Source organism: Podarcis filfolensis (assembly GCF_964270895.1).
Source record: "Podarcis filfolensis genome assembly, chromosome: 17".
Classification (NCBI taxonomy): domain Eukaryota; kingdom Metazoa; phylum Chordata; class Lepidosauria; order Squamata; family Lacertidae; genus Podarcis; species Podarcis filfolensis.
Window position 1 is genome coordinate 10,512,920 of NC_139621.1, and position 114,689 is coordinate 10,627,608.

Here is a 114,689-nt window from a genome sequence, read left to right on the forward strand (position 1 = left end):
CAGCCTGCATTTTCATTACGGAGCTGCCTTTGTGTACATTAAGGGCAGGGGTTTGTGCGGTGGGTTGCCAGCTCCTAGGCGTGTTTGCGTTGGAGAAAGAGATTTATTGCATACTTGTATCAGAGGAGAGTGAGAGGGTCTGCTTTGTGTTCTATTTTTTATTTGAGTGGTTTTGGAGAAGGGAGAGCATGCCATAGCGCATAATTTGCAGCACTCAGGATGACGACAGCAGGACTTTGCGTGCCTTTTTATCACTGCTGCCTAAAGGGCTAAAAATGAGTGCCTGAGCAACTGACACGCTAAACCCCCATCAGTTCACATCAAATCCAGAGAAACAGGATTTATTGGGACCGGGGAGAGAAATCTTCCCAGGCTGCATCTGTGCTACATTGAAGGCCATCATGTGGGTCTTGGGTCAGGAAACACAGAGTCTCCTACTGTGGATGTAACAGACCATATTTTTGGCTGCCCACTCAGTTGTTGTCCTTTTAGGGGCATCTTAGAAGATCTCTGGCCCCATGTGGAAGAAATTAAATAATGGTGAGAGATGAAATCCCAAATTGCCTCACAGATGCAGTCCCAAAATGCTTCACAGGCAGAAGCAGCAAAAGGTAAAGGGACCCCTGACCATTAGGTCCAGTCGTGACCGACTCTGGGGTTGCGGTGCTCATCTCGCTTTATTGGCCGAGGGAGCTGGCATACTGCTTCCGGGTCATGTGGCCAGCATGACAAAGCCGTTTCTGGCGAACCAGAGCAGCGCACAGAAACGCCGTTTACCTTCCCGCCGGAGCGGTACCTATTTATCTACTTGCACTTTGACGTGCTTTCGAACTGCTAAGTTGGCAGGAGCTGGGACCGAGCAACGGGAGCTCACCCTGTCACGGGGATTCGAACCTCTGACCTTCTGATCGGCAAATCCTAGGCTCTGTGGTTTAACCCACAGCACCACGCAAATAGACGTCGAACCCAGGAGCCCTGTCCCATTTCTCAAAGCACCGCTCCTTTACAGAAAAGGAGAGAAGATGTGCTTCCCATGGTTTCAGTCTGGGATTCCAGATAGAGATAATGGTTAGGGTTGCCGTATTTCAATAAGTAAAAACCAGGACACCCTCAAAGTAGTTGTGCTCCCCCTTTTTTTTAACAAAAATGCCCCCCAAAAGAAGAAGAAGCGATTTTTCGATTGACTTGCCTAAGATCCAGGACAAAGCGCCGCCTTTCAGAAATTCCACCCAGACGTCAATTCTGCCTTTGAAATCCTGATAATGTCCGGGAAAATCTGGACATATGGGAACCCTAAAAATGGGAAGAACACTTCCTCTTATTTTCTGGTGTTCCAGATCTCTCTTGGGACTGCCCAGGTTTGCTTCTTGCCTTGTCACATCTCTACATCAGAGACACTGTGCGCACCTTGAACGATCAGGAAACAGCACAATTCAAACCCTATTATGCCCCCGGTGACATCATCAGTGGTGTTTCAGGGTCTGAATTCCTACCCCAAAGTAAGGCACCAATCCCCTTTGCCTGGCTGCTTTTGTGGCATTGGCTCCTCCTCCTTTGCAAGTACAGTGGTACCTCGAGTTACAACTGCCTCAGGTTACAAACACTTCAGGTTACAAACTCCGCTAACCTGGAAGGGTTACCTCGAGTTGGGAACTTTGCCCCAGGACGAGAACGGAAATCGTGTGCCGGCGGTGCAGTGGCAGCAAGAGGCCCCATTAGCGAAAGCATGCCTCTAGTTAAGAACAGTTTCAGGTTAAGAACGGACCTCCGGAACAAATTAAGTTCGTAACTAGAGGTACCACTGTAATGGGAATGGCAGGCAGGGAGGGAGGGAAGGAAGAAATGGAGGTTCTTTCACTAACCCTTTGCTACTTCCTCTTTTCATCATCTGCCTTCGCCTTTCACCTACTTTCTTGTCACAAAGCACACGCACTCTCTTGCCAACCCCCATTCTTGGAAGATTGCTATTGTGAACTGTGCCAGAGAACTTCCATTGAGGGCGAAGGCCCAGTTCATAACACTGGGGCAGTTTGCAAATGTGTCATATTTGTATTTTGGATTAAGCAATTACAGGGTTCAGCGGGATCACTAGTGTGAACTGGCAAAGCCCTACCCAGGCTTCTCTCTGCTTTTAAGCCCTTTGATGCAGCATTCCATCCTTGCCCTTTCTAAAATCAGCATCTGTTTCTCAGCTGCTTCGTGCTATGGTTTGTTAAGGGTTGTTGGGAATTGCAACTCTGTGAGAGGTAAACTGCAGTGCCCAAAATTCTTTGAGGGAAGGGCTATGCTAGTTTAAAAGTGTACACATCTTAATTCTCAGATTAGTTGCTTCCATTCAGTCTTCGGCCTGAGGATTCCTGGTTTGGCTTGTCATTGCTGGTGGGCTTTTTAATTACAGTGGTACCTCGGGTTAAGAACTTAATTCGTTCCGGAGGTCTGTTCTTAACCTGAAACTGTTCTTAACCTGAAGCACCACTTTAGCTAATGGGGCCTCCTGCTGCCGCCGCACTGCTGGAGCACGATTTCTGTTCTCATCCTGAAGCAAAGTTCTTAACCCGAGGTACTATTTCTGGGGTAGCGGAGTCTGTAACCTGAAGTGAACGTAACCTGAAGCGTATGTAACCCGAGGTACCACTGTATGTACTTTTCTCTTTGTAGCCGGAGCTACATTATCATCATCGCAATTGTATTATCACAATAAAACAAATGAACAAAGACTGAGCAACTAATTAAAGGGCTGAAAGCTAAGTGAACTGAGACTTTTGCTGAACATGACTTCTGAGTAAACGCGTGTGTGGATCTTGCCCTTAGGCTTTGCAGGATTGTTATGGGGAATAAAATGCCCAGTGGAAGAATTGTTTGAGTTCTGCTTCTGTCAAGCAGTAAAATGCCCTGAGATGGAAGCAAACTATTTCAAATTCTGAACGTGACAACTGAATTTTGACTGATGCTGATTGGGAACCTGTGCCTTTTTCAGTCCCTGTGCCTTTTTCAGTAGCTGGGTGGTTCGGTTTTGGATGCCAAGAGATGGCGTGCTAGTCTCCCATTTAAAGATGGATTGCCAATCATTGAATGGCTATATTTGTATCCTCAACTGATGTGATAGTGATGAGAACCAGCAACTCTCATAATTTCCTTTGTTTTTCTGAGGTCTCTTCTTGAGATACCTAATCTTAATTGCTTATAGTAGTCTGTCCTTTTGAGAAACCTGAAGGCAATTATTAAACTATGGATCCAAAATATCTCATTAAAGACACATTTAAAAACTCCCCACAAATAATAACATACTAATCCCTAGCTTTCCTGATTCAGCTTTAAAAGAAGTTGTTGTAACACTTCCAAACAAGGCTCAGAGACATGTTTGGCAAGTAAGAGGTGCCATGAAGAACATCTCTCTGTCTATGAACTGTTGGAAGTGGGGTGCAACTCAGTTTGCTGAGATATAGGTTTGCAAGAGGTTAAAACAGACTGCATAGGACAGGCTTCCTCAACCTTGGCCCTCAAGATGTTTTGAGGCTACAATTCCCATCATCCCTGACCACTGGTCCTGCTAGCTAGGGATCATGGGAGCTGTAGGCCAAAAACATCTGGAGGGTTGAGGTTGAGGAAGCCTGGAGTAGGAGACCTCCAGCTTCCTAGACTGTCTCAGTATATTTGATCTTGTGCTGTGCAGAATGGAAATCTCAGGTTGCATCACCCCCACTTCCACCCTCCCTCCTCTCTTTGGACCTCAACACAAGGTCATCTGGGATCTAGCTCTCCTGAGAACCAAGGGGGAAGTGTGGGTGCCTTTGTTTCTCCAGCTAAGTTAGTTAGCTAGGCTAGGGATCTTCTCTACCCAAAATATCTATGTCCAATAACGAAACCATCTTTCTTATTTTCCCATTAAAAGTCTCGGTGTGATTGCTTGTTCCTCCAAGGTATTCAAATTCAACTCAAATTCAACTTTCTGTTGATGCACATAAACTGAATATGCTGTCATGCACCTCCCTCCACAAATGCATCATATAGCTTGAATAGGTAAGAAGATGCTATTGATAGCAAGGGGAAATAACAGAACAGGTAGGGACAGTCGGAGAACCTCCCATAGCTGATCCAGATGGGGAATAGACCTAACTCAGTGGCAGAACATCTGGTTTGGCTGCAGAAGGTCCTGGTTTGATCCCTGGTATCTCCAGATACCCCTGGAAAAGACTCTCTGTCTGAAACGCTGGACAGTCAGTGTAGAGTCTATTGAGGGAGAGGAACCCAGCGGTCTCCTTTGGCAGAAGACAGCTTCCTTTGTAACTATCTCAGATGACTGCCCTCTCCCTTCCTTAAATTACAGTATTCAATGATGGATTTGGAAGCCAAAATATTTCTCAGGGTTTGGGTTTGTTTTTGTTTTTGCTTAATTTCTTTCCCCAAGTTTTACTTATTTGGCAGAACAGTTAAGAGAGGCCAATGCAACAAGACCTTTCCAAGACTGCATGATGTGCCAAAATAAACAGGGCTGTGAGCCAGCAGGATGAAGCTTATGGAACAGAACCAAAAGCTCTGGACTGGGCAATGGGAACAAAGGCTTTTCCTCGGTGCAAGAGAATCAGCCTCAGCTGACAATCCCGCTTCACTCCACCCGGAAGTCTGAAGGGAATGGGAGGCAGAAATGTTATACAGGCACCTGGTGGCTAGTGACACAACTTGGAAGGCAGAAGCCCAACAGCTGCTGCCACCAGAAAGATGGGGACAGAGAAACCGCTTTCTATTCCAATTAGAAAAGCAAAAAATAGCAAGCAAAAAAAAGGGATTATGGAAGGCAAAGGGGAACTGGAAGGGCCGGCCATTCAATTGCCTTATAGTTTTCTTCCTTTACAGTGGTTGAAAGGATTCCCTCTCTCCTCTTTCTTGTATCTGCCTTCCCCAAAACCTAGAGGTGGATAACACTACTTATGTAGAACTGCTGCAATGGCCTCAAACAACAAGGAACAAGACTCCAAAGACAGAGCTGCCAAATGTGGAAATCTCGACAAAGTTGTTGAGCTTCTCCTCGGACATTTTGCCAATTCAGCAAAAATCCGCCCAGAAGCCATTTCGCACCCTGATTCCCAGACGTATGGCAGCCCTACCAAAGGCACCCCCAAAATGTTTTGCTTCATGAACCCACATTTCAAGACACGCAGATCCTTTCCTAGATCTAGCCCTAGGCACATTAAAAAATAAATTACAGGAAAACGTAAGCTCATAATGTAAAATCCCAGAGGCAATTTGGGCTGCTCTACAGTGCCACCTGTTGCCACATGTTTATAACACAGTTATAAAAATATAATTGCAGGTAGGCAGCCAGTTGTTGATATTTCTTTCGGAATTAAGATTGCCAGAAGAAATATCAACAACCTCAGATATGCAGATGACACAACCTTGATGGCAGAAAGTGAGGAGGAATTGAAGAACCTTTTAATGAGGATGAAAGAGAAGAGCGCAAAATATGGTCTGAAGCTCAACATCAAAAAAACGAATATCATGGCCACTGGTCCCATCACCTCCTGGCAAATAGAAGGGGAAGAAATGGAGACAGTGAGAGATTTTACTTTCTTGTGCTCCATGATCACTGCAGATGGTGACAGCAGCCACGAAATTAAAAGACGCCTGCTTCTTGGGAGAAAAGCAATGACAAACCTAGACAGCATCTTAAAAAGCAGAGACATCACCTTGCCAACAAAGGTCCATATAGTTAAAGCTTTGGTTTGCCCAGTAGTGATATATGGAAGTGAGAGCTGGACCATAAAGAAGGCTGATCGCCGAAGAATTGATGCTTTTGAATTATGGTGCTGGAGGAGACTCTTGAGAGTCCCATGGACTGCAAGAAGATCAAACCTCTCCATTCTTAAGGAAATTAGCCCTGAGTGCTCACTGGAAGGACAGATCGTGAAGCTGAGGCTCCAATACTTTGGCCACCTCATGAGAAGAGAAGACCCCCTGGAAAAGACCCTAATGTTGGGAAAGACTGAGGGCACAAGGAGAAGGGGACGACAGGAGATGAGATGGTTGCACGGTGTTCTCGAAGCTACCAGCATGAGTTTGACCAAACTGCGGGAGGCAGTGGAAGACAGGAGTGCCTGGCGTGCTCTGGTCCAGGGGGTCACGAAGAGTTGGACACGACTAAACGACTAAACAACAACAACAGCCGTGTTGGTCTGCCGTATCTGAAGAAGTGTGCATGCACATGAAAGCTCATACCAATAACTACCATATTTTTCACCCCATAGGGCGCACCGGCCCATAGGGCGCACCTATTTTTTTTGGGGGGGGGAATAAAGGAAAAAAATTATTTCCCCCCCAGGTGCGGGGCTGGGGCGGGGGAAGCCCAAGCTTCCCCCGACCCCAGCCCCCAGAACAAGCTGCTATCCACAAGCCTAGGGAGCCTGGCAGGAAGTCGCGCTGGTCTCTCCAGGCTTGCGGACATCTGCCCAAAGCTGGGGGCGCGCTACTCAGCGCGCCCCAGGCTTCGAGATGCAGGCAGCTCTCCACAAGCCTTGGGAGGCCGGCGCAACTTCCCGCAGGGCTCCCACAGCTTGCGGAGAGCTGCCCGAAGCCTGAAGAGCGAGAGGGGTCGGTGCGCACCCACCCCTCTCGCTCTCCAGGCTTCAGCGAAAGCCTGCATTCGCCCCATAGGACGCACACACATTTCCCCTTCATTTTTGGAGGGGGAAAAGTGCGTCCTATAGGGCGAAAAATACGGTAACTTGGTTGGTCTCTAAGGTGCTACTGGAAGGATTTTTTTTTTATTTTGTTAAAAATATAATTGACAGTCTGGCTGAGTCATGGGGACGCAAAATCGGAGAGTGTACTAACTGTGTAAGGGGATGTCAAGCATCCCAACCTGCTTCCTCTTGAGACCCCTTCATATTCCGTTTAACTAGGAATGGATCTTGACTCTCCTGTACTTTTAAGAGGCAGAAATTGTACACACATGATACACATTCACAAAAGCAGATTCACCCAGACTTCCGTGAAACAAAGCTTCAGAGTCCCTCTCTCGTTCGTTCGCTCTGAAAAACTCTCAGATAGTTTCCTGGGGCCTTTGCTGTTTCTAGAACTCTGGGCTTAATTATAGTCTCCTACTTTCTGGCAGATGTCATCCTGTTTGTTTTGCTGGGCTCAATATCTGGCTGTAGCCATGATAGTATGAAAGCATTTCAGCCCTCTCATTTTTCATCTCTTCTACCCTACCAAACCACATGCTGGGCAGAAAAAGAATTTTATGGCAAAACTTGATCCACACGATTGTGGGAGACAAACATTTCCAGAGCAAGGGATGGGGAAGGAAAAATATCAGAGGACCTCAGCAGATCTTTAGGTAACAGGACTGATTTAGAGCTGCAACATGTTTTACTGCCCTAAGAAATAATACTAACAATATCACTACTCCTCCTACTACTAATAATAGTAATATATTATTGTGCTCTTTTACTAAAAGCACTCAGAGAGGCATGCAGCATAATAATAAAGCCTGCATAATATCTATAAGAGTACAAGGAACAAACAATTTCTAAAAGCAATAGAAAAACAATTTCTGAATCCTGGCTGGAATGAGATGACCCAGTTTGTTTTGGAATGAATCATTTCAGTCCTCCAGAGAGGCTCACTTTCAACTGCATATGACTCAGAACCTGATAGATAACCGCAGACATTTCAGGATTTGGGGGCCCTCAAAGAATGGATACTGGGTGGGAAGTCTCTGGGTCAGGGGCAATGACCTGTCCCCCACACTGAGGGGGCCTGGGGTCACATGACATCACATACAAGTCATGCGCTCCTCTGCATGTTCCACCCCTGCCTGGTGGCGGCAGGCTGTGGGGGATGGCAGCCCCTTCAATAATGGGGGGATCACCCCCTACCCACAAATATTGAAGGAGCTGAAGCCCCTTCTGCCCCCTATAGTTGGCATCCCTGCTGTGGCTCAATTCAGACTTTAGCTGAAGGACAGTCCTTTGCAGTGACTGCTACATGCATGAAGATGAGAGAAAACTGTTATGTGCTGAAGTTGTCAGCCTGGGCCAGCAGGGGAATACTGTAGATGGTTTTCACTCAGGTCCACATATGCAAATAAGGAATTGAAAGTGACGTTCAGTGATTGGATAGTTACAGAAAGTTGTTACTGCTGCTTTGTAGTTGAGCTCTATATAAGCAGGTTGGCCGAGCCCTTCAGCCCAGTTCTGTTCTGGCCTGTGAATAAACATGAGCTGTTTGAAGAATCACTGTGTCGTCTGATATGTTCACCTACAACTTAACAAAAACAAAGAGGGTCACAGGCGGAAAGAACACTGTCAGACCCGCTCAGAAATGAAATAAGCTAAAATTCCTTGACACAGGACCCAAGTGCCTTACCAGGAAGGACTGACTTGGGTTGCTATTGGCTGATGTTGAAGTCAGCAGATGTCTAACTAGAAAGCCCTTAGAGCTTTTTCTGTCTCTAAGACGTGTTAGAATCATAGAATCATAGAGTTGGAAGAGACCACAAGGGCCATCGAGTCCAACCCCCTGCCAAGCAGGAAACACCATCAGAGCACTCCTGACATATGGTTGTCAAGCCTCTGCTTAAAGACCTCCAAAGAAGGAGACTCCACCACACTCCTTGGCAGCAAATTCCGCTGTCGAACAGCTCTTACTGTCAGAAAGTTCTTCCTAATGCTTAGGTGGAATCTTCTTTCTTGTAGTTTGGATCCATTGCTCCGTGTCCGCTTCTCTGGAGCAGCAGAAAACAACCTTTCTCCCTCCTCTATGTGACATCCTTTTATATATTTGAACATGGCTATCATATCACCCCTTAACCTCCTCTTCTTCAGGCTAAACATGCCCAGCTCCCTTAGCCGTTCCTCATAAGGCATCGTTTCCAGGCCTTTGACCATTTTGGTTGCCCTCCTCTGGACACGTTCCAGTTTGTCAGTGTCCTTCTTGAACTGTGGTTCAAGAAGGTGTTGTGTTGATACAAAGAAAATGCAAGTAAGGAAAAACAAGCAGATATTTAGAAAAGGTAATGACAACCGCCTGTTGAGGAGGAAGCAAAGGAAGGGCTTAGCAGAGAACAAGTCTGTGCTGCTCTCAGATGCTATCAGGAAGTTATCCTGATAACAGGGTAGTGTTCAATTCCTCTCTACCAGCGAAGGATGCAGATTACATCTCTATAAAGCTATCTAATTGGGACCAAGCCATATACAGCTATTTAGGCACAAATGACATGTCTCTGATCTTTCCCCCCGCTGATATATATATCTGTTTTAATTGTTTATCCAGCACTAATAGTTAGCTCTTCCAGGCTAACCTGTTCAGGAGACTTCACTGCCCTTCTGTGACGCAGAGCTTTCCCAGGCTTAGCAAGCAAAACCCAAGCAGTGTACCACTAAGAGGGCAAAAAAGGTAATGGCTGCTATAGCAATCCTATGCATATTTACTCGAGGATAAATCCTACCAAACTCAATGGGACTATACTATTAAAATGACTACAGTTTACCCCTGTTTAAGCACTAAGAATTATCTTATATTATACAGCCTATAGTATGTGTTATTGCCCCAGCGCTATTCATTATTTTCATTGCCATGATCCTACACTTTGTTGAAGGGAAATTCCCCACCGGAGTAGAAATCATATATCGAACAGATGGAAAGCTCTTCAATCTGAGCAGGCTGAAAGCAAAGAGTAAGGTTACCGTAACTTCCATCTTAGAGCTTCAATATGCTGATGACAACGTAGTGTGCACATGCTCAGAGGATGACCTCCAAACCATCCTAAATATCTTTGCAGAAGCTTACGAAAAGCTTGGCCTATCACTCAACATCCAAAAAACCAAAGTGCTGCACCAACAAGTACAAAATAACCCCTCTGCAGCGCCACAAATCCAACTCAATGGTGTAGCATTGGAAAATGTTGATCACCTCTCCTACCTAGGAAGTTAACTCTCCACAAGGGCCAACATTGATGCCAAAATCCAGCATCGCCTGAGCTCTGCAAGTGCAGCTTTTTCCTGATTGAAGTGCAGAGTGTTTGAGGACCGGGAAATTTGCAGGGAAACCAAAATGCTTGTTTACAAAGCTATTGTACTACCAACCTTACTGTATGCTTGTGAAACATGGACCACTTATAAACGCCATCTCCAACTCCTCGAAAGATTCCATCAACGGTGTCTCCGGAAAATTTTACACATCACTTGGGAAGACAGGTGAACTAATATCAGTGTACTGGAAGAAGCAAAGATCACCAGTTTTGAAGCAAGGATTCTTCAACATCAACTTTGTTGGACTGGTTATGTTGTGTGGATGCCTGATGATCGTCTTCCAAAGCAACTACTCTATTCCGAACTTAAAAATGGAAATCATAATGCTGGTGGTCAACAAAAGAGGTTTAAAGACTGTCTAAATCTAAAAAAAATGTAGTATAAACACTGACAACTGGGAAACACTGGCCTGCGAGTGCTCCAATTGGAGAACAGCCGTTACCAAAGGTGTCATGGGCTTTGAAGACACTCAAACTCAGGACGCAAGGGAGAAATGTGCTAGGAGGAAGGCACGCTTGGCAAATCCACACTGTGATCAACTCCTGCCCGGAAACCAATGTCTCACTGTGGAAGGGCGTGTGGATCCAGAATTGGCCTCCACAGTCACTTACGGACTCATTGTTAAAACTGTGTTTATGGAAGACTATCTTACTCAGCTATGAGTGATTGCCAAAAAAGAAAGAAACACAAGGAAGAATGAAATAAGCCATGGGGTGGGTTGGCTACCAAAAAGGCATAGTTGGCTTACTAGAACCCTGACAAGGAGCATCCTATACTGCAACATGTTGTTGCAGGTCCCACTTCTAAATCTGAATTGTTAATCAACTCTCAAATTCCCATCTTCTCTCTGAGATAAGAACACAGTATTTCAGCAACGCGATGGCTGTGGTATTCTTACTGGGGACTTGTGCCTCAGTTCCACAATTTTGACTGTACAGTGGTACCTCGGGTTACATACGCTTCAGGTTACGTATGCTTCAGGTTACAGACTCCGCTAACCCAGAAATACTACCTCGGGTTAAGAACTTTGCTTCAGGATGAGAACAGAAATCGTACTCCGGCGGTGCGGCGGCAGCGGGAGGCCCCATTAGCTAAAGTGGTGTTTCAGGTTAAGAACAGTTTCAGGTTAAGAACGGACCTCCGGAACGAATTAAGTTCTTAACCTGAGGTACCACTGTACACTGACTGAACTACAAGAAATCAGCGATCGTATTCCCAGCAGAGGAAAGCCTTCTGACTTTGCATTGCAACCACAGTGTGATAGTCCCTCTTCTGGAAATACCGTAATGCAAGCCTGTCCTCAGCTGTCCTTTTCGGGAAGCGAGAGGGAAGAACCAAAGGCCGTGTTCAGAACTTCCTTATCCAACCCCGACAGTGGAGCCAAGGATTTCATTTCCCTATTACTAAATTGAAGAACTCCGGTCATTGAGAAAGGGTTGAAGAGCTCCACACAGACTTCCCATTTACAGTTCATGGACTTTTCTGTGCACTGGCGAAAGCAATGATGTGTCCGAGGCTGGCTCTATCATTAGGCAGAGCGGGGCAGTTGCCTCAGGCAGCAGACGGAGGAGGGTGAAAGTAGCAGCATCAGGCAGATCCGCCTCCTGGCCATTCCCCTTGAGGCCTTCTTTGGCCATTCACCCCTGTTCCAGACATGAGCTTATGGTGTGCCACAGCCTGGGCCAGCCCCAGCCCCCATGCGAAAATATATACAGGCGTACCTTGGTTCTCAAACAGAATGCATTCTGGGAGTCCGTTCGACTCCTGGAACCGTTTGAAAACCAAGGCACGGCTTCCGATTGGCTGCAGGATTGTCCTGCAGCCAATCGGAAGCCACTGAAGGTGCGCTGGACGTTTGGCTTCCGAAAGCCAAACACTCACTTCCGGGTTTCCGTCGTTCAGGAACTGATTTGTTTGGGAGCCAAGGGGTTTGAGATAAGACTGCAGAGAGAGAGAGAGGTTTCAAATTGAACAGGGTACACTGTGAGTCTGGTTTGTGTGTCTATTTCATCCTTTAGTGCAGCTGTCTCTCTGTCATGGATGCATCAGCTTAGATTTCTGAAATGATATGTAATGAAATGAAAAAGATGTTTAAAAGAACCTTTGCAAAAAAAAAAAAATCCAGAAGCTTTTCTTTTGAGAATTATAGGGACAGAACTACCTAAAATGTATAGAAACTTATTCATGTATGGTACTACAGCAGCAAGAATGTTACTTGCCCCAAAATGGAAAGAAGCAGAAGTCCCAGCAAAAGAAGAATGGATACAAAAACTTATAGATATGCAGAAATGGTGAAACTTATAGGAAGAATAAAAAATCAAGATAATAATTTTTAAATTAAAGAATGGAAATGTTTTATTAAATATTTACAGATAAATGATAAACAGATAAAAACATTGGCAGCATTTTTGCAATAACCAGCAGTTTCATAAGAGTATATATTTAAAGATGAATAAATGAGCAAATTAAGTTAATATGGATATGCAGATGATATTAAAAACAAATTTAAGGAACGGCAGAAAGAGGGGGAAGGAAGTCAAGTTTTGAAATGTTAAAATGATTGCAAAATTAGTGCAATGTATAAAATTAGTGAAACGTATAAACTTGAAAAGTATAAATAAATAAACTATATATATATGATTTCTGAAATTGCAGGAGGATGGTGGATCCCTTCCGATTCTATGATTTTTGCTCAACCTTGAGCCTCCCAAGATATTGTTGGACTACAACTCCCATCATCCTTGACCCCTAGTCCTTCCCGCTAGGGATGATGGGAGTTGTAGTCTTGTGGTGGTGAGGCTCTCCAAGGTTGAGCTTTTCCTCCTCTACATTTCTATCTCTAGGTTCGCCAAGGGGAGAGCAGCCACTTCCGGCAGCCGTCTGAGGGCGAAGGACCATTTCCGCCCGGACGTCGGGTGCTTCTCAGCTGCTTCCGGGGATCTAAGATGGCGGTGGCGCTGCCGCTGCCGCTCGCGGCGGAAGGGTCTCCCCAAGTCATGGCGGACTGAACGGCAGCGGCTCGCCCCGGGGAAACGGGCTACCTCGTCCCATGCCAACCCAGGTTGGGTGTGAGGGGGTCCGGGGGGAAGCGGGGCTCGCCTGGGCCGTGTGTCGCTGCAGGAGGGAGAGGGGAAGGTTTCCGTGGCGGTGGAATTGGCGCTGGTTGCTGGGGGCGAGTTGGGTTGCTAGGGCCGCGCTTGCTGGGTTGGGAGGGGGAGAGGGTCCCTCGGCCGCTCCCGCATCTGCGAGGACTCGGCCGCTTAGTGGGGCATCGCCTGCATTTGGGAGCTCCCTGCCTATGGAGATCAAGCAGGCGCCTTTCCCTTCACTCTTTCTCCGACGCCTGCTGAAATAGTAGTAGTAGTAGTAATAATAGTAATAATAATAATAATAATAATAATAATAATATGATTTATACTTCGCCATCTAGCTGGGTTTCCCCAGCCACTCTGGGCGGCTCCCAACAGAATATTAAAAACACGATAAAATATCAGACATTAAAGACTTCCCAATACCGTGGTACCTCGGGTTACATACACTTCAGGATACAGACTCCGCTAACCCAGAAATAGTGCTTCAGGTTAAGAACTTTGCTTCAGGATGAGAACAGAAATTGTGCTCCAGCGGCAGCAGGAGGCCCCATTAGCTAAAGTGGTGCTTCAGGTTAAGAACAGTTTCAGGTTAAGAATGGACCTCCAGAATGAATTAAGTACTTAACCTGAGGTACAACTGTATATTGCTTGAAATATGGTGCCTTTCACTTTCTCCCCCCACCCTGTTGTTACTGGTTCAGAATATTGTATGCTGCTCTAAAAGGTTCAGCTGGGGAGATGAAGGTGGTCAGTCTCTGGACTGATAAAAACCATGATTTACACCAGGGGTAGGCAACCTAAGGCCCATGAACCGGATGCGGCCCAATCACCTCAATCCAGCCCGCGGACAATCCGGAATCAGTGTGTTTTTACATGAGTAGAATGTGTCCTTTTATTTAAAATGCATCTCTGGGTTATTTCTGGGGCATAGGAATTCGGTCATTCCTACCCCCCCCCAAAAAAAATATAGTCCAGCCCACCACATGGTCTGAGGGACAGTGGACCAGCCCACGGCTGAAAAAGGTTGCTGACCCCGGTCTACACAGCTTTCATTTAAAGGAGGCAGAGGGTGCTGTCGGGGGGGGGGGGAGCTGTAGGATTTTCTCTGATTCCTTTCCACTCTCTTAGTCCAGTCTAAGATGAGCCACCTGCACAGTTCTTCTTGGTCCTGGTGCAAGAACTCCTTTAAACTGGAGATGCCAGGGATTCACAGCCATTGTTTGAAAAAGAGACAAGAGTTTGGGTGAATTCCCCCATTTGCTCTTTACAGCTTAGCGTCCCTTAAAGGTTTTTCCTTGACACATCTCATACAGCTGAGCATGAAGGTTTGAGTCAGACAGACAGACAGAGCAGGAGGTGGGGGTAACATGAGTCTTGTTTGCAAATGCATTGATTTGTTTGGGGCCTTTGGGCTTCCTTAGTCGCCTTGTTAGTGAGATTCTCAACCTTGTTTCTGATGCTTCTGCAGTTCTGCTTCCCTGGCGAGGCACATGGAAGTTTCATCCCAACCCCCCACAGAAGACGCAGCCTGCACTGGTCCCAGTTGTTAAATGAATTCCGTGTCACCCACCTCAGTGCAGTACTTAAGCCAGGATGAGCTGCGCCACTCAGACGGAAGGCAACTCTTTAATCCCAGGTCCAGCAATCAAGGGGGGAACTACCCAGGGCTCTTCCCCGGAGGGGGTGCCGCACGCAGCCAACATAACGAGCCTGACGAAGTGGACAAGATCAAAAGCAAGCTCTTCTCTGTCTGGAACAATGTGAAGTATGGTGAGTCAGACTTATGGTTGTTGCATGGAAATTAAGGGAAATAATCCTTCTTCTGCTTAGTCCTCCACTTGACAAGTTTAAATAATGTTTGTGCTTCCTTTAAGAGGGAAAACCCAACCAAAGGTGGCATACAATTAAATTACAGCATCGTACAATTATAAAAATATTAAAAGCTAGAAAAATGAGCCATAAATTTCTAGCCCCAATATTCCAAAATATAGTATCAGTTTCTTGTTTTAAGTCAGAACAAAAAAGGGGATAGTGGTTGTATTCTCTTTTTCAACAATGCATCCTAATCTTAAAAAATGAACAGTTGAAAATTGTTTATTGAGAAGCTTTGTTAGCCACTAATCATGTCTAAAATCTTAAACCAGAAATTAAACATGTATGCATCTCAATTGTGTTTTAATCAGGTTTTTAACTTAATGTTTATTTTAATTTTTTAAATATTTTAAATAGTTGTTTTGAACTATTTTTGTTTCATTGTTTTTAAACCACTTTGAAGGTGTTTGTTTTTTGCAATCAAGTGGTATATAAATTTTATGGAATTAAATACTAAATTGGCAGTGTGCTAGTTTTAGCCTACAGTGGCATTGAAGGTATGGCTCTGGGAGTACTCAGTAGAATTATTAGCATTTGGCTTTGTATGATTTTGGGAGACCCAGGATATCCCCAGATTTCAGTGTCATAAGGCTTGTGGGTAGATGTTGTCTTTGAGAATCAAGATGGCCCCAAACTTCAAGACAATTTGTAGCCTGCACTCTTGAGAGGCCTGATTGTCATATTGGCCTTTGTCTTGTTGTGCCATGAAGTGACTTCCTTTATTTGGCACGACTTGTCGTGCCATGGAGTGACTTCCTTTGTTTGTGCTGCAAGAGCTCCTCTGAAATTCCTCCATATGTTGAGATCTGGAATTCTGCCATGTCCTCTGGGATATGGCAAATCTCCAGGTCTTGCAACAAAAGCATTCATTCATTGACAAAAGGCACTTTCATGCCAAGCTTACCCAAAATCCCTGTTAGATTTGGAGGCTGAGCACAGGCTTTTGATATGTCAGTATTTGTTTCTGAGAACAGCTGCCAAGTGTGTTTTTACGAAAAGAGCAGAGAGCAAATGTGTGTAGGAGGCTTACACACCTTGAACAAATATGGCTAGCCTTACTGGTCATGGGGTGGGGAAGATAATATGATTTGGAGAGCAGGTTCTACTTCTGTTTTCTTGTCATCTTGTCATTAGCCTCTGCTGGGCTAATAAAGCTGTCACCTCTTGCATGCTTTTCTGGTTGCTTTGAGAACACCTCCTCTGCCAGCTTCTACTTCTGCATTAGCTCCTTGAATCATGGCTGTGGAGAGTGAATGTGAGCACAGATCTATCTGGGTTGGTGAAAATGTCCTATTAAATTCTACTTACAACACTGATTGTGTGTTTTGTGTTTACAGATAAGGATTTCATATCTTACCCCATGGCATTTAAAAACTAATCCAAGAGGCAGGGGTGGGGTTGGAGAGATTTAGTTCTGCTTTCTTTTTGTGTAATGTTTAACTTGATTGCTTTATTCTGGCGATGGGAGCAGAAATCCACCGTATCTTCCCTCCCTGTATTTTCTCCTGCACTAAGAGCACCTGCTTTGTATGATTCCAGGTAGCTTCTCTTGTCAGGAATGAACAGGGGCAATTTGGATGGGGTTGCTTTTAATCTGTAGTTGAGGGGCTGAAAAAAATAAAACATTTATAGTGCTCTTTCTACACCTGAGCACTGAGCTTCAGCACATTGTAGAATTTCCCATTGCAGGCACATGCTGGTGAATACTTTATCTGTTCATTTAAGTATTTATAAACCAGACTTCTGTAGTAGTAGTAGTAGTAGTAGTAGTAAAGGTAAAGGGACCCCTGACCATTAGGTCCAGTCGTGACCGACTCTGGGGTTGCAGTGCTCATCTCGCTTTATTGGCCAAGGGAGCCGGCGTTTGTCCACAGACAGCTTCCGGGTCATGTGGCCAGCATGACCAAGCTGCTTCTGGCGAACCAGAGCAGTGCACGGAAATGCCGTTTACCTTCCTGCCGGAGCGGTACTTTGCCGTGCTACAACAACAACAATAATTACAAGCCAGTGTTCACCATACAAAAGATACAATCATAAAAATGTCAATAAAGCATCAGTAAAAGCTTCCTTAAGTTGTGGTTGGTTAAAAGAAAATTCCCATTTCAAAGGCCTGTCTTAATAACACCAGATGAGATTTAACAAATTTGTTGCATGTGCAGAACAAGATCTGTTCATGCAGGCTATTCTTGGAGAGATGCTCCCAACTACAGCCCTGCATTCACACACGTGAAGACTGAGGTGAATGTGAGAATGCAAACTGCAATAAAGAACATTTGAGGGGTGGCTTCTAGTGCGTTGGTGGATGTTTATTGGTGGGTAAGCTCTATGGAAGGCAACATCTTAAGCAGAAATGTGCAGGGAAAGGTGTTCCCTCTGCAGAGTGTTATGCAGTCAGGCTGGGTGTGGGGAGTTCTGCCACTGGAGGCCACTGGTTTGGAGGTTAGGTCAAGCCTGGATCTCCGTACCAATCTGCAGGAAGGAAGTGGAGGCCCAGTGTTGAATGCCACATGGTTTGTAACAAACCTACCTGTCTCCTTTTCCTCCCGAGGTTGGACGGTCAAGACCAAAACTAATTTCAGCAAGCTTTCCCCAGTCTACCTCTTTGGACACATCTACCGCTTTGAACGTGAAGGTGAGCGGCTTGGGAGGCAGGGTGGAGGGGATTCCCAGAACTTGGGTTCATTTTTGTTTTGCGATGGTATTGTGCAGTTCCTTCATGCAACCTCTGCCTGCCTCTTCCTCTGACCCACAACAAGACACTATTGATTTGGTGTAAAATCCCTCAGTCGAAGACAATGGATGCATTTCTGAAAGAGGCTGCCAATCCTCTTAGCAGTGCAGGAGTACGGATAGGAGATGGTGACTTTGAAGATCAAGGCCAAGAAGTCCTTTCATGCCGGCCCTTTGTTGCTTTTCTCTCTCTGCCTCTTCTTTGTCTTGGATAGCCAAGGAGGGATTACAAGCTCATACCTGCCCTTTATTTCCTTAACGTTTGAGATGTATAGCATTAATTCAGTTTGTTCTGATCCTTATTCATTTATCCTAACTACTTAGATCAGGCTTCCTCAACCTCGGCCCTCCAGATGTTTTTGGCCTACAACTCCCATGATCCCTAGCTAGCAGGACCAGTGGTCAGGGATGATGGGAATTGTAGTCTCAAAACATCTGGAGGGCTGAGTTTGAGGAAGCCTGACTTAGATGAAGAGGATTATCTTGACAGTACAGCTAGAGGAAGGGGGTGGGGGACTAGATCTGCCAACAGATCCTTTGTGGGCCAGATTTGACAAGTGGACATGGTCACCCACCTGATGATCATCTGATGTCGCAATGACATTAGGGCAATGTTTCATTAGTCCAGCTGTTGTTGGACTACAGCTTCCATCATCCCTGACCACAGGTTTGTGAAAAACCGCATTAGGGGACGGGTACTCTGAATTGTCGGGACTTGGTGAGAGCCCTTTTGGGAACTGGCTGACTGCCACTAGCACAGCCAGCCTAGCCAATGCACAATCAGGACTTTGGGACTCACATTTGTGCACTGGCAGCCATAGCTCCACCTGCCCATAAGATGTCAGGTGTGGGGCAGGTGAGCATGGTTTGCGGGAAACAGCCTCACAGGCCAAACTGAGACCTGTGCCGGGCCTGAACTCCCCCATCCGTGAGCTAGAGGGTCTCCCTGTAAATATGGCTGGGGCGTTGTGATGCACAAAGGAAAAGTTCTGCCTCTGGGCTTGTTTGTGTGCTGCTGTTGGCTGGGCCTCTTCCTTACCGGTCTCTGTTCTGCCTTACAGAGGATGTGGAGTGCTTTCAGAAGGACTTTGCCTCACGCATCTGGCTAACCTACCGACGGGAATTTCAGCAGTTAGAAGGCACTATGTGGACCACGGACTGTGGCTGGGGCTGCATGCTGCGCAGTGGTCAGATGCTGCTGGCTCAGGGTCTCGTCGTCCATTTCCTTGGCAGAGGTGAGAGGCACAGCTCTGTGTGCGACATGTCGTGAGGGGATCCCTCTCGCCCGCCCCTTCCCATTCCCCTGTCCCATCTTAAAGCATGCATTCACGCATGCAGGTATCTGCAGTGTGCCCCAGAATCATGTAACGTCCCAAAGAGCCATCTAGTCTGAACAGACCCTCCTCCCATTGCACCTGACACCCCACCCCAAGATCAATAATTGAAGGAGAGTTGAGCAGTGGAAAAGTTTTTTGCAGAACAAATAGCACTACGAGTTGTACATAGCTGATCCACTTGCAAAGCCAAATGGCTCGGGCCACCATATTCAACCGCCATCCCAATCAAAATGTAGGCTATAATTGTTTGCAATCTTGAGCAAGTGAAACAACCTTGCATTTGGGATGCTTCAACATTTGGGTGGTTAATGGGAATGAAGAGTGCCCAAGTCCTTAGCCCGTTTTTTGGTTTTCTATTCCGCTTTTCAGATTGGACCTGGTCAGATGCCCTTTATACCCCCAGTTTGGCGGAGATGGAGCCCATGAAAGCCACCCCTCTGCCCTGCCCCAGCACAGCTAACCTGCGCCAGGTCCCACCTATCCCTACTGACAGGAGCAGGGGACCCTGGGAGCTGCAGGCCCCTAGGCGCACTTGCAGTCCTGATGAACTGGAAAAGGAGCGTTACCACCGGAAGATTATCTCATGGTTTGCTGACCGGCCGCAAGCACCCTTTGGAATTCACCGTTTGGTTGAACTGGGGCACAGTTCAGGGAAGAAAGCAGGGGACTGGTATGGGCCTTCTATTGTAGCCCACATAATCAGGTGAGAGGTGATAAGACACAAGAAATGATTTGACTTCCAGGAAATAAGTGGGGGTAGGGGTGTTCGATTTTGGCAAATTTTCACCAGGAATATTTGTGCAATGGGGTGGGGCAAATTGCCAGCTCTGATCAGGAGACCTATATTTGTTGTAAAAGCTCATTTGCCGTGTGTTTTTGCCAATTATTGCATGGCTATGCTTAGTGCACAAGACAAATCAAGCTGCTCGGCCAAGAATATTTAGTGTTTCGAGATTTGGCAGTGCAAAGGCTTTCCAATCTACAGAACATCCAGAACTGGCCTGCCTCTGCCACCCCATTTTGACTGGGGTGTGGATCATCTCACTGCATATGGCATCAGGCGATTCAAAGTTTAAGCCATGAGAACAGGCAAAGGTTTTATCTCGTGAATGGGGCTATGAGACCACAGCGTTAAAATTAAGAGACAAGTCTTGGCCTGCTGCCAAGGTTTGCAATCAAAGGAGAATGTGTGTCCCTCCAGAATATTAAATTGCATATTTCTGCACTGTGTGTGTATGTGGTCCTGACCCAGAAGTTTCAGCAAAAGGAACAGTCGGTCTTTTCTGCCCCCTTCCTTCCTTCCTTCCTTCCTTCCTTCCTTCCTTCCTTCCTTCCTTCCTTCCTTCCTTCCTTCCTTTTGTGTGTTGATCCAGCAGTGTTTAGTCAGTGGGAGGGGCACAGATTCCAGCCTGCCTTCTGCTTTGAGTCTTTAGCACTTTGGTGTTGTTGTTGTTGTTTGTATTGGCAGGGGGGGGGAGTTTGAGGGAATTTTGCCAAGCATCAAAAGCAAAGGAGCCCTGAAGCTGACAGACGGGCTGTTCTGCCGCTCCACTTCCTTTGCTGACCTCGGAAGCTAGAAATCTATAGCTTCTTCCTTTTGTCCTCAATCCTCTGGTGGTGGTCTTGCAGGGATGAGGCTGGCTGGAGAGTGGGGTCGGGAGGCAACGCTGTGTCCAACTGAAGTGCACCTTCTCCCCCCTGCAGGAAAGCAGTGGATTGCTGTTCGGAAGCAGGCAACCTGGCGGTGTATGTGTCTCAGGACTGCACAGGTAAAAGGAGCTGAAGGGGGGTGGGGGGTAAGCAGCCCTGCCTGTGGTTCATGAAGCACCTGGGAGGTCATAGCCCAGGTAGCTGGGCTGAGATCCCCTTGGCTGCAGGACCTGAATTCCTTACTCTGTTGCTTCCCGTAGTGTACAAAGATGATGTGGCAAACCTGGCCAATAGAAGCAAAGACAGGACTGCGTGGGACCCTGGCGCCGAATGGAAAGCAGTCATCATCCTGGTGCCCATGCGGCTAGGGGGAGAGACGTTTAACCCCGCCTACGTGGACTGTGTTAAGGTGACTTGGGAATAGGTGTGAGATGGACTCTGGGACTCAAATGGGCACATCCTTGTTGGAAGCCAGGCTGATGGCTCTATGGGACACAGGTGGCGCTGTGGTCTAAACCACTGATCCCCTTGGGCTTGCTGATTGGAAAGTGGGCGGTTCGAATCCCCATGACGGGGTGAGTTCCCTTTCCTGTGTCCCAGCTCCTGCCAACCTAGCAGCTCAAAAGCATGCCAGTGCAAGTAGATAAATAGGTACCACTGTGGCGGGAAGCTAAACGGCATTTCTGTGCACTCTGGTTTCTGTCACGATGTTCCATTGTGCCAGAAGCGGTTTAGTCATGCTGGCCACATGACCCAGAAAGCTGTCTGTGGACAAACACTGGCTCCCTCGTCCTGAAAGCGAGATGAGTGCCACAACCCCATAGTCGCCTTTGACGACCTAACTGTACAGGGGTCTTTTACTTCTTTGGCTCTATGGGATAGAATGAAAATGTAACAGTTCTTTAAGGAGGATTGTGCCCATTCTGTGGAAGGAAGAGTGGGGTGGGAGGTTCCTTTGCTGTGTAACGATGGCCAAGTTGTGTAGCCGCAACAGAGAAATTGCCTCTCATGAATGCAACTATTCAAGAAGAGCAGTGAATTAAACATGTTTGACTACTTCCCTGCCCACCCAAGTGCACTTACCAGTTGCATTCCTCTTGCCCTGCGTAATGCTCAAAGTGGGTGGTGGTGTTTGGTGTCTCTCCTGGTCATTCTGCATCAGGGCATACCACAGAGTAGAATCACAGAGTTGGAAGGAACCACCAGGGTCATCTAGTCCAACCCCCTGCAATGCAGGAATCTTTTGCCCAACATGGGGCTCAAACCGGTGACCCTGAGAGTAGGAGTATCATGCTCTACCAACTGAGCTATTTGTTTCCTTACATCACTGGGCGATCCCTTGGAAAGGGAGCTGGTCGAAGGTGGTGTGATTTAAGTTCCTTTCTTGTGCAGGAACTTCTGAGGCTGGATTTCTGTATTGGGATCATTGGAGGAAAACCAAGGCATTCCCTGTACTTCGTTGGATATCAAGGTAATAGACTTCATTGCTGAGGTGCAGAAATGTCTGGTCTCCCTTCTCCTCCTCCAGATGTTGGGTTATTACGTGCTGCTTTGCTTTTCCCCAACAAGGGCAGGCACCCCAAATTCTCCACCAGAATGCTTCACCAAAATTGTTAGCATGACATTCATCCATTTCTGTGCATACATTTTCATCCATACTTGGTCACTCTTATATGCTCGGTATGGACCAAAATGCAATTGCAGAAGTTACTGGATGTAAGTTAACATGCAGAACGTTGCCATTTTTGTTATTGGTTGTTGTTTCAAACATTGGAACTCAAACATCGCAAACCCAGAAGTAGGTGTTCTGGTTTGCGAACTTTGCCTCGGAAGCCGAACGTCTGGTGTGGCTTCCGATTGGCTGCAGGACACTCCTTAAGCCAATCGGAAGCCGTGCCTTGGTTTCCCAACGTTTCAGAAGTCAAACAGACTTCTGGAACGCATTCTGTTTGAAAACCAAGGTACGTAAACATTCATAAACATTTCCTAGTGGTGCACAGTTTAAAGGTGTCCCTTCCTCCCTCATACCCCCACCACACTCATTCATAAGACAAAATGTTGTTGTTATTTAGTCGTTTAGTCGTGTCCAGCTCTTCGTGACCCTATGGACCAGAGCACACCAGGCACTCCTGTCTTCCACTGCCTCCCGCAGTTTGGTCAGACTCATGTTTGTAGCTTTGAGAACACTGTCCAACCATCTCGTCCTCTGTTGTCCCCTTCTCCTTGTGCTCTCCATCTTTCCCAACATCAGGGTCTTTTCCAGGGAGTCTTCACTTCTCATGAGGTGGCCAAAGTATTGGAGCCTCAGCTTCAGGATCTGTCCTCCCATAAGACAAAATAGGATCCATAATTGATCTCCCACTTCTCTTGTCTTCCAGATGACACACTTCTGTTCCTGGACCCGCATTATTGCCAGCTCTTTGTGGACACCACTAAGGAGAATTTCCCCCTGGAGGTAAGGACCTTCCGAGAGCTCCAGGATGGCATGGGAGCCAATTTGTATCATTGCACCTTAGGCACAACTGTGACAAAATAGTTAACCTTGCATCCGGTGTGGAGAGTTTACAGCTTAACTGCCAAAACATAAATGTGTTTTGTTGCTAAAAATTGAGGAAGCATAATAGCCCTTTTAAGAGAAGTATGGTAAAAAGTAAGTAGTCAAAGCAAGAGCTGGTGTTACATTTCTGACGCTTACAGAAAGAACAAAACTGGGCAAGGCATATTTTCATCAGTGGAGTAAAAAACTAAAGGCATTTTAATTTTCCCTCAAGGTCAGTTGTGATACTTATAAATTATCTACGTGGAGGAGAAACAGGAGAATCATTGGGTCTATATGCTACAGATGCATTTTTAAAACATGTTTTGAGATGCAGGGTGATATTGAAGGCTTTACTTGTGCAAGATAAATTCTCCACTAGATTTTCCTTCTTGGCTGAGATCAGACAGGACACACACACCCTGGTTGAACTTCAGGCACTTGGTGAATACTCTCTGAAATTTCAGCAGGCATTTTGAACAAGATTTTCTGACTTCATGGATGATTTTAACTGATCTTTTGCAACCTCATTGTACACCACTTAGAAGCTACGGTGCTCAGTGATGTATAAATTGGCGGTACTAAATACATAGTCTCTGGGTCACCTTGATGTGAGACAGCTCTGTGAACGTCACATTTTGCTGTATCCTCTTTTTCCAGTCCTTCCACTGCAACTCACCCCGGAAAACAGCCTTCAGCAAGGTGGATCCCAGCTGCACCATTGGCTTCTACGTCAGCCACAGAAGAGAGTTTGAGGGCCTGTGTGTGGAATTGACACAGGTGAGGGTTATGTTTGCCTTGAGGCAACTCCAAGCCCTGCCAGTGGGGCCAGCTTTGAATTGATTTGTGGATCTGAAAAAACTCAGCACTCCTAGGGTTTAGTGGGAGCAGGGTTTGCAGAATTCTGAAATGTGGAAATGTTGAGGGTGAGGATCTGGTTGAGGTGATTTGAGGCAATGATGGAAGTACAGTCATACCTTGGAAGCCAAACGCCTTGGCACTCGTACATTTTGGCTCCCGAATGCTGCAAACCCAGAAGTGAGTGTTCTGGTTTGCGAACGTTCTTTGGAACCCGAACGTCCAGCGCGGCTTCCGTGGCTTCTGATTGGCTGCAGGAGCTTCCCTGTTCCCTGTACATGGGAATTGTGAGCTATGTTTTTTTTTTTTCCTAATGATAACTCACAAACGGAGAGGAAGATGTGCAAATTCTTTTGTACAGGGGTTCTACCACAAGGTGTTAGATCCCTGTAATTCTGTACTTGGACTATCACAAAACAGAGAAGAAATAGACTCTAGCTATATTTTGTTCCGGCATAGAGACCTTCTCATGTTGTCTCTGCCTCAAGTATTTGGATTGTGCCAATTGTCCTCCTTTGTGTCTACTGCAGGTCCTCAATTCTGCGGCTGCCAAAGAGAAATACCCCATGTTCTCCATTGTAGATGGCTGCGCTCAGGACTATGGTTTAGAAGAACTCTGTTCCCGATTCTCCCAGCAAACTGTGCAAGGCCAGCGGCCCAGCAAGAGGGGCAGGGCGAAAAAGGCAACCACAGAGGATTTTGTCGTCTTATGATCGCTGGCGAGGCAGCCCCAACACCACTGACATATTTATTTTTATTTATGTAGATGCCTACGGCAGCCCTCTCCCTTTTTGATCCAGGAGAGAGGGAGAGTCCCTGTGTCACTCTTGCAGTGACTTGTCTTCTGCTACTCCAGCCTGTAGCAGTCAGGTAGCACTCCATGTCAGAGGCTGCAATTGAAATGTCTTGTGGGGGTTACCAAACTCCTCAATCGTTAGGATGCTGCTAAAAGGAAGTCAAGACACTGGAATAACCCGCAGAACATGGGCAAGCGATATTGAGCACTGAAATGACTGTACAATGGCGAGAGCCAAGGCAGTTCACAGTGAGGAGAGGGAAACCTTTAGCAAGGTAGTTCTGGGTTGATTTTCTAAAAGTAGGTTTCTGTCTCTTCGACTGAGAGTTCAAGGCAACTTCATTAACTACACAGAGAACTCAGTCCTGAACTCAGGGCCAGGCTATTAACCCGTGCATTATTGAGCTCAAGTTGAGGTTCTTTGCTACTCTGCTTGTGTGGTTGCTTCTCCCCATCAATTTGTTTCAGTGCACTCCATAGGCCCATAAAAGAAGAGGGAGGGGCACAGCTTGTCTTGTCTATTTTTTAATTGAGGTGTACGTATAGAGACAAATCTGTATTCACTTAAATTGAGGGATGAAGACTTTACAAGCTAGAGGTTGTTCACTGATTAACAGGTGGCTGGGGAAGAACAAAAGAGGCACAAGGCCTGTTTGGTTAATGATGTATTGGGTGGGCTTGAATAATTAGTATTATGACATGGTTTCAAAGTGTAGAGGAAGGTCTCCCTTTGGAAGGAGGCTAAGGAAGAGTGGAGGGGACAGTTCAGGTTAGTATCGGGGGAGAATAGGATTCCCTACAGAGATGCATCCCTGGGATAGATAGAGCCTTGCATATTGGTTGAGAGATCCGTGGCAAAAGGGTATTAAACAACCACCTGTATACTTTACCCTGGAGACAGTTGCTTGAATTCTCTTTCCCCTCCCTGCACTTCCTCCTGCCTTATCAGTCTTTCTTCAGCAGCTGCTAAAGCAAAGGTTAGACTGACAACTCTCAGAAGTGGGCTTGGGTGCTCTTCTGCTTTTCTTAACTCAGGTGTGTTTGTGGTCAGCCAGGTTTGCTGTGTGGATGTCTCTGCTGGCAACCCAGACTCCCCCCTTCAGAGGCAACACTCCTCCTTCCAGATCTGTTTGATCAATAAAAGCTCTGCTCCAACAGGTGTAGCTTTTCATTGACCTGGCTACGACTCGGGAACCAGTTTACTGGCAAAAATCCTTGCTTCTCCAAACCAGAGACCTCCTGGTCCAACCCCCTGTTCTTGTAGTGGCCAGTTAGATGCCCACAAACAGGGTACAAGCCAGTGGCGGAGCTAGCTGCTCGGGCACCCAGGGTTGGGGCAAGCCACCCATGGGGGCGAATCGGTGTGGCAGCAATCCGCCCGGGGGGATTTTGTCACCCCCCCACCCCCCCGGGATGACACTTGGGGCAGACCGTCCCCCCTTCCTACGCCCCTGGTACAAGCACAACAGCCACTCCCCCTGCCCCTCCAACTCCCAGCCTGTAGAGTTCAGACCATGACCAAACTCGAGGTACCTTCAAAGCAAATTATCGGCTATATTACCTGTGAAAGAAAAACGCTCTTTGGCTACTTGCCTCCATATTAGGGTGGTTCATAGGCCGCAGCTGAAGCCTGCAATGAAGAAGTGTTTACACCAAGTTGTTTTCAGCCTAGCACTAAGGTGAACATTCTCTCCCACCCATGGTGCCAGTTTGGGAATAGCGTGGGACATGCTAGTGCAGAAGCCTAATTGAATCCTGCCCCTTGTTAGGTTCCTAATGGGATCGACTCCTTGTAATCAGAAATACCATTAAGAGGAGCCTCAAGATCTCCTCCTCCTCATAGACTTCGCCCATCTTCCTGAATGCACTTCTTTGTCCTTGAAAGTTCTCCAAGGCAGGCAAGCCTTGACAGGGCAGGCTTGACAACCATATGTCAGGAGTGCTCTGATGGTGTTTCCTGCTTGGCAGGGGGTTGGACTCGATGGCCCTTGTGGTCTCTTCCAACTCTATGATTCTATGATTCTAAGCCAGTCGCTTGGGAATTGACATGATGGTCCCTTCCTTTCTGAATCTAGGTGAATAGGCTGGGAAGACAATGAGGCGGCAAATGCACTGCATCGCAGACTAGATTGTGGGTGATAGAGTTTGGACTTAAACATTAGAACTTCAGATTTTTCACAGCTTCTGTGCTGGTGAACAAGAGACTAATGTTAAAGGGTTCTTAACCAGAGGTGACAGAACACGGCTTCAGGTCAGTGGTTCTCAAACTTTTTTCCTCTGGTCCACACTTTCAGAATAAAAATTTGCTTGCAGCACTCCAATTTTTTAATTGATAAAAAATACATTGGAAAACAAAAATAGACAACAACTAGCTGTGCTTGATTTATAACATAGAACACAACTACTTTATAATATGATCATGGGACATCCAGGGAGTATAAAACAATGCAGCTACACAATAACATGAATATAATATAATGATAAACAAGCCTCTTACAAATGTCCCTCAAGTAGGTATACAAACTCAAATCGGAGGCGTGAGCTTGCTTTTGTCAGGTAATCATTTGTCAGGAAATCTCAATTTGAGACAAACACTCATCAGCACAAAGAAGCCTTTCTCTTTTCTGATCTTTCATATCTGAAAATCCCTGTTCACAACAGTATGTCGTGGAGAACTGTAGAAGAATAGCCAGTTCTCTTTGGTCATCCAAGAGAGGCTTGGATGCTATCTCTGTATAGCAGGGCAATAGATTGAAATGGATCGAGTGTTTTATCCAGGAGAATCTTTGACATTTGCTTAGTTGCAGAGTCTACACCAAATCCAGAATGTGGCAGCTAGACTGGTGGCTGGAAGTGTCCACCAGGACCATATAACACTGGTCCTGAAAAACCTACAGTACATTGGCTCCCAGTACATTTCCGAGCAAAATTCAAAGTGTTGGTGTTGACTTTTAAATCCCTAAATGGCCTCGGCCCAGTATACCTGAAGGAGCATCTCCACCCCCATCATTCAGCCCGGACACTGAGATCCAGCTCCAAGGGCCTTCTGGCCCTTCCCTACCTGCAATAAGTGAAGCTACAGGGAATCAGGCAGAGGGCCTTCTTGGTAGTGGCACCCACCCTGTGGAATACCCTCTCATCAGATATCAAGTAGCTATATAACCTTTAGAAAGCAGCCCTGTCTAGGGAAGCTTTTTAAAGTGTAATGATTTATTATGTTTTTATATAGGTTGGAAGCTGCCCAAAGTGGCTCAGGCAACCCAGTCAGATGGGTGGGGTATAACTGTTGTTAAGTCAGAAAGGATCCCTAGGATCATTTAGTCCAAACCCCTGCAATGCAGGAATCGCACCCAAGAGAACCAATGGAAAACAAATGAGTAATACAGGTGAGGTCAAGGGATAGAGAGGAGAGCAGGATTGCACCCAATATCCCCCAAATAATAGCCAGGAACCCACTAAGGGCGCATGTCCCTCCCATATTGCCTGTAATAGAGGTAAGTGTGATACTGGAGCTCAGGCAGGATGATACGGAAGCAGCTGTTGTACTGGGCATAGGTGAGGTTCTGTTTGAGGCTGTAGCCCAGAATGGTGACACTGCCCGGCTGCCAAGGCCGCAGCTCATCGGTCATGCGCTCAGGTCCTACAGGCTCCCCCGACAGGCACCTGGCCCCCGTCTCCCTGAGCAGAGCATGGAAGGCGTCCAACTCCCTCTTCATGCGCATGTAGCCATAGCGCTCCACCTTGTGCCAGAAAACGCCCTGGAAAAACCTGTAGATCTGCATGTCCAACCAGTTCCAGGCCTGGATCTTCTGCACCAGCGCCTTGGGCAGAGGCTTGCCCTCTTTGTGGCGCACGTTGAGCCTGACGTACACCAGCTCTTCCATGTCCAGCCCCAGCAGCTCCCTCGCCAGGAGGAGCGACTCGTCAAAGTGCTCCGCGATCATCACCAGTTGAAAAGTCCGATTCAGCCTTTCCAGCTCTCCCAGCCACCGGCCGCTCGGCGCTTCTTCCTGACTGGTGTTCAGGCCTAGGTCAAAGGCCATGGGGTTTTTGGCCAGCCCATTGCTGGCATCCCTGGCATCGTAGTAGCGAGCCGACTCCTCCAGGAAAGCCATCAGCGGTCTGGAGTGGTTGGCCAGCATCTGGAAGGCAGGCACGACGTTGAGGTAGTAGTAGAAGACGGACTCGAACGTTTGAACGGGGTGGCGCAGGATCGTGAGGAAGATGCTGTGTGGCGGCATGACCGCCTGGACTTCGCCAACCGCCAGCCGCATATGGCTGCAGAGCAGGTTGAAATGGGTGGCCCCAGTGGGGAGGTCCTCCACAAATGTCCTGGAGAAGGCCTCTGGGTAGGCAAACTGGTAGGAATAGAGTGGAAAGGCCACGGTCAGGTTCCGCCGCTCCCCAGCCCGGAAGAGGATGTTCTGCACCGTGCTGCCGCCTGTTTTGTGGGTCTTCAGAAAGACAACATTAAGGCCCACCGGCTCTTCCAAGTCCGTCTTCCCCTGCAGCTGCTGAACAGCCAGAGAGTAAGTGGATGCGTTTTTCCGTTGCAGACTCAGCAGTTCTTCTGCAGGGCTGATCCGCAATACTTCTCTGCAAGGTAAGGTTTAAAAAAAGGTTGTTAAACCCCATATGTTAAACCACAGAGCCTAGGACTTGCTGATCAGAAGGTCAGCGGTTTGAATCCCCGTGACGGGGTGAGCTCCCATTGCTCGGTCCTGATCCTGCCAACCTAGCAGTTCAAAAGCACATCAAAGTGCAAGTAGATAAATAGGTACCGATCCGGCAGGAAGGTAAATGGCATTTCTGTGCGCTGCTCTGGTTTCGCCAGAAGCAGCTTAGTCATGCTGGCCACATGACCCGGAAGCTGTCTGTGGACAAACGCCGGCTCCCTCGGCCAATAAAGCGAGATGAGCGCTGCAACCCCAGAGTCGGTCACGACTGGACCTAATGGTCAGGGGTCCCTTTACCTTTACCTTTACCTTTAAAGGACCCCTGGACGGTTAAGTCCAGTCAAGGCCGACTCATTTCGCTTTCAAGCCAAGGGAGCCGGTGTTTGTCCACAGACAGCTCTCCGGGTCATGTGGCCAGCATGACTAAACCGCTTCTGGCGCAACAGGACACCATGATGGAAGCTAGAGTGCACGGAAACATCGTTGGATGGCCACATGTTTCCTACCACTGATCTACTGGGTATCTAGAAGTTGGAAGCCAGGCAAACTGGGTTTCACATGAAGAAATTGCTCCTGACAGCAAGCTGCTATTGCTCTCTTCCACAGACAGAAATTTGAGCCCAGGAACAGAGCTGGGGTGAATTACAATGCTCTCCAGTAGTTTACTAGTACTGTAAAGGTAAAAAAAGGTAAATGGCCCCTGGACAGTTGAGTCCAGTCAAAGGCGACTATGGGGTTGTGGCGCTCATCTCGCTTTCAGGCCGAGGGAGCTGGTGTTTGTCCACAGACAGCTTTCCTGGTCATGTGGCCAGCAGGACTAAACTGCTTCTGGCGCAACAGAGCACTGTGATGGAAACCAGAGCGCACGGAAATGCCTTTTACCTTCCCGCTGCAGCAGTACCTATTTATCTACTTGCACTGCTAGGTTGGCAGGAGCTGGGACAGAGTAACAGGCGCTCACCCCATTGCAGATTCGAACTGCCGACCTTCTGATCAGCAAGCCCAAGAGGCTCAGTGGTTTAGACCGCAGTGCCACCCACAAGAGTGCCACAGCAGCACAGTTACTTTGGCACAGCTTGGGGTAAGGGTCTTTGGGGTATTAGGATATTTTTGTAATCATCTGTCTAGTCACTTTAAGGATAATGTATAAGTAGGACCAGCCTTGGGATTACTTTATACTACTCTGCCCCTCGGTGATGGCTGAATGACCAAACTCCTTGCTGTACATACCAGAAATGATCTGAAGCTTGTCTTGAGTGGATTAGAGAGAAAACTTTAAAATGGAAAGTGTAATGCTGGTGATCAACACAGTGGTGAAGCTTCAAGCTCCGGTACCGGGGGGGGGGGGCGGAGAGCAGGCAGGGGCATGGCATGCTGCCCGCAGGGGCGTGACGCATGTCCTGTGGTGGCGTGGCACCTAGCGTGGGTGGGGGGCAGCCATGATGGCACCCCACTGGGATCGCACTGCCGGAGGGAGTGCGCTCCTCCCGCACTCCTCTTCCTCTGCCAGTGGATCAACAAAAGAGGTTTAAAGACTCTCTCAAGGCAAATCTAAGAAAATGTATAAACACCAAAAACTGGGAAACACTGGCCTGCAAGCGCTCCAATTGGAGAACAGCCTTTACCAAAGGTGTCATGGGCTTTGAAGATGCTCAAACTCAGGACGAAAGGGAAAAACATGCTAAGAGGAAGACACGTTTAGCAAACCCTCACCGTGATCAACTCCCGCCTGGAAACCTATGTCCCCACTGTGGAAAGACATGTGGATCCAGAATTGGCCTCCACAGTCACTTACGGACTCACTGTTAAAACTGTGTTCATGGAAGACAATCTTACTCTGCTACAAATGACCTCCAAAGAAAGACAGAAAATGTTTCTGGCTCCTAGGTCAGGAATGAACAATGCCACGTGTTACAGTTCTGTGATCTACTATTAACTGGGAAATGCCTTCAGGAGGGTGTGTGCTAAATGCTCCTAAACTAGTCCCTTGTGTACATTACAGGCCTTGGACAATCCTACCTGGATACTTTCCATTCCCCGTATCCATGGCAACAGATACCATGTGCAGCTCCATTTCTATTCCTGAAAAGCCTGACAGGCCAAAGACATCTGGAGACCCAAGTTGGGAATGCCTCGTTTAATCAATCTCTTGTTAAGCAAACCCTAAGGCAGAGGATTTTGGAAATCTTATCACACGGAATTATTTTCATCTAGTACAACTCTTTGGCCATGGTGGGGAGGGGGCTGACGGGAGATGGAGCTTACCAACATTTGGATGGCCACACGTTTCCTATCACTGATCTACTGGGTATCTAGAAGTTGGTAGTTGGGTAAACTGGGTTTCACATGAAGAAATTGCTCCTGACAGCAAGCTTCTATTGCTCTCCTCCACAGACAGAAATCTGAGCCCAGGAACAGAGCTGGGGTGAATTACAATGCTCTCCAGTAGTTTACTAGTATTGTAATTTACCCTAAGGGGAAAAGGTAAAAATAACGTCTCTTAAAAAAGAACTATTTTATGCCACTTTAAGCTAAATGGGGAAGTGATCTGCGAAACTTTAGCTTCCGGCGCTGCCCTCTCCCCATATTCAGATGGCCCTATCCAGGCAGGGAGCTGTGTTGCACAGAGAATGGTGGCACACCCAACACAAGGCTTGTTGTGCTCATTACAATAGCTGCCGGGTGCATCTTCCTTTCAATTATCTTGAGACTGCTACTTACGTCGGCAGCACATATAATAAAATTGGAAGGATACAGAGAAGATCAGCGTGGCCCTTGCACAAGGATGACATGCAAATATCACTGATCTTTATATCAGTGGTTTTCAACCAGTGTGCCGTGGCATCCTGGGGTGTCTTGAATGATGGTCAGGGGTGCCGCTGGCAACACTGACCTCTGTCCCTCTTCCCTTCCCTCCCTCCTTTGATGCCCTCTTGCGTCTCTCTCCTCCAAAGGCTTGCAGAGCTGTTGGTTGCAGCAGCCCTGGCTACAAGCTCCCCAGGTGAATGGTGCCTCTGGGGCTGGCCAGGGGGAGCTTCCCAGGCCCCTATGGGGCAGTGTGAGGAGGCACCTCTCTTTGGCGTGGGGGGGCAGCTCAGAGATTGGGGCGGCAGCAGCGGCTGCCCAGAAGACTCCCAAGGAGAGGGGACAGGAGGCTGAGGGAGGGTGTTCAAAAAGGTGTGAGAGGCTGCTGGCTCTGCAGGAAAGGGGTGACATAACTGGGCTCCTGAGCCCCACAGGGGTGCCGCAGAAAGAATGAAGTTGGTCAAGGGAGCTGTGGACCCAAAAAGGTTGAAACCCTTTGAGATATTATCTATCATCTACATCTATCTATCTATCTATCTATCTATCTATCTATCTATCTATCTATCTATCATCTATCATCTATCTATCTATCTATCTATCTATCTATCTATCTATCTATCATCTATCATCTATCTATCTATCTATCATCTATCTATCATCTATGTCTATCAAATGGAAGTTCATATTTTTATTTGACACTTTTAAAAAAAGAAACAATATTGTTCAAGGAAAGATGGAGCAGGTAATGAATAGACCTAGTGATAAATTACAGAGCCTTTTACAGAACTGCTGGGCCAACAACCAGCTCCACACATGGACCAGAAAGAGACCATCTGGACGCTTGGAACCGAAAATTACAGAGTGCCATCTCTAGAGCACATCTCTAGAGCTATCCAAAAGAACCAACAAACCCAAAAGGCAGTTTTGCAGAGGGCAACTGTTAAGGATACCTCAGTACCAAGGACTAATTTATTTCTCGGTCTTCTTACAAAAGGCTTAATTTCTAATCGTGCCCTGAGCTGCTTTGGGAGGAAGAGCAGGATAGGGATGTATTTATTAAACACACACACACACACAAAAGTGAGGATGGAAGACATTTCTTGCAGACTGGCAACCCTTCCCTCTGGGACCAGATTCAAGGAGCTGGCTGTGGTTATTCCGCAACACCTGCTCAAAAACACATCTCTCCTGCGTTGGCTCTGAACCCCTTTTTCAGAAATCAAGCAGAGAGGTGAGCAATGGTCTTTCAAGGTCAGGATCGTACCAGTACCAAGACAGTTCTCTCTACAAAGCTCCCTTGTACCCCACATACCAATACTCACTGCTTGGTCAGTTGCCTGAGGAGCAGCAGCAGAAGCAGGAAAATGGCACCCAGGAGCAAGGAGCGGTGTCTCCAGATGGCAACCGAGAGGCAGAAGCAATTCATCTTCAGAGCAGCGGTTCGGCACCCACTCTGGAATTTCAGGGCCCGGGGTAGAGGCTCCCCACGCTCAGCGCAGCTCAGCTCCGAATAGTCACCAAATCACACTTTTCGCCCAGTGGCCACGTTAAGCCTCTCAGTCAATGGGTGTCTTACCTCGCCTCACCTCCCTAAAGCGGCTCAGAACTTCCACAGACTATTACGAGATACGAAGCAGCCAAACAAGCAGATGGAAGATCTGACGCGTCAAAGTCTCCCGGCCTCGAGAGAGCAGCTGTTGGGCACAGGGGGCTGAGGCTTCTTAAGGAGGGGGGGCCCAAAGGACAGGACAGCAGCCTGACCCCCTTCGTGAGAGGCTAAGGAATGACACATCTCACCCAACAAGGCAAGGCGGTACCCAAAACCTATTAACTAAACCCAGAAGCTTGCCCCAAGTTTTGAATAAAATGCAGACTGAGTTGCAAAGGAGTAACGCAGCCTCCCTGGGTGAGGAGGGTTTCGTGTTATCTGGAAGGCATCAGAAAAGGGAGATGGGCAGTTCAGGGAACAGGCGCCCCAGGTCCTGGAAAAGGTGCCCTGAAAATAATACCTGCAAGGCTGCAAGCGACAGAAAGGACTTCAGTAAAAAAAACAACAGCCCAGAGTGCTGAGATTTGGTGGGAATTAAAAAAGGTTATTTATGTATGCTACTACAGTCATCGGGACGCAGGTGGCGCTGTGGTCTAAAACACAAGAGCCTAGGGCTTGCCAATCAGAAGGTCAGTGGTTCAAATCCCCGCGACGGGGTGAGCTCCTGTTGCTCGGTCCCTGCTCCTGCCAACCTAGCACATAAAAGTGCAAGTAGATAAATAGGTACTGCTCCAGCGGGAAGGTAAACAGCGTTTCTGTGCGCTGCTTTGGTTCGCCAGAAGCAGCTTAGTCATGCTGGACACACAATCCAGAAGCTGTACACAGGCTCCCTTGGCCAATAAAGCGAGATGAGCGCCACAACCCCAGAGTCGGCCACGACTGGACCTAATGGTCAGGGGTCCCTTTACCTTTTTACTACAGTCATACCTGGTTTCTGAACAGCTTAGTGACTGTTCTGGTTTGTGAACTATTTTTGGAAGCCAAACATCTGACGGGGCTTCTGTGGCTTCTGATTGGCTGCAGGAACTTCCTGCAGCCAATCAGAAGCTGCACTTTGGTTTCCAAACGTTTTGGAAGTCGAACGGAGTTCAAGAATGGATTCTGCTCGACTTCCAAGGTACGACTGTACTGCGGCCTGTGTCTGGTTAGCCCAAAAATTGAAAACGAGCGAGGTCCCAACCAGAGAAGAACAACTTAAGTTGAAAGAATATGCACAACTCACAGACTTAACATATAGAATAAGAGAACAAGAAGAACATACGTTTAGAGAAGATTGGAAAACGTTTATTGAAAATATGGGAAATAACTGTGTACAGCTGAAAACGCTGGCAGCAGCATTAAGATAAACGCATCAGCGTAAACAAGTTTTGATGGATGCAATAATGGAATACTGAATGGTATAGTTTTTGTAAAATATGTGGGGATTTATGGTATGTAAAATGAACCGTGGAAAGAGAAGGGAAGCTGTTGATATCTTAAGGATGTAAAATGAGTATTTTAAATTGTAAAACAGAAAATTTAATTAAAAATATATATATAAAAGAGTATTTGGTGGGAATTGTGTGGTCCTCCGGACTCCCAACAGCCCCAGCTAGCATGGTCTGGGAGAATAGGGCCTGGAGCCCAACAGCAGCTGGGGGGGGGGAGGTTCTTGTCACCAGTTCCCCATTCCTGCTGCTGAACCACACCCAGTTTCCACCTTCATGTCAGCACAAACTTCAGGATCCCACAGCTGCATAGCTCCCTGAAAGCAGAACTGATTCCAATGCACATTCTCAAAACACATCAGAAGTCGGTAGGCTAAAGCTGACCAAAAATCCAGAGGTAGCATTATCATCAGTTTACGATGGGGTGGAAGGTTCACAGGCTATGAAGGACTTGCTCACAAATTTATTGACAGCTGCACGGATTATGATAGCTAGGAAGGCGCAAGCAAAATAAATATAACAGGGAAGAATGGTATAAAGAGGTGGGGGATATAGCTATTAATGATAAATTAACATGTGCCATTAAGGTAAGACGGGGGAATATGCAGCAGAAATTATTTCAAGGAGATATGGAGGGCGTTTGTAGAATTTGTACCGTTAAAATGGAAAGGGGTCAAACTGTCGCAAGAGGTGTTTAAATTTTGGGAGGTTGGTTACAATGGAACGGTCTCGGGGGTGGGGTGCACCTTTTTATTCTTATTTATGATTATTACTTTGTCAAAATAAAACTAAAAATTAAAAAGAAAAAAAGAAGCTTGTCGGTTGTTTAGTCCCGACACACATTTACAGCTGCTCTTCTTATTATTTATTAAAATTGTATACCACTCTATACCTCCCAGCAGTGCACAAATCTCAATACAGTGGTACCTCAGGTTAAGTACTTAATTCGTTCCGGAGGTCCGTTCTTAACCTGAAACTGTTCTTAACCTGAAGCACCACTTTAGCTAATGGGGCCTCCTGCTGCCGCTGCACCGCCGGACCACGATTTCTGTTCTCATCCTGAAGCAAAGTTCTTAACCTGAAGCGCTATTTCTGGGTTAGCGGAGTCTGTAACCTGAAGCGTATGTAACCTCAAGCATATGTAACCCGAGGTACCACTGTATAACAAACACAAAATGCACAGCTGTTAGGGATGTTAATAGACTTAGTGGCCTAAACACAGCATAAGAACGCGCTCAGGGAAAAGAGGCGCACAGAACCTCTGATAAAAGATGCTACGTGTTGAATTTCAAGAACCGAACTGACCTGTTCTGGGTCCCATCTACGTGGCATTTTCCTCTCTGCATTCTCCCCTGGCCTCCCCCTGTGGAGCAATACACCCACTTCAGGATTACAGATCCCAAGGACATGTTTAATGCCAGCATCAAGCTGCCTTAGCAAGTTCTCTCGAGGTCACAAACTAGAGAAGCCAGCGGGAGAGGCCTGCCTTCTGGGGTTTGTTAAGAAAAGAAGATGGGGGGGGGGGCCACTCGCTTTCTGTGATTTCATGCAGTCCAGTCAACCGGATGGGCTGAACAGGGTCTAGATTGAATCCCACCTTTGTTTTGCAGATTGTATGTGTGAATGAGTGCTCGAGTGTCCAGGAGGGAAGCGCAGCTCTTGATCTGCTCGCCTCTCATTAACTATATTTTCTTTTTTTTGGTGATCACTCATGGCCGAGTAAGATTGTCTTCATTGATCACGGTCTTAACAGGGAGTCTTTAAGTGACTGTGGAAGCCAATTCTGGACCCTCCTGGCCTTCCCACAAAGAAAATATGTGAACCTTATTTTGAGCACAGCCTCTTGGGTGGTTTTTGATTTTTTAAATAAATTTTATTTTTGCATTTTCTATTTTGCATAAACAAATGAGTTAAACACATAAACATATAAGCTCTTCTGATTCACCCTCCCCCCAAATTGTGGATCTTAACATAACTATTCCCCCCTCTGCACCTCTATCATAACTCTGTTTCTTATAAATCCTTTGTCAATCCATAGTTCAATTCTTTACTACAAGTTTTCTGTCAATCCTACCAATGTATGTAATTGTTTACAACAGCTTTTCAAATGAATTATAAACTTTCCCCATTATTTATTAAAGACCTCCTCTGATTTCTAATTTTTCCTGTAAGCTTTGCCATCTTGGCATAGTTTATCAATTTTGTCTTGCCACTCTTCTTTGGTCAGAGTTGTACCATCCTTCCATTTCTGCGCTAAGAGAGTCCATGCAGCTGTGGTTGCGTACGTAAATAGTTTTGTCTTGAATGGTTTTTGGAACAAGTTTCAAAAGGAGAACAGCTTGCAGGACTTGCTTGCTTGCAACTTGCAGCTAGATATCTAATACTATCTGCTTCACTTCTGCATTGCCCAGGAATTTATTTTCTATAATTAGGTGAAAGCAAAATTAAAATGAAGGCTCCACATGGTACTTATTTTAGCAGATCATGCCCTTCTCTCACAACCATGAGCCTTCTGTAATTTTAACTCTCAAGCAAGCCTCTCTGTTCACAGCCTGGTTTTATTGCTTCCCAACGAGCAAGCTAGGTAGCTAATTGGGGACAGCCTCTCCGTTGCCCCAATGTCAGCATCAGTTTCTGTGGCTTTTAATTCACGATTCCTTCTCCCACTATTAAAAATACTGCTATTCAGCTATCAAAAAATAAAATGGAAAAAGAAACAAGGAATTAAAGGCCCCCACGTCCCTGTAGAAAGAGATAGTGGAATTCAAGAGATATTAAAGGACAAATTAATGAGCTATTCACCAACAACTTCCTACCCATACTGATGAGGAAGAAGAAGAGGAAAAGAGAGAAATGCTTCATTAATGTCACAGGAGCTCTGGAAATTTTCGAGAGCATTTTGCCAATCCACATGGGACCCAGCTGGTTCTGCAACTGCATTTTACAGGAAACCCACCAACCCCAATCAGGAAAGAAATGGTCTGGATGCTGTGTAAGGACTGACAAGAGAACAGCCACTGTGATGGGCCCAGACTTACAAGGCTACAACAAGGTTTCCCAAACTTGGGTCTCTAGCTGCTTTTGGACTACAACTCCCATCATCCCTAGCTAGCAGGGCCAGCGATCAGGGATGATGGGAACTGTAGTCCAAAACAGCTGGAGATCCATTTGGGAAACACTGGGGTAGACGAACAGAAGGGCGCAATTGAGCCGATACAAAATGCCAAGAGGGACAAAGGTATCAACCGGCAATGTATTTGAATCATTCTTCCGCACAAATCCTGCCCTGAAGCCCAGAGGCACCAAGCGCTACCTTCTGGGCGATCGCTTGCAGCCATCAAACAGGTCGCTGGTCCAGGGAAAGGAAACTTTTGCTCCGAAGATGAGCCGCAGCAGGATAGCTCAGGCCTGAGCTGCTTTCTTGGCCTGGTCTCGAGTGCCCTCCTTAGACTTCCTCCGCCTTTTCTCGCGGAGAAGCTGGCGGAAGTGCAGGCGCTTTGCGTTGAGGCCGTAGGCCTGGAGTCGCTGGCGGCTGAACTCCAAGCGGCCCACACGGACCCGCGCCACCCCCTTCCTGCTTCTCTTCTTCGGCCTCTGGACTCTGGGGAGGGCAGGAGAGGGGTCCTGTGGAGTGGCAGTCTCCACCCGGCTACTTGCAGCTGGCGCTGGTTTCGGTCCGGGATCTCCCTTGGGAAGCAGGAGCCTTTCTTCCTCACATTCGGTGCCGGACGGCTGCAGCTCTTTAGCAGGCAGCTCCTGGCGCTTGGCCTTGTCCCTGCCCTTCTTTCCTTTCTTGCCTGGTGTTTTCTTTTCGCTTTCCGGCTCCTCCGGCCTGAAAGGGGAGCAAACGGACGAATGAAATAGGACGAAAACATCGTGCGGATCTCGGAGGGCTACTGCTGCGTTGCAGAGTGAAAGAGATGGCCTCAGGAGGGAATGTACCGTATTTTTTGCTCTATAGGACGCACTTCTTCCCCTCCAAATATGAAGGGGAAATGTGTGTGCGTCCTAAGGAGCGAATGCAGGCTTTCGCTGAAGCCTGGAGAGCGAGAGGGGTCGGTGCGCACCGACCCCTCTCGCTCTCCAGGCTTCAGGCAGCTATCCGCAAGCCTCCTGAGCATGGCGGGAGTTCCCGCCGGGCTCCGAAGGCTTGCGGAGAGCAGCCTGCAGCCTGGGGAGCGCAGCACCAACTCCCGCTGCACTCCCCGGGCTTCAGGCAGCTATCCGCAAGCCTTCGGGCTCTGAAGGCTTGCGGATAGCAGCCTGTTCTGGGGGCTGGGGTTGGGGGAAGCTCGGGCTTCCCCCGCCCCAGCCCCATGGCTGTGGGGAGGGGAATAAATTTTTTTCCCTTTATCCCCCCCCCCCAAAAAAAAACAAGGTGCGCCCTATGGAGCGAAAAATACAGTAATCACAGTGGCAAGAAATCTTTATGCTCGTAAGGGGGAGGAGGAAAGAATACCATCCAAGGAAGAATGGCTGACAAAAATCAAAGAATATGCAGATATGACCAAACTGATGGCACCGATAAGAGACTCAAGCTTAGATCCTTGCAAAGAGGACAGGAAAACCCTTGCCAAGTTTACTTAAAACAGTGGTGTCCCAACTTTTTTCAAAGAGGGCCAGATTTGATGATGCGAAGGGCTGAGAGGGCCGAGCAAAGTTTTTGGCCTTTTTTAGGATTTTACCCCAGGAAATAAACTGCCACAGGGACTGGATTAAACCAACTGGTGGACGGGATTAGGCCCCCAAAACGGACTTCAGACATGCCTGACTTAAAAAGTAATTCTTTATACATGAAGTCCACAGTGGGGTTTGAAGTTTAAGGGAAAAAATAGTAGATTATATTAAGAAACCCGTTAAAGAGGATGAAGCTTGACATGAGGGTACTTTAAAATGCAGTTATGTGAAATTATATTTATGAACTTTGAGGATGGACAAGCAGAAAGTCATTAGCATTGAAAGAGTATAATTATTGAGTGTTAAAATGCAATCTTGAAACCAAATAAAATAGCAATATAGATAGATATAGAATAGAGAACGTACTCTGACTGAAGGGATTTGAGAACCTGCTTCTTCTTCCAAGTATTCTGGCCTTTCTGCTCATAGGCCGTTTTGTCTCGCAGCTCCTCCTTCTCAGACCTGCATGGAGAAATCACCTGTCAGGTGCCACATGAAAGGTGCCCTCCTCCCCTGCCTTCCCACCCTGATGGGGGTGGGAGGGGAAAAGCAGGGAACAAAACCATCTCATCGTAGACAACAGCATGGCAGGTAGCGGATGGTGCCTTGTGCAGGTGCAGAACCCCCCAAAAACCAAGAGGTCTGCAAAGATTCCTCTTAGCTAGACACTGGAGCTGCGGTGGATTGCTCTGTGACTCAGAAGCTGACACCTCCGCCCCATTCCCAAACTTGCAGGCCCCTTTGTACATTGTCGCTTGCCAGAAAATATTGAATTCTTCGAAAAAACTGAAGCACGAGTCGCGGTGACCAGCGCAACCAGAAGTGGGCTAGAACCCAGGAGTCCTGGTCCCCAAGCCACACTGCACACAGCAGGACTCCCCCCTTTAATTCGGTTTCCAGTGTAGACAGACACCGCATCCTTCCTGCGCCTCACCTGTACATACAGGTCTTCCGCAAAGAACACCAGCGGTTCAGCTCCTTGTCATCAGCTGCCAGGATCTAGTGAGAAAGAATCATTCATTTCTTATTTTAATAATAATAATAATAATAATAATAATAATAATAATAATTTATACCCCGCCCATCTGGCTGGGCTTCCCCAGCCACTCTGGGCAGCTTCCAACAAAATATTAATACAGTAATGCAACAAACATTAAAAGCTTCCCTAAATAGGACTGCCTTCAGGGCAGGTGCCACTTCCGAGAAGGCCCTGTGCCTGGTTCCCTGTAACCTCACTTCTCGCAGGGAGGGAACTGCCAGAAGGCCTTCGGAGCTGGACCTCAGTGTCCGGGCAGAACGATGGGGGTAGAGACGCTTCTTCAGGTATACTGGACCGAGGCCGTTTAGGGCTTTAAAGGTCAGCACCAACATACTGGGAGCCAATGTAGGTCTTTCAAGACCAGTGTTATGTGGTCTTGGCGGCCACTCCCAGTCACCAGTCTAGCTGCCACATTCTGGATTAGTTGTAGTTTCCAGGTCACTTTCAAAGGTAGCCCCATGTAGAGCGCATTGCAGTAGTCCAAGTGAGAGATAACCAGAGAATTCACCACTCTGGTGAGGCAGTCCGAATGTTGCACCAATTGGCACCTGATCCTCCAGAAGCATGCACCCCGGCCTTTGTTTATTAAATTTGTGCACCTCCCTTCATCCGGAAATCACAGAGCAGCTCACAACGCAAAAATACAAAATGAGAACACAAAAGACGTAACGGAACAAAACCAAACCAGTAACAACCCCGCCTCCCGCAAACACATTGAAAAGGCCACAGCATGGCAAATCAGCCAAAGGCCTGGTTGAGGGGGAATGTTTTCACCTGGTGCCTAAAAATATGTAATGAGCCTCCCTGGGAACAGCATTCCACAAACAGGGAGCCACTGCAGAAAAGGCCTGTTCACATGTTGCCACCCTCCAGAGGAGGCACGTGAAAAAGGGCCTCAGAAGATGATCTCAGGGTCTGGGTAGGTTCATGTAGAAAGAGGCGGTTCTTGAGGTGTTGCAGTCCTGAGCCGTTTACGGCTTTGTAGGTCAAAAGCAGCACTTTGAAGTGGGCCCGGAAACTAATTGGCAGCCAGTGCAGTCAGGCCAGGTTTTGTGTAGTATGCTCAAACACTCTTGAGCAGGGGTAGGCAACCTAAGGCCCAATCTCCTTCTAAATCGAGCCTGCAGATGGTCTGGGAATCAGCGTGTTTTTACATGAGTAGAATGTGTCCTTTTATTTAAAATGCGTCTCTGGGTTATTTGTGGGGCATAGGAATTTGTTCATCCCCCCCCCCCAAAAAAATATAGTCTGGCCCACCACACGGTCTGAGGGACAGTGGACCGACCCACAGCTGAAAAAGGTTGCTGGCTCCTGGTCTTGAGCAAGCTGGCCACCGCATTCTGTACCAGCTGAAGTTTCTGAATCGCCTTCAGAGGCAGCCCCATGTAGAACGTATTGCAATAATCTAGCCCGGAGGTTACGTGAGCTTAGATGACAGATGTTAGGCTATCCCTGTCCAAACAGGGGCATGTGTGGGCCACCTGCCGAAGCAGACAGAAGGCACCCCGTGCCACTGAAGCCACTTGAGTCCCAAGCAATGGGTCCAGAAGTATCCCCAAAGCTACATACCAGCTCCTTCAAAAGGAATGTAACCCCATCAAGAGCAGGTCATCTTCCATCCATCCAGTCTACCAAACCGCCCACAAACAGTGCCTCAATCTTCTCTGGATTGAGCTTCAGTTTGTTGGATCTCGTCTAATATACAGTGGTACCTCAGGTTAAGTACTTAATTCGTTCTGGAGGTCCGTACTTAACCTGAAACTGTTCTTAACCTGAAGCACCACTTTAGCTAATGGGGCCTCCTGCTGTCGCCGCGGTGCTGGAGCACGATTTCTGTTCTCATCCTGAAGCAAAGTTATTAACCTGAGGTACTATTTCTGGGTTAGCGGAGTCTGTAACCTGAAGCGTATGTAACCTGAAGCGTATGTAACCCGAGGTACCACTGTCTGACCAAAACAGACAACGGTCCTCCCCACCCCAGCGGGAGAAAAGAAATCCGCCTCAGTCTCTGCAAAAGGGTAAAGTTACCTACCTCCTCGGTCGAGAGACCATAGCTGCAGGGGACCACGGTTCGGTACTTGAAACGGCAAGGCAGGTCCCCTATCAGGTCTTCATAGTCCAGGCGGTAGAATTCATCTAGGTACTGCTCAAAGGTCTTTGTCTCTGCAAAGAGAAAGAGAGAGAGTTTTTAATAGCCTTTGTAAAAACAAAAACAAAAACACCAGAAGCTTTTCTTTGGGGAATTATAGGGACAGAAATACCTAAATTGTATAGAAACTTATTGATGCATATTTTTCCCCAATGTAAAAAATCTACAATGTATTTAAGAGAAGACTGTTAACAATTAAAAACTTTGGCAGGATTGCAGTAATGCTTGCAATGTATGAAAAACTATCGTAAAAAATGGATTGTTTCTTTTTAAAAAATAGAGAATATAAGGGAAGCAGTTGAAAAAAAGAGTGATAATTTTAACCATGGAAGGGCGGAGGGGAGTCGAAGGATTCAGAGAAGATTAAATGATGATGTGGATGTTTAATGTTTGAATTTAAATTTGTTAAATAAAATTTAATAAAAATATTTTTAAAAATAAAATAAAAAGGAACTTATTTATGTATGCTACTATAGCAGCAGGAATGTTACCCGCCCCAAAATGGAAAGAAGCAGAAGTCCCAACAAAGGAAGAATGGACACAAAAACTTGTGGAATATGCAGAAATGGCGAAATTTACCGGAATAATAAGAAATCAAGATAGCAAACTTCTTATAAAAGAATGGAAATAATTTATTGAGTATTTACAGATAAATTTTAAATAGATAAGAACATCGACAGGATTATTGTAATAACCTGCAGTTTTGTAAGAGTATTTAAAGTAGATAAATAATCGAGCAAATAATGGTGAATTTGGATATGAGGAAGATATTAAAAATAAATTTAAGGAACCAAAGGAAGTCAAATTTTGAAACGTTAAAATGATTGTGAAATTAATGAAATGTATAAACCTGAGAAGCATATTTTTTTAAAAAAGAGAGAGGGAGAGGGAGGGAAGAAGGAAGAGAAAGACGTTTGGCTGGGCAAGAAGATTTTCACTAAACGGGGAAGCTGAAAAATGCCCAGAAGCATTCAATCTCTCAGGGAAGCCTCCATCACCCAAAGAGAGCAAGTCCCCTTCTCTCTCAGTTCCAACAATTCTCAAATGCAATTGACGCCACCTGGCCTGGGAGAGCTTCTATGGGCAAAAGTCGCCATGCAAGTAAGGCCTGCTCATCTTACCCGCTCTGGGATCCCACAGCTAATTCTCCCTGGCTCCCTCGCTGGCCCAAATAGGACTAATTTAGCCAGCTAGCCCTGGTGATCATCTAATGTTTATTGGATGGATTTCCCCCCTAAACTGATTTTTGAATTCTGAATTTATTGTTATTCACGTTTTATACTGTATTTTATGCTGGTTTTTGTTGCATCAGTTAAGTGTTTTAAATTTGTTGTTAGCCGCCCTGAGCCCGGTTTTCTGAACTGGGAAGAGCGGGGTATAAATAAATTATTATTATTATTATTATTATTATTATTATTATTATTATTATTATTATTACCATCCTTACCGGGGTCAAAGGGTTTTTTCTCCCGACTGACAGCCTCTGCAAAATGTGACTTGCGCTTCTTCTTGCCCAGAAGGGGAACCTCCAGCCTCCGTTGCTTTCTGGATGGGCCTGGCTCCTGGGTGGGGTCATAATCAGCATCCATCTGAAGAGGTGGTTTGTGGAGGGGAGAAGAAGAGAAAAGCAAGCGTCATTTCACGCGGGCATCGCAAACCCTGGGAGGAGAGCAGAGCCAACCTCCCTTCTCCCCCGGTGCCAAAAGTCATGCAGGGAAAACAAGACCAGAACCCAACCAGACATAGAGCAAGAAGCTGCTGCTTAGCGCTCATCAGCCCCCGCCCCCATAAAATAACCTCTCAAAGGACCTGTTGATGGCATTTTACCATTGTACTGTTGAGAGTGTATTAACTTATGGTCTGTGTGTGCGGTTTGGGAGCTGCACGGTCAGGGAAAAAACAATGTTGTCCAGGGTTGTAAAGACTGCGGAAAGAATAATTGGGTGCACTCGTCCCACCTTGGATCAAATCTATGCTTCCAGGTGCCATAAGAAAGCTGCAGAGATAGCGCAGGATAGTGCGCACCCCAGAAACGATCTCTTTCAGCTTCTGCCTTCTAGAAGAAGGTACAGGGTTATAAAGACTAGGACTAGCCGCCTGAGAAACAGTTTCTATTCAAATGCGATTTTGGTTTTAAACGTAGTGTAAGGTAGTCTCTGTGGGTGTATATTGTATTTAATTATGGGGCATCAGAGTTTTTAGGGGGTTAACCAGGCTGGCATAGCAGGCTTGTTGGTTTCTGAATGTCTGATGTAGATTTTCAATTTCGTTGTTCTATATGGGTCAATGACAATAAACATTATCGTATCGTATTTGCAAGGGCATCTCATCTCTTCTGCTGCTCACTTCAGCAGACAGAATGCCAACTGCACCCCTATGGTTGTGCAAGGCTCCTAGGAAATCAAGATTTCACCGTTCTTCATTAAATATGTTCCCAGTCCTCAGGGAGGAAAGCCTGGATGCGACAGCTGCATGCAAAAATGCATCAAATCCTGTCATCATCTCATGAAAGTTGTTGCTCAAAGTCTGCCCCCTTTCCCCACCTCTATCCATTAGGTTATTAGATGCCACCGTTTTTGCTAAGTGTCCTCAAATCTGCAGGGAGCCTTCTGGTCACACTGACCAGAGACTGTGGCTTTCCCTCATCTATTTGCCTATCTCTTCACGGGCACCATCTTCTGCCAATCCATGGCTGGAGTGCATAAAGGGGTGCGAGAACAATTCAAAGTGTTTCCGAGCACAATTCAAAGTGTTGGTGCTGACCTTTAAAGTCCTAAACAGCTCGGCCCAGTAGACCTTAAGTAGAGTCTCCACCCCCATCGTTCAGCCCAGACACTGAGGTCCAGCTCCAAGGGCCTTCTGGCGGTTCCCTCCCTGCGAGAAGTGAGGTTACAGGGAACTGGGCAGAGGGCCTTCTCGGTAGTGGCACCCGCCCTGTGGAACAGCCTCCCACCAGATCTCAAGGAAATAAACAACTATCTGACTTTTAGAAGACATCTGAAGGCAGCCCTGTTTAGGGAAGTTTTTAATGTTTGATGTTTTATTGCTTTATTATTATTATTATTATTATTATTATTATTATTATTATTATTATTATTATTTTATTATCAACTCTGGCTCCGGCCTGGTGGAACGCTCTGCCTCATGAGACCAGGGCCCTGCAGGATCTGATTTCTTTCCGTAGGGCCTATAAGACAGAGTTGTTCCGCCTGGCCTTTGGGTTGGAGCCAATTTGATTCCCTCCCCCTCTTTCTTTTTTCTTTTCCTTTCTCCTCCTGTGATGAGGCTACATTTTAATATTTTAATGTTTCAATATTTTAATGTTGTATTTTAATTTTGTTTTTAAATTGTATTCATTCAACTTATTTTTATTATTGCTTGTTAGCCGCCCTGAGCCCGGCCTTGGCTGGGGAGGGCGGGGTATAAATAAAAAATTATTATTACTATTATTATTAGTAGTAGTAGTAGTAGTATTAGAGACCCGCACCACCTCAGCAACCAGAGCTGGGCCCCCTGGTTAAGAATGCAAGCCAGACATACCACAAAGTCAGGATCCTCACAGTGGGGGTGGTATTCTTCATCCTCCTGCAGCCCCAGGTCAGCTTCTGCTTCAGTTCCATCCCCTCCTGTCCACTTGTCCCAATTCCACTCATCTGCATTCGGGATGAAGACAAAAAAGACATTTTTGCTTTCTAAGCTAATGATTCCTTTCGTCCCATTGCTTTCTGAACCTCACCCAGGAACCGGCCTGCAGTAATGCCCAAGTATCCCTCAACCAAAGTTGGGATGGATAAAGAAACAGAGTCCCCCTGTTAAGGCATCTGAAGGCATGAAACGAGCTTCACGTGCTGGAAATGTAATGAGGTTGAGGGTACGTTTTATCATATGTGGTGGGGGTAAAAGAGTATTGGGAAACGATATTTAATGAATTGAAAAAAAATGTTTAAAAGTACTTTTTCCAAAAAACAAACAAAAAACAGAGTCCTTTTGGTTGGGGATAATTCAGAGGGAAATTCCCAGGTGTCAAAAAAGACTATTTATGTATGCTACGACTGCGGCTCATGTTTTATCAGCCCAAAAATAGAAAAGGAGGAAGGTAACAGCCAAAGAAGAATGGCAATTTAAACTGATGGAATACATGCAGCTTGCAGACTTAACATATAGAATAAGAGAACAAAAAGAATGTAGACTGGAAAAAGACTGGGAAATGTTAAATGAACACAATTTTCACCCATATATTAAGTAAAGAACGCTGGAAGCATTAAGATAAATTCAACAGTGAAAATAAGTTCTGATGGATGTAACAATAGATTACTGAATGGTTTAGTTTATGTAAAATACGAGGGATGGGTGGTATGCAAAATGAACCATGGAAAGAGAAGGGAAGACATTGATTTAAGGTTGTTTAAATGAATATTTTGAAATGTAAATCAGAACATTTAATAAAAATTATATATACCGTATTTTTTGCACCATAACACTCACTTTTTTCCTCCTAGAAAGTAAGGGGAAATGTCTGTGCGTGTTATGGAGGGAATGCCTACGGGTGGCATGCCTATGGATTTTCCTCCTCTAAAAACTACGTGCGTGTTATGGTCGGGTGCGTGCTATAGAGCAAAAAATACGGTAAATAAAAAAAAGAAACAAGCGTCACGCAAGAATGCACCAAATGACTCCTGAGGATCTCTAAAGCACAGTACTCATTTTAACATTCCAGGCAGATTCCAGATTACATGGGCAGCTTCTGCAAAATACTCCCGGCTTGCTTGCCTTCCTCCTTTCATGTCCCCAACTCATGTTCTCTTCAGCAAAAATTCTCCCAGCCAAAAACATCTCCCGGTTCTGCAACAGATCTTCCATGCGCCAAAAGGAAGACTAACAAGAACCTCGCTGGATCAAGCCAAAGTAAATCCAGTTTCATGCAACACTCCACAAACACATCATTAAAAGCCACCTGAGCAGGTGCCCATCTAAAGCAGCCTTTCCCAACCTGGTGTCCTCCAGATGGTTTGGACAAACAGATCCCGCCGTCCTCTCCCTGAACAGCACCAGGTCGAGGGGGGACTGCTCTAGAATTGGGGATCCCAATGCTGACCTCACAAGCAAATTTGTTTTCGGACCGAGGGCAAGCTGCCCATGTGCCAGGGCATCTTCTCGACATACCGTCAATTCCTTCCTCTGCCTCAAACTGCGGTTTCTCTTCCTCACCAACTCCGTAATACTCATCCCCAAATAATTTCTGTAGGAAACAGAGAATGATGATGATGATGATGATGATGATGATGATAATAATAATAATAATTTTTATTTATACCCCGCCCTACCCAGCCAAGACCGGGCTCAGGGTGGCCCGGTATACCAGGTATAAAAACAATTGATTGAAATACAACTTAAAAACAAGATCAAAATACAACATTAAAATGCAGCCTCGTTTCAGTAGAAACTCAAATCAAAAACTTTTTGGGGGATGAAAAGGTCAAGTCTTCACCAAGGCCAACTATCCAGACTGGTCCTACGTGGGCCAGATAAAAAAAAAGCCAGGGAAGTCCCCAAATAAGGAGTTTCATCACCGAAGGAGAAAGGAAAAAGGAAAGAGGGGGAGGGGATCAAGTTGATTCCAAGCTAAAGGCCAGGTGGAACAACTCTGTCTTACAGGCCCTGTGGAAAGAAATCAGATCCTGCAGGGCCCTGGTCTCATGAGACAGAGCGTTCCACCAGGCCGGAGCCAGAGTTGAAAAGGCCCTGGCTCTGGATAAAGCTAATCTAACTTCCTTAGGGCCCGGGACCACTAGGGTGTTGCTATTTATGGACTTTAAGGTCCTCCGTGGGGCATACCGGGAGAAAGGTTAGACTAGACGGTCCTCAGGGTCCCACCAACTCTACAAATCAATTCAAGCATTGGCTACTGCCTAAACCAGTGATGGCCCAACTTGGCCCTCCAGCTGTTTTGGGACTACAATTCCCATCACCCCTGGCTAACAGGACCAGTGGTCAGGGATGATGGGAATTGTAGTCCCCAAACAGCTGGAAGCTCCTGCAGCCAATCAGAAGCTGCGCTTTGGCTTCCGAATGTTTTGGAAGTCGAATGGGCTTCTGGAACGGATTCCGTTCGACTTCCAAGGTACGACTACATAGAATATGGAATAATATGCAGTTGTAAATGTTGACAATAGGGCCCACGAAGGGGATGAGAGGGAAGTCTCGAGATTCAGAGTAATCTCTATATATGGATACGCATTTGGAATGTTATAAATTTATATTTGTAAAATCAAATAAAAATGATTTCTAAAAAAAAAAAAAAAGAAGTTGGCTAATGCCTAGAAGGCAAAAGCACTGCTCAGTTTCAAATCAATTCACTGAGCCGTTTTCAAACGACAAGCCAAATCTACTTCCCTCAATTTCTCGTTGTGGCAAGAGGACGGGGTTCAGCTGACTCACCCGTAACACGGCCCTACCATTTTGGAGAGGGGCTGGGGCAGTGTCTTCTGGCTGCCAGCCAGAACCCTTCGCACTGGTATACAACATGCACCCACCTCCATCAGATGGTCATGTTGGGTGGGATCAAAGTCCCCGTCGAGGTCCACTTCCTGGAAGGTGCTGGTTGCACTGCCGGTGATCTCACGCAGCTTCCCCAGCCGTTCCAGGATCTCCCGGCGCTTCAGGTTCTTCAGCTGCTTCAGCTCCTCCTGTTTTTGAGCCTTCTCCTTTTAGGGTGAAGAAAAGCACAGTATTACGGGAGGAGGCCGTTATTTGGCCCATCCGGCACCCAGATCTACGTCTGAAGAATGCTATTCCCAGGGAAATTCGCTTGGCGCCTTCATGCCTGAACCCGCCTACACTTCCCTGGGAGTCCTGAGAGACCTGCTCTCCGCTTTGCAGGACTTTCCCCACCTGACCTGGGAGGGCGGGGTCTGGACTGACTCCAGCTACAAAAGCTGAGGTTGCTGAAGAGACCAGAGATCATCTTGGCTGTCTGAGTGCAGACCCAGGTCATTGAGCCTGAGCTTCCATTGCTGTCGCCCACCATGAACCACCATTGGCAGAAATGGCAGCAACAGCAGCAGATATACTCTACGTTTATATTTTATTTCCTTGCTAATTATGCTGTTTTAAATGTGCATTTTATACTGGACTTCCTTTAGTAATGTTTTCTTTTGAAATGTTTCAGATACTTTTTGGGGTTAACTTTGCGGCATTAAATGTGTGTTTAACTTCTTTGCAATATTTTATTCTGAAATCTTTAACATTTTAGTTTCCCGTTATTTATGTTGCTTGGAATGTATAATTTATATTTGACTTTCTTCAGTAACATTTTATTCTGGATTACTTTTTTGATGTTTTATTGTAGGTTTGTAAACCGCTTTGAGCTTTTTTCTGAAAAATGTAAAGCGGTATAGAAATGAAATGATTCATTATACACCTTTAGGCACCACGCAAAACCGTTCCGTTTTAACCAGGCCTTTGGTTGATTTGATTTTACACCCTATACCAGGGGTCAGAAACCTTTTTCAGCCATGGGCTGGTCCACCGTCCCTCAGACCATGCGGTGGGCCAGACTATATTTTGAGGGGGGAAATGAACAAATTCCTATGCCCCACAAATAAGCAGAGATGCATTTTAAATAAAAGCACACATTCTACTCATGTAGAAACACCAGGCAGGCCCCACAAATAACCCAGAGATGCATTTTAAATAAAAGGACACATTCTACTCATGTAAAAACACGCTGATTCCCAGACTGTCTGCGGGCTGGATTGAGAAGGCGATTGGGCCGGATCCAGCCCCCGGGCCTTAGGTTGCCTACTCCTACCCTATGCCCTTTTAAAATGTGGGGGTTTTTGGGACGTGTTATTGGGTTGTTGGTTTCATTTTGATTATATATTTTGTGATTTTATATTTTGATTTTGTTCTGTGAACTGCCCTGAGACCTCCAAGTATAGGGCGGTATATAAATTCTAATAATAATATTAATAATAATAGGCAAAAGTTTCAGCCCTCCTAGGCAGCCCAATAGAGCTGAACATTATCCGCTCGTATCTGTGCAGAACTCACTTTCTTCTTGCGCTCCTGCGTCTCCTGCCGTTTCTCTTTACGGCGTTCGTCCTTCCGGCGCACCGAGGTTGCAATGTTGCGGGGATAGGTTTTCATCTAGCAGTACAGGTATCGGAGAAGAGAAAAGAAGAACTCTTCAGCCTCGCGTTCTTCAGATGAGCAGAGATCCCAGCAGCACCCCCTTTCATCACCCCAGTCTCCCCACAGAGAGAGGACGTCCCTCTTGTCACTCATAACATAACGGCGCCAGGACAAGAAAGCCTAACTTCCCAGGCCCGTGCAGGCAGAGAACATTGCCCCTCACCAACTGAGCCTCAGGCTCCTCGAAGCGGAAGTTGTACTTGCGCTCGAAATCCTCTTGCTTCTTTAAGAACAGCTCGCCCTCATCCGACGAATCCGATATAGCCAGCTGCACTCCGGGGAGCCTGTGGAGAAGGCAGAACATGAGCAGGACTATAGCGCAAGGACAGTGTTATAAGAAATAACTGCTTCTTTATCCCTTATGGGGTAACCAAGAGCCCTTATAGAGTCCTTAGGTAGGTTCTCTCGGTAGGAGAAAATAACAGAGGCCAACCAGAGAATACTGAGAAGCAAAGCACCTAGTAAGCATGATCTTTCCTGGTATTGCTGGTGAAAATCAGAAACTTTAAGAGGAAAGAACTCTGTGCAAATAACTTAGCCCATGGACCCATGAACACCTACCTCTGGACCATGTGAGCATGGATGATTTTTTTTTTTAATAAAAAATTATTTCTACCAATAAAGGTGGGAAGAATAAGGTTATCCTGGTGTCACTATACAGTGGTACCTCGGGTTACATACGCTTCAGGTTACATACGCTTCAGGTTACAGACTCCGCTAACCCAGAAATAGTGCTTCAGGTTAAGAACTTTGCTTCAGGATGAGAACAGAAATCGTGCTCCGGTGGCGCAGCGGCAGCAGGAGGCCCCATTAGCTAAAGTGGTGCTTCAGGTTAAGAACAGTTTCAGGTTAAGTACGGACCTCCGGAACAAATTAAGTACTAACCCTAGGTACAACTGTAGAAGGCATGCCCATCTCCTTAAGTGACATTGTGTTAGATCTTGCCCATGAAGGTGCACTATTAGTGAATGGGGGAAGAGGGTAGCTCAACAAATTAAATTTTCTTTCCATCTACCTTCTCCTGGATTGGGGACGGGGGGAGACACACCAGGGAAAGTTATGCCCTATCCTTAAGGAACTCAAAAATCCATCCATCGGCACTCACCCATCCTCCTCCTCCTCCTCTTCCTCCCCTCCATCATCTGCCTCCTTGTAGCGCTTGTTCAAGATATAATCTCGCAGGAAGCGCTCCCCCTCATCGAGTTGTGGGTCATTCCAGTATTCTTTAAGGGGAGCCTGGGGAAACAGAGGAAACCCAAAATGAAGTCACCCGCCTCAAGACCCGAGCAAGGCTCACCATACCATCAAGCCCACACCCAAAGACTCCTCCGGAAGACAGGGACAGTGCAGAAAATCCCCCAAAGGACCATTTCATCCTAACGGTGTGTGATATATATTATAAGTAGGGCTGCCTCTGAAGACTGTTCAAAAACTTCAGCTAGTGCAGAATTCAGTTGCTCACCAGAGTAAGATGGTTTGAGCATACTACACCGATCCTGGTCTGACTGCACTGGCTACCAATTAGTTTCCGGGCCCAATTCAAAGTGCTGGTTTTGACCCATAAAGCCTTGAACGGCTCAGGATTGCAATACTTCAAGGACCGCCTCTTTTGATATGAACCTGCCTGGACCCTGGGATAATCTTATGAGGCCCTCCTTTGTGTGCCTCCTCTTCGAGAGGTGCGGAGGGTGGCAACATGAGAACGGGGCCTTCTCTGTAGTGGCCTCCCTGTCTGTGGAATGCTCTGCCCAGGGAAGTTCGCCTGGAGCCTTCATTATACACCTTTAGGCATCAGGCAAAAACGGTCCTTTTTAACCAGGCCTTTGGTTGACCTGATGGACATCCCGTACCCTTTTAAAATGTGGATCTTTCTTGGGGGGGCTGTTATGGGGTTATTGCTTTTATTTTTATTTTAAATACTGTGACCTTTTCTGTGGACCACCTTGAGACCTCCGGGTATAGGGCAATATATAAATTCAATCAATCAATCAATCAATCAATCAATCAATGGGGCAGACACATGCTTTCCTGGAGCAACGTGGGGAAGTGCCTGCTCATGCAGAAAAATGTTCTGCTAGCCTCAGACTAGCAGAAAACAGCTCGAGGTGTGGATTTAGCAGGACTCAGGAATTAACGGAGCCCAATCCTTTCTGTGTCAAGATGCTTGTTTCTGTTCCGTTACTTTACTGAGGCGGCTGGAAATGTGGGTTAAACCACAGAGCCTAGGGCTTGCCGATCAGAAGGTCAGCGGTTCAAATCCCCGCGACGGGGTGAGCTCCTGTTGCTCGGTCCCAGCTCCTGCCCACCTAGCAGTTTGAAAGCACGTCAAGTGCAACTAGTGAAATAGGTACCGCTCCGGAGGGAAGGTAAACGGCGTTTCCATGCACTGCTCTGGTTTGCCAGAAGCAGCTTAGTCATGCTTGCCACATGACCCGGAAGCTGTACGCCGGCTCCCTCAGCCAGTAAAGCGAGATGAGCGCCGCAACCCCAGAGTCATCCACGACTGGACCTAATGGTCAGGGCTCCCTTTACCTTTTAAGGAAACAGCAAATGGTCGGATCCCTTCTCCTAGCTAACTTGAGACTCTCAAGACCAAGACCAGCACACTGAGCGTCTTGGGAGAGGCACTGCAACCCCAATCATGCGTTTCTGGGAGTCGCAGCTGTTCCTGAAGCCTGTTGCAAAAATCTTGTCTAGGTCTGAGGAAAACAGTGCCTTAATTTATTAGGAAGAAGCCACAAACCAGACAGTGGTCATACAGAGCCAGATGGGGCTGCCCATCATTGTGGCCCATTTTCCAGTGTCGTCCAAAGCGATGGGTCGCCAAGCCCATTGCATACCAGGTGGTATCTGACACCTACAAAAATCTGTAAAATGTATAAACGGAATCCAACTTATGCTGGAGGTGCAACCGATCAGAGGGCACACTTATACACATGTGGTGGCAATGTGAAAAAGTTAAGGGCTTCTGGGACTTAGTCCTTCAAGAAATGAAGAAAATCTTTAGATTTAATTTTTTTGGTGGAAGCAGAAGCCTTATTGCTGGGAATAACTGATACAGATATACCCAGAGAAGATTAGAATCTATTCTTGTATGCTGTGGTGGCAGCTAGAACCCTGATCGCAAAAAAATGGGAAAAAAGAAACAATTCCATCCAAACGAGAATGTCAAGATAAATTATTCAGTTACATGGAACTAGCCAGACTGACAGACATGATCAGGGGCCACAGCAAACAAAAACTTCAGAAAGACTAGGGGAAAGATAGTGATTATCTGAAGAAGCAATGCCCGCATATTACTTCTTGGACATGTTTTAATTAACTTCTGTAAACTGATGTACGGTTAGAATAAGGACAATTAAAATAGAAAGTAAGTTAAGAAGAAGATTAAAGAAAGCAGATTACTATGGTTGATATTAGACCCATGTAGAGGACGAAGGAAGTCAACAAAGAAAACGGAGTCCAATTTAGGTTAATACATATCTTATTTTTGAGACAATGTTCTTTGCTTTTCCCTTTTTGCTCTTTTTCTATTTTTATTTTTACATTTATATATTATTGTATTTTGTTTGTAATATATTGTACATCTTTGTGTTGTTTTATGTTTGTTTGTCAGCATATAAATAAATAAAAATATTAAATAATAATAATAATAATAATAATAATAATAATACATACATACCAGGTCCCGGAGCGCTTCCTCTGCTTGTGGCTTCTCCTGACCTTTTAACCAACTGATATAGTCTGCCTCCTCGTGCTCCTGAGAGAACAGAAGAGACGGTAGAACCGAGGCAACAATGTCATGGATTATACACAGGGCTGCCTCTGAAAACTGTTTGGAAGCTTCACCCAGTACAGAATCTGGAGGCCAGGTTGCTCACTGGCTTGGGCATAGAACACCGATCCTGGCCTGACTGCACTGGCTGCCAACTAGCTTCTGGTCCCAATTCAAAGTGCTGGTTCTGACCTATAAAGCCTTAAACAGCTCAGGAACCCAATACCAATAGGTCCGCCTCTCCCCATATAAATCATCCCAGATTCTCTGTTTATCATCCGAGGCCCTTCTTTGTGTGCCTCCTCCACGTGAAGTCCAGAGGGTGGCAACGTGAGATTAAGTGCTTATTTTTATCCTGCATTTTATTCTGTGAACCACCCTGAGAACGTAAGACAAAGCGCGGTATATACCATATTTTTCGCCCTATAGGACGCACTTTTCCCCCTCCAAAAATGAAGGGGAAATGTGTGTGCGTCCTATGGGGCGAATGCAGGCTTTCGCTGAAGCCTGGAGAGCGAGAGGGGTCGGTGCGCACTGACCCCTCTTGCTCTCCAGGCTTCAGGAAGCTATCCCCCCAGCCCGGCAAGCTCCCAGAGCGATGCCAAAGCTGCACGCAGCTTCGCCATCGCTCTGGGACCCGTTCTGGGGGCTGGGATCGGGGGAAGCTCCGGCTTCCCCCGCCCCCAGCCGCGCAAGCTCCCAGAGCAATGGCGAAGGTGCGCGCACCTTCGCCATCGCTCTCCGACCCGTTCTGGGGGCAGGGGAAGCTCGGGCTTCCCCCGCCCCAGCCCCGCGCTTGGTGGGGGGAAATAATTTTTTCCCCTTTATTCCCCCCCCCCAATCTAGGTGCGTCCTATGGGCCGGTGCGTCCTATAGGGCGAAAAATACGGTAAATCTAAACAACAACAATGCACCACCCTGACCTTGACTAAAGGCAGCTACATTTATCTGAACATTAAAACACATTTCAAAGTTTAAAGGTAAAGGGACCCCTGACCATTAGGTCCAGTCGCGGATGACTCTCGGGTTGCGGCGCTCATCTTGCTCTATTGGCCGAGGGAGCCGGTGTTTGTCCACAGACAGCTTCCGGGTCATGTGGCCAGCATGACTAAGCTGCTTCTGGCGAACCAGAGCAGCGCATGGAAATGCCATTTACCTTCCCGCCGGAGCAGTACCTATTTATCTACTTACACTTTGACGTGCTTTCGAACTGCTAGGTTGGCAGGAGCAGGGACTGAGCAATGGGAGCTCACCTCATCGCGGGGATTCGAACTGCCAACCTTCTGATCGGCAAGTCCTAGGCTCTGTGGTTTAACCCACAGCGCCACCCGCGTCCCCATTTCAAAGTTTAGTGGCTATTAAAATATGTATCGTTCAGCCCCTTACCTCCTGCTCCCGTTAAGAAAGATGTCTTCACCAGGGCCATCAAAAGCCAGGTATCACCAGGGTCACCTTATAGCATGCCTACTGATGCTCAAGCTTGAATTTTGGAGCATCACCAGGAAAGCAACTTCTACTGCTACAGGACGGTGAAGGAATCGCCACCCTTAGCCTTTCAATTTGAGGCATCTCTTTTACACACACACACACACCTTCTCCTCTTTACTTTTGGGCCGTTTCTGCAGCAAGGATGTTGAGCTTCCACCTTCATCATCATCTTCATCACTGTCGGCCACAAACTTTTGGAAGCTGCATAGTGGGGTGGGGAGGGCAAAGTCAGGTTTAGAAAGAGTGTTAAAAACTCAGATATACAGTGGTACCGCTGGTTACAGATTTAATTCATTTTGGGGTGCCATGCACACCCCAAAAAATCTGTAACTAAAGGTGTTGCTTCTGTGCGTGCGCACGGTGCACAGAGCGCTGCTGCACACATACAAGCAGTGAACCCGGCAACATACACTTCCGGGTTTGCCGCAGCTGTAACCTGAAGCTTCTGTAGCCTGGAGGTTACACAACATGAGGTACCACTGTATAAGCTAGGCACCAAAAGGCTCCTTAAACCAAGGTTACAGTTGCCAAAACAGAATGTCTAGTTGCCATTTTTGGGTAAGACAGATCTAGAGTCTTATTTTTCAAATGATGGACTGACTGATTGGTTCTCAGTTAAACATCTGGCTAGTTCAGATGACAACCTTGAGATGGTTAACAGCTTTGAGAAGTTAAAGAAGAAATGTCATTTGATCCAGGGACAGTCAACATAGATCAGGCACAGGCAAACTCGGCCCTCCAGATGTTTTGGGACTACAACTCCCATTATCCCTGACCACTGGTCCTGTTAGCTAGATGATGGGAGTTGGGATGATGGGAAAAGCCCAGCTCAGGAGAAGGGAAGGAGCCCATTCTCAGTCTCAGAATCTGTTTTCAGTGCTTGGCACAGTGAAATTCAAAGTTAAAAACAACAGCAACAACAAGGGGCTGCTGTGCAGGTGCAGTGATTCTCCCCCCCCCCCCCCGCATTATGTAATGGCAGCATACTCCCCCCACATACGGCATTTGGGAATGGGGCCTGATCCCTCATGCACCTCATCACCGGGAAATGATGGCACACTCAAAGAGGAATGTCAAAAGGGGGCGGGGAGATAATGTCCGCAAGCCTGTTATGTTGACGAGTCTGGCTCTCCTCTCCGGCACAGTTCTCAGCTCACCTCTCCTTAAGCTGCTTCTGCTCTTCTACATAACTCTGAAAAATTGGGGGGGGGGGGAGGAGGGAAGAAGGTTAATACACCGTGCCACAACTGTGCACCTTTCCTAGAATGGGCCAGGAATTCCCTCGGCCAGAAACAGCACAATTTTCCAAGAACTGTACAGCAACTGCCGCACCAAGCCCCGGTTCACGATACAATACAATACGATAATGTTTATTGTCATTGTCCCATTCAGAACAACGAAACTGAAAAAAATCTACATCAAACATTCAAAAACCAACAAGCCTGCTATCCCAGCTATCCCAGCCTGGTTAACCCCCTAAAAACACTGATACCCCATAATGAAACACAATATACTCCCACAGAGACTACCTTACACTGCATTTAAAATCAAAATCACATTTGGATAAAAACTGTTCCTCAGGCGGGGATCTACAGGGATCTCCAGATTCCCAGCCTCACCTTTCTGTTTTTAACTGGTTCTCCTTCACCGTTTTCTTCATCTTCATATTTCCTGTAGGAAAAGAGGGGTAGTGAGTTGATCGTTCCATCCTGTACAACGCAGGGAAACGTGTGTGTTTTTTAAATGCATCTTTATTAATTTTTGAGACGACAGCTATAAAAAGTCAGTAAGATGTACAAATCAGAGGAAAAGGGGGTGGGGACGACCCTAACTGTAGTTGTGACTGAGTGAAGCGCAGAGATTGTTTGCATCATCTTCTTCACCTTCAATATTAAGAAATAAACGTGGAGCGATGGAAAGGAACTTGCATCAGAATGAAATGAGATCAAACGCTATCATCACCAATAAAATAAAATCAAGCGAAAGGGACAGTCGGAAACATATCTAGGCCAGGCAAAAGAATAATTTGTCAGGGGGGAGGCAAGCGCCCCCTCCAAAGCAAGTCTCACACAGAGGAGAGGGATGCTGTTCCCTCTATCTTTGAATCTCTGCTGGACATTAATTCATGGACAGAGGGAGGAGGTACTTTTTTTGTTTTTTATAATAATTTTTATTGGTTTTTACATATATTTTCTTACATAACATCATGGTGTACAAAAGTGAATAAAACATTTGGCTTCCGAGCCTGCATGAGCCTTCATGAGCCCCCTCCCCGATTGATGGTTTTCAAACCTATTCTTTATGTACTGCATTTTCTTGTATACCTTATTGTTATTAGATCATAATCTTGTTTACATACTAAATTAACTGTAGTAAGTAATAAAATTAACCTTACAAACGCCTTGTAACCCTACTAGTGATGTTAGTTGTTTGCAGTGGTCTTTCAAATATAACACAAATTTATTCTAGACTTTCAGAAAAGTCGGATCCTGGTGGTTCCAGAATTTTCCAGTCAGTTTTGCCAATTTGGCATAGTCCAGTAATTTCATCTGCCACTCTTGTTTTGTTGGTCTTCTTGTTTCCATCTTTGAGCTAATAACATTCTCGCTGCAGTTGTTGCATATAAAAACAATGTTTTATCCTGTTTATATATTTCTCGGCCTAGTATACTTAATAGTAAAGGCTTCTGGGGTTTTTTCATAAATGTATATTTCAACATTTTTTACATTTCATTACATATCATTTCCCAGAAGGCCTTCACCTCCTTACAGGTCCAGAGGGAGGAGATATTTGTGGTCCTGCTGAAAGGGTGGCAGCGCTAAGGGAGGTAGATGGGTATAAAGAAGCTGTCTACACAGACTCATGTTCAGTTTGGGAACCAGGTTCTGTGTCAGGTAACTTTGCTAAGTCTTTCAAGTTGTCCGCCTCCAAGGCAGAGTTCAGGTCTGCTATGGAGTCTGGTCTTGGTAGAAAAGCAATGACAAACCTAGACAGCATCTTAAAAAGCAGAGACATCACCTTGCTGACAAAGGTCCGTATAGTTAAAGCTATGGTTTTCCCAGTAGTGATGTATGGAAGTGAGAGCTGGACCATAAAGAAGGCTGGTTGCCAAAGAATCGATGCTTTTGAATTAAGGTGCTGGAGGAGACTCTTGAGAGTCCCATGGACTGCTAAAAGATCAAACCGATCCATTCTTAAGGAAATCAGCCCTGAGTGCTCACTGGAAGGACAGATCCTGAAGCTGAGGCTCCAATACTTTGGCCACCTCATGAGAAGAGAAGACTCCCTGGAAAAGACCCTGATGCTGGGAAAGATTGAGGGCACAAGGAGAAGGGGACGACAGAGGATGAGATGGCTGCATAGTGTTCTTGAAGCTAGCAGCATGAGTTTGACCAAACTGCGGGAGTGCCTGGCATGCTCTGGTCCATGGGGTCATGAAGAGTCGGACACGACTAAACAACTAAACAACAACAACATGGAGTCTGGGGAACCAGGACCACTGCCACGACAAGCAAATGGCAAGGGCGATAGTAACAATTTTAGGAAGTATCAGATGCCCCCCCCAAGCTGCACAACAGGGGAAGGTATCTTGGAACACTCCCTCTTTTTATGGAAAATTCAGCTTTCCATAAGCACAGCCTGCCAACAAAACAGATGTTCCGTAATATCAAATATTATCTGCACATCTCAGCCCATGGAAACGTTTTCCGAATTAGGTGGGAAACGATAGAAATTTCACCCTTTATAAAGGAAATTTTGAACTACTAAAAGGACTTTGGCATGGAGCTACCCTTTTCAGAGTGCTGTTGGCCTTCCAGCTGATGAAGCATCTTGGAAGATAACTCCCCAGTTTCCTTAGAATCATAGAGTTGGAAGAGACCACAAGGGCCATCGAGTCCAACCCCCTGCCAAGCAGGAAACACCATCAGAGCACTCCTGACATATGGTTGTCAAGCCTCTGCTTAAAGACCTCCAAAGAAGGAGACTCCACCACACTCCTTGGCAGCAAATTCCACTGTCGAACAGCAGAAAACAACCTTTCTCCCTCCTCTATGTGACATCCTTTTATATATTTCAACATGGCTATCATATTATATTCCTTGACATAGCAACTTTTTGGGAAGAAAGGCTGGAGGTCTAATGCTCACATCTTTGTCCTCTCTCTTTAAATTGTTTCGTACAGTTTCTTAAGAATTTGCAAGCCTGAGTGGTGTCTTTACACAAGTATTGTTTATGGACTGTGGCCAAGTATTATTATATTATTATTATTATTATTATTATTATTATTATTATTATTACTACTACTACTACTACTACTACTACTACTACTGCTGCTGCTGCTGCTCTTATTATTATTCTACTCAGCCCATCTGGCTGGGTTGGAGCAGGGTGGCCAGAAGAGTGTGGTGGCACAAAGGCTGGATTTCACATATTGATCGGAACTACCCATTCCCACTTTTGACTGCAGATACGTAGTGACCCAGTGATTGCATAAGACAGAACGACTTATTCATGTGTTCCACGAGATAAGCATTGCCATCATTAAAGGACAACAACATAGACAGCTTCATCCTAACATTTGTTCCCCACCTCAAGTAACGTGACCAAATACAGTGGTACCTTGGTTCTCAAACTTAATCCGTTCTGGAATTCCATTCCAAAACCAAAGCGTTCCAAAACCAGGGTGCGCTTTGCCATAGAAAGGAATGCAAAGTGGATTAATCTGTTCCAGACTTTTAAAAACAACCCCTAAACTAGCAATTTAACATGATTTTTACTATCTAACGAGACCCTTGAGCCATAAAATGAAAGCAATAAACAATGTACTGCAGAAACACAATCCATCATTCAGTAGCTGAACTGGGTTCCACACAGTCACAGAAACAAAACAAAAAGAGCTGAAAAAACGAAAACGCAAAATAAATAGCAAAAGCAGAAAGACCTCAGAGTAACACTCAAAACGCAGCACGTTCAGCTTCTGAAAAAAGTTCACAAACCAGAATACTTACTTCCGGGTTTGCAGTGTTTGGGTTCCAAGTTGTTTGAGTACCGAGGTGTTTGAGAATCAAGGTACCACTGTAATAACAGTTCAAGACTCAAGACCCCCAGGTTAGGGGTTTAACACGGCAGGCACCCTGATTTTCATGCCTTACCCTGCCTTGTCCAGAATGACCTTCCTCTCATAGTCCTTCAGAAACATGGGCTTTTCTTTCTTCCTGGGGGGCGGCTTCTCGCCTTCGCTATCCGAAGAAGAATCTGCTGACAGAAGCAATCATAGATGATCCAACAGACAATTCCAGAAAACAAGCTGCTCTAGGGACCCAAACTAGATCAGAAAATCCTCTGAAAAGTCTCCCCGGACCAAGCCAGAATGTTCCACAGCTGCCCCCAAGGCAAGAAATCATAACCTGGATCAGCGATTACCTTCCTCGCGGTAGAACGTGACATCCTTCTGATAAATCCGCGGGTCTTTGGTTTTCAGCAACGCCAGCGTGCTGTAAAAAGCGCGATCCAATCTGGGGTCCAGCTCCTGCCGCAGGAGAAGAGCGCAATTAAGATTGGATATATTCTGAAAAAGATATTCAGGAGGACCTGCCGTCCTGGCCTTCTCCAATAAAAACAAAACCCTAATTATTTCCATCAACTTAGTCCAAGAATTACAAAAGCTGAGATTTTGCCAAAAACCCCATCTGACCATAATTCAGAACTAATTGCCTTTAAAGGTAAGGATAAAACATCCTTTAGGTGGAGATTAAATGAAAATTTATTAGATAATGTGGAGGCTTTTGAAAGGGTTCAAAAATATCTTACAGAATATTTTGATATGAATACAAATAAAGGTACTGATATTGGCATAGTTTGGGACGCCAGCAAGGCAGCGATGAGGGGTTTCTTTCTGCGGCAGAATAGCATATTAAAGAGGAAAGAAAGAAAGAAAGAAAGAAAGAAAGAAAGAAAGAAAGAAAGAGGAGATATTAAAAAATATAAAGGTTATTGAGAAAAAGTTGATTAATAAACCAGAAGACCCCAAGTTACAACTTAGTCCATCACTATGCTGAAATGGCTAAAATGACCGAAAGAGTCAGAAATCAGGAAGATCAAAATTTTAATAAGGAACGGGGAAAATTTATACACATTGTAAACAGTTAAAATTGTTAGTGGGATTGGAATATCACTTGTAGGGTGAATTCTGGACACAATGGAGATGTAAATAACCCAATAACCCCCCCCCCAAAAAAAGCCACATTCTAAAAGGGTGTTGTATGTCAATCTGGTCAGCCAAAGGCCTGGTTAAAAAGGAACGTGTTTGCCTGGCGCCTAAAGATATGAAGGCACCAGGTGAACTTCTCTGGGGAGAGCATTCCACAAATGGGGAGCCACTGCAGAGAAGGCCCTGTTCTCGTGTTGCCACCCTCCGGACCTCTCGATTAATAATAGGACCCACAAAGGGGAGGATGTAAGTCCAGGAGATTCCTTGCCTTGGAGTCTTGTTTTTATTATTTATGTTTGAAAAAAATCTCTTTAAATTTTTAATATGAAAAACTATTTTTTAAAAAAACAAAAAACCCAAAAGTTTTCCCAGCAGAGAAAACAGAACTTCTGAAAACAGAAAACAGAAACTTCTCCGCAGCTGAAAAAAGCAGCGGGACTCACCTCATCTTCGGAACTGGTCTCAGACTCAGAACTCGACCCGTCGCCTTCGCCTGCATCCCCATAGCGGTCCTGCACTGCAGGGGTGGAAGGGAGAGAAGGAGGGAAGGAGCCGGGCAGGGATGTTAGAGGAGCAACAAAGGGCAACCCTCCCTCTAGCCCCTGAAGGTTCTGGGTTCAAGCCCAGGCAGAAGCAGGGCTGGATTTAGGTTTGATGAGGTCCTAATCTACTGAAGGTAATGGGGCCCTTTATATGTCCAGCTGTCTTTTGTCAACAACAAATTGTTGCTGTTTTTTAATAATAATCATAATCATAATCATAATTTATTTATACCCCGCCCTCCCCGGCCAGAGCCGGGCTCAGGGCGGCTAACACCAGTAAAATTACAATAAAAAACATAATAGGGAGGGGGGAAACCAATTTAAAATACAGGCTAAAAATACAACTTAAAATGCAGCCTCATTTTATAGTAGCCCATAGATCAAAACCATAAGTGGAAGGAACATAAGGGTCAGACTGAGTCCAAACCAAAGCCCAGATGGAACAGCTCTGTCTTGCAGGCCCTGCGGAAAGATGTTAAGTGTTGAATATATGCTATATGGTAATTTATGGACCTAACAGGTATCTAAAGCCATATGCACATAACAAATAGGAGCCTACACAACACAAAACACTGTTGGAAACGTACATCCAGTTTCCTCCCCCCCCTTTAAATATTTTGGGGGGGCCCCAAGAGAGTGGCGCCCTAAGCTATAGCTTGTTTAGCTTATACGTAAATCCGGCACTGGTTCGAGCCCAGGCAGCGCTGGGAGAGACTCCCACGCCTTGAAATCCCGCGGAGCCGCTGCCAGCCAGTGCAGGCAACACTAGCTGCTCTGGCTCGCTCCACTTCCCTCCCCGTCCGCCCGCCACTCACGCCGCTGCAGCTCCTCTCGCCGCCGGTAGCGCCCGTAGCGCGCCGCGAACGCCGCGTTGATCCTCAGTTCCTGCTGCGCCGACATGCTTCCTCCGCCCCGTGTCTTCCCGCACGTGGGCACGGGGCACTTCCGGGTCAAGGCGGCACGTGAGGACGCGCGGCTGCGAAACGCGCGTTCTGCTCCGCCCACCCCGTTAAAGGGAAAGGAGAAGAAGAACACTCTGCAGATCGGGCGGCGGCTTCTGCTAATTCCGATTTAAAAGTCTCGAATCGTGGACTGGAGTCCGGGAAACAGGATTCGATTGTCGCCGAGGATCTGGGATTCTGGCTGATTCAGAAATATTTTTAACCTTCGTATGTTTTAAAAGTATGGTTTCGGATTTCTTTCTTTGCTTTCTCGTTGTAAGTATAAATGTTGTGGAGTAAATAAATAAAATCATAATGATTTTCTCCCACTATGTATGTGTGTGCGTGTGTGTCACGCTGTCATGTAATTATATAGTTTTGCAGTGACTAACGAAGCAGAGCTATTAAAGTCTTAAAACTTTTCATTCTCTGCCTTCTTCACCTGCAAGTCTGATGCTCTAAAAAAACTCACGGAAACACATTATGAATTTCTACTTTTTTCCAGACTGTAGATCTGATTGAAATCTCTCTCTTTTTTTTCTTTTTTCTTTTTTTGCTAGTTCACTCCTTTGCCGTTCTTGTAGGTCATTTTCAAGTGTGTTTACTAAGAAGTAAATCCAGCTTGGTGGATATTGCTTCCATTTAAGTCTGTATGGAGCTGCAATTTTAATTCTAGTAAAATATATAAACCATCATACTATTAATTCTTCATTTATATCAGGGGTAGGCAACCTAAGGCCCCGGGGGCCGGATGCAGCCCATTCGCCTTCTCAATCCGGCCCACGGACGGTCCAGAAATCAGCATGTTTTTACATGAGTAGAATGTGTCTGCAGCTCCATACAGACTTAAATGGAAGCAATATCCACCAAGCTGGATTTAAAATGCATCTCTTCACCTTCGGAGGTGAAGTCAAACCGTTGGAGAGTTACAGAGACTGATACAGGAGAGACATGTTTTGTTGCAGCTGGGGCAGATGTGCTGATGCAGGTGGACCTTCTCTACCCTGGCATGGTCATGTCCACAAAAGGGAAGCTGGCAGGTTCCTCAAGGACGTGGTCTACGGGGAGTAAGCTTCCGGCACCAGGCCCGTTAGCAAACCAGCTCTGTGTTACAAAGATGTCTGCAAACGTGACACGAAGGCTGGCAATGTGTGGGAATCCATTGCAGATGACTGCAGTGCTTGGAGACGCACAAGTCAGGTCATGCATCCATTGTTGTTGTTGTTTAGTTGTTTAGTCGTGTCTGACTCTTCGTGACCCCCTGGACCAGAGCACGCCAGGCACTCCTGTCTTCCACTGCCTCCTGCAGTTTGGTCAAACTCATGCTGGTAGCTTCGAGAACACTGTCCAACCATCTCGTCCTCTGCCGTCCCCTTCTCCTTGTGCCCTCCATCTTTCCCAACATCAGGGTCTTTTCCAGGGAGTCTTCTCTTCTCATGAGGTGGCCAAAGTCTTGGAGCCTCAGCTTCACGATCTGTCCTTCCAGTGAGCACTCAGGGCTGATTTCCTTAAGAATGGAGAGGTTTGGTCTTCTTGCAGTCCATGGGACTCTCAAGAGTCTCCTCCAGCACCATAATTCAAAAGCATAAATTCTTCGGCGATCAGCCTTCTTTATGGTCCAGCTCTCACTTCCAGACATCACTACTGGATCGATAGCAGTGACCGGAAGAGGAATGACTGCTGGGAGGAGTGCAGAGAGGAGAAACACCATGGTACATATAAAACCCAGGAATTTCAAAGCCCTCCCAAGGGCAGGGCATCACCCAGCTCACAGACAAGGAGCAGTAGTTTTTCATGCATTGCCGGTAATCCCCACTCTCAGCTGTTAGTGGTTTCCTGGCAAATGCTGGGTACTTGGCAGAGAATCGAACCTGGTGAAGTTGCAAAACAGGCTCAGCTGTTTGTGCTTTCATTTTTAAAGCGTCTGCTATCTCCGTCTGGGGTTGCACGTACACGTACACGCACACACACACACCCCGCTTGGCAAGAAGGCAGACAACTGGTGTTACAAAACACTTGGCTTCCTTCCTTCCCTATATCGCTGGGTGCCACACCCAGCAGCTGGGACATTATTCTGGGCGATAAAGTTCAACCCAGCAGGTTGTTTTTGCTGCTGCCTGTCTGCCTTCGCTGGCACAAAAGCCGCCCCTCGCTGTACTATTTCTGGTGTCTCAGCACTGCTGCAGAATTGGGACACATGATCTCCGTAGAATTCCACCGCAGATTGAAAGGGCGAAACCTCTGCCTCCCACCCAAACATCAGAGAGAAGCAGGAAATTGCTTCAAGGGCTTCCACGAACCACAGCAACCAATATACGTATCAGAGAAGTAAGCAGTGTGGTGGGTAGTACTTGAGGCATAGCTCGCCCCTTCCAGGCTTGCTCAAGAGGCTAACCTAGAGAGAATGGAGCTTCTAGGCCAGTTGTACTCTATCTGAAGAGCATAGGAATCAAGGTGCTCTAATGGAACCTCTCGGCCTGATTTACCCAAAGCCTCCCTTGTCGTTTATTTCTTCACTTCGCCACACCGTAAATTCAACACTAACAACTTTGCTCCTGTAGTTTCCTCCTGTAGAAGACGCTGCTGTGCTTAGGGGCTGATTTAAAGTTGTTTCCCAACATAAATGTCTTCAGCCTCAGTCCGGTCTCCATACTCAAAGGGAGAATCAGCCGAAAAGCAAGATCAGAAACTAGTCTCAACTAACCTCTTCAGCACCAGGAAAGCTCAATGTGTGAACAGGAGGGGATCATTCAAAGGCTTGCAATGGTCAGCATGCTTCTCTAGATGATGGAATTTGACACTTATGCAGAGAGGGGCTGTTTATATTATAGCCAAAATTCAGAAGTGATGACGAACCCATAAATTGCTTGTTCACTGAGGTTCTGCTCCAGAGGTAATAAGGAGTCTTAAAGGGTCCGTGAACCAGGTGCAAAAACAAAAGCTTTCCCCAATGCCATAAAGGTGCATGCAAAATATTTTGTATATGTGTTAATGGGTTGTTCACAGCTTTTATCAGATATCCAAAGGGTCTATGAGCCCAAAAAGGTTAAGAACCATTGCTCTAAATTCGGTGCGGCTGCAAATGGCTCTCCATCCCAGCTCACACTTCCATCTCCTTCCTTCTGTTAAGTGTTTCCAGCATTCCTAGAAGGAAAATAAGAAGTTGCAGCTCACCTATATTTCTTACAGCCTTCAGGGCCCAGTCAGCCTGCAGTGGGCAGAAGGCAAGGCCAGGCCCATTCCATTGGCTTGTTTCGACCCAATTTTTTTTGCTAACTACACTGTTGGAAAAAAGGGACGGCAAGATCAATTGCTACATGACAGTTCACACCCTCTAGATCTCTGCTTAGCTGAAAAGCTTCCGTGGTGGGCTCACTTTCAGCCTAATTTCCTAACAGGGCTGTTAAGAGGGAAAAGAGGATATAATGCCATAAATGCTTTCTTGGGGGAATATGAATATGAAGAGGAAAAAACGAAGGGTCCTCTGTTGCCTGCTGCCAGGAGCCATAGTCACTTAGTATTTTTCAGGAGCAAAGCAACTTCCCTATGAACACAGGAATGCAACCCATTACAAGGAATTATAATCCTGGAAGCAGCTTAATAAGTGTTCCCAATCTTACATAGGGTGAGTTCTAATGTTCCAGCAGTGTTACCCTGTGTGCTTTCTGGGGTTCAGGTGCTCAGCAAGAGTCTCGTACTCGCACCCACATTTTCTGGGGGAAACAGAGCAACGGGAAGGCCTTTCTTGACGCCTTCCTCTCCGGAAAAGTTTTCCTAGGATCACAAGTCACGAAGTCGCAAATGGATTTAATATTTTTTAATCATTAAATTAATCATCCCATAAAACAAACTCTTGCAAATCACAATAAATAGAATAAATCTGCCCTCCTTTTAAAATCTACTATATACACAGCTCAGATCCACAAATTCATTACAGGGAACAAGCTGCCAAAAACAAGGCTTAAACATTTTTTTTAAGTCAAAGATAACAGAAGAGAACTACTACAAGGCTGAGATGGAAACAGTTGTTAATGGCTAAGGGACCACAAGGCCCCCCCAGAGAAGACCATACGGAAATTAGGGAGAAATTGCAGGGCGGATAAAGATCTCTTTGGGAACAGAATCCTGTGCAGTTAGATGCTGTGGAGTTCTGGACTCTGCAGGGGAAGAGGAGCCAAACGTCGAGGAAGGAATAGCTCTCAGAAAGCACACCCAGAGCTCTCCCAATAAGCTGGTATTCCTCATGAAGACTGTGGGGTGGGGAAAGGGAGAGAAGCAAAGGTCCCCAGCCTAGCAGTGCCTTCAGGGATGCTCTTTGCATCAGAACCTCCCCATCTCACCTGAATACTGCAAGGAGATGCGTATACCAGCGGCTAGGGCCTCCCCAAGACAAGAAGCGGGAAATGGCAGTTAGAGTTAAGGCACGCTGGCCAAAGCTGAGTGCAGGATGGTACAAGGGCCATCTGGCTCCAGGGGAGAAATTCAGAAGCGGATAAGAGAGCTCATAAAATACACATAAATAGCAACAACAGCAAATAGAATCAAACACACACTCTGAGGTAGGGCAGGTGAAGCTGCCTTTGTTCCAGGGCCCTGGGAAGAAAGGGAGAGTCTTTGGGGAAGGGGACCTAAAGACACAAGAGAGAGGAGTTGGCTCAGCGCTAATCCAGCTCTCTTTGCAAGGTGGCCCTTCCTCGGGTTAAGCTGGGGCAGAGAGGAGCTGCTCAAGGATGCCCTGGATGTGCGAAAGCCCCAGGTGCTGCGCGAGTTCCAGCGGCGTCCGCCCGTCAGAGTCTCGGTGCTGCAACTTGGACTGCGGCGCCAGGAAGAGGACCATGTCCGCATGGCCTTCCCGAACGGCAATGTGGAGGGGCAGCGAGCCGGAAGCATCCGCGACGTTGACATCCGCGCCGTATTCCACCAGGATTTTCAGGGTGTCGAGGAAGCCCGTGCGGGCAGCGTCGTGAGCGGGCGCCGTGCCCGACTCGTCGCGGACGTTAGGGTTGGCCCCTTGCTTCAGCAGCTCCTGTGCCACAAAAACGTTCCCGAACATCATTACCTAGGGGGGAAGGTGAAGGAATCAGAGAGGGGTGGGCCCACTGTCAAGTTCAAAGGTAAAGGGACCCCTGACCATTAGGTCCAGTCGTGACCGACTCTGGGGTTGCGGGGCTCATCTCGCTTTATTGGCCAAGGGAGCCAGCGTACAGCTTCCAGGTCATGTGGCCAGCATGACTAAGCCGCTTCTGGCGAACCAGAGAAGTGCACGGAAACGCCGTTTACCTTCCCGCCGGAGCGGTACCTATTTATCTACTTGCACTTTGATTTGCTTTTGAACTGCTAGGTTGGCAGGAGCAGGGACCGAGCAATGGGAGCTCACCCCGTCACGGTGATTCGAACCGCCAACCTTCTGATCAGTAAGTCCTAGGCTCTGTGGTTTAACCCACAGCGCCACCCGCGTCCCTGTCAAGTTAGCTAGGCTGTTTTCTGATCGGCAGACAAGGCACATTCTGACGGAAATAATCATATTTATGGATTGCGGCCAGAGCAGCACAAACTCCATGCTTCTTTGATTTTGGAATTTTGATTTAATCTATTGTGGAAATTGCTATGGAGACAATTGTCACGCAACCAAGAAGGGACAGGATGGGGCGACTTTAAAGACTTCAGCTCAGACACCACCTGGCATCCATTACTCAGCCAAGGCAGGATCTTTCCCCCCACATGTTGGTTGCAAGCAGTTGCTCTGTGCCCCTCGAGTGACCCTGCTGAGCTGAGCCCCAGCAGGAAAGAGGGCAGCCTGTGGAATCTATGCCTGCCTCTTGTTGACAGAACAACAGTTGTTGGTATCTATGCTTTGGAGGAACTTCCCAAGACTAGCAGAAAGATGAGATGGAGGAGGCGATAAAAGGGAGGAGAGATGGGTGCTGTGGTCCAAAGTCAAAGGGGAAGATGCCACCGGGAGACAAAGGAAGGGTGAGTTCCAGACAAGGATTGGGGCAAATTTCCAAAGAGAAGAGAGAAGGAAAACGGGCTCCCAAATCATCTCCAGGACCAAAACCAGAGTCTACCTCGCCTACCTGTAGCGCGGTCTTGCCAAAGCGGTTGCGCGCGTCCGGCTGCACCAGCTCTTCGAAGAGGAGGCGCCGCACTTCGCCGGTGTCTCCCCGGGCGGCAGCCCCGCTGAGCCGGTCCCCGGCGCTCCCCGGCTGCATGCCCGCGACGACGCCTGGACGGGGGAAGAGAGCCGGGAGGGCCCCGGGCGTCAGAAGGGCCAGCAGGTCGCCCGCCCGGCCGCCCAGCGACTACAAGACCCGCAGCGGATCCAGTTTGCTCAGATGCACCTCCGCGCGAAAGAGGGGGAGAAGCACTCTGCGTAAGCTCAGATGCACCCCCGCGCCCTTCGGCGCTTGTCAACCAGCCGCCCGGCGGCTTTCCCCACGCCACCCCACTCCCCGCCGCAGCCTACCTCTGCTCCCACCGCACGGACCCCGGTCCCGGCGGACAGCAGCCGGCCGGTCGGCCGACCCTGCCGCTCGCAGTCTCCGCCGCGGTCCGCTCCTCCTCCTCCAGGCGCAGGATCGCCCTCTCGCTCGCGCAACTCGAGGCCGGCAGGGCAGCCGTCGAGGGCGAGGCGGCGCTGGAATGCCGAGCCCTGGGCGGCGGCGCCGTCGGGGGACTCGGCTGGCTAGTCGGGGCCGCGGCTGCTGCTGCGGGAAGCCGGGAGGGGGGGCGCTGCCCCGTCGGTGCAAAGGGTGAAGCCGGCACAGGCTGCTAACCCCACCCCGCCCCACCTACCGAGCTGGAGCCTAGCCTGGCCCGGACAGGAGCCGCAATCCGCCGCCGCCCCTCCTCCTCCTCCGGCTCCGCCCCCACGTGCCTTGTTGTTTCTTTCGCCCCGCCCCGATTTCATTCTGCGCTCTCTGCTTCGGATACAATTGTAACCTTTGCCGAGCTTTCCCTTTTCTGCCGCCGGCCAATCGGAAGCCGGCTCCGGGCAGGGGAAGGCGTCTACCGCCTCCTGATTGGCCGCCCTGGGGCGGGACGCTGGGCGGGCCTCCGCGATTCAAACGCGCGGTTCGGGCGGGAAGAGGCTCCGAGGCTCCGATCGCGCCCTCGCCGGGTCCAGGCGAGCGACAGAGGTCGCGACCCCCGGGAAGCGGGGCGGGAGGAGGGAGGCCGGGGAGGCGGCGGCTGCCAGGGCTGCGCGCCAGGCCCTGCACTCTGCACATGCTCGCTTAGATCGTAGAATTGTAGAGTTAGACGGGACCCCAAGGGACCCCTGCAATGCTGGAATCTCAGCTAGATAAATCCCTGGCAAATGGCCACTCGACCTTTGCTTAAACCAAAAGGAAAGGAGAGTCCACCACCTCTCATTGGAGTCCATCGAACAGTTCTTACTGTAAGAAAGTCCTTCCTGACATTTAGTTAGAACAGGCATCCCCCACCTTTGCCCTCCAGATGTTCTGGGACTACAACTCCCATCATCCCTGACCACTGGTCCTGTTAGCTAGGAATGATGGGAACTGTAGTCCCAAAACATCTGGCGGGCCAAAGTTGGGGATGCCTGTTTCAAAGTTCATTAATTTTGCAATATTTCTGTAAATAGTCCTTAAATTTCTTCCAATCTTCTTCTGCCGACTCTTCTCCCTGGTCGCGGATTCTGCCAGTCATTTCTGCCAGTCCCATACAGTCAATCAACTTCATCTGCCATTCTTCCAGAGTGGGTAGATCTTGCGTCTTCCAGTGCTTTGCTATAAGTATTCTTGCTGCCGTTGTAGCATACATAAAAAAAGTTCTATCCTTCTTTGGCACCAAATGGCCGACTATGCCCAAGAGAAAAGCCTCTGGTTTCTTCAAGAAGGTATATTTAAATACCTTTTTCATTTCATTATAAATCATCTCCCAGAAAGCCTTAATCTTTGGGCACGTCCACCAAAGGTGAAAGAATGTACCTTCAACCTCCTTACATTTCCAACATTTATTACCATCTTCTGTGTGACAGCCCTTAGGATATTTGAAGATGGCTATTATGTCTCCTCAATCTCAATTTTCCAGGCTAAACATACCCAACTCTGGCAACAGTACATACCTCATAAGGGTTGGTTTCCAGACCCTGGATCATCTCATCAGTCGTCCTCATCAGCACACATAGGAGCCAACTTCTAAAGGCCAAGGTCCCTTCAGCCCCCCCCATTAAATATTTGAGGGGTCCACTCCCCTCAAATATATGGGCATTGTCATTCAAATGGTTTTTGTGCACCACATATTTTGATTAAGTGGGGTGGGGCTTACCTGGGCACCTCTGTTTGCACATGTTCCAGGTTGTCAACATCCTTAAATTGTGGTGCCCAGAACTAGAGACAGGACTCCAGGTGGAGTCTGACCAGGGCTTGCTGATCGGAAGGTTGGCAGTTCGAATCCCCGCGGCAAGTGAGCTCCCGTCGCTCTGTCCCAGCTCCTGCCAACCTAGTAGCTCGAAAGCACACCAGTGCAAGTAGATAAATAGGTACCACTGTGGCAGGATGGTAAATGGAATTTCTGTGCGCTCTGGTTTCCATCCCAGTGTTCTGTTGCGCCAGAAGCGGTTTAGTCATGCTGGCCACATGATCCGGAAAGCTGTCTGTGGACAAACACCGGCTCCCTCGGCCTGAAAGCGAGATGAGTACCACACTCCAAAGTTTCCTTTGACTGGACTCAACCATCCAGGGGTCATTTACCTTACCTTTAACCTAGAGTGGTACTATTACTTCTCTTGTACTGGACACTAATGTGGATTCAGTCTGGAATAGCATGAGCCTTTTTTGCTGCTGCATCACACTGTTGACTCACGTTAAGCTTGTGGTCCGCTAAGACCCCTACCTCCTTTTCATATGCACTACCATCAAGGTAGGTGTCCTCTATTTTATGTTTGTGCAGCTGGTTCTTCCTGCCTAAGTGTAGAACCTTTCATTTGTCCCTACTGAAATTCATTTTGTTAGTTTGGACCCAGTTCTCTAATTTGCTAAGGTCATCTTGAATCCCAATTCTGTCTTCTGCAGCATTAGCTACCCCTCCCAGTTTGGTGTCGTCTGCAAATGTGATGAGCATCCCTACAATTCCTTCATCCAAGTTATGTTTACTCGGGAGTCATTAGAATCATAGAATTGTAGAACTGGAAGGGATCCGAAGGGTCATCTAGTCCAACCCCCTGCAATGCAAGAATCTTTTGCTCAACGTCGGGCTCAATCCCAGAAATTAAGAGTCTCATGTTCCACCCAGCAGTGGTTCTCAAACTTTTTTCCACACTTTCAGAATAAAAATTTGCTTCTGCCACACAGAATTCTTTTATTGATAAGAAATACATTGGGAAACAAAAACAAACAACTCTTAGCAGTGCTTGATTTATAACACAGAACACAACTATTTTATATTATGATCGTAGGACATCCAGAAATTATAAAACAATGCAGCTACAGAAGAATATGAATCTTTCCCAAAATAGAATATTGATTTTCCTGGACTCTTCCGGCCATGCTTTCCATCCTCCCCTGCCACACCCTTTGGGGAACCACTGCTCTCAGGGAGGAATGCACAGGGCTTGGAGCAGCATGCAATCCTATATACCTGCATGAAGTGGGCACCTGCCAAAATCTGCTGGTGAGGGCTTTGGCTCCCCTGCTTGCTGTGTTTAGCAGGTTTCTACTTGAACATAGATAGGATGCTTATATAGTCGTACCTCGGAAGTTGAACACCTTGCGACTCGAACGTTTTGGCTCCCAAACGCCGCAAACCCAGAAGTGAGTGTTCTGGTTTGGGAACGTTCTTTGGAACCTGAACGTCCGACAGGGCTTCCGATTGGCTGCAGGAGCTTCCTGCAGCCAATCAGAAGCCGTGCCTTGGTTTCTGAATGTTTTGGAAGTCGAACAGACTTCCAGAATGGATTCCATTCAACTTCCAAGGTAAGACTGTACAGACTTGGAACAAATCACCCAGCAGCCCCAGAATTAATTTCTTTGATTTGCACACATTCCTTTCTGCAAGATCTAAGGTGGGGTTTTGCTATTTTGTTGGTTTGAGGGAAGGGGGACACACACAGATATTTTAAAGACTTGAACCCAGGTGCCAGGACATTTTTTGCATTTGCTCTACCACCGACCACTTTGCAGGAATTGGTTTGGGAGGCTTGCAAGTTTGTCTCTGAGCTACAGTTGGTACTGCTGGATCTGCAGGGGAACTTAAACAGGCATGAACTGCATTATATTAGGGAGTGCCAAAATCCTAACAGGTGGAAGATTCTGGGACAGGCTTAAATTGGAGGCCTTTATACTGCAATTACTTTCTGCCATCTTGTCGCTGCAGACCAACAAATCATTTTCTGGGATTTTTCTCACTGTACCGTACTTAAACAGACAGCATTCACTTTGAGGCAGCTTCACTACTAATGAAATAGATCTGTACATGGATCCACTTACATGCTGAGGCAGTGCTTTTTTTCTTTAAAAAAATGTTTAGGGGAACTCTCATTTTCCTACTCATATTGAAATACTGCCCCTCAATGAGGCCAAACTTAGATTCACAAAATATTTAGGGGTATGCGTACCCCCAGAAAAAAGCACTGTGTTGAGGTATTTTTTCACAGTATAACCACATTTATTTTATCAGCTTGCTTTTAGTGGCTTAAAAAGGGAAAGTTGGGAAACTAGAATTCCCTTTTCTCAAAGGGCCCAATTCAGGTTCAGGTTCCTATACAAATCAACAGTAGCTTCAGACTGTTTCCATAGCAACCACATCACTGAGACAGGAGCAAATCAAAGGAAGATAGGTAGACAGGTTATCGGACTCCTGCATCCTAATTCTGTGTGTTCTTACTCAAACATGACATCACTGCATTAAATGGGGCTCACTCCAATATAAATGTGCATAGACTAGTATCAATAAATATCAAGGCGATTAATTGCTAATCAGCTGGACATTCTCTTTTCCTGACCTTAGAGATGAAACCAAATAAAGATTTAATAAGGGGAAATTGTATGTGGAGTATCTGGTTTTTCAAATAAACTGACTGAAAGGCAAAAGGAGCTCTGAAGAGCACAAGCAGGCCTGAGCTTCAGTATTCCTCTCCAAATAATATTTGGTATTTTCGCTGTCAGGTGTCCAGAATGATAAGGCCCACTATTGTAAGAACTGGCCAGCTCCATTTGTTGGCTGTAGTGAGGATGCTCAGAATGAAGGAAGAAAGTGGAACAGAAAACCAAAGGAAATGAGGACTAATGACACACAACAGCGTCACGGTCACCCTGTTGAAATGGCCCAATTTCATTTCAACTTCTATTTACAGCTCATTGTGGTCTAAAGGACAATGGGAAGTAGTTTTGAGTCACAAATCTTAAAAATGAGGTAGCCACTATTCTCATCATACAATTAGGGAACAGACTGAGGGGGGAAAGGGGCTTGCTTGCAGCCACCCAGTGAGTTTGTGCCCAGAAGCTCCTAGTTCTAGCTTCTACACACAATAGCAGGACATGCTTTCCCTGCCTCTCTCCTCACCAGTCTAAGGTGCAGAGCAACAAGGCGCTTGCGGGGAGCTCAGCTTACCTTCCAGGCTGAGCCGAACGCTACACTCAGGTGAAAGCTACCCGCAGGTGAAGCCAAACGCATCTCCCCCTGATGAGAACGCCAAGCTAAACCTTTGGAGCAAAGCGACACCACTGGTTCTGTGGAACCTTCTAAAGCAGGGAGGTTCTGAAAGAAGGCAAGGCACCTGGAAGAGTCTCTCCATCCAGGAGTCCTGGCAAGGCACAGCCAGTCGGCGTTTCGCCACAGGTAAGTCCACTGCCACTCAGGTTAGGGAAGCAATGCAGGTGCCATCTCAGGCAACAACCACAGAGCCATCATTTCCCCCTTAAGGCACTGGGCAAACCAGCCCAAGAACTGTTGCCAAATCGAGCTGTGGTTGGGCAGAGGAGCAGGGTGGCATTTTGAGAGAAGGAGGACACACACACACACACACACACACACACACACACACACACAATTTGCTTCAGAGAGTGCCAACAAAGGATCCTTGGGCCATTCAGGCTTCTTCATTTTTGATGGTGTCCAGCTCTGCAAGATCACGACTAATGTGTCCGGAGCTGGTAATCTGGAACAAAAAAGGTAGAGACTACGTTAGGCCTGGGTCAGGCCAGAAAGGTTCTTAAAAGTTCTGCCTTTTCCCAGAGTAGCTGTTATGCCTGTAGGAGATACTGAGCGATGAGGACAGGCAGGAACAAACCTGCAAGGAGGGAGGAAGCTTTAGCAACGTGCTCTCTCCAGCTCTCAAAAGTTTCTCGTCTGTGAAATGGGAACACCGGCAAACTCCCCCGCAAGGATAATAGGATGGTGGAAAGTGGCCAATACTGCGTCAATTTAAAAAAGGGGGGAGGGGTTCCAGAGATTGAGAAATCCAAATAATTACAAACCTGTATTGCTTCTCTCTTGGGTAGATTCACAGCCAGAATTGCAAAACATATAGGCGCAGAACGAGCCTTGCTGAAAGGGAATCAGCATAGCTTCCGCACAGGGAAACTTGGGACAAGTCTTTTAGGGGGAATTGTTAGACATGGTCATGGTCTGACACTCTAAGCACTACACCACATTGGCTCCAACACAAAAGGATCGTCATACAGCTTTTAGTACAGTGGACGCTCGGGTTGCGAATGTGATCTGATGCAAGTTCACAACCTGCAGTGTTCGCAACCTGCAGCGGCGCGTCTGCGCACGAGTGGGTTCCAATTCGGCACTTCTGCGCATGTGCAAATAGCGATTTGGCGCTTCTGCGCATGTGCGACCCCAGAAACCCAAGTAATCCGTTCCAGTACTTCCGGCTTTTGGCGGTCCGTAACCCGAAAAAACGCAACCTGAAGCATCTGTAACCCAAGGTATGACTGTACACGGAAAGTGCTTAGCCAGGGAAAGCCAATGTCTGTACAACCTGTATGCAGCTCAGCTTCCTTGACAACTTACCCCCACTCTGGGTGATGTAACGGACCCAAGGCAGAGCCTGGTACCCACTCTTCTCAATTATCTTCATGTACCGCACCTGGGTTAGAGGGAGGAGGCAGAGGAGAGGACAATGTCAAAGGAGGGCATCCGTCAACCTCCTCTAAACCACCCATCGCCAGCTGGTCACAATGAAAGGCACTTCGAGTCTACACAACATCTTGGCAAATTGCCCCGCCCCACCTTCTCCCAAAGAAATATTGGCTGCATTATTTATTTATTTATTTACCACCCTCCGTCCAAAGATCACAGGGCAGTTCACAACATAAAAATACAAAACGAAAACACAAAATACATAACCAAAGCAAAACACGCCAATAACCCCCCTCCCACAGACACATTTAAAAGACCACACATAGGATGTTAATCAGACAAACGCCTGGTTGAGGAGAAACATATCCGCCTGGCGCCTAAATATATGTATGTAATGAAGGTGCCAGGGCATTTGTTTGTGCCCATCTAAAGTTCGTGGGAAAGGAATGCTTGGATCGTTATTTTTCAATAAACATTTTTTTTAAATGATATTTTATTCAAATTTCAAAAAAAGAGTTTACAAAAATAATAAGATAATAAAGAAAAAACAAACAATAAAAAATACAGAGTAGAAAAAAAGAAAATAGAAAAAACAGTAAAATAATGAGTCCATCTTTCAATGTCTTATTTTTCCTTCACTTGTTTCCCTGACCTCCTCTCACCTCCCTTTTTTGTATTCCATTTCGAATGGTTAATTCAGCAAATCCTTTCCCTCTTTGTTTTTATCTTAGTTCTTTATCTTGACATATTACAACCTTAGAATTTCATCTATTTAATAAATCAAATTTTCATACTCCTTTTTAACATTATTACTAAAACCGCTTCATTTCATTCCAGCATCATTTTAACATTCATTAATTTTGCAATGTTTCTGTAAATAGTCCTTAAATTTCTTCCAGTCTTCTTCCACCGACTCCTCTCCCTGGTCTCGGATTCTGCCAGTCATTTCCGCCAATTCCATATAGTCCATCACTTTCATCTGCCATTCTTCCAGAGTGGGTAAATCTTGTGTCTTCCAATACCTTGCAATAAGTATTCTTGCTGCTGCTGTGGCGTACATAAAAAAAGTTCTATCCTTCTTTAACACCAATTGGCCGACCATGCCCAGGAGAAAGGCCTCTGGTTTCTTCAAGAAGGTATATTTAAATACCTTTTTCATTTCATTATATATCATCTCCCAGAAAGCCTTAATCCTTGGGCACATCCACCAAAGGTGAAAGAATGTACCTTCATTATCTTTACATTTCCAACATTTATTATCGGGCAAATGGTAGATTTTTGCCAGCTTGACTGGTGTCATGTACCACCTATATATCATTTTCATAATATTCTCTCTTAAGGCATTACATGCCGTAAATTTCATACCTGTGGTCTACAACCGTTCCCAGTCAGCAAACATAATGTTATGTCCAACATCTTGTGCCCATTTAATCATAGCAGATTTAACCGTTTCATCCTGGGTGTTCCATTTCAGCAGCAAGTTATACATTCTTGAAAGTATCTTAGTTTTGGGGTCTAACAGTTCTGTTTCCAATTTTGATTTTTCCACCTGGAAGCCAATTTTTTTGTCCAAATTGTAAGCCTCCCTTATTTGATAATAATGAAGCCAATCTCGCACTTTATCTTTTAATTTCTCAAAACTCTGCAATTTCAATTTATCTCCTTCTTGTTCCAGAATTTCCCAATATTTCGGCCATTTGGCCTCCATATTGAGCTTTTTCTGGGCCTTTGCTTCCATCGGTGACAACCACCTTGGGGTTTTATTTTCAAGTAGGTCCTTATATCTTATCCAGACATTAAACAATGCTTTCCTGACAATATGGTTTTTAAATGCTTTATGTGCTTTTAACCTTGTCATACCACAAATATGCATGCCACCCAAAAACGTTATTAAAACCTTCTAAATGCAAAATGTCTATGTTCTCAAGAAGCAGCCATTCTTTCAACCAGCAGAATGCTGCTGATTCGTAGTAAAGTTTAAGGTCTGGCAGGGCGAATCCACCTCTTTCCTTTACATCAGTTAATATTTTAAATTTTATTCTGGGCTTCTTGCCCTGCCAGACATATCTAGAAATATCTCTTTCTCATAATTATCTTTAAATAAATTTAAGTTCTTAGCGGTCATGTTAACCCCCAGATATTTCACTTTCTTAACCAATGTTAAACCTGTCTCCTTCTGAAACCTCTCTTTCTCAATCGGTGTTAAATTTTTCTCAAGAACCTTAGTTTTTAACTTGTTCAGCTTAAATCCTGCCACCTGACCAAATTCTTGAATCAGTTCCAATACTCTTTTAGTACTAGATTCTGGCTCCTGTAACGTCAATACTAAATCATCTGCAAAAGCTTTCAATTTGTACTGTTTAGCTCCGACCTGTATACCTTTAATCAAACGGTCCCTTCTGATCATATTTAGCAAAACCTCCAGGACCGAAATAAAGAGCAATGGGGAAATTGGGCAGCCTTGTCGTGTCCCTTTCTCTATCTTAAATTCCTCTGTCACCACATTGTTAACAATTAGTTTAGCCTTTTGTTCTGAGTAAATTGCACCTATACCGTTTTCAAAACCTTGACCAACCCCCATCCCCTGAAGATTTTTCTTCATAAAACTCCAAGAAATATTGTCAAAAGCTTTCTCCGCATCTACGAATATTAAGACTGCTTTAGTGTTAATATTCACTTGCAGTTTCTCCAAAATATTAATTATATTTCTCGTGTTGTCAGACAAGTGTCTACCCGGGAGAAAGCCAGCTTGGTCTTTATGTATCTCCTCCACTAATACTTTTTTTAGTCTTTTAGCCAAAATGTCTGCAAAAATTTTGTAATCCACGTTAAGTAGGGATATGGGGCAGCAGTTCTTAAGTTGTGTCTTTTCAGACTCAGTTTTCGGTATAAGTGTAATATAAGCTTCCTTCCACGACTCTGGCGCTCCCCCCCCCAAAAAAAATTTCATTACAAACCTCCTTTAGTGGTTGAATTATCCAATCTTTCAGAGATCTATAGTATTTTGAGGTTAAGCCGTCCGGCCCTGGAGATTTGCCCAACTGCATATTCTGGATGGCACCTTCCACCTCCTGTTCTGTGATTTTATAGTTCAACATTAACTTGTTTTCTTGAGAGATTTTTTGTAGTCCATTTGTTTTTAAGAATTGGTCTATATTGAATTCTTTCTGTGGCCCTTGTGTATATAACTGTTTAAAGTACCTCTGGAAACATTTTCTAATTTCCACTGGATTCTGAATGTTCTTTCCTTCCACTTCCAAGTTGGTAATGGTGTTAAGTTTTTGTCTTTTTTTTCATTTGCCAAGCTAACAGTTTTCCACATTTATTGGCGGATTCAAACGTCCTTTGCCTCATCTGTTTAATTTTCCATTCTATTTCCTGATTCATCATCTTCATATATTGAACTTGATATAACTTTATTTCTCTCAGAATCTCTTGTGACTTTGGTTTCGCTCTCAGTTTCTTCTCACCCTCTTTTATTTTTTTCCAAAATTTTGTCTTTTTTCTCATTTTGAGTTCTCTTCTTTATTGCATTCTGTTGAATTAGAAACCCCCTCATAACTGCTTTGCTTGCGTCCCAGACTACTCTTTTTTCAGTGGTAGTGTTCAAATTTATCTCAAAATAGTCTCTCAAGGTTTTTTGGGCCTTCTTAGTAACCTCTTCATCTCTAAACAGGGTGTCATTCATCCTCCATCTGAAGGAACCAGTTGGTGTTAGTTTCATCTCCATTTTCACAGCATTATGGTCAGAGCAAGTTTTAGGGCAAATTTCCACTTTTCGAGTCTTAGGAGCCAGTCCTCTAGTTATCCAAATTTGGTCAATTCTTGTCCATGTCATTTTGGCTTCAGAGAAGAAAGTTCCCTCTCTACCCAAGGGATTCTTTGTTCTCCAAATGTCAATTAAGTCCATATTGTCAGTCATCTCAAAAAAGGTTTTTGGTAGTCTGCCATCTTTAGTAGCTACCTGTCTCTGTGCCTTGTCCATGTTTGTGGATACCACTCCATTCATGTCTCCCATCATAACGATGTTATAATCCATGTAGTTCAGCAATGTCTCATGCAACTTTTTAAAAAAATCCGATTTCCCCTCATTTGGTGCGTAAACTCCTACTATCAGAAATTTCTCTCCTTGTACTTGAATTTCAATTGCCACAAATCTTCCTTGTTCATCTTTAAACATAAATTTCGGTGATAGGCTCTCTTTTGCATAAATCATGACTCCTCTTTTTTTAACCTTATCCGATGAAATAAACTCTTGACCCAATCTTTTATTGATCAATACTTTCCTGTGCAGCCTTATCACATGTGTTTCCTGTAAACAAATCAAGTCCAATTGTTTCTTTTTCAATAAATGAAAGACTTTTTTCCTCTTCTCCGGGGAGTTAAAACCATTAATATTCCAGCTTAATAGTTGCAGAGCCATGGCGTGGTTACTTTGCTTTTCCTCCAACTGCACCCAGCAATTGTTCTTGATCTGTCGGTGGTATCACTTTCTCTAAGTTTTCCAAACCAAAGGATAGTGATGATATGTCTAATATTCCTGGTTTTAGTGCTCTTAGCTCTTCTTCAAATTCTTTCTGCAAATCTTCTCCGTGATCTTTCAAAAATCTTTCTTTATCTTCCACTGATCTTATTTTTAACTTTCTTCCTTTGAAAGTAAAAGATAGGCCCTGAGGGAATTCCCACCTGAAGACAATACTGTTACTTCTCAACAGGTTCACCAGGTCTCCGTAGTTAGACCTGAGATCCAGAAGGTATTTTGGAATGTCTTTGAATATCTCCACTCTTGACATGTATTTCCAAGGTCTTCTGAAAATGCAGACTCAATATTTTGTCTCTCTCCTCTTTTGTTCGGAGAGTAATCAAACAATCTCTCACCCTGTTCTTTCTCCCCCCTCTTCCGAGCCTGAAGGCACTTACTATCTTAATATCTTTCTTCTCTAAATCTAAGTTCCAGAAGTCTGCAAATTCATGCATAAGAAAGTCACTTAGGTTGTATTTCTCAAGTTCAGGTACCGCCCTGATCCTTAAATTTGTCTGTCTTTCCTTCAGTTCAATCATAGATAACATTGACTTGTGATCCTCAAGTTGCCTACATATCGGTGGTATCTTTTCCTCAACGGCCAGTGCTTTTTCCTTTGCTTCTTCGGCTGTCTTTCGGGTCAAAGTTGATTCCTGTAGCAATTTCTCAATAGATTCTGTGTTAGAATTCACCTTCTGTCCCAAATTATTGATGCTTGTAGTATTCTGATCAATTTTGGTTGATGCTTCAGCTACTTGTTTACTCAGTTTTTCCAAAGATTCACTAATTTTGCCTAATGCCACAGCTAAAACATCTTCAGATGCCATTCCTTTTGGATCAACTTGAACAGGTGCTGCCCCTAATGGTGCAGAAGGGCCAGATGCTGCTGCTCTTCGCTGCTGCCGAATTTCCCCAGATTTTGTTGTTTTTTCCTGCGGCAAGTTTGCCATAACACTTTATCTGAAGCTCAAGGTCAGTCCCACGGCCGGAGTTTATTTTACTGTGGAAAATTCCCCTGGCCAATTTGAAGTGGAAAATTCCCTGGCCTGTTGTAGCAATTACCAAGTTCCTCTAGGGGGACACAGTAACAGTCAATTCTTGTTGCATTAAAGTAACTTTTCCAAATCCCCCATTTAACAAAGTAAACAACCGTTTCAATTTCAATTTCAGTTACTTTACAGTTCCTTAAAGACCTTAAAGTCCGGAGAAGCCAGTCAAAAATCAAAAGTATCTCTCTTGCAGAGTTAACTGTCAAAAAGTTACAATGTCTATAAACAGTGTGATTCATGGTACAGCAATCTTGTTAGCACTTGACAGCCCGTCCCAGGCATTGAGCGGTGGTCTTTGTTTCTTTTTCCTCTTTTTGCAGGCAAAAATACTTCTCACTCTTCCCTCCCCTCTCCTGCAATTCAGGGAGGGAGATCTTTTGTCTTGATGTTAGGATTTAAGTCCTTTTGAAGTAATTTTCCAAGTCTTAGTTTAAATAGTCTTTGCTTTGATCTGTTTACAAGAAACGGAAGGTGGACTTCCCGTTTACACCTTCCCGTTTTCGGTGCCAAATTAATGCTCTTTCTTCCCTTATTTTCAAATCTTTAAATTCAACCTACTCACGGTAGTTGTTTTGATAGCCGAATTGTCACAGGAAAAAAGTCACTGCTCTCCAACAACAGCTGTGTGGCTTCACTCCATGGAAGAAGCAATTGACTCTCAGCACCGCGCCGCTCGCCCCGTTTCGCTCCGGAGCCCGGAGCCGGGTTCCTTTGCGAATTGGGGGGGCGCTGAAGGTGCCCGCCGAGTCCCACAGTCACAGGCTTCACCCGCCTGTGGTTTTTTGAAAGGTCCCCGCTTCGCCGTAGCAGCAAGACCCGATTTCTGCGAAGCTCACTCCCTCCGGGTTAGAGGGAATCCGCCATTGCCGATGGCGCCGACTCCGGAAGTCTCCGTTATTTTTCAATAAACATTTTAAATTGGCCTCAAAGCAATGGAAGGGCTGTAGCTCCGTGGTAGAACAGATCCTTTGCATGCAGAAGGTTCCTGATTCAATCCCAGGTAGGGCTGGGAAAAACTCGTCTGTGAAATCCAGAACTGTCAGCATAGACAATGCCGAGCTGCTCTAAGGACCATTTAATGGTCTGCCTGAGCAAAAGGCACCTCCCTATGTTCCTAAAGGAACAATAACCTGATTAGTGAGCCAAGTGTGGTTTACATGAGGGGAAGGGGAAGAGAGAGAAATGGTTGGCTTTTGTATCTGCATATTTGCTTTGTTCAGGCTTGGGAAGGGTGCTTAATTGGTGACAGGTAGGAGGGCAGAGAAGGAAAACAAGCCATTCCACCTGTACTCAAGACATTCCCATTTCTATAAGCTAAGGAACAGAAGGAAACAACACCTTTCCCCCCTACAATGAGCTTGAAAGGACTGGGTCCCTGTTTACAGCAGCATAAATGGGATGGGAACATCCAGGAAGTCTCTTGACACACACCTCGTATAGTCAGCATTCCCAATAGAGATTTATTGTGTGTCAAACCTGCAGGTGATCCTGCTATCATTGCTAGAGGACAACTTTCAGTGTTGAGGATTGAGTAGAAAGACTGCAGCAGACACACACACCCGTTGTTTTATTTTGTTTTATTTTTTAAAAAGAGGGTTGCAGGTAAGGCTAGGATTCTGGGTTGCATAGTCCCTATCCTACCTAGGAGAGCTAGGCAGAGAGCTAGGATGCCTAATAATAATAATAATAATAATAATAATAATAATAATAGTTTTCAACTTTAAAATTACAGTATTTTCCATTCTTTTACAGTCATTCTTTTAGACGTCCCACCCAACGTTCCATGACAGTTCTTTATAAATCTTACTTAGCTGCATATACATTACCGTATTTTTCGCCCTATAGGACGCACTTTCCCCCCTCCAAAAATGAAGGGGAAATGTGTGTGCGTCCTATGGAGCGAATGCAGGCTTTCGCTGAAGCCTGGAAAGTGAGAGGGGTCGGTGCGCACCAACCCTTCTCGCTCTCCAGGCTTCAGGAAGCTCTCCGCAAGCCTTGGGAGCCTGCGGGAGTTCCCGTCGGGCTCCCTAGGCTTGCGGATAGCAGCCTGCATCTCGAAGCCTGGGGCGCCCTGCACAGCACGCCCCGGGCTTCGGTTCCCTGACCTGGTTTGGAGGCTGGCGGCGGGGAGAAGCGCGCTTCTCCCTGCCGCCAGCCCCACAAGCTCGGGGGACAGCGGGGAGGCGGAACGCCAGCATCCCGCTGTCCCCCGACCTGGTTTGGGCTTCAGGCAGATATCCGCAATGCGTGGGAACCCGGCGGGAAGTCGCGCCGGTCTCCCAAGGCTTGCGGAGAGCTGCCTGTTCTGGGGGGGAAATAATTTTTTTTCTTTATTCCCCCCCCAAAAAAAACTAGGTGCGTCCTATGGGCTGGTGCGCCCTATGGGGCGAAAAATACAGTAATTCCTTCACCTTCTTTTCCACATTCTCATAGCCTTTATATGTTGTCAACTGTTGGTCACAAGGTATCCCCTACCTGGAATTTATATTTGAGGTCAATTTTTTTGTAAATATTCCCCTAATTACTTCCACTCCTCCTCATCTGTTTGCAGTGTATTCTCTCCCATCACCAGCAGGAGCCATTGAAACAAGTTCAAATATTGGACTTCCAGGGAGTTTAAATCCTCAGCTACAGTGTAATCGAGATGCCCCTTTCGTATGCAGCTTTGGGAAGAGAGTTTGAATAATTCCAAGAACCATTTTACAGTGGTACCTCGGTTTACAAACGTAATCCGTTCCAGAAGTCCGTTCTTAAACCAAAACCATTCTTAAACTGAGGCACGCTTTCCCTAATGAGGCCTCCTGCTGCCAGTGCACTTCCACCGTTCAGATTCCGTTCTTAGACCGAGGTAAAGTTCTCAAACAGGGACACTACTGCCGATTTTGCGGAGTTCGTAAACCGAATCGTTCGTAAATAGGACTGTTCTTAAACTGAGGTACCACTGTATATCAGCAGATGGTAGCTACTTGCTCTTAACGTTTTAGCCAACCACATGCCGTTTGCGCTAAATCACAGCTTGGAGCCTGCAGTCAACCCAGCTTGCCTTTCAATCAACCCCACCCTCCAAGCTAGCTCTCACAAGTGTACAGAGCATGGGTAGGCAAACTAAGGCCCGGGGGCCGGATCCGGCCCAATCACCTTCTAAATCCAGCCCACAGACGGTCTGGGAATCAGAGTGTTTTTACATGAGTAGAATGTGTCCTTTTATTTAAAATGCATCTCTGGGTTATTTGTGGGGCATAGGAATTTGTTCATTCCCCCCCCCCAAAAAACAAATATAGTCCGGCCCCCTGCAAGGTCTGAGGGAGAATGGACCGGCCCCCTGCTGAAAAAGTTTGCTGACTCCTGGTACAGAGCCCCACTTCTCCATCTTCCAGTCAACTCCAGCTCACCTGTATCCCAGAGACTGTGAAGTAGGGGATCTCAAAACGGACTGAGATGGGCGGACGTCCCTCCAGCTCCTCATTCTCAACACTGGGCAGCCCAAAGTGGGCTCTCATCAAGTACTCCTTGCCACCCTGAAGAGTCAAATGCAAGAAAAGGTAAGGTCTTCTTCTTTAAGTCAATGGTTATGCAGGCCAGCCAATGCAACAACCTGACCCTAATAACCAAGAAGTGTAAATGGAGTTCATCAATGGCCACAGGAAAGGGGTAAGAAAATCCACCTTGGCATTTCTGGAAGTCCTTACGGATCACATCCGTGTGTGTGTGTGTTTTAAATGTATTTTTAAAAAAGATTTCTTAATTTACAAAAGTATGTGCATTGTCTCTTTTTTTCAAGTTGCGTTTTCTATGGATCAGTTTCATTTGTTGTGAGACATTAGTATCACATGCAGTATGAGGTTGGGAAGAAAAGGGGGGAGGGGAGAATGGTGAGTGGAGTGGGTGGTAATGCTAATAATAATAATATTTGTTGTTGTTGTTGTTGTTGTTGTTGTTGTTGTTGTTGTTAATTCCCTGCCCACCTGGCTGGGTTTCCCCAGCCACTCTGGGCAGCTCCCAACAGAATATTAAAAACATGATAAAACATCAAACATTAAAAACTTCCCTAAACAGGGCTGCCTTCAGATGAGCTTTCGTGTGCATGCACACATGTGTATCTCAAGAAGTGTGCATGCACACGAAAGCTCATACCAATAACTAACTTAGTTGGTCTCTAAGGTGCTACTGGAAAAAAAGTCAGATAGTAGTTTATTTCCTTGACATCTGATGGGAGGGCGTTCCACAGGGTGGGTGCCACTACCGAGAAGGCCCTCTGCCTGGTTCCCTGTAACTTGGCTTCTTGCAGGGAGGGAACCACCAGAAGGCCCTCGGAGCTGGACCTCAGTGTCAGGGCTGAACGATGGGGGTGGAGACACTCCTTTGGGTATACATCCATTCTTTTACTTAGTGCATGTGTGGGGTTTTGCATCAGCGTCACTTGTATGGGTTCTCTTGCTATTCGCTTGTTGTACTTCCCTAGTGGTGAGAGAGGTTGGGGTGGCCAAGGGTGTGGTTGATTGTCTTTGGTTGGCTGTAGTGAGATTTGGTTTTTTATTTGAGTGGAGGGTGGGTGGGTGGATTTTTGGATCAGGTACATTCATGTTTTCTCAAGGTTTGCTGGCACCTAATGGGCAGGGATTCATGAGCAGCTATAGCACACTTAATAGTATAAGCTCTTGACCAATACCAACTGCTCACCTCTTCAATTGCCACCCAACAAACTTGCAGGAGCATTGAACAATGTAACAGAATTGCCCCCTTCCCAAATGCAATGGAAATGTCCTGGAGTTAAACCTGCATCTTTGAAATCATCTGCAAAATTCAAAGGACAGAATGGGGGAGGAGATATGTGGGAAAGGGGGCATCTCTCTCACCGGGAACGACTTGATGCTCCAGACGACAACATTCTTCTCAGGCTGGTATTTTGCACTGCCGATGCTGGTTTTGAACTTGGGCGAGTCGGCGTCACTCGGGACTGGGACACATATCTCTACTCCATTGGCCACCGATTGCTTCTTGAATTGGCCCTTTGCCTTTCAGAGAGGGAGAAAGACAGAGATGCTCACAACAGTCTGTGTTTCACCCCTCCCAACTACGTCTCTGCCAGAAGAGGAGGCGAGCCAAGGTACATTCTACCACATGTGGTGGACATGTAAAATAGTAAAAGAATCCTGGGAAATGATATATAATAAATTGAAAAAAATGTTTAAGGTAACTTTTATCAAAAAACCAGAAGCCTTTTTATTGGGATTAATAGGAGATGAAAGACCTAAGGACTTAAAAAGACTGTTTATGTATACAACAACAGCCACAAGAATGTTTTTTGCCCAAAGCGGAAGGAAGAAAAAGTCCCAACCAAAGAAGAGTAGATAACCAAGATGATAGACTATGCTGAAATGGCGAAGATGACCGTGAAGATCAGACACCAAGACGATAAAAATTTTAGTCAAGATTGGAAAAAATTTATAGAGTATCTTAAAGACCACTGCAGATATCTAAAAACATTAGCAGGATTGTTATAACACTTATAATGTAATATGACTTAAGTTTTAAAACGGGGGATACAAAATGAAATTGAAAAATGTAATTAGATGCAACAGAAGGAATAGAAAAAATTGGAAACCAGGGGAGGGTGGGGGGGAAGTCCGGGGATTTAAGTAATCTCAGGTGTGTACAAATTGAAAATGATTTAAATGTATATGAATATTGTCTAAAAAATGAAAATAAAATATTTTTTCAAAAAAGAGAGACAAGGCGAGCCAAAGCAAGCTTTGAGGCAGGAGGGGCAGAGCTCATCACTGCTTTAGTGCTCCATGGAAGACTGGGAAGGGATCTCATTTCTCCAAAGCCCATACAAATCCCGCTTTTTGGATGATTTGGAGCAGCTGTTAAGAGTGAACAAAATCTATAGCAATAAATACACAAATATATTGTGTCCTCTTTATCATGTGTTTTCCTCCGATCGCCCTTATTATGGAAGCCTTGGGTAACAGGAAGCAGTATCCCCCCAAAAAACTCACCTTCACCATAATCTCCACTCGGCTGTGAGAGAACTTCTCAATGACAGACTCTATCCAGATGAGGGGCTTCACCTTCAAGCAAAGAGAGAGAGAATCTCATTCATGGGCTCGAGAGCCTCTAGCAGGTTAGAGCCAAAGAGCAAAAGGTGTGTCAGGCATGATGAAAGCTCAGAACACATACAAATCCTGTCATCTCGGCTTAATCAGTCCTGTATACTTGAGAAATCTTGTGCCACCTTGGAGCAGCCAGGCGAAAGACTCTAAGAACCAGGTTGTATTTATCTTGCATTCACCAAATAACTGTTATCATCATCATTTGGTGATTGCAAGATAAATACTACAAATAGTTATTTTTCCTATTGCTTGAACAAGTGCCAGGGCGATAGGACACATCTGATAGGAAGAGAGAGTTTCATAGCTGTCAACGTTTCCCTTTTCTTGCGAGGAATCCCATTTGGAATAAGGGAATTTCCCTTAAAAAAGGGAAACGTTGACAGCTATGGAGAGTTTTGGCAGCAACCAAAAGCTAGAATGCAACAGTAACCATTTTCTGTAACTAGCCAATCACTGAACGTCACTTTCGATCCTTCATTTGCATACAAACTATCCAATCACTGAACGTCACTTTCGATCCTTCATTTGCATAACTATCTACAGTATCCCCCTGCTGGCCCAGGGTAAGAAATTCAGTACATAACACCTGCCATCCTTCTGCAAGGAACTCTCTCTTCGCCGGCAGCATCAGCCTATAGATAAGTAGGCAAATGACCTAGCTGGGCATGAATCATTAGGAAAAAGATTATCTGGGAAAATTAGGCAGCTACTGCCTCAGTGCAACCATGCACAAAGGACTTGTCTCTGTACCCAATGAGATCACCATGGCATCACTTTTTCCTAGGGTCTGAATCCCAGACTAACCTGTGTGTTCAGCCGATAGGACATGAGCTCAAAATCTCCATCAGGTGGGATAAAGGAGATGGTCCGGTCATTGTCAAAACGTGACAGCCGCACACATTGATGGAACTTGACATCTTCCAGCTCCACAGACTTATTTTTTCCACCTGAGAAGTCAGAAGTGTGGCTGTCACAATTGCCCAGGGGATAGCAGGAGAGAGACTACGCTCTAGCCAGAGAAAAACAGCTGCCTGTCCTTGTGATTCTTGGCTTCTCAGTGTTGAATGGTCTCTTTAAATTTGAAGGTTCATTATTGTTCCACAAGATGTGTATTTCTTTAAAGGCCAGAGCAAATAACACGACCTAGTTTTACAGCTGTGAAGCAGTATAGCAGGTGCTGTTAAGTTGTGGTAATTAAGCTGTTGGGTATGGTATATAAAGAACAGTATGTAGCTCTCTCAGTACCCTGGTGGATGGGTCATGCTTATTGATTTACTGTAAAAGGAGTTTTTGTTTTTGTTATTAAAACCTAGCAAAAGTTACTTTTGTGTTCCTTGTAATGTGTGGTCTCCCCAGCACGCCTTCTGCAGTGCAATTAATCTGCAAATAGCCAACACTCAGAACTCCAAGCATTCAGTGGGGAAGGTGCTTGCAAATAATAAAAATAAAATAAAACAATAATTTATTATTTATACCCCGCCCATCTGGCTGGGTTTCCCCAGCCACTCTGGGCGGTTTCCAACAAAGTATTAAAATACAGTGGTCTGTTAAACATTAAAAGCTTCCCTAAACAGGGCTGGCTTTAGAGGTCTTCTAAAAGTCTGGTAGTTGTTCTTCTCTTTGACATCTGGTGGGAGGGCATTCCACAGGGCGGGTGCCACTACCGAGAAGGCCCTCTGCCTGGTTCCCTGTAACTTGGCTTCTCGCAGTGAGGCCCTCGGCGCTGGACCTCCGTGTCCGGGCTGAATGATGGGGGTGGAGATGCTACTTCAGGTATACTGGACCGAGGCCGTTTAGGGCTTTAAAGGTCAGCACCAACACTTTGAAAAGGAGGTTGTTTTTTTAAAAAGTCATTATTAAAGCCCTCAACTTTAAAACACAAACACCCAAAGACTGGAAGCAGCAGAAATATCTGAGTATTTGGCAGAAAAGAACACAGACTGCCCATTCCCAAAACACAAGGTCCACATTAAAAGTTACCAGAAAGTTAATGATGAACAAAAGAAACTGCATTTTTCATAGACACACTCAGATGTGTGGGTGCTGCTCTGGTGTTTCAGTGAAAAGAGAGAGATGCCCCCCCAAAAATGCACCTGTATGAATGCTACTTTTAAAAATAAGCTCCTGGGCTGAAATTACACCTTGTCTACATAAAATGAAAAACCGCAACAATAAGCAAAATCCAGCCAAATCTAGTGTCATTCAGCCCAACACTTCCTGCTCCTGGAGGCTCTCTCTGCCCAGCCCACCCAACTGCTGGTGCTCCTGCTTTCAGGGCACTGGGTGACTTACGTCCTGTGATCTCAAAGAGCACCCTGTCGTTGAGGCCCAAACGCAGCTCTGGCATGCCGGAGAGGAAGACCTTCAGCTTGATGGAGCCCACAATCTCACTCAGCAGGACACTCCCATTGGCATTAACCTGGAAGACAGAGCAGGGTCTGAGTCTCAAGGTCACAACTCCTCCCATCTCCTCTCTTTGCCTGGAAGAAGGGGGGCTTCTCCCTCCTGTCCCTGATGGCAGCCAGGCTGAAACTGCAGCACCAGTCTTGGAATGAGCTAGTTCAGTTTAACGCAGTTTGCTGAATTAGTTCAAAAATCTCTGAACTATGCCTCATAGTACACAAGTGTTTTTAGTGTTCTGTGGGAAGACACCCAGAGTGGCTGGGGAAACCCAGCCAGATGGGCGGGGTATAAATAATAATAAAACATTATATTAATTAATATGATTAATTAATACAATCAATTAATTAATACAATTAAAATTGTGGAAACCATTTGGAAATAGTGTATTTCTGAGGTTTGATGGCTCATAGCCCCACTTTTTTTGGCATAATACCATAAAATTACATATCAATAGAAAGATAATTTAATGAAGAATGTAATGCAACAAAGTTTGTTCAATTATCTGTGTTCTATCAAAGGTTATAGCCAAATAACCAGAAAAAGGAAGCACAACTTGCTTAGGTTGATATGCAGCAGCTTCCCATCATCTGAATGCAGCCAATGAGCATGAGTGTTTAGAGAGATAATCACATGTTATGAGTCGTCAAACCTCAGAAATGCACTTTTTCCAAAAGGCTTCCACAACTTTGGCCACTAGTGTAGTTCCCACAACTGCAGAGTGAACTGAATGTAAATTGTTCATTTTGAGGTAGAGCTTTTAAATGTTTTCGTAGCTTCAGGTTCAATCTCCTACATGCATTTTCTACTGATCTTTGGGCTTTGAAGTTTAAGGATCATAATTGTTGGGAATAATAAACCAAACAATTCACATTCCACTGTGTTTTCTTAAGCATATTTTATACTTCAGCCCAGCAGCATGTAACATTCTGAATGCTGAGGGTAAAATAATTTGGATGTATTTGAACTGAACATGAACAGAACTAAAGGGACGAATATAAACTGGAATTAGTTCCTTTTTGGACACCTTGAGTTTGAATTCAAACTAGTCCCTTTTAAAATGGACTTTCAAAGCCCAGGGAAGTTACCCACCAGTACACAAAACATCATGGAAACAACATTACTCAGTACTTAGATGTGCTGTGTGCAAACTAAAATCCTATATGAGTTGGCAGACTCAGGGATATCGGATCTCCTTTGTTTTTGCACTAGAAACCAGAGATCCTCCAACTGGATCTAGGTGCAAAATGGGGGTGGAGAGAGAAACAGCACACAAAATTAAGGAACATGCTCAGCCCAGGAAGTGGATCTCAGTACTAGAACTGAGGGGAAGAACCATAAAAGTCAAATATCCCAGTCAGAGGTGGGATATTTGCATTGCAAGGGGTTGGACTAGATGACACTCGGGTTCCCTTCCAACTCTACAATTCTATGAAATGCACTAAATAAATAAGGTAAAGGCAAAGGGACCCCTGACCATTAGGTCCAGTCGCGGATGACTCTGGGGTTGCGGTGCTCATCTCACTTTATTGGCCGAGGGAGCCGGTGTACAGCTTCTGGGTCATGCGGCCAGCATGACTAGGCCGCTTCTGGTGAACCAGAGCAGCGCACGGAAACACCGTTTACCTTCCTACCTATTTATCTACTTGCACTTTGACGTGCTTTCGAACTGCTAGGTTGGCAGGAGCTGGGAATGAACAACAGGAGCTCACACACTCTAATCACAAAGAGAGAGAAATCTATTCCTGTCCTTCATTTCAGCAGAAAGGGGTGTGGAGCAGCTTCTGTTGCTATTGAGAAACCCAGAAATCGCCCAGGGATCTCCAGTAGATCCCGAGCTACCTTTTGTCCACTTTCCTTTTCTCATCTTATCATCATCTCTTCCGAGCTCGTTTGCTGTCGAAGCTGATGCTCTAAGAGGAGAAAATACTGGTTCAGGGCAGATCACTGCCATCCCTGTGGGAGTACCACCATCACCAATGGTAACCACCAATGGTAACTCTCAAGGGAGACACACACAGCCTCCTCTGAGCAGCTGCCAGGGACACAGCTTTCCTCCTGCACTCCGCTGAGAAAGGTCAAGCACCCGAGCAACTTCATGCCACCAGAGTTGATGCCCATGTAATATTTAATGGAAGGGAATTCCAATGGGGCAGGTGCAGCGAGATGAAAGGCCATGCCAACCTTTTAGGCTCCTCGCAATGTTGCCCGGATCCCTACATACCTAGGTGAGCCAGATGGACCCACATTTCTGCAATAACTCACCAGCAGATTGACAGATTCAATGACATCAATGAAGACTTCGTTCTTCTTATATTTGATGCCCTCCGACCTCCAGGAGACTGCATTGGTGACGGTGGGTGGAACGCGGGATTTGCCCGTGTCGAGCTTGTTGCCCTGCTGAGTGATGTACCTACATCAGGGTGAAGAGGGGGCGAGATCAAGATCCAGAACTGCCCTCATAAGATGCAGTCGTTCCACCTCCCAACAAGCACACCTTTTCAAAGGATTGTGGGGGACTGTAAAGAGCACCTTCTGCTATCTAAAGCAGAAGCAGAATCTCAGCAAAACTTCACATTGCCTGGACTGAAATGCCAATTCAGAATAAAATGAATGTTTGAAGCATTGATAGTTCAGATTTTGACATTGGCTTCTGAGCCCCCCAACACTGAAATTTAAGTATCTCTTCAGACCTCATTTTCCCCAAACTGAGGCCCCCTCAGAAATAAAGTTTGGCCCAAGAAGAATGATTAACATATGAATTTAACATTTGAAATTTTACAAATGGGAAACATTTTGTCCCACTTGAACTCCTATACTGTACAGTGGTACCTTGGTTCTCAAATGCCTTAGTTCCCAAACGCTGAAAGTATTCCGGTTTTCGAACGTTTTTTCGGAAGCCAAACGTCCAATGTGGCTGTTGGCTATTGTTTCCAGGGTGCCTGCACCAATCAGAAGCTGCGCCTTGGTTTTTGAACATTTTGGAAGTCAAACAGATTCTGGAATGGATTAAGTTTGGCTTTTGTTTTTGCTATATATTTTGCATTTATGTTTTTGAGGCTTTTTCAGTTAATTTGTTTTTGGGACTGTGTGGAACCCAGTTCAGCTACTGATTGACTGACTGACTGACTGACTGTGGAAATGGATAAAAGCCCCCCATCCAAACAATGACTATCATCAGTGCAGGTAAGGGGGGGGAATATTTTTTTTACCATCTACAATACTGTCTTATTTATTTTATAGCACAGTACATTGATTATTGCTTTCATTTTATGGATCAATGGTCTTGTTAGATAGTAAAATTCATGTTAAATTGCTGTTTTAGGGGTTGTTTTTCAAAGTCTGGAATGGATTTATCCATTTTGCATTACTTTCTATCGAAAAGCACACCTTGGTTTTGGAACGCTTTGGTTTTGGAACGGACTTCTGGAACGGATTAAGTTTAAGAACAAGGTACCACTGTATACCCATCCTCAGCACCTATAGTTTTCAAATCCTGTTAGGTCATTCATTTGCACAGTGCCAGAAAGAGGTAGCAGGAAAGCAGGGGGGAAAGAGTTAGGAGAGAGGGAGCAGACCAAGTGACTCACTCCTGCAAAATTTTACTATCTGTTGTCTGGGGAAACCCAAAATCCATAAGTTCATCCAGCAGTTCATACACAATGACAAAATTGTCGCGGATGCTCTCTTCTTCCAGCTCTTTGAAATACTCAGAAAAGACCTGACAATGAGAGAATGAAAGGTTTCACCCTACTGGATTTTATACAGAAGAGGTGACCCCCCCCCAGCCTAGGGGTGAAGATCCTAGAATTCTGCAGCCCCAATACCCAAATTCCAGAACTTTGATCCATCTACATTTGGCTCAAGTGCATCTTTCTTGCAGAATTCCCAGTGTGAGATGCATTAGTTATTGGGAAAGGAAGATAGGTGGGCCTTTCTGGTATGCATAGGGGGCAGAGAGTTGGTTTCATATGGGTTGCTATTCCCCCATTCCAGCCTTGCCAGATGGCGACTTCTACTTCAGATTTTCCCAAACATCTGATAAGCAGCACACTTTTATTCTGAATTAAAATGGGAGGTAAATCCAAAGTAAATTGGATTTACATTTAAAATTCTTAAGTGTAAGAGTGTTATTTTAAACTGGTTTCCGTTGGTGCTAAAATGTTGTTGTTTTTTAATTGCGCTGTTATTTTAATTGTTATAAATCAGAGATGGGGAACCTATGACTCTCCAGATGTTGCAAGCTACAACTTCCACCATCCTTGTCTATTTGCCATGCTGGCTCAGGCTGGTGGGAGCTTCTGGAGGGCACAAATTCTTCACCCCTGCTGTAAATTTTATAAAACCGTGCCTTGAAGTTATTATTACCTTTTAACAAAACTTGAGAGTGAATACACTAAAAGACAGCATACAAGTTCAGTTTTCAAAGGCTGGAATCAATGGGGTAGAAGAAGCCAGTTTTTATGCTACAAAGGGCAAACTGGCGTTTCATCCCTGGCCCCAAAAGGATACTATCAGGGTTTGTAGTGCCAAGATGAAACCAAAAGCCTCAAGATCATTTGTGGGGAGGGCAGGGGTGCCAACCTGACAAAAATATTGGGGGACCCCAGGTACGCCCTGACCCCCCACAATCGATCACATGATGCAGTGGACACACAGCATTTGAATGGCAATGCCCATCAGCTTTGGGCCCCCCAGGCCCCATGAAATATTTTATTGGGGGGGGGGGCGAAGGGATCTCAGCCCCTAGGAGTTGGCTCCTATGGGGGAGGGTGTGTGTTGTCTGCATGCTACTCCAAGCCAACAGAATAACACAGTGGGGAACTCAAAGATAGCATCAGCCTTTCCTATCTTGGTGCCTATTTCTTCTTTGTATGTCTAAAAATGGCTCCTTGACTTACCTCTACCACTTTATAGAGAAAAGAATACACTAGTGAGGCATTGGCATTCTTCATGGTTAAGGCCACCACTACACAAAAGGTTAAGGGTAAAGAAAGAGATTTCTGAACTGCTGGACTAGAGACTTGGGAATGGTAGGGAAGGAGTATTGGCTTTGGGGGACTCTAGCCAAAATAGAGGACATAGCCACCAGTGCCAGGCAGTAGATGAACATTGGGATGCACAGAAACCTCATGTGGATTCTTCAATGGTTGTTTCCTTGGACTGGATCTTGCACCAGTTTGCAGTTTTCCCTTTTTGGGACCAGCCTTTCAGCTCTCATCTGACAACTCATCTCCTAACATGAGGCTTCTGTCTAGCCAAAAGGATTCTGCACATGCTTCATTCTTGCCCAGGGGTCAGCAAACTTTTTCAGCTGTGGGCCGGTCCACCATCCCTCAGACCATGTGGTGGGCTGGACTATGTTTTGAAAAAATATATATGAATGAATTCCTATGCCCCACAAATAACCCAGAGGTGCATTTGAAATAAAAGCACACATTCTACTCAGGTAAAAACACCAGGCAGGACCCACAAATAATCCAGAGATGCATTTTAAATAAAAGGACGCATTCTACTCATGTAAAAACACGCTGATTCCCGGACCATTCGTGGGCTGGATTTAGAAGGCGTTTGGGCTGCATCTGGCCCCTGGGCCTTAGGTTGCCTACCCTGTTCTTGCCCTTTCTCCATCATTCCAAAGAAGTTCAGAAACGCAGGGCCTGCAATCTCCACTTCGCTGAAACTTAGGAGCACAGGGCAAGGCTAACTGAAAATAAACTGCCAACATTATATTGCTGTTATACAAATCTATGGTGCAACTGCATTTAGAATATTGTGTGTCGTTCACGCAGCACATAGACTGTGGTGCTCCCTCCCAGAGAAGGCAGTAATGGTCCCCTAACTTGGATGGCTTTAGAAGACAAATTCATGGAGGAAAAAGCTATCGAAGATTACCAGCCTTGCTGGCTATGCGCCACAGTTGGAGGCAGTAGTGTTTCTTTTTTTTTGTGATTTCATGCTCTTTATTCAGCTCATAGTGGTGAGGAGGAATGAATGAGGCAGTAGTGTTTCTGAATCCAGTTGGACTTGGGTTTTGCCCCTCACAGGGGCTGCAGCATCCCACCCCTCTCCCTGGAATTAAAAGGATACAGTAAATGTTGCTGTGCTTGATCCAAAGGAAATGCACTTTCCCGCGGGACAGGAGTGGCGTCAGGGCACTTTCTTCCTCCTTCTGCATCAAGAGCGGCATGAAGTAGTCAATCTCTGACATGCTCACATCTCCTTTGTAGTTGCGGCTGATGAGCGGCTGGAGGATGGGAAAGAAGCTTAAGTCACGCTAGCCTTGCATGGCTGACACTGAGACACCCACAGTGCACTGCTCACGTTACCGCTGATGCTTCCTCTAAGTAGCATCATGTATGTCATTCACCCACACACCATTTTCCAGGGAGGAGGTTTAGACTGGGACCCTTTACCCACTTACCTGGGAGTAAGACCCATAGAACTTAATAGGACAGACATCCGAGTGAATTCTGCTGTTAGATGCAAGTCTTCCAGGTTGCATTCTCACCCTGTATTCCCTGGCCACATACGCGAGTGCTCCAAAAGCACATCCCGGTCAAATAAACAATAGATCTTCTCTACCTAACGGGCCTTTAGTTCTCTCCTTTGTGCTTTTCAGAGCAGGTTCTGTCATTAGGTAGAAGAAGCAATCGCTTCAGGTGACAGCAGTCACAGTCCCACACAGCATTTGCCTCTGTGGGAGAACAGAGATGTGCACCATAAGCCTCTCATGTACCCTCTAAACTTGCCAGCTGCTGTCAGGTGCAATGGAGGAAACCGTCCCCCTGGCACAGCTGAAGTAAGATTCAACTGTCAATCTGGCCAGCTTCTCTACATGGAACAGGGAGGGAGGCAATATCGTCCTTTGCTTCAGGCAGCAAACTGTCTTGTTCAACCCCTGGTCTTTTTCATCCTTCAAAGAAGTTGTTATTTTAGAGATGTGGTGGGAGGAAAAGGAAAATGCAGCTGTACCATAATATTCGCCACCCCCAGAGCTATCTCTGTCATGGACCAAGCTTCCCTTTCATGCCACACTTATTTTAAAAAATGTGATACTTTACCTCCATGATCTTTCCCGCACAAGATCCTATTCAGTGCATAAACTCAGCTTTGTGTAAGATAGGGGGCAGCCATCATCAGAAGGTTCCCCAAGTACTTCACTTACAGCAAACTCCTATAAGCGAACTACTCCAAAAGTATGTCCCATTGAGTTCAGTTGGGCTTACTTCCATGAAGGTAGGTATAGCAATGCAGCCTTAATAGTCGTTGTTATTATTATTAATAATATGCATGTAGATGAATTTTTTGATTGTTTAAAAATGCTTAATCAGAGTATAACAGCCCCTTATGTATATTTATTACCATCCTATTACAGAAGGGGAGGGCGGCAGTGATGCAGACAAACTAGTATCCCTAGCTAACAGGACCAGAGGTCAGGGACGATGGGAGTTGTAGTCCCAAAACATCTGGAGGACCAAGTTTGCCTATGCCTGATGTAGACTGTCGTTTCCCTAACAACATGTAGTAAAGCTATAGCTGCGCTGAGACTTGCATTATTACACAGTACACTGGTACCTCGGGTTACAGATGCTTCAGGTTACAGACTCCGCTAACCCAGAAACAGTACCTCAGGTTAAGAACTTTGCTTCAGGATGAGAACAGAAATCGTGCGGCGGCAACAAGAGGCCCCATTAGCTAAAGTGGTGCCTCAGGTTAAGAACAGTTTCAGGTTAAGAACAGACCTCCAGAACGAATTAAGTTCTCAACCCGAGGTACCACTGTAATTGTAATTGTTAATAAAATTGCTTGGGGGGGGGATTCTATAAGAGCGGGGGGCAGGGAGTAAATGTCTGAACAGTATTAGCATGCTTCTCATTCCAGTATTGAACAAACCGAGCAGTCTAGCAAATAAATCTGTTTGTCACCAATCTCCTCGATCTTGTGTTCAGATGTTGACTTTTCCGCTCAGGTTCTTAACTGTTACCTTGCGCTAGCTCTGATGCTGTTCCTCTCTTCCACAAATTGGCCTACTACTGTTCTGAACCCTGCCATCAACTGTTCTTGCTGTTGTTGTTTTGAACGGGTAGCAGCTGGCAGTTCCAGTGTGCACAGCTTATCACAGAGAAAGCAAATGTTTTTTTCAGTTTCTGTTCCTTAAAGTGATGGGCTCAGGGCTCATTCTGCTTTCCTGCTACAGCTCTGGCCCTGCTCTTTCACCCATCTGAAGCAACCTAGCTGGTCGAACAGGCTCCCTGACGCAACCAGAGCCAGCAGGATGGCAGCAAGCAGGTCCACACGCTCCGGGAACAACATTCCCAGGCTGCCTCCGTTCACTAAGCGGTCACAATTTTCAGACCACTCCTCAGCCTAGAAAAGGAGGGCCAAAAAGAATCTCCTTCACACCCGCTGTACACGAAATAGCCTACGATGGAGCACCAACAAGCCCCAGCTCTGGGATAGGGGATGCCAGCCAGACGCAGCACAGGTGGGCCCCATCTCCCGGTAGGTGGGAGCCACAGGAAGAAACCTTGGCACCAGGGCCAGGAGCACCCATCACTCTCCTTGTGCCCAGAGGCAAAGGTGGCCTAGCAGTTAGAAGGCACAGGCAGGCCACCTGGGTGCTACTCAGCTCCCCACCTGGTCTCAAGAGGCTTTAACTTCTCCAGGCTGAAAAGTGAAGAGGGGGATAAGGGTACACAGTATGAATGGAAGTCTGCACCAGGTAACACCCAGAAACTTGGATCTGGCGAGCGGAAATACTGGAGGGCATAGAGAGAAGGGGGAGTTATTTGGGAAACTTCGCCTGGAGGGTGGAGGCTGCTCTTCAGGTGCTCTGCCCCACCTGAGAGGAAGATCTGGGGGCACACTCACCTTGCCTTTCAGGTCAAGGATAAAAACTGCCGAGGCGGACATGCTGCTCCTACTTCCTCCTCCTCTCCTTCGCTCGCTCTCGGCAGCCACCTGGGCTAGGTGAGGGCGCTGCGCCTACAGGTGAGCTGGGCTGCCTTAAAGGAGAGGAGGCGGAGGCAGCAGCAGGAGGGTGTGGGATAGAAGTCCTCCGACAGAAAAGAAGTGGGAGGACAGACGTCGCAGTTTCTCTCTCGAGCGAGGGGCCGGACAGACGTGTGCACGCGCGCAAGCGATTAGCCCCATAGGATCCCAGCCGAGATCCCGATCCCGTGTGAAGAGAGGCTTGGAATCAGAGAAACGGCCCGTTCTTAATTCTCCTCTCGGTTTCCCCATAGAATCCGGATGATGAGTTGGGTTTAGTTAGAATCCGGATGATGAGTTGGGCAAGATAAGGGGAGTAACAAATTTAATAAATACTAAACAATAACCATAATGATGATGGTGACATGGGCGTAGCCAAAGAGGGGCGCTCCCCTAAATCAAGTAAATCAATAAAAATACTTAATTAACTGAGGTTGTGCCCTCCCAACAGAAATCCTGAATACGCCCATGGATGATGTTGATTAAAGGCTTACTTGGTGCCTTCAATATATATCTTTAGGCATCAGGCAAAAACGTTTCTCTTCAACCAGGCTGATTAACATTCAAAGGCTTTTTATTTTATTTTTTATATAATTTTTATTAACATTTCTGTTTTACAATTTAAAATACTCATTTTTACATCTTTAAGATATCCATGACTTCCCTTATTCTCTTTCCATGGTTCATTTTACATATCATAAATCCCTGCATATTTTACAGAAATTATACCATTCAGTATTCCATTATTACATCCATCAAAACTTATTTATACTGTTGAATTTATCTTAATGCTGCTGCCAGCGTTTTCAGCTGTACACCGTTATTTCCCATATATTCAATAAACGTTTTCCAATCTTCTCTAAACGTATGTTCTTCTTGTTCTCTTATTCTATATGTTAAGTCTGCGAGTTGTGCATATTCTGTCAACTTAAGTTGTTGTTCTTCTTTGGCTGGGACCTTGCTCGTTTTCAATTTTTGTGCTAACGAAACATGGGCTGCAGTACAGTTGTACCTTGGAAGTTGAATGGAATCCATTCTGGAACTCTGTTCGACTTCCAAAATGTTCGGAAACCAAAGTGCAGCTTCTGATTGGCTGCAGGAAGCTCCTGCAGCCAATCGGAAGCCACGGAAGCCCCATTGGACGTTTGGTTTCCAAAAGTAGTTCACAAACCAGAACAGTCACTTCTGGGTTTGCGGCGTTCAGGAGCCAAAACGTTTGAGAACTAAGCTGTTAGAAAACCAAGATATGACTGTAGTAGCATTTTAAAATGTGCTTGTGGGGTTTTTTTTAGTTTTTGTTTTATTATGCACTTAGTATTCTCATTTTGTATTTTTCTGTTGTGAATCACCCTGTGCTATCCAGATGAAGGGTAGTATACAAATTGAATAAAGAAGAAGAAGAAGAAGAGTGATCCACATAAAAACAGTGTTCCCCAACAATACAAATCCATCGGGAAGTATCTCTGACTCCTCTTCCTTTTCACTTCTCAATGTATTTGTACCCAGGAGTGCTTCAGTCGAGGAAAAACATTTTTTAAATAAATAAATAGTTTTATGATTGAACAAATTGCTTGGGATACCTTTAGGTACTTAAAAAGATAATAATATAATAAATGCTAATCATAGTGCTAATGTTCTCCCCACCCCTTAGCTGTAAGCTGGATTCTGTGTGTTGCTGGTGGCAAAGCCCAGAGAAGCTGCTGTGACTGGGGTGGGTGAATGTGGGAGAAGCAGCCGGCCGCCTGGAATTCTACAGCTGACGAGGCAGCGCATGGCAGGCCTTCCATTGTGCTTTGGCGACAGCGATGACTGCATGAGAGTGATATTTCGGTGGAGGCAGCGATGCCCTTCACACAATGCCAGGCTTTATGAGGCCGAGAGAACTCTGTGTGTATGTGTGCGCGCTAGATTTAGGATTAATCCCAGCTGGAATGTGCACAACTCCTCCACTGTAGGCAATGTCAGTAACGCTATGTCTGAGCCACAAGAAGACCCTGTAGAAGGCCAGAAAAGCTGGACAAAGGACCTCTGAAGCCTGGAGGGAGGAATACTGTTTTAAAAAGCTCCTTGCATGCTTTCAGGTTGGATATGAATGAATGAATGAATGAATGAATTAATGTCACACAGCCAAAGATGCTGTGTTCTGTCTGTGGGTCCTGGTACTTTATGTGCCATTGTTGTACTATGATGGTTATGCTCTACCTGCACAGCTGGAAACAGCAATGCTGTCAAACACAAGTTGCTGGAAATCACAGGAGGGGAGAGGGCTCTTATATGTTTCTGAGCACAATTCAAAGTGTTGGTGCTGACCTTTAGAGCCCTAAACGGCCTCGGTCCAGTATACCTGAAGGAGCGTCTCCACCCCCATTGTTCTGCCTGGATACTGAGGTCCAGCAGCGAGGGCCTTCTGGCAGTTCCCTCACTGCGAGAAGCCAAGTTACAGAGAACGAGGCAGAGGGCCTTCTCCGTATTGGCACCCGCCCTGTGGAACGCCCTCCCACCAGATGTCAAAGAGAAGAACAATGACCAGACTTTTAGAAGACATCTGAAGGCAGCTCTGTTTAGGGAAGCTTTTAATGTTTAACAGACCACTGTATTTTAATACTTTGTTGGAAGCTGCCCAGAGTGGCTGGAGAAACCCAGCCAGATGGGCAGGGTATAAATAATAAATTATTATTATTATTATTATTATTATTATTATTATTATTATTATTATTATTATTACTATGTTCATGTTCTCCTCACTGGTTTCCCACAGGCCAGCCACTGGGAGAACAGGATGCAGGCCTGATCTAGCAGGCTCTTCTTATGTTCTTAACCTGCGCTTTCTCCTTCCCCCAGCTCTTTTCAATTCCTCCCACCTTCTGGAGCAGGCAGGATTCTTGTACTTTTCTGGAGACTGGCTGGGGGTTGGGCAAGGGGATCGGGTGAAGAGCAGGTCCAGTGGAAACGCCACTTTATTTATTGTTTAATTCCTTTATTTATTGGATTTATATACTGCCCTATACCTGGGGGTCTCTGGGCGGTTTACAGAATAAAATCAAGATATAAAACCACAAAATACATAATAATAATAATAATAATAATAATAATAATAATAATAATAATAATAAAACAACCCAATAGCCCCACCCCCAAAAAAAACATTTTAAAAGGGCATAGGATGTAAATCAGATCAACCAAAGGCCTGGTTAAAAAGGAACATTTTTGCCTGGGGCTTAAAGGAGTGTAATGAAGGTGCCAGGTGAACTTCCCTGGGGAGAGCATTCCGCAGACAGGGAGCCACTGCAGAGAAGGCCCTTTCTCACGTTGCCACCCTCCACACCTTGCAAGGAGGAGGCACACAAAGGAGGGCCTCAGAAGATGATCTCAGGGTCCGGGTAGGTTCACATGGAAAGAAGCGGTCCTTGAGGTACTGGATTCTTGAGCATAGCTGTCAACCGTCCCTTATTTGACAGGAAACTCCCTTATCCCAGCGCCATGTCCTGCTGCTGTCCCTTATTGATGATGTCCCTTAAATTTCCCAGGTTTCATGCTCGCCCGGCTCAGGAGGGAAGCAGCGGCTCGGGGTCCTCCGCCGTGCGAGAGAGAGCGCGCTGGCGCCGTTGTCCTGGCACGAGGAGTTCCATCGGCCCTTCCCTGCCCGAGAGAGAGGGGGAGGGAGAGCGACTCTTGCCCACGACGCCCACGAGCCCGGAGGCGGCAGCAGTGGTGGCAACTGAGGAGGCAGCCTGAGGGAGGAGGAAGAGGAGGAGATGGGGAGGGACGCAGAAGGGCGGTGCTTCAGTGGCTGCCACAACCACCTCATGCTGGATTGACAGCATCTGTCAATCCTGCCAATGTATGTAACTCTTTACAATAGCAAAATCCCTTATTTTGGCTGCTGATCCCTTATTTTTGAGGCTGCTGGTCCCTTATTTTCAAATCTGTAAGTTGACAGCTATGTTCCTGGTGCCTTCCTTCCTTTGTTCTCTATCACACACTGCTAAAGTGGCAGGGCAGTTTTCCTGTTTGCACCTGATAAGCCTATTATGGAAGATCAGGCTGTGCGTGTTTGTGTTTTTAACCCTTACATGGCAAGTTGCACCTGCCAAATAAGCTTGCCAACCTTTACAACCAGTCCCCACCAGCTGGCTCCTGTGCCTTTTAACAACAGCTTGATTGCCAGATGTTGGCGAATGCTCCTTCTCCATGCTATGAAAAAGCTTCATGTATTAACTTCTGCAGAAAAGCTGCTGTCCAGCACATTTCTCTCCCCTACCCCCATCCCCCTTGGTTGACAAGCACCAACTATATGCCCCAGGTACCCTCTTCTGTACAGATTCAGAAAGAGCCCTGTCCTTACACAGCACCTAGTCACCTTAGATTACACAGTACAGTGGTACCTCAGGTTAAGTACTTAATTCGTTCCGGAGGTCCATTCTTAACCTGAAACTGTTCTTAACCTGAAGCACCACTTTAGCTAATGGGGCCTCCCGCTGCTGCCGCGCCGCCGGAGCACGATTTCTGTTCTCATCCTGAAGCAAAGTTCTTAACCCGAGGTACTATTTCTGGGTTAGCGGAGTCTGTAACCTGAAGCGTATGTAACCTGAAGCGTATGTAACCCGAGGTACCACTGTCTGAGTAAGATCCAGTGGCTGGCTACCAGTTTGCAGGCACAGTCGCAGAAGAGAAGAAATCTGTTTTTGTTGCTACAGCCCAGACTCTGGGTATAACCAAAATCAAAATTTGGACTGACTGGTAAAACCATGAAAACCACACATACTGGGAGCAAGTCCATGGTAGCTAGTTAACTCAGGCCAAAGCTGCTACAAATGGCCCTGCCAGGTTTAGGGTAAAATATCAACAGGAAGACTTTGAGCCTCTCGTGTAGGATTGCCAGCTTGACATTCAGAAATCTATAGATCAAACTTTGCACAGCAGGGGCTTGTTAAAACGTTGACAGTTAAAGTCTTCATAATAATAATAATAATAATAATAATAATAATAATAATAATTTATACCCACCCACCTGGCTGGGTTTCCCTAGCTACTCTGGGTGGCTTCCAACAAGATATTAAAATACAATGGTCTGTTAAATAGCTGTTGTTTGGTTGATTTAGGAGTTTGGGCTTGGGGTTATTGTCTGCTGCTTTCAGAATCACAGACTTGTAGAGCTGAAAGGGACCATGAGGTTCTTGCAGTCCAACCCCTTACAATGCAGGCATCTTTCGCCCAGTGTGGGGATCAAACCCACAACCCTGAGATTAAGAGTCTGCAGCTCTACCTACTGAGCTGTCTCTCAGCTTTGTTTTATAATTTTGCCTTGTTGCGCTGAAAAAACGAATGCTGCTTTGGATGTTTGAAAAGCCACTTAATAAATATTTTACTTTTCCAAAAAGAGAGAGCTCAATGGAATCTCCCAGTCCAAAGGTAATGGGCCTTTGAATACCAGCTGCTGGCATGCAGACAGTGAAGGAGGGTTTGGGGGTTTTTTTGCCTTCATGCCCTGCTTAGGGGCTGCTTCTTCGAAGCATCTGGTAGGCTGCAGTTGGAAGCAGACCTTGGTATGCTCCAGCAGGGCTCTCTTTTCTATGTAGCCCTAACAGCCAGAGTCTCAATTAAGTATATAAGAACATAAGAAGAGCCTGCTGGGTCATGCCAGTGGCCCATCTGTGGGAAATGAAATAAAAAAATTAAGGTCTTATATATATAATAAATGTTCATAATGTGCCAAGCAAACACGTACATAAATATATAACCCACATGTCTGAAGCAGCACAGAAAAATAGCCCTGAAAACCATTTTGACTCCCAAACTGACCAAATGATTTCTCTGCAAGGTCAAGGAAAATGGAAAAGCCTCCCCATCGTCTTTTCCTTCACAAATCCTGTCTTAAGGGTATGTCTGTGTATGAATAGGGTGAGCCTGTGACCTGGCTCAGGAACTAAGTCTTTATCATTACAAAAGACTGGCCAGGCTCCCCAGGTAATCCAATCAGGTAAGCATTAACAGATAACCTGCCAGACAGGAGGTAAACAACGCACTCAGATTTCTGTTGTAGACAGCCCTTTCTGTGATTTAGGTATGATGTGTCTTGGGGGTGGTCTTGAGCTACACCCCTTCTGTGATGTATGTATGATATGTCTGGGGGTGGTCTTGGACTCCAGGGCAGGCAATTTAAAATGTCTATATAAGGGCAGGCACACCATGGTTCTGGGTTCCTCCTCCTCCTTCTGCGTGTGAGCGGAGCACCCTGTTGAAACAGTTCAATAAAGATCAGCCTTACTAGCTGCTTTGCTTCTCAATATTCTCTGGTTGGCCTCTGTTATTTTCTCCGAGCGACGGAGAACCTGCAAAGGAGTCTATAAGGGCTCTTGTGTTCCCCATAAGGGAATAAGGGCAGGTTTTCATTTATTACAGAAACCAGGGAGCAGGATTTGAGCAAAAGAACAATGCACGCCCCACCTGTGATTTCCAGCAACTGGTATTCAGAAGCTTTGCTGCCTTCAGCTGTGGAAGCGGAGCAGAGCCACCAATAGCCCTCTCATCCATGAAGCTGTCTAGTCCTTTTTTTAAAAGCCACCCTAGCTGGTGGCCATGACTGCCTCTTGTGGGAGAGAGTTCCATAGTTTAACTATGGCTGCATGAAGAACGAAGCACAAGTCTCCACTGTGACTCAGTATCAAGCTATGATTTGCTCTAATGTTTTCTCCATATTTGGGAGCCAAGCTAGCAAGTGGGGGGAGGGCAGAAGAAGCTGTTCTCAATTCCTTCCCCTTGATAAGCAGAACACAAAATGTATTCTCTTTTTAAATACTATTATCCTAATTCAGTTTCATAAGCTTACAGGAGCAGGGAACTAATCATATTTCAAAGATAGCGCGCAGTTTTCTAGCAATACGTTGCAGAGCAGAGACGGGTCAATATAAGAAGGGAACATCTAGTTCTCCTTAACAGTGTTGCCAAATGGAATGACAGAACTGCCTGCTTTTGGCCTTCTAATGGTTTCTCCAAAAGCACTTGCCATCATCTTGTTACAGCTTGTGGGTTAAACCATGTTCCAGTCTCCCAGAATGAAAATCAATCTAGATATTGTTCTGGAGTGTGCGTGCAGGTGTTTTGGCTGTTATTGTGTGTATCTGGGCACCATTGGTCTGTCTTCTGTGAAATGGGTATTTTATGGTATCCAGAACTGTTTCTTAGATTTCCTAATGTACCCCTAGGCCCTGAAGAATGATTAGGGATTCCTCCTATTCCTATTCAGTGGTACCTTGGGTTAAGTACTTAATTCGTTCTGGAGGTCTGTTCTTAAACTGAAACTGTTCTTAACCTGAAGTACCACTTTAGCTAATGGGGCCTCCCACTGCCGCCGCGCAATTTCTGTTCTCATCCTGAAGCAAAGTTCTTAACCTGAGGTACTATTTCTGGGTTAGCGGAGTCTGTAACCTGAAGCATCTGTAACCTGAAGCGTCTGCAACCCGAGGTACCACTGTACATTATGTATACATGTCAAAAGCACAGATTCTTTTTTTAAAAATGCTTATTTTCCTGTGCCTACCATACTACCTTAGTGATATTTAAGAATATCATATGTGATCACTCAGATGCAGAGTCTGCTGTAGCCACTGGCTCTTGGTTACCTGGTTGAACTTTCTGGTCTTCAGAAATCATCAAAGGAGCATAAGACTGCAAGCTTAAGTATATACAGTGGTACCTCAGATTACATACACTTCAGGTTACATACGCTTCAGGTTACAGACTCGGCTAACCCAGAAATAGTGCTTCAGGTTAAGAACTTTGCTTCAGGATGAGAACAGAAATTGTGCTCTGGCGGCATGGCGGCAGCAGGCGGTCCCATTAGCTAAAGTAGTGCTTCAGGTTAAGAACAGTTTCAGGTTAAGTACGGACCTCTGGAACGAATTAAGTACTTAACCTGAGGTACCACTGTATATATTTTGCTCTGAACATACGAGCATGTGAGATTTAAAAGCTTGCTTTTCTCATTTTAATTGCATTATTATATGGATTAAAAGAAGATCAAATTGCACTTACTGTTTGTTCCATGTGTCCCAAGACACAAACATTATTAACATTTCAGGCACATGTCATATGCTGCATTAACCAGCAGAGGGTTGCACAATGCTTTGAACATCTGTTCAGCTGACTGGACATTTCTCCATATTACATTAACATGATGTTTTGGATTTCCTGCATCTTTAATGGATTTGCAATGGCTAGAAAGTACATTCAAATTAGAAATGGTTTGCTTCTCATTAACACTGATGCATATTGTATATTGTTTATTTATTATAGCATAGGTTTAGAAGCTATTGCATAGGTTTCTTTTTAACAAAAGGATCGGCGGACATTGTTTTGGTAGGAAGAGCTGTCTTCACATTGGGATAACAGATTACAGAAGGAATAACAGTGGGGTGCAACATTCTATATATTACTATCAGCAAAAAAATGAAATAAAAATCAGTTTGATCCAGGACCAGAATCTTCTTTCAATGGCAGTGCTCTGCCAGGGGTCTTGGGAAGTAGTAACCAGTGCCTCTGAGAAAGTGCAGAGGGATGGATAAATTTGCTCTCAACAACTTTAAATAACCCAGCATCTGGATAATGAATCATGGAATGCTGAGATCCTTCCTTCATTCAGCCCAGCCACTGAGGTCCAGCTCCAGTTCCCTCACTGCGAGAAGTGAGGTTACAGGGAACCAGGCAGAGGGCCTTCTCGGTAGTGGCGCCCACCCTATGGAATGCCCTCCCATCAGATGTCAAGGAAACAAACAACTATCTGACTTTTAGAAGACACCTGAAAGCAGCCCCATATCAGGAAGTTTTTTTATGTTTGATGTTTTGTCGTGTTTTTAATATTCTATTCTATTCTGTTGGGAGCCACCCAGAGTGGCTGGGGAAACCCAGCCAGATGGGCGGGGTATAAAGAATAAATAATAATAATAATAATAATAATAATAATAATAATAATAATTATCATCATCATCATTCCTGGATTGTAAATAATATTAAATAGTTCAGGAAGAAGATCAATGTGGGTGGAAGCAGACATGGCTGAACAACAATCCAGTTAAGAGCCATCCAGTTTCTTAAGCCAGGGACATCACAGCCTCCCGTTACTGAAAGTTAGTTTCGGTTGCTACATGTGTGCAGGCAGACGTATTCATTTCCTCTCATCAGTACATTTTCTTTCCATTTCCCCCAGCAAAATAGTGCTATTTTTCTAAAGAAAACAAAAAAGGCTCCCCTTGGATCAGAAACTTGACTGGGATAATTAAGAGATGCAGTTAATAAAACTATTGATCACTCATTCCCCCACCTCCATGCTTATTAAAGGTAAAGTTAAAGGGACCCCTGACCTCTAGGTCCAGTCGTGGACGACTCTGGGGTTGCGGCCTGCGCTCATCTTGCTTTATTGGTGATGGAAACGCCATTTATCTTCCCACCGGAGCGGTGCCTATTTATCTACTTGCACTTTAACGTGCTTTTGAATTGCTAGGTTGGCAGGAGCAGGGACCGAGCAATGGAAGCTCACCCCACCACCGACCTTCTGATCGGCATGCCCTAGGCTGTGTGGTTTAGACCATAGTGCCACCCGCGTCCCATGCTTATTGGAAAGCAATAAAACAGGCTGTGTGAACCTACAAGGGGGAAACTTTTAATTAGCATTGGAAATGGCCTTTCCTGGATGGGATTGATTTGTGAATTCACATTGTAAGAGAATCTTAGCTGTGGAGAAGGATGTTGCTAGTGTGTCACCTCAGTGATAATTCTGCTTCTGGTTTCTTGCAGAAAATCAGTTCTACCCCAGTGTTAAAGGGCTCTAATGTGGAAGCAACATGAGGATAGTACTACATGTTCGTTGTGCTCTTTGTTTTTTAAACAAAGGTGCAGTCTGCAGAGAAGAAGCTGAGGGGGAAGGAGCAGGGCTGTTGCAATGTTTTCTGTTAAGCAAAAGTATAAAGGATTCATGCTGGGGAAAATCTGGAGGGGCTGGAGGAGAAATGCACATAGCAGGGGCAGGGTCAAAGCTCCTCCTTTCCACCACACTGACTAAATCTCCTGCTGCTGTGGGTTTCCCAGACACACAACCGCCACTGTCTATGACACTTTCGTCTAAGCAAGAGTACAAAGCAAAGGGTGTAGAAAATATGATTGCTGTAAAGTACATTGGTATTGCCCTCCTCCTTTTCAGTGCAGGGGCCCAAGTAAGTATTCTATCCTCCTGCCTTCCTTTGCCTGGTAATGTTGTACAGTCTGCTGTTCACCACAAAGAAGCTCTGCACTCAGAGGTTTCCCAGCCAGAAACTCTAATTTGATTGCAAAGTTGTTATTCAGTTGTGTTATGTACTGAGTTGAATAGGATCCAAACTGCAGCAGTCTGATTGGTCCTAGAACAATAGGATTCAGAATGCAGCAGTCTGATTGGTCCTAGAACAAGGCAGCAGTATGATTGGTTGGCAGGAACCACCCAATCATGCTCCAGATAGAAGTGAATCCACAACCTGATTGGCTTACAGTAGAATTCCGGAATTAGCCAATCATGTGCAGCCCATTGTGTAAATAATGTATATAAAGCAGATACTTTGAGGGGACTTTCATTCATTCCTCCTCACCACTATGAGCTGAATAAAGAGCATGAAATCACTTTGCGACTCTGAGTATATTTCAAGTTGGTGGGCAGGAGTAGGGTCACCAATTCTTGAAATACAGCTGGGTGGGTTCTGGGGCAATGCCCCCTAGGTCTTTTGTCAGAGCTGACTTTGAGTTGGAAGGTGGAACCCAATTGGCTTTTTGGGGGAGGCAGGTCCTCATTCTTACAGTTTCTGGAGGCAGAGCCAAGTAGCAAAAGATGTATACTCTTTTAAAATTTGCTGGGGAATGGGCGTGGAGGAGCCTTGCTTTTCTGGTAGCTAGCCTGAAAGCAAAGAACAAACCAAAAACAAACAACTAACTCACAGACTTTCTTTTCTTTTGCCTCAGTCTGTATAGGCAACTCAAAAGGGATGGCCAAGTTGCTGAACCGAAATTTCTTTCCTTCAGGACTCGAGTGGCCTTGGGCTGTATTTCCCTGAGCAATTACAAGTCCATTGCTGCTGGGCATGATTTCCTTTGGATGACAGAGCACATGAGTTTCTGCAATAATCCCGAGAGGGTATAGGCCAGAATGATCTCAGCTTTTGCTTTAATTGTTTCGGCAACTGAGGTTTAAACTGTAAAATACATCCCTGTTTGCTTGCATTACCATGGAAAAAGAACTTGTGTGTATTCACCACTACATGTCTGTCCTTGGATTACTTAATGGTCTCAGCATACATGAGTACCTGTCTTCCTGTATCATAAAGGTAAAGGTAAAGGTAAAGGGACCCCTGACTATTAGGTCCAGTTGCAGACGACTCTGGGGTTGCAGCGCTCATCTCGCTTATTGGCCGTCTTCTGATCGGCGAGCCCTAGGCTCCACACGCGTCCTGTATCATAGATCAAACATAAATTAGAGGGGTAGGTGAGCAGCATGAACAAGCTGCTTTTGTGGGCTGTGGGGGCTGGCATGTTCAAGTTAAACATTTATGGCAGCCTTAACTTCAAAGTGTATATTTCCCTACCTGTTCTAGAAAGTACGAACTTTTTCAGAAACCTGTGTTCTGCAAATGAGTTGAGGGCTGTGAATACTTCGCTCTCATATACAGCTGTTTTCAGAATGTTAAGCTCAGAAGAAACAAAGGAAAGAGGGGGAATTCTGTCTGTTAAACAAATATGTTCTAGCAATGGATATATATGTTGATCCTTGGGAGAGCATATTCCTAAACGGTCTCAGCACATTCTATGAAAGGCAAAAGCTCACACCACAGCAGAGTCAACGCCCATTTAAATTGTCAGGGAGGAAAGGGCCTGTTGCCAGCCTCTGAGAGTCATTCCTGGAGCTGGAGGATGAAATTATAGGTTGTTTGTCTGCAGTAATATGGTGCTGTGGTTGAGTTTCCTTGTCCTTGACAGCTTTGGAGTGCAAGACAAACATCCAAGAGATTTTAAATCAGCTCTCAGTTTCTATGCTGTAGAGCTGTTACATCTTGTGTTCTGAAAATGAGATACCTTTAAAAATGTCCATCTCTTTCCTCAAATTTCCAGAGAAGGCCAATGGGCTGCATGATCCCCAGTCATTGATATCAACAAGAGCTTTTGTTCGGGGCAAGGGAACATGCCATACAGATATTGTGAGGAAGAAGTACATTTGCCAATCTTGCCACAATTGCGCTGGCTGCCAGCAGAGCTAGCCCAAAATATGTTGCTGCCTGAGACAGAGCTTTAAATTCTCTCTCTCTCTCTCTCTCTCTCTCTCTCTCTCTCTCTCCCCCTCTCCCTCTCCCCACCTGCCCCAGGTCAAATTATGTCGTACCCAAGGCTGGTTAAGGTATTTTGGCACTTGAAGCAGAAGATGCCCAAGTGCCTCTGTTCCTTTCTGGTAATAAAATTGCCTCCCTCTTCTTGGAAGTGTGGGCTCCCCTTGGCATTTGTGGCTCGAGGACATAGCCTCACTGTAACTAATGGTATGGCCAACGCTGGTTGTAGACCCGGCAGCTAGTGGACCCTCACATATTCTAAATAGTTACTTAAATAATATTTGTACTGGAGCAAAAAGGGCCATATTAGTCACCTAGACCAAACAGGCAATGGCATCAACTGAGGAGAGGTGCCCCTGGGCAAGCAGACTTTGAGGGAGGATGCCTGCTAAGTAACCAACTCTTAAAGTCAGGAGTGCCAACTTGAATAAAAAAAATGGGGGGGGCAGGTAAGTACTGCCCCACATAATCAATCACATAATGTACACACCATTTGAATGGCAATGGCCATCAAAACTTTGGAGGGCAGCCCCCTCAAATATTTTATTGGGGGGGGGGCTGAAGACCCCTCGTCCCCTAGGAGTTGTCTTCTATGCTGACAGTGTGATTGAAAGAAGGGGGTTGCTTTCTGAAAGGCTGTTTGGAAAATAAGAAGAAAAAGCTCCGTTCGGCTAGGTGCAAGAGTTCCCTGACATTTCCTTTTTTATATATATAAATTTTTATTCAGTTTTTCCTTTACAAATTAATCAACACAACCATGTTCTCAGATTTCCAGTTTTTGTACTTCCCCCAGCTCCTCCACCAATCATCCATATTTGCTGTCTTTACGCATTTTCTCTATATAATATTGCCAATTAAATATCCTTTCGTCTCTATTTTTTTTTTTACAATACACCTTCGGCTATCACAAAACCTCTTTTAAAACCCACTAGCGTTGTCTGTTCATCACAGATGTTTTCCAGATAATCCGTAAACTTTGCCCAGTCCTCGATGAACTTGTGATCCCTCTGGTATCTAATTTTCCCAGTCATTTTGTCCAATTCTGCATAGTCCATAAGTTTCATTCTCCACTCTTTTGACATTTCCAAAAGCTTTAGTATAACTCTCATTTGGGATTTTGGTCGTGGGAATAGGTGTGTATGTGTCCCCGCCCCCCTCGCAAAGCCTACAAAGTCGAGATCCTAAGTTATGGCATGTCCTCTGGTGCCCTCTGGTTTTGGGGGTTCAGTTTCCCCAAGGCCATGCTGGGGCTTTCTCTGACGCAGAAGCCGATCCTTCAGTGACCTGCATACAGCCCTGAGTACAATTGTACCTCAGGTTACATACGCTTCAGGTTGCATACGCTTCAGGTTACACACTCCACTAACCCAGAAATAGTGCTTCAGGTTAAGAATTTTGCTTCAGGTTGAGAACAGAAATCATGCTCCGGCGGTGCAGCAGCAGCAGGAGCCCCCATTAGCTAAAGTGGTGCTTCAGGTTAAGAACAGTTTCAGGTTAAGTACAGACCTCCGGAATGAATTAAGTACTTAACCTGAGGTACCACTGTATTGCATCTATTTCTTGTTCTCACTGTAAAAAAAAGTGTTAATGGAAGACAATCTGACTCGGCTACGTTGTTGTCCGACTCTTCGTGACCCATGGACCAGAGCATGCCAGGCCCTCCTGTCTTCCACTGCCTCCCGCAGTTTGGTCAAACTCATGCTGGTAGCTTCGAGAACACTATCCAACCATCTCGTCCTCTGTCGTCTCCTTCTCCTTGTGCCCTCCATCTTTCCCAACATCAGGGTCTTTTCCAGGGAGTCTTCTCTTCTCATGAGGTGGCCAAAGTATTGGAGTCTCAGCT

At 45.8% G+C, this 114,689-nt stretch overlaps 5 protein-coding genes and 1 long non-coding RNA gene across 8 annotated transcripts; 1 reads left to right on the plus strand and 5 right to left on the minus strand.

Annotated features, from left to right (window-relative positions):
• Nucleotides 1–12,920: 12,920 nt before the first annotated feature.
• On the plus strand, nucleotides 12,921–26,065 carry ATG4D (autophagy related 4D cysteine peptidase). Its single transcript, XM_083593597.1, has 11 exons — nucleotides 12,921–13,092; nucleotides 14,592–14,893; nucleotides 17,544–17,627; nucleotides 18,787–18,960; nucleotides 19,432–19,765; nucleotides 20,767–20,831; nucleotides 20,973–21,121; nucleotides 22,105–22,183; nucleotides 23,091–23,167; nucleotides 23,909–24,028; nucleotides 24,637–26,065. The coding sequence occupies exons 2-11, from the start codon at nucleotides 14,674–14,676 to the stop codon at nucleotides 24,817–24,819; spliced, it is 1,485 nt and encodes a 494-aa protein (XP_083449723.1). The 5' UTR covers nucleotides 12,921–13,092; nucleotides 14,592–14,673; the 3' UTR covers nucleotides 24,820–26,065.
• A 1,144-nt stretch (nucleotides 26,066–27,209) lies between these two features.
• Nucleotides 27,210–37,429, minus strand: LOC310752744 (galactose-3-O-sulfotransferase 3-like). The gene is made up of 2 exons (XM_083593700.1): nucleotides 36,665–37,429; nucleotides 27,210–29,498 (listed from the first exon to the last, which is right to left on the minus strand). Exons 1-2 carry the CDS (start codon nucleotides 36,781–36,783, stop codon nucleotides 28,358–28,360), a joined length of 1,260 nt encoding a protein of 419 aa, XP_083449826.1. The 5' UTR covers nucleotides 36,784–37,429; the 3' UTR covers nucleotides 27,210–28,357.
• KRI1 (KRI1 homolog) lies at nucleotides 37,211–64,392 on the minus strand. 2 transcript variants are annotated; one of them, XM_083593237.1, is made up of 19 exons: nucleotides 64,249–64,392; nucleotides 63,335–63,408; nucleotides 62,105–62,210; nucleotides 61,834–61,936; nucleotides 58,300–58,351; nucleotides 57,838–57,872; nucleotides 56,785–56,881; nucleotides 55,100–55,177; nucleotides 52,523–52,653; nucleotides 51,581–51,701; nucleotides 51,277–51,372; nucleotides 49,758–49,928; nucleotides 48,388–48,463; nucleotides 46,765–46,877; nucleotides 44,672–44,813; nucleotides 43,108–43,238; nucleotides 40,971–41,035; nucleotides 40,403–40,498; nucleotides 37,211–39,191 (listed from the first exon to the last, which is right to left on the minus strand). In XM_083593237.1, the coding sequence occupies exons 1-19, from the start codon at nucleotides 64,331–64,333 to the stop codon at nucleotides 38,762–38,764; spliced, it is 2,202 nt and encodes a 733-aa protein (XP_083449363.1). In that variant the 5' UTR covers nucleotides 64,334–64,392; the 3' UTR covers nucleotides 37,211–38,761. The 2 variants fall into 2 exon arrangements, with proteins under 2 accessions (XP_083449363.1, XP_083449362.1); XM_083593236.1 differs by having other exon boundaries at nucleotides 61,834–61,939.
• On the minus strand, nucleotides 56,897–57,831 carry LOC310753131. Its single transcript, XR_014543214.1, has 3 exons — nucleotides 57,593–57,831; nucleotides 57,383–57,559; nucleotides 56,897–57,052 (listed from the first exon to the last, which is right to left on the minus strand). It is a non-coding gene; the product is annotated as an uncharacterized lncRNA (long non-coding RNA).
• A 3,784-nt stretch (nucleotides 64,393–68,176) lies between the features above and the next one.
• Nucleotides 68,177–71,284, minus strand: CDKN2D (cyclin dependent kinase inhibitor 2D; the record flags this gene model as incomplete). 2 transcript variants are annotated; one of them, XM_083594242.1, is made up of 3 exons in its annotated part: nucleotides 68,177–69,433; nucleotides 70,452–70,600; nucleotides 71,170–71,284. In XM_083594242.1, the coding sequence occupies 3 exons, from the start codon at nucleotides 71,282–71,284 to the stop codon at nucleotides 69,074–69,076; spliced, it is 624 nt and encodes a 207-aa protein (XP_083450368.1). In that variant the 3' UTR covers nucleotides 68,177–69,073. The 2 variants fall into 2 exon arrangements, with proteins under 2 accessions (XP_083450368.1, XP_083450369.1); XM_083594243.1 differs by having other exon boundaries at nucleotides 70,841–71,232.
• A 2,389-nt stretch (nucleotides 71,285–73,673) lies between these two features.
• AP1M2 (adaptor related protein complex 1 subunit mu 2) lies at nucleotides 73,674–100,586 on the minus strand. Its single transcript, XM_083593698.1, has 12 exons — nucleotides 100,389–100,586; nucleotides 97,605–97,761; nucleotides 96,416–96,483; nucleotides 95,105–95,235; nucleotides 93,780–93,927; nucleotides 91,407–91,533; nucleotides 89,919–90,061; nucleotides 89,001–89,072; nucleotides 87,855–88,013; nucleotides 86,391–86,516; nucleotides 77,359–77,434; nucleotides 73,674–76,495 (listed from the first exon to the last, which is right to left on the minus strand). Exons 1-12 carry the CDS (start codon nucleotides 100,428–100,430, stop codon nucleotides 76,473–76,475), a joined length of 1,272 nt encoding a protein of 423 aa, XP_083449824.1. The 5' UTR covers nucleotides 100,431–100,586; the 3' UTR covers nucleotides 73,674–76,472.
• Nucleotides 100,587–114,689: the final 14,103 nt, after the last annotated feature.

Coding starts and splice junctions, on each gene's coding strand:
- ATG4D (XM_083593597.1), top strand. CDS start 14,674: ATGAATTCCGTGTCACCCACCTCAGTGCAGTACTTAAGCCAGGATGAG. Junction 14,894..17,543: donor CTGGAACAATGTGAAGTATG/GTGAGTCAGACT, acceptor TTTCCTCCCGAG/GTTGGACGGTCAAGACCAAA. Junction 17,628..18,786: donor CTACCGCTTTGAACGTGAAG/GTGAGCGGCTTG, acceptor TCTGCCTTACAG/AGGATGTGGAGTGCTTTCAG.
- LOC310752744 (XM_083593700.1), bottom strand. CDS start 36,783: ATGCTGGCATTAAACATGTCCTTGGGATCTGTAATCCTGAAGTGGGTG. Junction 29,499..36,664: donor GTAGATGGGACCCAGAACAG/GTCAGTTCGGTT, acceptor CTTACCTTGCAG/AGAAGTATTGCGGATCAGCC.
- KRI1 (XM_083593236.1), bottom strand. CDS start 64,333: ATGTCGGCGCAGCAGGAACTGAGGATCAACGCGGCGTTCGCGGCGCGC. Junction 61,940..62,104: donor CACGTTCTACCGCGAGGAAG/GTAATCGCTGAT, acceptor TGCTTCTGTCAG/CAGATTCTTCTTCGGATAGC. Junction 51,373..51,580: donor AGGAGCCTGAGGCTCAGTTG/GTGAGGGGCAAT, acceptor CTGTACTGCTAG/ATGAAAACCTATCCCCGCAA.
- AP1M2 (XM_083593698.1), bottom strand. CDS start 100,430: ATGTCCGCCTCGGCAGTTTTTATCCTTGACCTGAAAGGCAAG. Junction 97,762..100,388: donor TCCTTGACCTGAAAGGCAAG/GTGAGTGTGCCC, acceptor CCCATCCTCCAG/CCGCTCATCAGCCGCAACTA. Junction 91,534..93,779: donor TTGAATCTGTCAATCTGCTG/GTGAGTTATTGC, acceptor TCTGTCTTCCAG/GTTAATGCCAATGGGAGTGT.